This window comes from Megascapheus bottae, chromosome 16 (assembly GCF_031878675.1).
Source record: "Megascapheus bottae isolate mThoBot1 chromosome 16, mThoBot2.hap1, whole genome shotgun sequence".
Classification (NCBI taxonomy): domain Eukaryota; kingdom Metazoa; phylum Chordata; class Mammalia; order Rodentia; family Geomyidae; genus Megascapheus; species Megascapheus bottae.
Window position 1 is genome coordinate 21,887,753 of NC_143524.1, and position 123,864 is coordinate 22,011,616.

At 41.8% G+C, this 123,864-nt stretch overlaps 3 protein-coding genes across 7 annotated transcripts; all 3 read right to left on the bottom strand.

Moving 5' to 3' along the window:
- Positions 1 to 1,362: 1,362 nt before the first annotated feature.
- Positions 1,363 to 30,371, bottom strand: Tcp11l1 (t-complex 11 like 1). The gene is made up of 11 exons (XM_090347920.1): positions 30,328 to 30,371; positions 29,695 to 29,960; positions 25,502 to 25,688; positions 19,960 to 20,092; positions 18,366 to 18,486; positions 17,316 to 17,536; positions 15,147 to 15,283; positions 10,826 to 11,022; positions 7,267 to 7,448; positions 4,678 to 4,850; positions 1,363 to 1,830 (listed from the first exon to the last, which is right to left on the bottom strand). Exons 3-11 carry the CDS (start codon positions 25,662 to 25,664, stop codon positions 1,631 to 1,633), a joined length of 1,527 nt encoding a protein of 508 aa, XP_090204046.1. The 5' UTR covers positions 25,665 to 25,688; positions 29,695 to 29,960; positions 30,328 to 30,371; the 3' UTR covers positions 1,363 to 1,630.
- A 1,914-nt stretch (positions 30,372 to 32,285) lies between these two features.
- On the bottom strand, positions 32,286 to 56,816 carry Depdc7 (DEP domain containing 7). 4 transcript variants are annotated; one of them, XM_090347923.1, is made up of 10 exons: positions 56,708 to 56,816; positions 43,969 to 44,359; positions 42,016 to 42,143; positions 40,875 to 41,061; positions 37,584 to 37,795; positions 36,762 to 36,904; positions 36,445 to 36,570; positions 36,263 to 36,341; positions 35,353 to 35,493; positions 32,286 to 32,533 (listed from the first exon to the last, which is right to left on the bottom strand). In XM_090347923.1, exons 1-10 carry the CDS (start codon positions 56,778 to 56,780, stop codon positions 32,481 to 32,483), a joined length of 1,533 nt encoding a protein of 510 aa, XP_090204049.1. In that variant the 5' UTR covers positions 56,781 to 56,816; the 3' UTR covers positions 32,286 to 32,480. The 4 variants fall into 4 exon arrangements, with proteins under 4 accessions (XP_090204049.1, XP_090204048.1, XP_090204047.1 ...); XM_090347922.1 differs by having other exon boundaries at positions 35,344 to 35,493; XM_090347921.1 differs by lacking the exon at positions 32,286 to 32,533 and having other exon boundaries at positions 35,193 to 35,493.
- A 6,676-nt stretch (positions 56,817 to 63,492) lies between these two features.
- Positions 63,493 to 118,145, bottom strand: Qser1 (glutamine and serine rich 1). 2 transcript variants are annotated; one of them, XM_090347925.1, is made up of 13 exons: positions 117,888 to 118,145; positions 107,044 to 107,153; positions 106,077 to 106,238; positions 99,576 to 103,250; positions 82,539 to 82,858; positions 80,284 to 80,400; positions 79,404 to 79,537; positions 78,349 to 78,569; positions 74,739 to 74,876; positions 72,114 to 72,211; positions 70,326 to 70,478; positions 68,666 to 68,761; positions 63,493 to 67,435 (listed from the first exon to the last, which is right to left on the bottom strand). In XM_090347925.1, the coding sequence occupies exons 1-13, from the start codon at positions 118,079 to 118,081 to the stop codon at positions 67,295 to 67,297; spliced, it is 5,559 nt and encodes a 1,852-aa protein (XP_090204051.1). In that variant the 5' UTR covers positions 118,082 to 118,145; the 3' UTR covers positions 63,493 to 67,294. The 2 variants fall into 2 exon arrangements, with proteins under 2 accessions (XP_090204051.1, XP_090204052.1); XM_090347926.1 differs by lacking the exon at positions 117,888 to 118,145 and adding an exon at positions 117,179 to 117,441.
- Between the last annotated feature and the right edge of the window lie 5,719 nt (positions 118,146 to 123,864).

Here is a 123,864-nt window from a genome sequence, read left to right on the forward strand (position 1 = left end):
TCTCAGCCTCCTGAATTGCTAGGACTACAACTATGAACCACCCGTGCCCGGCTAAGGCCTCACATTCTAAATAAGTGTTCCATCACTTAGCTACATCTCCAGAATAATGCTTGGCATTCTGAGAAGAAAAAAAAAAAAAAAAAGGGAAAACTGTCTTCATTCTAAATTTTAATGACTTTCTATTTAATGCAGCATATATTTTGGATTGCAAGTAAAAAGCATTATTAGAGCAGAATTTGTAGCATGTTTTTGCTCCCTTGACCTCTAAGTTTTGGGATTGTAGGCATTTGCCCTCACACTCAGCTGATCTGGAACTTGCTCTGTAGCCCGCGGGGTCCGGAGCTGGCGATCCTCCTGCCTTGATCCATGTACCAAGCAATGCAGGCACCACCACCACCTGGTATCTGGATGCCACGGTTTACTCCTCAGTGCCTTACCCCAACTTGATAAAGGGATTCAGGCCTCTCCATCTACCATCCAGTTCCTGTCTGAAGTCTGAATACATGTACACAGCACATTGTCTCTGCCAGAACAGGGGGTTCCAGGCACAGGGCATGCCTGGAATTCTGGTCACTGAAGTTCCTTGAGAATAACAAGCAGAGATTTTTCTAGGACTTCCCTATCTTAACCAGTGAAGGTGGACTATATTGCCGAAAACCACTTGAAGCTAACCCCAGAATTCTGATTTAATACACCTATCATATCAGAAGGAACTTTTCAAAAGAAGGAACGTACATTTCTCTTCTTTCCTGTTACACTTAATCATATACATATATCTAAAATTTCTCCATAACACTCTTGGTTTAAAGATGAAACAATTTCTTTTTCTCATTTTTAAGGTCTCATTCTTTTTCAGTTACTTTTTTCTCTTTAAATCAAGGTCTCACCGTAATGTCCAGACTGGTCTTGCATTCACACTCTTCCTGCCTCAGCCAGTCAAGTGCTAGGATTATAGGTGTGCACCACCACACCCAGCTTGTGTGGCTGTGGAATCAAACTCGGGGCTTTGTTCACACTAGCAAGTGCTAAACCACTGCACTACCTCCCCAGCCCAACAGAGCAGCCTCAAAGCTCAAGCAAGCCTGCTTTAGAACGAAAGGGCTCCAGGCACAGAGGAAGCAGAAGAGAGGAGAGGAGGGGCAATAGACTGCAGGTAGCCCTTCTAACACAAAATCCTTGGAGGGGAAGGATGAGAAGGCTGTTCTGGGGAAGGACGAGAGGTAAAGTCATGGCTTAGTCCCTTGGACTCTTGGTGACTGTCAGGATGGGGAATTTGAAAGAACTGCTCAGGAAAGAGAGGTCCCTTGAGAGAAGGTGGTGGCTACAATCACCAAGGGGTAGGAATGGAGACAGAGGCAGTCAGCTGCTAAAAGCTGAGTGTTATCTGTAAAACTCAAGATAACAAAAAGCTTTGATTTGTAAACTTGCACTCATAAATACAATCTCTCAAAATAGGATTCAGTGCATTCTTCAACAAGTCTTTTCAGCAGGGATGGACAGACTTCTCCCATTGCAATCGGTGTCATTAAATAGCAAAGTACTACACAGCCATTTTCCAAAGCAATGGTACAGTTGAGAACAGGTATTCTGAGGAGCGTGACTAATGCTGCTGCTGCTGCAGGGAGCACAGTTAGGGTTGGAGGAGCTTACTGAGGATTGCGTCATAGTAGGGACAGAAGACCATCTTGTTATAGTTGACCAGACGGACGAACCTCACAGCAACTTCCTCCAGCTCCTTCTGAATGGGACTCAACCCCCCAGGCACGGTGGGCAAGGGCTTCTGCTGACCAGAGGCAAGGTAGGTTTCCAGGAAGGTGATGATTCGGGACTCTGCAAGGCAGAAGGGTCATTAGTGCTGCTCATTCAGGGTAACCTTATAAACTTGTCATTAGGCTTCAGTCCTTGGTTTAACAACCACCTCCGGGAATTCCTTCCTGTCATTCCCGGTTCAAACACTCAGCACCTGGTACATCCCAGCTGCCATATTGGTCTCCTGCTCCAGACAGTTTCATGAGAGTAGAAAGTGGGCCTATCTTGGTCACCATCCGTCCTCTTCCTAACCCTCACAGGGCCTGGAGCACAAGGCTGCTCCCCGGAGAAGTGCAAGCCAATTTACAATCAAGAAAGCATGAGCTCCTCTATGACCCAGCAATTCCACTACTTGGCATTTACCCAATTGTCCAGAAACAAGGACAAATTAAAGCCACTAGCACAATGATGTTCACTGCAGCACTATTTACCATAACAAAGATATGGAACCAACCCAGATGCCCCTCACTTGATGAGTGGATCAACAAGATGTGGTATTTATACACAATGGAATTCCATGCTGCTGTCAGAAAGAACGACATCGCTCCATTTGTAAGGAAACGGAAAGACTTAGAAAAAAATCATATTAAGGGCCAGGAGTTTGGCCTAGTGGTTAAAGTGCTTGCCTAGCATGCATGAAGACCCAGGTTTGATTCCTTGGTACCACATACATAGAAAAAAGCCAGAAGTGGTGCTGAGGCTCAAGCGGAAGAGCTCTAGCCTTGAGAAAGTCAAGGACAGTGCTCAGGCCCTGAGCTCAAGCCCAGGACTGGCAAAAAAAAAAAAAAATCATACTAAGTGAAATTGTATTAAGCCAGACCTAAAGAACATAGGCTCAATGGTTTCCCTTATTTATCATAATTAGTATAAACCTTGGACTCTCCTAGTAGAGCTTTATAATAGGGCAAAACCTAGATACATAAGGCCACATAGGATGAGGCTAAATGAAAGGACCTCCAGGATATAGAAACAAGAGCCATATGATGTGTGATTGTTGTTCTTAATGTACTAGGTTATTTCTCATCTCTTTTGTTGTCCCTTGGTTATCTCACATTGTTACAATATCTTACCTTGTTATCTGATATACTGTATATATGTTTATTTGAAATAGGATAGGTAAGGGGGGAAAACAAGATGGGGGGAGGAGGGGAATGGGGACAAAAACATGAGAAAGGGTTGCAATGTTTGTGAAGTAATGCACCTTCTATCTGGAAAATATAATGTAACCCTTCTATTAATTACAATAAATTTTTTTTAAAAAAGAAAGGATGAGGATAACAACAAATGCTGGCAGGGATGTGGAGAAAGAGGAACTGCACTGCTGGTGGGAATGTAAAGTAGTACAGCCACTTGGGAATGCAGTTTGGAGGTTCCTCCAAAAACTAAAAATAGACCATCCAGCCATACCACTTCTGGGCATCTACCCTGAGCATCATAACCCAGGATATGATAAGGACACCTGCTCAGCCATGTTTATCTCTGCACTATTCACGATAGCCAAGTGATGGAAACAACCCAGGTGCCCTACTACAGATGAATAAATACAAAAAAATGTGATATATATATATATATGCAATGGAATTCTACATAGTCAACAAACAAAATAAAATAATGGCATTTGCTGGAAAGTGGATGAAATTAGAGTGAATCATGTTAAGTGAGATAAGTCAAGACCAAAGGAACAAAAGGCACATAGTCTCCTTGATATGTGGATATTAGATCCAGACAGTACAAGAGCAATGACTCAATATTCAGGTATTCAAGGTCATTGACACAATCTTAGAGATATAATTACATAAACATAAAAATCTATGATGGGACCTATGGAGATAATGTTATACTATATAGATTGATATGTATCTATGACATATAAACTCTCAGCTTAATTTTTATTTTGTTCTTAAATTTATGTGCTAGTGATTGCATATAGAGATCCCATTCTTGAATACTTATTTGTTAAACTTGACATCTGAAATGTGACGTTAAAAAAATCAATGTTAATAAAATCTTTTAATTAAAAAAAAAAAGAATGTGTGAGGATGACCAAAGACACCCGGCGCCTGCCATGTTCTACTCTGAGCCACTGCTGAAGACAACATGCCAAGAGGAAGAATAAAGCAGGAGCCACAAAGTCCAAACAAAGTCCCTGGTGCTTGGCATGCACCAGGGCTTGGGTTCAATCCCCAGCCCTGGAAGGAAAGAAAGAGACAGACAGAAACAAGGAAGAAGAGATGGCAGAGGAGGGAAGAGGAGCCACTAAACTTGCAATGTCCTTTTCCTGCTAAACCCACATGAAAGAAACCTGAGCTCCCTTCTTTGGTGCCTACAGTAGAATACCATGTAAGGGGCTGAGAGCGTGGCCTAGGGGTAGAGTGCTTGCCTACTATACATGAAGACCCAGGTTCAATTCCTTGGCACCACATATACAGAAAAAGCTGGAAGTGGTGCTGTAACTCAAGTGGTAGAGCTCCAGCCTTGAGAAAGTTCAAGGACAGTGCTCATGCTCTGAGTTCAAGCCCCAGGATTGGCAAAAAAAAAAAAAAAAGCCAGTCCAGGCATGAAAGTCTAAAAAAATCTATGTTTATTTCCAATTAACCCCCAGAAAACCAGATTCCTCAGTAACACATACATAGAAAAAGCTGGAAGTGGTGCTGAGGCTCAAGTGGTAGAGCTCTAGCCTTGAGAAAGTCCAAGGACAGTGCTCAGGCCCCGAGCTCAAGCTCAGGACTGGCAAAAAATAAAAAAATAAAAAAACACCCTCTCATCTTCAATTGCCCTAGTGGCAGGTGGCAGGATGTCAGCCTACAGTGAAAGAGCTAAAGGACACAGCACCCAGACCCCAGTACCAGCATACATACACACACATACCCATGATCCTGCGAACGGGGTCCTCAGGACTGGCCACGGCTTGAATCTGGCCCTTGAGCACAGTCTCCTGGTCCGCGGAGAACGGGGAAAACCCGCACAGGGAGAGGCGGCTGCTCACCTCCAGGCACACTTTCTCCCCGGTGGAGGTGAGGACGTCCTCTAGATGGAATGAGCTAGAGCAGAGCGGGAAAGCAGTCAGGGCAGAGGGTGCTATGTGCAGCTTCAACCAGCCCCACCAGCCCTCTGAGGACAGTGATAGCAGCAAGCCATGGATGGATGGCTTCAGGGCCCCCCCCCCTCCCTGCTCTCCGACCACTCACCTGCCCCACCTGACTGGGAGACTTCCCATCCCTCCCTCCACAATAAGGGCCAGCTCACACCACGCCAGCACTAATGACACAATGCTTAACTCCTTGCTGGTGCATGCGCAATAAAGGAAAACATCTGGTATAACTAGGAATTTGAATCTGGTCATTGTGGCTCACGACTGTAATCCTAGTTACTCAGGAGGCTGAGATCTGAGGATCACGGTTCAAAGCCAGCCCAGACACTAAAGTAGGTAAGACTCTTATTTCCAATTAATTACCAGAAAACCAGAAGCAGCACTGTGGCTTAAGGGGTAGGGTGGTAGCCTTGAGCTGAAAAGCTCAGGAATAATACCCAGGTCCAGAGTTTAAGCCTCATGACCAACAAAAGAAAAAGGGGGGTGGGGGTGGGGAGGGTCAGGAGTGTAGCCTAGTGGTAGAGTGCTCGCCTAGCACACATGAAACCCTAGGTTTGGTTTCTTGATACACAGAAAAAAAACAGAAGTGGTTCTGTGGCTCAAGTGGCAGAGTGCAAGTCTTTAGCTTCAGGATTGGTTAAAAAAAAAAAAGAAAAAAAAAGAACACGGAATTTGACAGTTATGGATGAGAGTGGGAGGGAACGTTTTCACTGGATTCTTTTTTATACCTTTTTAATTTTGAAACACGTGAATGCATCCATTTGTTGTTGTTGCTATGCTCAGGCAGGGGGTCAAGCCCAGGCTTTGGTGCACAGGCAGGCCTTTACAAACTGAGCAACATTCTGAAGCCCTTTGTATTGCAATTTTTAAAAGAAAAAACAAGTAAAAATAAAAATGACACCTCAAGTCCTTGACCGACTTCCTGGGCTCTGGGTAGGAAAGTCATTTAATTTTTGGCTACTGTAATAATGATTACTATTTACTGTGGGCACAGTAGACCTTCTGGAAAGTGAGGGAACAGGTCCAGGAACTCACTAGTGCCAACTGTAGGCTGAACACTGCCAGCCTGGGCAGTTACAGGGCTGGGCTGGATTCTTAGAAAGTACCCACTGACCCCATCGGTAACTTTTTTTTTTTTTTGCCAGTCCTGGGTCTTGAACTCAGGGACTGAGCACTGTTCTTGGGCTTCTTCAAGGCTAGAGCTCTACCACACTACCACTTCCGGCTTTTTCTATGTATGTGGTACTGAGGAATGCATGCCAGGCAAGCACTCTACCACTAGCCACAATCCCACCCCCACCAGCAGCTTTGATCGAGCAGTTCTGCTGGCACAGGATTCTGGTTAGAGCCCATGGCTGCACCAGAGCAAGGGCCTCAGGCTGCCATTGAGCAAACAGCCTCCTCGGGATGACTCACGGCCCAGTCACACCAGTGCACTGCACGCCAGCCCCGTGTTGTGAGAGCTCAGCAGTACAATCTCCTCCTGGGTAAAGGTTAGAATGTGGGGGCTGGAGTGGGAAGTGACTGCCTGTGCCTGCACTAGGCCTCACTCAAACCATTCATGTGCTGTGAATCACAGAAGCCAGATCACGGGACCACACTGCACAAGCAGTTGCTAAAGACTTCACAGATATGACTTGTGCTGCAGCAGGCGGCACAGAAAGCTATGAGGAGCATGAAAGGAATGGGCGCCTGCCTGGACTTTTTTCTTCAAGAGCTCGCTCAAGAGCTCATCACTGGCCCGGGGCCACTCGTACCTTGGTTTCTCTAAGGCTGTGTTTTACAGCTAGTTACTTGTGAAAGCCATTCAGTGGGTAGCAACCGGTATTTATTTATTTTTCGGGTCAGTCATAGGCCCTGAAGCTCAAGGCTAGAGCTCTACCATTTTGAGCCACCATGCTATTTCTTGTTTTAGGTAGTAAATCGGGAGATGAGTCTCACAGACTTTTGTGCCCCAGTTGGCTTTGAACCCCGATCTCAGCCTCCTGAGTAGCTAGGGTTATAGGTGTAAGCCACCAGGGCCCGACACAACCAATACTTTTTTTAATGGAAAATATCAGGAGGTGTTAAACAGAATTCAATTAAGTTTCAGTTATATTATGTATATAGGTGTGTATAGGTCATCATGGAACATGAATTTCTTACTCTAGGATCTGATCACAAACATGTGAAAAGCACTATTCTAGAATCTTGCTAACCAGAATTCACTGAAGTGCAACTGTGAACTCAAACTAAGTTACAGAACAAGGGCTACAGGGCGCCCAGACAGCGGCCTCAGCCTGGGAGAGCTGCTCCAGACTCTTCACCACTCCCCACCACTCCCACTTGTTACTAAAGGCCCACACTGCACCCGCCCAGCCACTCACGGCAGGTGCATCTCAGCTAGCAGAATCTTCACAATCATCTTGAGTTTCTCAGCAAAGTCAGCCTGGCTGGAAATCACAGGGGCTACTGTGCTGAACGTGACCAGCAACACAGCTCCCAGGATGGTGAGTTGCTCCAGCTGGAGCTGGAGCTCTTGGAAGCGACATTGGTCCACCAAAACCGTCTATAAAGAACATGAGAGAAGTCATTGTTGAGTGGTTTAGGCGGGCCAGCAGAGGGCAGCACAGCCACAGCCTCACTGTACCAGCAGTATTCTCTTCAGAGCCATGGGCAGCTTCTGTGTCCCTTCTTGCAGAAAAAGAGGCAGCACAGTACACTCACCAAGAAGCTGAAGCACAGCTGGGTGTAAATTTGGACTTCTCAGCCAGTGTCAAGCAAGTCTCTCTAACACGGAGACCTATGTAAGATGGGCTTCCTACCTGGCAGGGCTAAATGAACTGTAAAAAATCACACATGTAAGGTGGCTGTGGAGATAACCTCAATCCACCAGTTACAATCAGAGAGGAAAGGGCATTGTGAGCAGAGCTGAAGACTCCAAGCTTATCTAGGACTGGGACACACTCTGTCCCCCACAAACCAGGTAAGTCACCTCGCAGGGCCAATGGAGGGAAGAGCAACTTGAGAGGAGGCCTACACTTACACTGACATCCCTCAGGGAACCCAACACAAGAACTGGCAAGTGTATAATGAGAAGAGTAAGGAAGAGCAGTGGGCAGGGCCAGGCAGGAGCATCCCTGCACAGCCTGGAAAGCATGACCACCATCCCGTGTCACAGACAGGCGTAGTCCTGCTGTGCCGGGGTGGGAAAGCATGGGGCTGGATGGATCTGACCTCAGATCTGAGTTCTCACAGGAGAATCCACCTTTAAGAAAGGAGATGTGCCAAATGAAGACATTAACAACTGGCAGTCAGGGCTCAACGTTTCCAGGATGTAAAACTATTCCCGAGGGGTGAGGACCCTGTGGCTAAACGCTACTGGCAGCAATTACCAACAGCATCCACTGCTGCAGCACAGGGCTGTGAAAGCCAGGGAGTAAGGTGGGAGGATACAGAGATTTGGGAGATGGATTCAAAAAACAGATTCCTCGCCCCTGAGGAAAGCACCACCTCCCTGCAACCCTTGAGAGAAATGTCAAGCCAAGAACTCCCCTCCAGCTCACAGGCCACTATTCCCTTCAGCCCTGCTCTCCTGGAGTCCTCTTCCCACACAAACAGGGAACTCCCAGACAAGACACAGAACCTGAAACGTACAGGGTTTTCTTAAAAATAGAAATATAAGGGGCCGGGAGTTTGGCTTAGTGGTAGAGTGCTTGCCTAGCATGCACGAAGACCCGGGTTCGATTCCTCGTATCACATACGTAGAAAAAAGCCGTAAGTGGTGGTGAGGCTCAAGTGGTAGAGCACTAGCCTTAAGAAAGTCCAAGGACAGGGCTCAGGCCCTGAGCTCAAGCCCAGGACTGGCACCAAAAAAATAAAATAAAATAAATATAAGAAAATTAGGAGAAAGATATTTAGAGAAGTAGCAGGATGTGAGCGTAGAGATAAATACTAGTGCCCTAGAAAAAAAATGAGAGGGAGGACACTTATTTCCAGATAAAATGGGGACTCCTTTGTTTAATCAGCCTCTTGATTACTGAAGCACTTCTAGTGAAAAACAAAAAAGACAAAAACACTGCACAATCAGGAAGGGGAAGAAGTTCCTAAAGCTATACAGTAGTTGTGAGATTTTTGCTGTTTTGTTAAAAACAGCCTTTCATTATATAACCCAAGTTGGCCTGGGAACTCAGACTCTCCAGTCCCAAACTTTTGAGTGTTGGAATCACAGGTAAGAACTAACAAGCCTAGCTTATTGTTGTGGTTTCAGTGAAGATAAAGATAAAAGCTGGATAAGTGACAGGTGGCTAAAGCTGGAGGCACTTGAAGTAGAGTGCTTGCCTAGTATGCACGAAGACCTGGGTTTAATTTTCAGTACCACATACATAGAAAAAGCTTGAAATGGGGTTGTAACTCAAGTGGTATAGAGCTTTAACCTTGAGAAAGCCCAAGGATAGCACTCAGGCCCTGAGTTCACACCCTAGGCCTGGCAAAAAAAAAAAAAAAAAAATATATATATATATATATATGGGGCACCCACACAGTGGGATACATTATTCAGAACCTAGAATGTTCAAATTTGTGTACAAATTTGTACACAGCTAGAGGGGGAGTTTTATAGCTGGAGGGGGAGTTTTCTAGTCTGGGACAATAAAAACATTCTGGAGATGGACAGTAGTGATTGTTCCACAATAATGTGAATGTACTCAGTGCAGCTCAACTGTACAGTAACAATGGTAGATGCAATTTTATGGCATGTATATTTTACCACAATAAAAATGGCAAGAGGGAAGGGGTAGAGGGAGGGAAATTGGGAGAAAAACTTGGGAAGGGTAACAATATTCAAGAAGTAATGTACCCACTGCCTGATGAATGTACTGTAACCCCTCTGTATATCACCCCAACAATAAAAATTTTTAAAAAACTGACACGAAAGCCAGATGTGGTGTGCATGCCTGTAAGCCTGGTACATACAATCCTATAATTCTATCACTTGAGAGGCTGAGGCAGGAAGGGCAGAAATTTAGGACTGCCTTGGGCTACAAAGCAAAGTTCTGTCTTAAAACATACAAACACAAAGAAAAGACAAGAAGCTGGGGTGCTGTGGCTCACGCCTGTAATCCTAGCTACTCAGGAGGCTAAAATCTGAGGATCAAGGTTCAAAGCCAACCTGGGCACAAAAGAACCTGAGACCCTTATCTCTAATTAACCTCTAGAAAACGGGAACTGGGGCTTGACTCAAGGGTAGGGTGGTAGCCTAGAGCTGAAGAGGTCAAGAACAATGCCCAGGCCCAGGGGTAGGGTGGTAGCCTTGAGCTGAAGAGCTCAGGGATAGCACCCAGGTGGAGTTCAAGCTCAATGACCCACTGGGGAAAAAAAAAAGAAAGAAAGAAAAAGGGAAAATACATGCAGATACATGTTACAACACAGGTGAATATTATGCTTCACAAAAAAGGTTAGACACATTGGGGCCAGGAGTTTTGCCTAGTGGTTAAAGTGCTTGCCTAGAATGCACGAAGACCCGGGTTCGATTCCTCGGTACCACATACATAGAAAAAAGCCGGAAGTGGTGCTGAGGCTCAAGTGGTAGAGCTCTAGCCTTGAGAAAGTCCAAGGACAGTGCTCAGGCCCTGAGCTCAAGCCCAGGACTGGCAAAAAAAAAAAAAAATGGTTAGACACAAAAGGTCCAAACTCTATGATTCCATTTATATGAAATTTCCAGAAGAGGGAAATGGCCAGAGAGCAAGGTTGGGGGTGGGGGTGGGGGAGTAGGAGGAAAGAGTAGTGACTATCAATGAGTACAGTTTCTTTTTGGAATGATGAAATGTTCTAAATAGTCATAATGATTGCATAATTGTGAAACTACACTAAAAGGCACCGTGCTATCCTTAAAAATACAAAGTTCAGTGGCAGAAAAAAAAAGTGTGAGAGCTGGGCAGCACCAACCTCAGGGAAAGGTCGCCGGAGGTGGTCCCATTTCAGAAGCTTCAGGTACGCGTAATTCTGGACTGCCGCAGGGGTCAGCACGGGAGCATCCCCAGAGCCAGTGGCCCCTCCAGCAGCCGGCAGGGCGTGTTTGTACTTTTGAGTCATGAGGTCACACGAGGCTTCTTCTAGCCACTGGGTAACAAAGTCCAGGGAATCTGAAAACAAAGCTGCAATAATTACCCTGACACTGAGCAGGAATGCTTCTGGGAATTACAGTAGTGAACATATGTCACAACCAATAGAACTTGGTCTAGATCACAGCACCGTCCATCACTGGTTAAGTGATCTCAGTCAGGCACAATACCAGATTTCTGATGTAGACAACTGTGTACCGCTCACCTGCCAGGCTGTTCTGATACAATACCTGGCAAGACTCGGTGCCCACAGGTGCTTCATAAGCCTTCCTTCCTGCTCTGCCATCCTGAGCATGGCCTGCAATGTGGCTGGAAGCTGTGAAGACCCCAGACCTGCGAGAGAGCAGGAGTTCTTGCCTAGAGACACACAGGATATAACTGGGCTGGAGTTAGCCCTGGGTAGTATGTCCTCTGCCTTCTTATGAGCCTTCTCGTCCAGGTCTCACCCTTATCAGCTCACAGTGTTCGATGTGGAGCCCATGGTGCTGTGTGCACTGCTGGGGAGCCACTGGTTGGCATGCTCCTGCTTGTCTCAGCTGAGCTGTGCAGCAGATACCCTAAGGATATTCAGAAAGAGCCCAAGAGTTTTGACTTTGTGGAGCAAAAAGTTTGCCTGTAACAGCGTGGGGGTATTGCAGCCTGCCCAGGAGCCCTCCTTGAAGCCTAGTGGGCAGCAGCAGAGGCTCCGTCTGCAGTCCACTCTTCACTGCTACAAGAGGATGTACCTCCATTCTCTGCTGGCTTGGGATTTCGGAGTGCTCAGTTCGTTTGGACGGCCAGGCCATCTGGCCTATCTGCCTTCTGCACACAGCATTCTCTGCAATCACCAACTTTGGAAACATTGAACTACATTGTAGGGAAGTACCAGGCTCTGACAGCCAAGGACCACAGTGAAGTCTCCACTTCGCCGTCTTTCACTACATCTTAGTCTCCCTGAACCTGCTTCTAACACTAAGGCTCTTCAGCTTCTCTAACTGTGCCTCTTGGAGGGTCAAGGCTTCTTCTTACAACACTTCTGTTGTGCTCTTCCTAACTCCCCTGTACCCAAGCAGACTTCTCTGTCTGGTACTAGAGGAGCCAATGTGCCAGGACACTGGATGAACTAATCTGGTCAGGCCACACACTCTTTCTAGAGACTGCCATTCTCATCTTGTCATCAGCACAGCTGGACCTGGAATGGAATTCAGCATAAACTGTATCTGAGGACTGAGGTTTACCCAGAACATTAACCGCTAACACAGATACCAAAACGAAACTAAAACCTCCCTCAAAACTATTCAATATAGTTTCACATTCTAGTCAGGAGTTTGGCCTAGTGGTAGAGTGCTTGCCTAGCATGCCTAAAGACCTGGGTTCAATTCCTCAGTACCAAATATGTTTAAAAAAAAAAAAAAAAGCTGGAGCTGTTGCTCACGTGGTAGAGCCCTATCCTTGAGAATGCTCAAGAAGAGCTCAAGGCCCTGAGTTCAAGCCCCAGTCTGGCAATAAATAACTAAATATATTTCACATTCTATACTCATTTGTTTTCCTGCAGTCTTTTGAGAGGTTCATAAAAATGAGACTTCTTTGCTAATGACTGAAATACAGAGATGGAGTGTGGGAGAATGGTGGTTCTGAGATAGCATAGGCAAAAAGTACATAAGACCCCAGCTCAGGCAGGAAAAAGCACAGCATGGTGATGCTCACTTGCTGTTCCAACACTGCCAGAGATATAAATAGCAGCAGCACTTCTTAGGCTAGCTTGAGAAAAACATAATGAATAAATAAAATAAAGGGAACTATAGCTGGGCATGGGGAAAGACATGCATATAGAGCAGAAACAGAATGCAATGCCCTGCCATAACCAACAGGTAGGAGAAGAGTTGATGAACTCACCAGAAGTATGTCATCACCAGGCACCAGCAGCTCACCAGTGGCCTATAATCCTAGCTACTCAAAGGCCGAGATATGAGGATCACAGTTCAAACCTGTGAAACTCTTTTTTTTTTTTTTTGGTCAGTAGTAAGGCTTGAACTCTGGGCCTGAGAGCCTGGGAAACTCTTAACTGCAATTAACTACAAAAAATATCTGGAGCACTGGGAGTTTGGCCTAGTAGTAAAGTGCTTGCCTAGCATGGATGAAGACCAGGGTTCAATTCCTATGTACCACATACATAGAAAAAGCTAGAAATGGTGACGTAAGTAGAGCTCTAGCTTTGAGAAAGCCCAAGGACAGCACTCAGGCCCTGAGTTTAAGCCCTGGAATTGGCAAAAAAAAAAAAAAATAAAATAAAATAAATAAATAAATAAATACAGAAAGAAAGAAAGAAAGAAAGAAAGAAAGAAAGAAAGAAAGAAAGAAAGAGCGAGCGAGAAAGAAAGGGAGAGAGGAAGAGAGAAAGAAAGAAAGAAAGCAAGCAAGCAAGCAAGTGAGAAAGAAAGGAAGAGAGAAAGAAAGGAAGGAAGGAAGGAAGGAAGGAAGGAAGGAAGGAAGGAAGGAAGGAAGAAAATAAATAAGAAAGCCAGGTGGTGGCTCACATTTTTAATCCTAGCTACTTATGGGGCCGAGATCTGAGGATCAAGGTTCAAAGCCAGCCCAGGCTCACACCTGTAATCCTAGCTACTCAGGAGGCAGAGATCTGAGGATGAGGTTCAAAGCTAGCCCAGGCACAAAAGCACCTGAGACTCTTATCTCCAATTAACCACTGGAAGTGGAGCTTGCTCAAGGGTAGGATGGTAACCTGGAGCTGAAGAGCTAAGGGACAAAGCCCAGGCCCAGGGATAGGGTGGTAGCCTTGAGCTCAATGGTAGTGTACTAACCTTGAGCTTTTAGCTCCAGGATAGTACTCAGGCCCTGATTTCAAACCTCAAGATTAGCCAAAAAGAAAAAAAAGTGATGAAAGATGTTATAAAAATACAACTTACCTTGGGCTGGGAGTTTGGCCTAGTGGTTAAAGTGCTTGCCTAGCATGCATGAAGACCCGGGTTCGATTCCTCGGTACCACGTACATAGAAAAAAGCCAGAAGTGGTGCTGAGGCTCAAGTGGTAGAGCTCTAGCCTTGAGAAAGTCCAAGGACAGTGCTCAGGCCCTGAGCTCAGGCCCAGGACTGGCAAAAAAAAAATAAAAAAAAATACAACTTACCTTAAATACAAATTTTCAGTTAAAAACAAAAAAGACAGAAAAAAATAGAACATCTTCACTCCTTTTCATTTTTCATTTCTATTCTCATGCCTTACCCATATTGCTTTAGCTTGCCAAATAAATCTTCTTTTTAACTGAACAATTTTAGATGTGGTCCTAACAGCTTCTGTTTCACTGCCCCTGAGCTCTTCAGCTAAAGGCTACTGCCCTACCCCAGGAGCCACAGTGCCACTTTCAGTTTTCTGGTGTTTAATTGGAGATATGAGTCTCACAGACCTTAGTGCCTGGGCTGGCTTTGAACTATGATCCTCAGATCTCAGCCACTTGAGTAGCTAGGATTACAGGCCACCCAGCCTGGCCAAATTAGATTATTCTTATTCTTTTTTTTTTTTTTGGCCAGTCCTGGGCTTGGGCTCAGGGCCTGAGCATTGTCCTTGGATTTTTCTCAAGGTTAGGGCTCTACCACTTGAGATACAGCACCACTTCTGGCTTTTTGCTACGTATATGGTACGGAGAAATCGAACCCAGGTCTTCATGCATGCTAGGCAAGCACTCTACCACTAGGCCAAACTCCCGGCCCAAAATTAGATTATTCTTATACATAATTTTAGTTTTATTTTGAAAACCACATTTTCTTTTGGTTGTTTTTTTTGATGAGACATGGGGCTTGAACTCTGCGCCTGGGTGCTGTCCCTGAGCTCTTCAGCTCAAGGCTACAGCTCTACCACTTGAGCCATAGCACCACTTCTGGCTTTTTCTATCTATGTGGTACCAAGGAATTGAACCCAGGTCTTCATGCATGCTAGGCAAGCTAGGCCAAACTCCTGGCCCTCACGGACTTTTTATGCCCAGGCTGGCTTTGAAACACCATCCTCAGATCTCAGCCTCCTGAATAGCTAAGATTACAGGTGTGAGCCACCAGAACTTTGCTGAAAGCATTGTTATTCAACAAGCCACAGGAACTAAAGTGAAAAAAAAATTTTTTAAGCAACAATGAAAAGGAAGCACAAAGCATGGCACATACTTGGCTGCTTCTCCAAAAGCTCTTGAAACTTCTTCCTTTCATATTCAACTGACTGCTGCATGAGGTGGGGTCGAATGCTTGTGATAGCGAAGTTGGCCATGTCTATTTTCATTAGGTCCAACACAGAAAAAATAGCCCTGAAAGAAACAAGGATTTATAGCCAGGCACGTTAGAAACAACCATGAGAAAAACAGATTAAGAAAAAAAATTAGCCAGGCACCAGTGGCTGTCATCTAAAATCCTAACTACTCAGAAGGCTGAGCTCTGAGGACTGAGATTAAAAGCCAGTCTAAACAGGAAAGTGTGTGAGATTCTCTATACCCAATTTAACTCATCCCCAATGAACTGCCAAAAAGGAAGAAGGGGAGCTATGACCCAAGTGGTAGAACATTAGTTTTGAGTGAAAAATCTAGGATTATAGGTGTGAGCCACCAGCTTCTGGATTCATAAAACTTTTGTTTTGTGCTAGTACTGGGGCTTGAACTCACAGCCTGGGTAATGATCCTGAGATTATTTTTCTCAAGGCTAGTGCTCTACCACTTGAGCCACAGTGCTACTTCAAGCTTTCTCTGAGTGGTTTACTGAAGATAAGAGTCTCAAGGACTTTCCTGCTTAGGCTGGCTTTGAACTGCAATCTTTAGATCTTAGCCTGGTGAGTAAGCTAGCTAGGATTATTGGTGTGAGCCACCAGCACCCAGAAAAACTTCTTTTTTTTTTTTTTTTTGTGGGTTTGGAGCTTGAACTTGGCCTGGGCACTGTCCCTGAGCTTCCAGCTCAAGGCTATCACCCTACCCCTGGGCCTGGGCATTGTCCCAGAGCTCTTTAGCTCAAAGCTACTACCCTACCCTTGAGCCAAGCCCCACTTCCAAAGTTTTCTAGAGGTTAATTAGAGATAAGAGTCTCAGATGCTTTTGTGCCTGGCTGACCTTGAACCTTGATCCTCAGATCTCAGCCTCCTGAGTAGCTAGGTTTACAGACAAGAGCCACCACGCCCGGCTGAAAAACATTTCTTAATTTGTAGGAAAACTAAGCAATTGCCCAAATATTAATTTCCCAGGCAAAATTACATCACTTTTTTGCCTATATTAGCTTAAAAGTTAATGAAATCTGATCATAATTACATACATTTAAAATTAAATTTGCACTAGTGATATAGCTTAGTGGTATGCCCTTGGCTTGATTCTCACCATATCCGTAAGCTTTTTATTTTTTTCATATCCAAAGATGAAAAAAAGACTGTTAATAGAAATATTTTTATGTCTTTTTTTTTTTGCCAGTCCTGGGGCTTGAACTCACAGCCTGGGTAATGTCCCTGAGATTCTTTTTCTCAAGACTAGAGCTCTACCACTTGAACCACAGCACCACTTCTGGCTTTTTCTATGTATGTGGTACTGAGGAATTGAATCTGGGTCTTTGTGTATGGTAGGCAAGCACTCTACCACCAGGCCAAACTCCCAGCCCCTACAAATATTTTTAATGTTAAATGTGTTTAATTTTTTGGCAGCAGTGTGTGTGTGTGTGTGCATGTGTGTACATACATATTTTTCTTATCATAGACCTTTGACTCTGGACTGGGCACTATCCCTGAACTTCTCAGCACCACTTCTAGTTTTTGGTGGCTAACTGGAGATGTGTCATAGACTTTCTTGCATGCTCTAGCTTTGAACCATTATCCTTAGATCTTAGCCTCCTGAGTATGTAGGACTACAGGCAGCTATACCAACACCCAGCTAAATATTTCTTAGGACACAGTTGTTAAAATATTTAAGAATAAAGAGTTACCATGTCTGCCACTAATGCTCAGAAAGTAGAAAGAGGCCCACTTACCCACACTCACATACACCCACCTAAGGATAAAGCAATGTGACCTGAAAACTCTTGGTCTATGTGAAGAATACATGAATGATTGTACTTTTCCTGCAACTTTCCTATAGGTTTGGCTTTTTCAAATGAAATGTTGACAGAAGAATGTATAAAATATAAAATCTGGCATCTATATCAAAATGAAACCAGTGATTGTGGGTAAATTTCTTCCTTCTTCCTACTTTTCAGTATTTTAGGTCATGTTTGCTTTAGATGTTTGAATGCATGAGTCTCTCCACTTCAGGAAGCTGAAATCTGTAAACAGGTTTTGCATTTGGCTGCACAGTGACTGATACCTTTCCATACCTAAAAAGGGGTACTATTTCCTTAATGTCCTTTAGCTTGCTAACTTCCTCATCTCGAGCAGGTGCACACAGTGTCCCCATCATGCCAATAATGAATTCTGCCAGCTTGGAAATGTCTAGGGCTCCATTTTCTGCTTCTTGCTTTATCAGATCCAGATCCAAGACTTCAGTTATCTGGTTTCTTAATCGAGTGTGACCAGGCAGCAAGAAAGATAAGAGTGTCTACAAGAGAAAACAGCTAAGTTCAATTAAAAGTTTCTTAGTCTGGTCTCCTTTCTATTTATTTTGTTGTTGGTGGTGGTGGTCATGGGGCTTGAATTCTGGGCCTGAGTGAAGTCCCTGAGCTCTTCAGCTCAAGGCTACCACCCTATCCCTTGAGCCACAGCACCACTTCTGTTTTCTAGTGGTTAACTGGAGATAAGAGTCTCTTGGTTTTTTTTTTTTTTGGGGGGGGGGGAGAGGGTTGACTGTGGGGCTTGAACTCTGGGTCTAGGCGCTGTCTCTAAGCTATTCAGCTCAAGGTTACTGCCCTATCCCTGGATCTCTTCAGGTAAAGGCTACCACAATACCCCTGGAGCCACAGAGCCACTTCCAGGTGTTTCTTTTTTTCTTTTCTTCTTCTTCTTCTTCTTTTTTTTTTTTTTTTTGCCAGTCCTAGGGCTTGAACTCAAGGCCTGAGTACTGTCCTTGGACTTTCGCAAGGCTAGAGCTCTATCACTTGAGCCACAGCACCACTTCTGGCTTTTTCTATATATGTGGTACCAAGGAATCAAACGCGGGTCTTCATGCATGCTATGCAAGCACTCTACCACTAAGCCAAACTCATGGCCCCAAAACGCCATGAGATTTTTATTCCAATAAAACTACACAAAAAAGCCACAGGTGGCTCTGTGGCTCAAGTGGTAGTGTGTTCACCTTGAACAAAAGCAGCTCAAGGACAGTGCCCAGGCCCAGGGTTCAAGCCCCACAACCAACAAAACACACACACACACACACACACACACACACACACACACACACACACAGCAGCGCTCTTCTGTCTTGGTCTCACCTCTTTGATTTCTCCTACAAGCTTGATGGCATGATCATATGTTGGGGGATCTTCACTTAGCTGGGCACTCAAGCAATCCCAAAAAGCTTTATGTACAATCTCTTTTACTCTCTTCCGCAAGCTAGAGACAGTGGGATGGGGGGAATAAAAACTGAAATATTGGAGTCTGAAATCATTTTCAGAATCACAGTCTATAGGCTGATGGTAACAAATCTTCCAAATAAAAGGTACCAAGAAGGATTTTTCAGACAGACTCAAAGTGATACCATACTTTTCTTTCAGTTAGTGATTAGGAGGAATAATTTTCAACCAATTTAATAACTAACATTAGTCTAATTAGTAGCACAAAACAGTGTTAAATGATGAAAGAACTATGAAAAATTAGGTAATTCATTATTAGTTCCTGATACCAGCAACTTTCTAAGATTTAATTAAATAAGATAACAATTCCACATATTAGCAATTGGTATGACTCTAGTTCCTAAAAAAATATCCTTTTCCTAGGTGATAAATGGAATATTGCTTAACATTCCTGGAGTTCACACCCTAGGATTGACCAAAAAAAAAAGAATAATGTCTGGCCAGGAGCTTGGCCTAGTGATAGAGTGCTGTATACATGAAGACCAGGGTTCGATTCCTCGGCACCACATATACAGAAAAGCCAGAAGTGGTGCTGTGGCTCAAGTGGTAGAGTGCTAGCCCAAGGACAGTGCTCCAGGACTGGCAAAAACAAATAAATAAAGTCAGGTCCTAAAAAGTTCATCAGAGTTGATCTGTGCCCAATTGCCAGATTGAGCATTTCCAGGCTCATTCTGAGTTGGGGTATAATGTAACCAAATCTAATGAACAAATTATCTGGGGACACCTGCTTCATAAATCCAAAGGTAGATGTTTCTTCCTCTCCCCAGCTTGTCTGGAAAGCTGGTTTATAATGGAGTGCCTACTAGCTGTGACACCTGTCCTGCAGCCACAAGGAACTGGCCAAGAAAGGGGCATACATACCAATGACAGACCTGACATGAAGGAATAGTTGGAGGGCATCTACACCCAGATCTCCCTGATCCTAAAACAAACCTTCTTCACATTTTAACATCTTTCCCTTGAAATGGGGAGCTCTCTTAAAATCAATGGCATTTTTACAATTATAACTGTGTCTTCTTTCAAATAACAATACATTTTTGAAAGATGTATTATATACCCGAGAGTCTTAGATTTAATTAAAAACTGCTATGTCCCAGGCACTGGGGATTGGATGAACCCTCCCCCCACCACCACCCTGCTTGTCTTCATACAGTTTGAAATCTGGAATAGAATGCAAGTTGGCCAACAACTGCAGTATTAAAAAAACTGATGTGATAGACCGAGTACGGAGAACAACCAATAAGGCGGCTATGTCCATCACAAAGGGAAAAATTGAGATGAAAGTTATTTCTGACTTCTGCACTTTTTTAACTCCTAATCGAGGAATTGTTTTAATGCGAGTGTACAATAGGGAAATGTACTTTAATATATTGGCACTACCAGAAGGAAACATTTCCAGAACCGCACAATGATGGTTTTCAAGTTAATAAGATAAAGCAAATGGTCATCTTACCTGTTTTCTGGTAATTCCACTGGTTTAAGCCGAAAGTCTCCATTGACTACAATTTCGTGAGCTAGAGCCATGTTGGTGACTCCTTTTGCTGTCTCTAGAAGTTCTTCTACTGTCACAAACTGAGGAGGACTGGCTGCAACAAAACCAAGGACTCTGGCTTAGCTGATCCCCTTAGAATTTCTGCTGAATTAAGCAAGCTGGATACCCAAGGGGCACTCCCTAATCCTAGCTAGTTAGGAGTTTGAGATCTAAGGTTCAAGGTTTGAAGCCAGCCAGGCAGAAAAGTCCAAGACACTCTTACCTCCAAATTTCCACCAAAAAACTAGAAATGAAGCTGTAGCTCAAGTGGTACAGCCCCAGTCTTGAACAAGAAAGCCAAATATGAGTGTGAGTCCCTGAGTCCAAGCCCCAGTAAAAGCATAAAAATTGTATAATAGGTTAGGCTTTGATGGCTTATGCCTGTAAGTCTGGCTACTCAAGAGGCTGAGATAGAAGGATCTAGGTTTGAAGCTAGCTTAGGCTTTTTTTTTTTAAAGTCCATGAGAATATCTCCATTTAACTGCCAATAAGTAGGACCTTGAGCTCGACTGACAGGTGCTCTACCACTTGCGTTATGCCTCTAGCCCTTCTTACTTTCTTTCTAGCGAACCTCATGTGATCTTAGAAGCTACTGCTTGAAAAGGGCTGGCCTTGGCAGATAATACAGTGATTTTTATATAATGATGAGATGTGGGCTTCAAACGAATCAGAGAAGCCAGTAATAGTCTGCCAAATTTTTAACAGTTATAGACACATCTAGTGAGTGAAAAATAACTTTCCTTCTCCTAGTTTTTCTTTTCTTCTGTCCTTTTTCCCTCCAAAAAGGCACCAAATTCAACAATTGCCATATCCTGTCTACTAAAATCTTTATTTGGTCTCATAAAAGGGAAGTTGGGGAAATGCTCAAACTTCTTCATTACAAAATTCTTCGGCATTTCCAGAAGTTATTAATAAAAATACAAATCAAAAGACTGGGTTTCAGGACCATACCAGTTAGCCTAGTACCTAGGAGCCATAGATAGGACTACAGATCAAGGTCAACCTGGACAAGACCCTATCTAAAAAATGAAAAATCACTATGGCACAAAAGGCTGTGTGGTTTGATACTCTACTTTCCTAGCAAATGGAGTATCTTGAGTTCAAACTCCAGTACTGTCTAAAAAAATAGTTAAATTGTCTTCATGTATGTTAGTAGAGTATGATAAATACCGAACATCGTGTGTGTGTGTGTGTGTGTGTGTGTGTGTGTGTGTGTGTGTGTGTGTGTGTGTGTGTGTGTTGTTCTGGGGCTTGAACTCAGGAAATGGGTGCTGTCTCTGAGCTTTTATGTTCAAGGCTAGTGCTGTATCACTTGAGCCATAGCACCACTTCTGGCTTTTCCAGAGTAGTTTATAGTAGGTAAGATTCTCATACACTTTCCTACCCAGTCAGAATCCAAACCACAATCCTTAGATATCACCTCCTGAGTAGCTAGGATTATGAGTGTGAGCCACTGTGCCCAGCTCAGATACATCATTTTAATTTTTATGTATATCATTTTAATATCATATTATGAATATGTCAATTTTCTTCAAAATCTATTGATTAAACACATCTTAACTCCACATCAAAAGTCCAAAAATCAAAACTTCTATGGAAATCACCAAATTGATTCTAAAGTTCATATGGCAATGTGACAGAACTAGAAAAAAAATCCATTTTGAAGGGAATAAAGCTGGTGGGCTTATAGTAAATGGTTTTAAAACTACAACCAAGGACTATGAATGTGACTTAGTGGTAGAGTGCTTGCCTAGCATGCAAAAGGCCCTGGGTTCCATTCCTCAGTACCACATAAACAGAAAAAGCCAGATGTGGCTCAAGTGGTAGAGTGCTAGCCTTGAGCAAAAGAAGCTCAGAACAGTGTCCAGGCCCTGAATTCAAGCTCCAGGACTGGCAAAAAAAAAAAAAAAAAAAAAAACTATATTCACTAGGATTCTCCATATATGAAATTATAAGATAAGAAGGGCAAGGTGATAGTGACAGGAAACAGAACTGTACCAAATGCTGTTGGTACAGAGAAAAGATTTGCTGCAAAGGGGCACAAGAGAACTGTGGGAAATGACAGGCATGTCCAAGCAGTTCAGGATTGTGGTGGTCATAAAGTATACCTACCAAGTGCTCCCTGACAGCAGGAGGGATTTTTGGATCATGAGCTAGAACTTTTACACCATGAGCCAAAAGAAGCCTTTCTCTTAACAAGTTGATTTATGTGAAGTTTGTTGCAACAGAAAACTGACTAACAAAGCTGGGCCTCGGTGGCTTATGCCTGTAATCCTAGCTATTCAGGAGTTGAGATCTGAGAATCTCAGTTCAAAGGCATCTTGGGCAGGAAAGTTTGTAAGATTTTTTTTTTTTTTTGTGGGTCATGGGGTTTGAACTCAGCCTGGATGCTGTCCCTGAGCTCTTCAGCTCAAGGCTACCGACCTACTATTGAGCCAACCTCAACTTCCAGTTTACTAGAGGTTAATTGAAGATAAGAGTCTCAGGTCCTTTTGTGTCCCGGCTGGCTTTGAACTTTGATCCTCGGATCTCAGCCTCCTGAGTAGCTAGGATTACAGGCATGAGCCACTGCACCCGGCAGTCTGTGAAATTCTTATCTCCAATTAACCACCAGAAAGTGACACTGTGGCTCAAAGTGGAAGAGTACCATCCTTGAACACAAATAGTTCAGGGATAGTATCTAGGCCCTGAGTTCAATCTCCATGACTGCCCCCCCACCAAAAAAAAAAAAACAAAAGAAAGGCAAAAAAGGAAAGAAAAGAATCTGTCTTAAACACCTCATCTCTTCCTAAACACCTCACCACCCAACACTCCCACAATGACCATCCACCATCCATAGGAATTCTAGAGGAGACAAAGCATACTCAAATCAAAGTAGAGCCAGTCCAACCTTCTCTAGGACCCTTCTAGACAGCCTAAAAGTTCTACCACTTTCTCAACTCTCCTAAATGCCATATGCTGGGAACTAAGCTTTTTATCCAATGGTTCCTGAGGTATGAACTCAGGGCTTCACATATATTAAGCATGCAGCTAATGCTGGAGCCACACCTCTAGCTCTTTCTGCTCTGTCTTTTGTTTGTTTGTTTTGTTTTTTGCTTTTTTGTCAGTCCCGGGCATGAGCTCAAGGCCTGAGCACTGTCCCTGGATTTTCTCAAGGATAGGGCTCTACCACTTGAGCCACAGCACCATTTCTGGCTTTTTGCTATATATGTGGTACCAAGGAATCGAACCTGGGTCTTCGTGCATGCTAGGCAAGCACTCTACCACTAGGCCAAACTCCAGGCCCCTGCTCTGGTTATTTTTGAGATACGGTCTCAATTTTTGGCCAAGTTAGCCTGGAACTGAGATCTTTCCCATCTCAGTCTCTGGCCTAGTTGTGATGATAGGCACATAACACTGTGTCTGGCTATTAGTTGAGATGGGTATTGTAAACTTTTTGACTGGGCTGACCTTACACCACCATCTTCTCAATCTTTGCCTCCCTAGTAGCTAAGATTACAGGCCTGAGCCACTGCACCAGGCTTGAGTCCAAGCATTAATACATGGGCCTGGAGGATATTTCATATCCAAATAACAGCACACCCTTATTACAGCAATCAATCTTGGCATCATTAACAGATGACATAATACTAATAACAGTAATAACCACTGATTGATTTTTTTTGTTTGTTTTTGTTTTTCATCATGGGTCTTGAAGTCTGGGCCTGGGCGCTATCCCTGGGCTCTTCAGCTCAAGGCCAGCAGTCTCTACCACTTAGAGCCACAGAGCCCTTTCGGTTTTCTGGTGGTGAATTGGAGATAATGGAGATAAGAGTCTCAGACTTTAGTGCCTGGGCTGGCTCTGAACTTTGATCCTCAGATCTCAGCCTCCTGAGTAGTTAGGATTACAGGCGTGAGCCACTGCATCCAGCAGGAAGATTATTATTATCATTATTATTATTATTTTGCCAGTCCTTGGGCTTGAACTCAGGGCCTGAGCTCTGTCCTTGGGCTTTTTCCTCAAGGCTAGCACTCTGTCACTTGAGCCACAGCACCATTTCTAGCCTTTTCTATGCATGTGGTACCAAGGAATTGAATCTCAGTCTTTGTGCATGCTAGGCAAGCACTCTACCATTATGCCAAACTCCCAGCCTAGGATGATTATTCTTAATGACAAAGAATATCCTATACTGGGATTTGAACTGATATTTATTGGGCATTTATTATGTGCCAAGCACTAGCCTAAATACTTTCCATTAATTCATTTAGTCTTTACAATGACCCTAAGAAACAGATATGTGTATATATATCTGTACAGATATATAGCCCTTGCGTTAAAGATAGAAAAACAGGAGCTTCAGGGCCAGGAGTTTGGCCTAGTGGTAGAGTGCTTGCCTAGCATGCATAAAGACTCAGATTGGATTCCTTGATACCACATACATAGAGGAAAAAAAAGAAGTGGTGCTGAGGCTCAAGTGGTAGAGCTCTAGCCTTGAGAAATCCCAGGGACAGTGCTCAGGCACTGAGTTCAAGCCCAGGACTGGCAATAAAAAAAAATAATAATAATAAATAAATAAAAAGAAACACAGGAGCTTCTTAACTCTATATTTTGGAGATAAAACCTAATAGCTGCACAATTGATGATGCTATTAATTCTACAGCATGTTTTCCTGGACCCAGGTTATACTGTAGCTCAAATATAAGTGATACCACAATAAATGGGGTTGGCTAGTGTTTGCCATAAAAAAAATATTATGTTGTCTAATAAACTATCTGGGGAAGACTTTGATCACTTTAGAAAAAACACACCCCAAAACCCAAAAATGCTTGCAATTTTTCCTAACATGCAAAATTACTGATTATCTCCACTGTGAAGAGATAGCATCAACACAAATTCTTAGACTATGACACTCCACTTAAAACTTAATCTTGGACTCACTTCAAAAAGCATAAATATTCTTAGTAAAAGACATGAGTTGGGGCAATTGCTGGGAAGACACCAAAATTGCTACCTTTCATCTCTGAGGCTTGCTCCCTGCCAGCGATCTGAAATGACTTAACCCACTCATTGAACAAACTGACTCTCCTACCTGTGGGAACTAAACCCCAGGGCAGGCAGTGACTTCAGGGCAGGAATAATTCCCATGTCGTTTTAACCTGCACAAGCACAGTCCAGACTGGAATGTGCCTCAGATTTTTCACTTTTTTAATTCAGCTGTTGGCCTTCACCTTTCTGTTTCTCAGAGCCCTGCAGGGAAACAAATGCCAGAGGGCTGGAGAAAGAAAAAGGGGGGGGGGGGGGACATTCTGGATGTTCTCCTAAAGTTTAATTTCTCATGCAATTGAAAACCCTCAAGGTTGTCAGGTGAGAAACTGTTACTTTACTTAGGTGCTAATTTAGTTCAGGGATCCATGCACAGGAAGTCTAATTAAAAATATCAACTGAAAACAATAACTGTGTTTAACCAAAGTCAATTTTGCTTACAGTGAGGTCTTTGTACTCTTTGTGGACTAGCAGAGTCCGAATTTATTTTTTTCTGTAAAACTTCATCAGAACATTCCAGAGCACCTTCCAGGCCTTGCTCAGAATCATTTGACTTTGATTTTCCTGCTTCATTTATATGAGATTTGTCAAGGTTTTCAGACATTCTCAATTAAGTTTATTCACTGTCCTAGGAGAGAAGAAAAAAAAAAGTGAGCCAAAAGTATTCTGTCACTAATGAGCAGGGTGACTCTGGGAAACTATGTTTTTAGTTTACTTTTTTTGTAAAATAAATAGGCTTAGTAAGATCTTATCCATCTGCTGTACAGTATATATTTGGTGGTACTGAGGTTTAAACTCAGGACCTCATGCTTGGCAAGAAGGCATGCCACTTGAGCCATGCCTTCAGCCCATATAATATTTTAATTCAATGACTATACAGGTACTTATAAAATGACATTTGTAATTAACTAAATTTATAGACCTCAGGTAAAGAATATTTTTGTCCTACTCCTGAGTAACATGTACAAGAGCACAAGACAACACTACATAAACTGCAAGCTTCTATTTTAATCAAAAAGAGTGTGTCAATCTTAATATTGATTTTTAAACAGGATCTCATTATTTAGTCCAAGGTTCACCTTGATTACACAGTCCTCCTGCCTCAACCTTCAAGTGCTGGAATTACAGGTGAACCATCACCCCGGTTCAACCTTCAATTCTCTTCAGTTTTATTTTGCTTTGGTGACTATTTGGGGGCTGGATTCAAGGCCCGAGGTCTATCCCTCAGCTTCTGTGAGGCTAGAGCTCTATGTGAGCCACAACTTTACCTTAAATTCTGTGTGTGGGGTGGGGGAGTCATGAGGCTTGAACTCTAGGTCTGGGCCCGGTTTTCACCTTAATTTTTTTTTTTTTGGTCATGGACACCTTAAATGCTTTTAAACCAGTAAACTGATAGAAAAACTTGGGAGAGATACAGGGTGGGTGGCTCATGCCTGTAATCCTATCTATTCAGAGGCTGAGGTCTGAGGATCACAGTTCAAAGCCAGCTGGGGCATTAAAGAATAAGAGACTCTTATCTCCAATTAGCCACTAGAAAAACAGAAATGGTGCTGTGGCTCAAGAGGTAGGGCAGGTAGCCTTGCTGAAGAGCTCACGATAGCACCCAGGCCCAGAGTTCAAACCTCACAAAAGAAAAAAAGAAAAAAAAAAAAAAAGAAAGAAAATCTTGAAGAGAATGCTCATAATGAATGACCTTCCAGTAAAGTTGACTAAGATACTTCTCTAACCTTATCACATGGATAAAAAAATAGCTAGTGATAACAAATACAAGTATTGCATAGACTTTAAATATTTTTTAAAAAGGCATGAGGAGTATTATTATTAGATATTTATTCTTTTCAATCAAAAGAAAAGAGCACAGGAAAAGGAAGAAGTTTCAGACAGCCATTAATGTGACTGAATGAAATTTTCTTTTTTTGCCAGTCCTGGGGCTTGAACTCAGGACCTGAGCACTGTCCTTGGGCTTTCTCAAGGCTAGAGCTCTACCACCTGAACCACAGCACCATTTCTGGGTTTTTTTCTATGTTTATGTGGTACCGAGGAATCGAACCTGGGTCTTCATGCATGTTAGGCATGCACTCTACCACCAGGCCAAACTCCCAACTGTACTCAAGAGGTTTTTACTAATTAGCCCAAAGTATCAAGAAAATTTCATTCAGGGGCCAGGAGTTTGGCCTATTGGTAGAGTACTTGCCTACCATGCATGAAGACCTGGGTTCAATTCCTCGGTATCACATACATAACAAAAAGCCAGAAGTGGTGCTGTGGCTCAAGTGGTAGAACTCTAGCCTTGAGGACAGTGCTTAGGCCCTGAGCTCAAACCCAGGACTGGCAAAAAACAAATAAATAAATAAAATAAATAAAAAACAACAACAAACCTCTTGAGTACATGAAAAATGTTAGTTTTTTTTTTTTTTCCTCCTAGGGCTCTCTATTTCTACAGTGTTTCTAATTAAGAAAAAAGATATGCTTTTGCATTACTGAAAATAATTAACATTTGTACAGTTAATACTTGAGGATCACAAAGCAATGTCATGAACATTAATTAGAGTGTTACACATAGCTAGAAGGTAATCACAGAATCAAAAGAAATGTGGGTAGCTCCAGGGAGGTTTGGCATGGTAGACCAAGATGGCTCACTGGTATAATTATTTAAAATTTCAGAGACCTCCACAGAAATGGAGACAAAGGTGAATAAATGTAGCAGTGGTACTCACTGGACATAACTATAACTATACAACTTATGGGTAAGGATAGGGGTGGGAAAACTCGGAGAGTGGGAAGGAAGGGGAGACGTCCAAAAAGAAATGTAATCTTTACCTGACTTATGTAACTGGAACCTCTCAGTATATCACCATTATAATAACCACAAAACTTTTAAAAATGAAACCTCCATTAAGTAGAATGAAGTTATATTTGACTTAAAATTTTCAGCTGTATTATAGTATGAAGGTTATTTTAATGTATTTCATCTCTTTTTTTTTTTTGACAGTCCTGGGCTTGAGCTAAGGGCCTGAGCACTGTCCTTGGACTTTCTCAAGGCTAGAACTCTACCACTTGAGCCTCAGCACCACTTTCGGCTTTTTCTATATATGTGGTACCAAGGAATTGAACCCGGGTCTTCGTGCATGCTAGGCAAGCACTTTAACCACTAGGCCAAATTCCCGGCCAATGTATTTCATCTTTCTAGACCAACTTGCCTTCCAACACCTATCTATTCACTACCCTAAATCTTACTGGGGTCTGAAAATACAAAATCCAAAGTATAACATTGCCAGAATATGCTATGAGAAGAGAACAAACAAAACCAAATTTTATCCTCTCTCACAAGCTTGAGAAGCAGCCCAGAAAATACGAAGCAACTCATTCAGCATAGTGAGGAGAAAGGTAAGACTGCTAGGTCTCTCATGTTTAACTCCATAGAGTAACCCTCTCCTTTTAGAATTCAGCTTAAGTCCTATTTCCTCCCAGGATGCTTCCTCCAACCTCACCAGTATCTACACCTTTTAGACATTTAGTACTTATCATTGCCTTAAATTGGATTCAAAATAGGTTCATTTGAATAGATATACAAATATAAAAATATTGGAAGGGAGACAGAGCTGCTTACAGGGATCTACAATGAAAGCTGAGCCTCAGCAGCATTATGAAATTAGTATTAGGAATAACAGAGGAAGAAGCTACTTCTGTCTGAGAGGAAGCTGATAAAACCTTCCCAGAAAAGATGGTATGTGAGCAAAGGGCCTGGATGATGGAGTACTTCCTGTAAACCCAGTTTCTCTAAGCTCCATAGGTTGGATGATCCAGGTCTGAGGGAGGCCTAGGAAAAAACACAAGACCCTGCCAAATAACTAAAACAATACAGGAGGGGATGGTTCAATTGGTAGAGAACCTACCTAACAATTGCCAGGACCTGAATTCAAACTCCACTACTACTAAAGGAAAAAATTACAGTGAGCCAGTCATTGAAAGGAAAATCTTACTCATCTTTGTATGCAGAAGGAGGCTGGGATTACTGGCATGAGTAATCCTAACTACTCAAGAGGCTGAGATGTAAGGCTCATGGTTCAAAGCCAGCCCAGGAAGGATCTGGGCTGAGACCCAATCTCTAATTAGCCACCAAAAAGCCAGACGTGGAGCTGTGGCTTAAGTGATAAAGCCTCATCCTAGAGTGAAAAAGCCCAGGGTTGGCACCCAGGCTCTGAATTTAAGCTCCAGTACCCATACAAAAATGAATGAATGAGCAGAGCACGGTGGCCCACTCAGGCCTGTAATTCTAGCTACTCAGGAGGCTGTGATCTGAGGATCGCGGCTCAAAGCCAGCCTGGGCCAGGAAAGTTCTTTAGACTCTTATTCCCAATGAACTACTCAGAAAAAAAACGCCTGAAGTGGTGCCATAGTTCAAGTGGGAGAGTGCTAGCCTTGACAACAAAGAGGCCCTGGGACAGCGACCAGGGTCTGAGTTCAAGCCCCAGGGCCAGCAAAAAATAATTTAAAAAAAAAATGAAACGAATGAATAAACAAGTGTAGTGGGAATGAGAAAGAGGTGAAGAGCAGAAGGCAATGGTGATGGGAAGGTGAGTGAGGCCAGGTGAAAAGAAAGTGTTCCTTTGTATATTTTTAAAATTCTTCACCTCGATTCTGAAGTTCTCGAGAGTCAGAACCAGCCACCATCTCCACCAACGCGCCCTGTCTAAAATCACCCTCTACACAAATGCCCAGTAAGTTACGTATTGCCAGTGATGACTCCGGGCGTCGGGGAGGACTGCACATGGGATCCAAGAGAGAAGCCGAGTCCGATTCTGCCTCTTGGCTGGCTGGGTGACTTGGGTGTTCTCTGAAGGGATGGATCAAGCCGAGATGGTGCCTAACCTAGTCTGGCACACCACTGTCATCCTTTCTACAATGAAAGATGCTTTGGGGGTGCAGCCACAGGCCCTTTAATTGCTCATTCATTCGTTATTTCCCTATCACCAACCCCGGCCGTGCCCGGAGTGGAGCCCCAGGGTGGGCGCTGCCCGCGGACCCGGGAGAGCCCCCGCAGAAGGGGGCAGGCCTCGTCCCGGCGCCGGGCTTCCGTTGTAAACAACTGTTGGGGCCGGCGAGGGAGCGGCGGGCCCGGGAGTGGGCGCCAGGACGGCGGCCTGGAGAATGGGCCTCAGTCCGGCCCGCCTTCGGCCCCAGCCCCAGCCTCGCCATCTCCTCCTCCCGACCTCACCCGACCCCAACCCGGCGGAAAGCGGCCCCGAAATGCCCTTGTTTCCGACCTCGCGCCTCCCGGGCGGGCCCCGCCGGTTCCGCTCGCCTCACCTGCCGCGGAGTCGGCGTTCACTCAGAGCCGCTCCCGCCGCGAGTCGGGCGGGGCGGGAGGCGTGGCGGGGTCGGGAGCGGCGCGCGGCGGGCCGGCCCGGGCCGGCTTAACCACCGACGCTGTGAAGTCTCGCCAGGATGCTAGAGGTCCTCTCTGCCCGACTAGAATGGGCAGTGGACCGGCCGCTCCTCAGTGTCGGGAAAGGGAGGCTGCTGTTAGTCCCGCAGCTCTCGCCCACCTCAGGGCAGCGCCATGTTGTCGTACGGACTCTCGGCGGCTCTGGTGCCAGCTTGCGCAGGGACCCCACAAGCGGTGGCTCAGAGCGGGCGTCACTGCACGTCCGCGAGGAAAGGCGGGAAGTGGCTCGGTGCCGGCTGAGGGGCTCCGCGGGCGGTGGGCCCGGAGCCTCCGGAGCCTCCGGACCCACGCTGGGAGGCGCCATGTTTCAGTACGGAAAGGCGAAGGCGCGGGGGGCGGGCGACTTGGACGGGCGGGTGAGGACGGTGCGCTGGGACCTCAAGTGTCGGGAAGGGACAGGAGAAGGCCTCGGAACCACCGCGCTGAAACTTCCCTGCCCGGGTTTGGAAACGTCCTATTCCATCATCTTTGTAGGCCTTGCGGGGTTTATTCCCTTAACTTCACTTTGGCCGGGAAGAACCACGCCCACCACTCGGAGGGCCGGAGCCCGAGTCATCCCTTCTGCTCGCCCGGACAAAGAACTGCCGGGCGGCTCAGGACAGCGTTGGCGGGGCGGGGCGGGGCGGGGCGGGGCGGGCGTGGGGGGTTCCTTTTCCCCCTCAATGCATTACGAGATGTGGTCCGAGGCCGGAGGAGCTGGTCTGTGGATTGCTGCTCCAGGAAAACGTGATGCGCTTGGCTTGCAAGCACACTGCACAGATAGGAATGTTTTGTTATCTTGTCCGATCGAAAATAATAAAAGACATGTGAGTCTTAGTTGCTCTCTTGAAAAACATGTTTCAGAGCTGAGCATTAAGGATGCACGACTTAGAATGAAAGCAGGAAGTCTCTGTAGCCTATAAAACGTGAACGAAAACAAAGCGGATGCAACTAACGTTTCCAAACTAAGTCACATGGAGTTCCTCCTATAGGATTGAAGAAGCCTGGGTGCACATTGTTTCTCCAAGAAGAAGAAAAAAGCTTTAGGAGAAAAAAAATTCATATATTCAATTAACTGAATTTGTTAGAATTCACAAAGAAAATAGTGAGCTGACTTCTGAGTGCAGAGTCCTGTTTCTCAAAATGAGAAGCAGGGATTCTAAGGCCATCATGTGTCAAGATCTAAGGATCATGATTCAAAAGCCAGGCCAGGACAACAAGTCCATGAAACTCTTATCTTCAATTAACCACAAGAAAACAAACTGGCACGGTAGCTCCAAGAGGTAGTTGTAGAGCACTAGCCTTCATGACAAAAACAAAAAAAAAAACCACACACACAATAAAACCTTAGATGAATCTAATGTGTGGCAGGGTAGAACCTCTTCATTCATGCCCCTAGTAATATCAGCTACTTGTTGAACGTGTTTTTTTTTTTTTTTTTGATTGGTCATAGGGCTTGAACTCCGGGTTTGGATGTTCTCCCTGAGCTATTTTGCTTAAGACGAGCACTCTATCATGGTAAGCCAGAGCATCTACCCCAGGTTTGCTGGAGATGAGTTTCACACTTTCCTGCCCACACTTGTTTCCAATTGCAAAGCTCATATCTAGGGTTATACAGATGAGCCACTGGCACCCAGCTTCCTAGAAAGATCTTCCATCACCATATTTTACTTGGTAAGGACACTAGCTATCTTTTGATATATTTTACAAACTATTTAAATATTGTTGTACCCGAATTCCTAGGACCCTGAAAGAACCACCAGAGGCCGAGGTCAGAGCAAAGAGGAAAGGGTCGTTTATTTCGAGTTCGAACTAGGACCTCGGCGCACCCGTAGGCGGTGACGCTAAGAGGCCGTGAGCAGAAATTACACACAGCTTTTATAGTAGCGCTAACGAGTTTCCACAGTTACAGACCACATTTAACTTCGAACCACTGGTCGCTTCAGGACTGGTCAGAGCTCAGGTGTCTAACCGTGGGGCGATGAACTGTTGTCACCTGGATTTCAAATTCGGGTTAATGCAGTTTTTGATTCCCAGAACAAGACCTAGGGCAGGGGAGGGGAGTCATCTCATCAGCAAGTACCAGTCATTGCTCTTTCAATATAAGCATAGGAACCCATATTCCCAGTCTGATCTTTGGCTTCCAAAACTGGAAAAAAATCACCTCCGGGTAAAAAGGAGAAAAGTGATAGCTGTACTGGAGATGAGCCTTCTAGAGCCAACCCCATAGATACACTGGGTCTCTCACTTTTCTAGCTAATTTGTTAATTCTTGCTCTCTCATAATTCAGGTTTGTGGACAATTTGACTGGTCAGGCTGATTTTTGTGTGAAGTTAGTCTCACTAAGCCTGTAGGGAAACCGCCTTTGGATGGATGAATTGCTTAGCCTTTGTTTACTCTGCTAAGATAGTGGCAAGGTTCACATCACCTAAGCAGCAAATATACACATGGAGATGAAGCCCCAAGAAGAGATCATGGATGGAAGAATGAAAGAGAACACACAATAACGGACAGCGCCAGTCCCTCAGGATAGTGCAAAGTATTTGAGAGGTAGCAATGGGCCTATGATTTAAAACTTTGACCTTGCTTGAAGTAAACAGGATCACTTTTTTTTAAACGTACTATTCTTGTTCATGCAGTTTGAAGTAAACTATGGTTTTACTGGATTTCTCCTCCATGAAATTAGCATTGTTAAGAATGTTGCTTCAAAGCTGGACCACCACTGAACTGTTCTGTCCTACCCTGAAGTCATTAGTTTTGGCTGCCAAATAATCATGCTGGAATTATGTCAAAAACAGACAGCACAAACACAATTGTTCTGCCCACATGGACCATGTGGATCTCACCATCATTTCACAAAACTTCCTCTTATATAATTGAATGTTTTTTTTTTGTTTTGTTTTTGCTTTTGCCAGTCCTGGGGACTGAACTCAGGGCCCCAGCACTGTCCCTTGGACACTTTTGGCTCAAAGCTAGTGCTCTGCTACTTGAACCACCACACCACACCAAGCACATTGTGTATGTGGTACCAAAGAATTGAACCTAGGGCCTTGTGCATTCTAGGCAAGCACTCTACCACTAGGCCAAATTCCCAGCCCCTGATCCTCTTATTTTTTTTTGCCAGTCCTGGGCTTGAGCTCAGGGCTTGAGCACTGTCCTTGGACATTCTCAAGGCTAGCACTCTACCACTTGAGCCTCAGCACCACTTCTGGCTTTTTTTTTGCTATGTACGTGGGGTACCGAGGAATCGAACCTGGGTCTTTGTGCATGCTAGGCAAGCACTCTACCAGTAGGCCAAACTCCCGGCCCCTCATCCTCTTATTTTTATTGATGCTTCCCACCATAGCTAGGGTAACTGGTACACCGCACACCTAGCTTTTTCTCTTAAGATGGGGATTTTTGCCCAGGTTGGCCTTAACTGTGAACCTCCTGGTTTCTATCTCCTGAGTACTGAGGATGAATGTGACCAACCAGCACTATTTGCATTATATTATTTCACTTATTTGCCAAGTGTGTCTTGTCTGCAGTGATTCCAAAAATATTAATTTGGTTTAAGAGATATTAAATTACTGTACCCCTCCCCAAGATGCAATTTACAAAAAGCAAGGAACAAAGCTGGGTGCGGAGGCTCATGCCTATAATCCTAGCTACTCTGGAGACTGAGATCTGAGGATCCAGGTTCAAAGCCAGCCTAGGCACTAAAGATCCTGAGAGTCTTATATCCAATTTAATCACTAGAAAACAGGAAGTGTGGCTGTGGCTCAAAGGTAGGATGGTAGCCGTGAGCTGAGGAGCTCAGGGACAACTCCCAGGCCCAGAGAGATAGGGCAGTAGCCTTGAAATGAAGAGCTCAAGGACAGCGCCCAGGCCCATGGTTCAAACCCCACCAAAAAAAAATCACTAAGGAACATGATAAAGGACAGCATAGACTTGCAGCCAGCAAAATTCAGACTACGGGAAAATTAAAAACAAATGACCAGGTCTATTCAACAACAAAAACAGAAAAATGAGGGAGAAAAGAAAACCAACAGAGACTTGAGAAGCACATTAACTGAGTAGGTGTCGTGGCTCACATCTGTAATAACTACTTCATAGAGGCAGAGAATGGGAGGATCATGGTTGGAGTCCAACCTCAGCAAAAAAAAAAAAAAAAATTTCAATCAGTAAGACTGACATGACGGTGAGCCATGTTGCTAGCTATGAGTGAAGTCACAGATGGGACTTTGTTTTAGGCCAAACCTGGGCATACATGACTCAAGTGCTAGTATCTGGTTACAAGAACATAAGGCTGTGGGTCATAGGGCTTGAACTCTGGGCCTGGGCACTGTCCCTGAGCTCTTCAGCTCAGGACTTCCTACGCTTAAGCCAAGCCCTACGTTCCATTTTCTAGAGGTTAATTGGTGAACCAATTCAGCAGTGAAACTCCACTACACACTATGTTGGCAATGACTGTACAACTGAGGGGAGGGGAGGAAGCCTGGAGAAGAGAAACTGGGAGAGAGTGAAACTGTTCAAAAGGAAATGTGCTCATTACCTGACTCACATAACTATAACCCACCTTTACAATAAAAATTTTAAAAGATAAAAAATATGGTGGTCTATAAAATGTTGAGCACAAATTACAAATCAAGTCACCCAAGAGGTCAGTACTTAATAGCAATACTGATACTCAGTTTGTGACACACAATATTATTTTAAAAATTTTTATTAAGTACATATTTATAACTTCCAAGTGTTTATAAGTATGATTGGATCTTTAGGATACATAATTTATTATTAAAATATAAAACTTATATATAAGCATTAGAAACTCCATCTCCAAAATATTCAATGAAGATGTCTGGATGACACTTACAGAACTGACCTAGCAATTTTTTCTTCTCTTTGGCAGACAGTTGTGAGTCTTCATCAATAGTCTTTAGTAAATTTAGTAGCTCATCTTTGGTTGTTTTCTGTGTACTTTTGGAATAGTCACTTTCCTCCATTCTCTGGCAGTAAATATAACCTTTAATGTTGAAAACCAGAAAGTTAAATGATTGCAATTCTTCCATTTAACTAAATACCAAGAATTTTTTTCCTTTTTTGTCGGTTGGGGGACTTAAACTCTGGGCCTGGGCGTTGCCTAAGCTCTTCAGCTAAAGGCTACTACCCTAACCCTTGAGCCACAATGCTACTTCCAGTTTTTGTTTTGTTTTTTGGGGGGGTCATGGGGCTTGGACTAGGTCTGGGCACTGTCCCTGAGCTCTTCAGCTCAAGGCTACTGCTCTACCCTTGAGCCAAGCCCCACTTCCCGTTTTCTAGAGGAAAATTGGGATATAAGAGTCTCAGGTCCTTTTGTGCCCAGCTGGCTTTGAACCTTGATCCTCAGATCTCAGCCTCCTGAGTAACTAGGATTATAGGCATGAGCCACCCCCAGTACTTCTAGTATTTTTATACTTACGTTTAGCTGTGCAATTCTGTAAAACACACTGATGAGAATAAACATTCCTGACTAGTCAGTTGGTTTTCTTTTTCGTTTTTTTGTCTGAGACTGGACGCAAACTCAGACTTGCTATTGCCACTTTACTCTCATTGGTGGGTACCCTACCACCGAAGCCTAACCTCCAACCTCAAGTTGCCTTTTGCCATTGCAGTTTCTCTACTAAATACCGAAAACTCAGAGGAGAATGTTTAGAATTTAGTTAAAATTAACTGCTTACATAGCAAAATACTTTCAAATAAACATTGGGAATTTGTCTTTAGAAGATCATGGAAGTCATTATTTCTGAGATTACCTATGTCTTTGTCTGGATTTTTTCCCTTTTGGATGGCCATAAGTTTAAAACTGACAATTTTATGTAGAGTTCCAGGAATCTTTAGAAAAAAAGAAAGGAGACAGGACATTATTCAAATGAATTTTAATATACACATACATGATTATAAATAATGTTCAACTTCACTACTGTCAGAGTTTTACCTTGAAAACATCTTTTTGGTGATCCATTAAAAAGAGTACCAGTAGGTCAGTTTTGCCTTTGGATAAGTTTTTATTGTGGACAATAGCTTTAGAGAATATCCTTCTCACAACCATTCTATTGTCACTCTGTAAATAAAACAAAACATATCCCATAGCACATATTTTTTTTTCCATAGCACATATTTAAAAGGCAAAGTTTAGCATTAAGGCAGTATAAAAAAATAGCTATCACCAATTTAACAAACTTGATGCTGAGGATAAAATAGTGCTACAATATGAAGGCTGATAAATATAACTAACATTTAAACAGCACTTACTTCTTTCTGTAATTTAAATTCCGAAGGATGTGCTGCAATGGCCATGAAATACAGTAGTCTTCTAAACTCTTCTCTGTTTTGGGAATCCAGAAGCTTCAGAAAGAGCTGAGTAGCTTCTAATGCTATTTCAGTCTTTCCATTTACTTCAGCCAAAAAAGGGAGAGAAAAAAAAATCTGCTTTTAATTGACTAAATAAGAATCTACTAAGTAGAGCTGAGAGCCAGTAGCTCATGCTTGTAATCCTAGCTACTCAGGAGGCTGAGATCTGAGTATAGCAGCTCAAAGCTAGCCTGGGCACTAAACAACCTGCGACTCATCTCCAATTAACCACTGGAAAATGGGAAGTGGGGCTGTGGCTCCAGGAGTAGAGTGGTAGCCTTAAGCTGAAGAGCTCAGGGACAGCGCCCAAGCCCAGTCTTGGGACTTGAGCTTTGGGCCTGGACATTATCCCTGAGCTTCTTTTGCTCAAGGCTAACACTCTACCACTTGAGCTACAGTGCCATTTCTGGCTTTTTCTGTTTCTGTGGTACTGAGGAATCGAACCTAGGGCACCATGCATGCTAGGCAAGCATTTTACCACTAAGCCACATTCCCAACGCCCAAAAGGATTTTATTTTTTTCCAGTCCTGGGGCTTGAACTCAGGGCCAGGGCACTGTCTGCGCTACAGCACACCACTTCTGGTTTTTTCTGTTTATGTGGTACCAAAGAATCAAACCCAAATCCAGGGCTTTGTGCATGCAAGGAAAGGACTCTACCACTAGGCCATACTCCCGGCCCCCCAAAATTTTTAAAAATATATAGAATCTAGCACTCTAACTTACCTAGAAGCTCTGCAATCCCATTATGAACATCAGATAAGTGATTTAATAGTGGCTCTCTGCTACTATAATATTTGGCAATGCCATCAAACAGAAGTTCTTTCACTAAGTCTGTTCGGTCTGCTTGCTCAGGAAAATTTCTGCTTATGTCCACCACCATCTGGTCTGGAAGGTATTCTAGGCAGTCGATTGCTGCAGAGAGCCATTCATCTTCCCTAGGATGGAAAGAGGAAGATTACTCTTTTTTTCTTTTTTGGTCAGTCCGGGGACTTGAATTCTGGGCCTAAGTGCTTCAGCTCAAGGCTACTGGCCTATCCCTTGAGGTTTCATGTTGGTTAATTGGAGATAAGAGTCTCAGGGACTTTAGTGCCTGGGCTGGCTTCGAAGTGAGATTCCCAGATCTCACCTTCCGGAGTACCTAGGATTACAGGTGTGAGCTACCACACCCGGCTAGGAATACCCCATACTGAACTCAGGCCTTACCTAGCAAGTGTTCTACCACTGAGCCATACCTCCAGCCTCAAACTATTCTTTACATTTACAATGAAGATCCAGAATTCGCAGTTACTTGCTCAGGGGCCAGGCAGAACTGGCCGGGAAACCTGGGCTCCTCGGCTCCTCAAGCACAGCTTCTGCAATACAAGGTTGCTAACTTCAGAGCTATGTGTATCATCTGCCATCTTGTTTTAGTTAGGACAGAACACAGGAAGATAGATTTTCAAAATAATTAAATATTAACTACATAACTCATGAATGGCAGCTAGGTTAGTTCAGAAAAATGATACATTTCAACAAATAAAATGGCTAAAACAATCTATAGTATGTTAATATATATATACTGAACAATCACATCTTCTTCTTGCCATAGACTCAGGTCAGTTACTTCAGCCAAGACCCAGGTGAATTATCAGGTAGGTCACTTCATTGCTCATGGCAAGTGAAGTTAATCTCATAAAAAGATGCAGCTAGATGATCTTTACAGTCATTTCTAACAAATTTTGAATCTGTAGGAAAGTTAAAGTAATAAATGGCTGTCACATTTATTTAGGTTTTAGAAACAAACTTGTAAAGTAATCTCCCAACTATTTGTAGGATGCTAAAATTACTTTTTCACATAAAGTTTGAAGTTCCCTTTTGATCTTCAATTACTTATATTAACAGTTCAGTGGGATGCAGAACAAGGAAGAAATGTTACAAAGGTAAGCTGTAACTTGTCTGGAATACTATCTGCTGAGGATCATTAAAATTTAAATAAACTGGAAAGAGAACTTATTTTAACCTTTCAGACTATTCAGAGTTATAAGGAATACAGAAATCTTCTTTAAAAGGGGGGGAAAAAGCTTTAATTACTTGGGATTAAGTGTTTAAAATCTTAAGGTTGATATTTACAATATTATATATATATATATTTTTTTTGCCAGTCCTGGGCTTGAGCTCAGGGCCCGAGCACTGTCCTTGGACTTTCTCAAGGCTAGAGCTCTACCACTTGAGCCTCAGCACCACTTCTGGCTTTTTTCTATATGTGGTACCGAGGAATCAAACCCGGGTCTTCATGCATGCTAGGCAAGCACTTTAACCACTAGGCCAAACTCCTGGCCCTAGAATATTATATTATGGTGAGTTACTTTCACTGTATTTCTTTACTAAAACTAGTTAATTAGAAAATACTTAACAAGCTTCCTAGAGGAATCTGAAGAGCATATGTAGCCAGTACTGATGAGTCAGTCACACTATGATCTAGCGACTCAGGAGGCTGAGATCTGAGGACCATGGTTTGAAGCCAGCCCAGACAGGAAAATCCTTAAACTACCAAAAAAAGCCAGAAGTGGTAGAGAGCTAGCCTTGAGCAAAAGAAATCAAACTTAGTATTCAGGCCCCAAGTTCAAGGGGCCAGAGCATACATATACACTAGCACACAAAAAAGCATATATAGGGGCCAGGAGTTTGGCCTAGTGGTAGAGTGCTTGCCTAGCATGCACGAAGACTGGGGTTCGATTCCTTGGTACCCCACATACATAGCCAAAAGCTGGAAGTGGTGCTGAGGCTCAAGTGGTAGAGTGCTAGCCTTGAGAAAGTCCAAGGACAGTGCTCAGGCCCTGAGCTCAAGCCCAGGACTGGCAAAAAAAAAAAAAATAAGGAATTGTCAAATTTGTTCATTTTGCTTGTCTTTGAATATTTTTTTTGGCCAGTTCTGGGACTTGAACACAGGGCTAAGCACTGTCCTTGGGCTTTCCTAAAGGCTAGCGCTCTACCACTTAAGCCACAGCACCACTTTTCTGACCTTTTTCTATGTACTGAGGGATAGAACCCAGGGCTTCATGCGTGCTAGGCAAGCATTCTCCCACTAAGTCATGCTCCTGGCCCTCTTCGAAGAATTTTTTTTTTTTTAAACCAATCCTGGGGAGTGAACTCAGGGCCTGGGCACTGTCCTTAGACTTTCCTCAAGGCTAGTGCTCTACCACTTGAGCCACACCACCACTTCTGGCTTTTCTATATATGTGGTACCAAGGAATTGAATCTAGGTTTTTGTTCATGCTAGGCAAGCACTCTACCACTAGGCCTAACTCCCAGCCCTTCTTTGAAGAATTTTAAGAGACCAATCAGTCCTTCATTTTAACAAGGATAGTATGAAGCATAACTTTCTTCATTTTCACTAAAAAATGAATGTGGGGCCGGGAGTTTGGCCTAGTGGTAGAGTGCTTGCCTAGCATGCACAAAGACCCAGGTTCAATTCCTTGGTACCACATACATAGGAAAAAAAAGCCAGAAGGGTGCTGAGGCACAAGTGGTAGATCTCTAGCCTTGAGAAAGTCCAAGGACAGAGCTCAAGCCCTGAGCTGAAGCCCAGGACTAGATAAAATAAATGAATAAATAAATTTAAAAAGATAAAAAATAAATGTGAAAAATTTTGGTCAGTTGTGACCCTTAAAACTCTGGGCCTGGGTGTTATCCCTGAGCTTTTCAGCTCAAGGCTACCACCCTACCTCTTGAGTCACAGTGCCACTTCCAGTTTTCTGGCGATTAATTGGAGATGAGTTTCAAAGACCTTTTAGAGCCCAGGATGGCTTTGAACCGTGATCCTCAGATTTCAGCTTCCTGAGTAGCTAGATTACAGGCATGAGCCACCAGCCCGGTTGGCAAATATAACTTTATTCTTCGTTTTCTCAAATACCGATATCAACTGACAATGCCTAGCTGAGCCTATGATAGGACTCAAAAAATTAACTTAAAATCATTATCTATAATCTACTTATGAACACCCTGAAACTACTTTGTACAGGTATTTATACATACTGAGAATCACTATAGGCCTTGAGAATCCTTCGATCCAGATAGTTACTACTGTGAATCAGGTCGGACTGCCTCTTAGGTTGAGGAACTTTCGGTACAACCTCTTGTTTGAGTAAAGAATCAAGAAATGGAAGATCTACAAGTTGTAGTAGACGCCGAATTGTCTCTTCTTGCCATACTTCATTAATAACTACACAGGAAAAAATAACAAGGTCAGAAGTAACAATAGTTGCCAAAGTCTCACCACAATATTTGTCTAGGCAGGTCTAAGCTGTTAAAATGTGTAGCCCCCAGCAAAAAAAGAAAAAGAAAAAGGGAGGGAGGGAGGGAACGAGAAAGGGAAAGCCAAATCTTATGAAGTGCTTTCTTATAACAAAATAAACAATTAAAGATCTGTTTAAAGTGTAGGAGAATAGACTTTTTGAACAACAAGAATTCTTCTCATACTTTTCACTATATAAAGCAATCCGTCAGAGATAAAAGATCAAGTCATACAACATGTTAATAAAGACTTTGAAAGAAAGAATGATTCATTTGATTTAAAAACTGGTTTGAAATTACTGGCTGAAGATTATTCCACTCAGGGTTTCTACATCTGGGTGGGGAAGGAAAGGGGCTTGGGAGATCTAAATCCTTAGGACACATTATACTGTCACAGGAAGAATAGAATGCAAAATTTCCAGAAATGTTTTAATGTAAGAAAATTTTGCTGCAAGAAACTTTTTATTTAACCTAGTAAAATTTTAGGAAAGAAATATCTAAGAGCATAATTTATGCATGCCAAATGTTTGAGACTTAAACCTCTGCCAGTTGATAGGACAAAAGTCTGCGTTCAAGAGTTGTAACACAGATGTATTTGTTAAAAGATAACAGACTTCTGTTAAAATTTAATATGAACAGCTTTAATACATAGTGCCTTCTTTTTCTGTGCCTTGCATATTTAAATTCTAATAAAGGTTAAGATTGAAACATGTTAAACAAGTTTATTTTGATTTTGTTTTTCCAAGTTTCCTATTCTTTTTATTTTTTAATTTTTTTCCCCGTTTCCTATTCTTAATTGGTATACCTAAGCATGCTTAGTATACATTGCTAAATGGATTTAAAATGAATGTTCTATTTCATATTCTGTATCATCTTTGCTTACCTTGTGGAGACAAAGTTGCAGACATATTTATACCAGGGGAATTAGCTGGCTTTAAACTCAGATTTTCCCATAGATCCTCCAAGCTGTCTGATTTGATATCAGATGACTTAAATAAAGTATCTGCATACCTAAAATAAATTTAGTATGGCAAAAAACAATTTAAGAGCTATCAAAATTTCAGGAAAAGGACTGTAGATCTATTTAAACAATGATGAACACTAGCAAAGTATACCCCAGATTTAAATATAACTGATAAAACTACTAGATGTATGTTTTGTTTTGGTGCTTGAACTCAGGGTCTTGCACTCTTACTGAGCCATCATGTTCAGCTGGTGCTCCACCATCTGAGTCATGGCTCCAGACCTAAGTCAATTGTAATGAAGCTAAGTTATATTAATTTCTTCAGTTGTTTATCTTGATATATATATATGTATATAGAGAGATCTATCTATATTTATAGATGGATAGTTATACATAGATATATATAGATATATGTTTATCTTGATATATAGATAGATAGATAGATAGATAGATAGACAGACAGACAGACAGATAGATCTATATATTTGCCAGTCCTGGGGCTTGAACTTAGGGCCCGAGCACTGCCTTTATGGTTTTTCAAGGCTAGAGCCCTACCAGTTGAGCCACAGCACCACACTTCTGGTTTTTTTCTACGAATGTGGTAGCAAGGAATCGAACCTGGGTATTCGTGCATGCTAGGTAAGCACTCTGCCACTAGGCCAAACTCCTGGTCCTTAATCCTGTTTTAGAATCAGAATTTTAAAATATGTACAAGTCAATATCCTAAAACTGACTATAAATAAGGTCTATATCATAAGACCTTCAAATAACACTGTCCTTTCTGCTGAGAATAAAGGAAAACGTGAATTTGTTTTATTTGAGGATAGCTAAGTTCATTAAATACTCACTCATATTAATCAGTCACTAGTTTCCCTCAACGGTCTCTTCAGTCTCCCTGTGATTATCTCCTCTTCCCCATGCTGTTCAGTACAACATGCATCTTTTGCAACTGCAAAAGATTCTTCCTCCCCACCACCCCCTTCTCTTTGGCCACTTCTGGGGCTTGAGCTCAGGGACTGAGCAGTGTCCTTAGGCTTTCTTAAGGCTAGAGCCCTACCACTTGAACCACAGTACCACTCCTGACTTTTTTCTATGTGGTACCAAGGAATCAAACACCACTCTTCCTATATGTTAGTCAAGCCCTCTACCACTAGGCCAAACTCCTGTCCCCCCCTTTTTTTAAAGAGAATTTTATTTCTTTTATTTATTGTTTGATGTGGTACTGAGGAATTGAACCCAGGGCCTCATGCATGCTAGGCAAGCATACTACCACTAAGCCACCTTCCCAGCTCCTGTAACAGATTCTTAACCAGTTTTCTCTACTAGGCTGACCTATGCCTGGCAGGATGAAGTCCCCCAATCCCTGCCAGGCAAGTACTCTACCACCGAGTTACATCCCCAGCCCAAGTCACCTTTCTCATACTACAGATTGTTCTGTGCCTTCCCAATACCTGTATTAGAGAATACGAACCTAATCCAAACACACCAGGCACAGTAGAATGAGTCTGTAGTCTCAGCTACTCAAGGCAGAGGGACTGCTTGAGCATAGTTCAGGCTCAGCCTGGATAATATACAGGGACCCTGTCTCATCACACAAAACCCTCCACCAATTCCTCAGGATGTCACATGAGTTTTCTAACTTTTATTTTTTACATTCTACTTAAAATCTAAGGCAGAAAAATCAAACTTTTGTGGCTGGCTATGCAAGGAGATAACACAAAGAGCGAATAAAATTTCACACTGTCAATTTACCCACAGATTTTAGGCAAAATTATTGCTTATGATATTTATATGCAATTTAAAGCTAGTCAGTGTCTCCTGAAACAGCAACCTCTGCCAACATTTTATAATAATCTAACACTATAAACTAACCTGGAAGGTGAATACATTTCATTCTCTTTGCCCATTTGACTGTCTTGGTTAGGCATGGTTGTGAACCTGTACAGGCTGCAGCTACTATCTTCAAACGTAGGCTTTTTGTCTTTTCCAAAGACTCTGGTTGGAACTGCTTCAAACACTTTATAGTCCATGAGAGCCTGACACACTCTCACTACTTTGGCCCGGGGAATGTCGACATCACCAAAGTACTTATTCTGAATTAGGTGAGAATAAATGACATCCACAGCTTCTGAACCAACAAAGCAGTCATTGTGTCGTTTCAAGCGGTGCCTTCGTCTTTTCACTTCCACTTGGGTCTGAAGAGTGCTTATAATGCTGCTCCATACGTAAGTGGCTCCGAATGGCTTCTGGGCCACACTGAAACCTAGACGGTGGGGTGGGGGGGAATCACAGGGAAACCAAGAATCAGTACTTTGTTCATTTTTAATGATATAAAGCAAAAAGTGGTGACATTCAAAGTTATGAATGAATGAAAATAAACTATGGGAAAAGTTTACTGAAGTACTTACCAGTGACAATTTATTAAAACAAAAAAAGTACCTATATTAGCTGCATACTGGTCTATGTGCTGAGATTCAACAGTGAACAAAACAAAGTTTCTGTTGTGGATTTACAGAGACCGTTGTCAGATACAAACAAGATACAAACAAATGTGTATACACAGTCAGCAGTAAACAGAAAAGGCTAAGGAAGAGAATGTTACTTTAAATGGGTGTCAGGAAAGACCTTCCTGATAAGGTTCTATCTGAGCAGGAACTTGAGTAGAATCAGGAATCCAGCTGTACTGGGAAAGAGCAAAGAACAGAAAGAGCAAAGGCCAGAGGAGACATGCACCCTTCTGAACGGGATAGGGGCCAGCATGGCCAAGGCAGTGTGAAGAAGCAGCAGTAGAAGCCACATCAGTGAGGGGTGAGAAATCAACTGGAGATGGAGAGAACAGAACAAGGAGAAGCAGTGGTGGCAGCAGTTACCAGTCATCACAAGGCACTCAAGTGCTTCACAGAAGCTGTATGATGTTCAGTAACAACCTTAGGAGGCAAAGAACATCTCTGAGAGATCGAAAACTGATTCATACAGGTCATATGTACAGCTTCCCAGGCATAGGTAGCACTGAAAGTGACTCACAGTTTATATAACTTGGAGATTTTTTTTTTTTTTCCAGTCCTGGGCTTGAGCTCAGGGCCTAACCACTGTTCCTTGGACTTTCTCAAGGCTAGAACTCTACCACTTGAGACTCAGCACCACTTTCAGCTTTCTCTATGTATGTGGTACCAAGGAATCAAACCCTAGTCTTCATGTATGCTAAGCAAGCACTCTACCGCTAGGCCAAACTCCCAGCTCGACTTGCAGATATCTTTTTCAGTCCCACAAACTCTACAGAGGTCACAGGAATACACTACTCTAAAATTTCCTGTTATACAGGTTGATAGTTTAAGTACTTGGTAAACAGGGTAAAGTAATTTGGTTCCTGCCTAATAGGAGGTTACTACCTATACTGCAAAAGACAGGCCAGGTTCAGAAACAAATCAGGAAAAAAGGAGGAAAACAAGTTCTCAAAATTTTTTCTATCATATTTTTCTCCATTTACTAAACTGGTTATTTGGTAAAACTGTAAAGAAAAGAAAAAACAAACCAAATGAAAAGAAATGGGGTTTAGGTTTCAGTAAGCTGATGCAATTGAATCTAGCTAATCACACATCCAGTCCCTTTTCTCCTACCTCTTTCTTCAATGATCCTCTAAAAATTCAGCAGTTATGATGTAAGCTCTTGTATTTTTTTTGCAGGGGAGGACGGTTGTAGGGTTTGAACTCAGAGCCTGGGCACTGTTCCTCAGCATTTTTACTCAAAGCTAACATTCTACCACATGAGCCACTGTGCCACTTCCAATTTTCTGATGGTTAATTGTAGATAAGAGTCTGCTCAGGCTAGCTTTGAACCTTGATACTTAGATCTCAGCTTTCTGAGTGTCTAGGATTATAGGTTTGAGCCACCAGTAGCCCCCTTATTTCTTTCTTTTTTTTCTTTCTTTCTTTTTTTTTTTTTTGCCATTCCTGGGCTTAAGCTCAGGGCCTGAGCACTGTCCTTGGATTTTTCTCAAGGCTAGAACTCTACCACTTGAGCCTCAGCACCACTTCTGGCTTTTTCTAAGTATGTGGTACCAATGAATTGAATCCGGGTCTTTGTGCATGCTAGGCAAGCACTATACTACTAGGCCAAACTCCCAGCCCTAGCCCCCTTATTTCTTTAAACACATTACTTCATTTTTAGGGTATCTTGGCAGAGAGGTAGAAAAACTATTAGCTTCTTTAAGATAACCTAAAAATGAAAATATCATTCAAAGAACAAGTAGATTTATAATTTTTTTTAAAAAAAAAGGTGTGGTGGCTCACACCTGTAATCCTAGCTACTCAGGAGGCTGAGATCTAAGGATCATAGTTCAAAGCCAGCCTGGCACTAGGCACAAAAGTCAAAGAGACTCTTATCTCTTGAGATGAAGAACTTAGCCAGCGCCCAGGACCAGAGTTCAAGCTCCACAACTGACAACATAAAGAAAAAAAAGAAAGAAAGAATTGGAACCAAGCTGCTACTTCTTTTGTGGGTATGCTAATCCTAGAGCTTGTCTCTGAGCCTAGGTATTGCCTGCCCCTGAGCTATTTTGCCAAAGGTTAGTGCTCTACTACTTAAGCTACAGGTCTACTTTTAGTTTTGTTTGTTTCGTTGTTTTGTGGTTAACTGGAGATAGGAGTTGTCTCAGACATTGGTGTGACCATCAGATCTCAGCCTCCCAAGTAGCTAGGATTACAGGCTTGAGCCACTGGTGCTCAGCTTTGTTTATCTCTCCTCCCCCCCTCCCCGCCCAACACCATGGGACTTGAACTCTGGGCCTGGGTGTTGTCTCTCAGCTCTTCAGCTTAAGGCTACTGCCATATCCCAAATGCCACAGCACCACTTCTGGTTTTCTAGTGATTAATTGGAGATGAGTCTCATAGTCTCATGAACTTTCTAGTGCCTGAACCAAGAGCCTCAGATCTCAGCTTCCTGAGTAGCTAGGATTACAGGCATGAGCCACTGTGCCTGGCCTTATCTTTTTTTTTTTTTTAAACAAAAGATAATGTGTAAGATGAAGTGAGTCCTGAAGGCACTTCCTGAGCCAGAGACGTTTTTCCTTGGTACTGGAGACTGAATCCAAAGGTTAGAACATGGAAGCCCACAGTTCACCACTGAGATACACTCCCAGCTCCTTACAGCCACAAATTCTCTCTTCAAAGAAAGGGCGCACGGAACCATTACGCTGAATTCACTTACAGAATTTTAACTACTTGAATTTGCAACACTAATTAACAGCACAAACATAAGTCTTTTTGTATTTGTAGATTTAATACCAAAAGTATATGGGTAATTTGCTATCTATCCATTACTGTGATAATTTAAAATTATCAGCACAATTGCTTTGCTTTGTGTGTCGTGTGCGGTATTAGGTTTGAACTCAGGGCCTATGATAGCTAGGTGGGCAAGTGCTCTGCCATTGAGCCACACCTTCAGCCTAAGATTATTTTCAGTCATCAAAATTATATTTTCAATGTGAAGATAATTCATAAAAGCAAGACCAAATAAAGAAGGAAGTAATCATTATCAGTCTTGTGACTATCATGTCTGAAGAACTGAATTATGGACAATAATGGGATATGTTGATTTAGAACCAAATTTATTACTGGTAACAACAGCATTTAGTCTCTACTAAATAAAGCCAACTCACGCATTTTATGAAATCTCAAAGTACAAGTCATTCTTGGTATCCAGTATGCAGGGGTAATATTTCTGTCTCTGTTCATAAGGACTGAATAAAAATTGTTGCCAACCAATATGCTATCCTAAAACACCAGAGATTAGAACGAGATTTAAATAAACTTCATGTCTACTTTGTAGTCTTTACTCATGTTCACTATATCCTTATTAATTCTAATTTGAGTGTATACAATATGACAGGCTTTTAATTTAGATACATTTCTGTCTCTTCATAAAATAGGTTTTTTTTTTGTTTTTTTTTTTTTTTTTTTTTTTTTTTTTGGCAGTCCTGGGCTTGAGCTCAGGGCCTGAGCACTGTCCTTGGACTTTCTCAAGTTTAGCGCTCTACTACTTGAGCCTCAGTACCACTTCCATCTTTTTTCTATGTATGTGGTACCGAGGAATCAAACCCGGGTCTTTGTGCATGCTAGGCAAGCACTCTATCACTAGGCCAAACTCTCGACCCAAAATAGATCTTAATTTAAAGAAATCAACACTCAGTAAGTTAGAGAGATTTTTTTCCTATTTACACAGCTAGTAAATATTCATTAGCTCTTTCTAGTGCTTAAAACATGAAGTCCGATGTGGTAGGACCCAGCACTCAGGAGGCTGAGGCAAGAGGAACATGAGTTCAAGGTCAACCTAGAATAAGTAGCAAGATTTGTTATCAAAACCAAGGTAAGGCCCGAGAGTTTGGCCTAGTGGTTAAAGTGCTTGCCTGGCATGCACGAAGACCCGGGTTCGATTCCTTGGTACCACATACATAGAAAAAAAGTTGGAAGTGGTGCTGAGGCTCAAGTGGTAGAGTGCTAGCCTTGAGAAAGTCCAAGGACAGGGCTCAGGCCCTGAGCTCAAGCCCAGGACTGGTAAAAAAACAAACAAACAAACCAAGGTAAATAGAATTAACCTTTTCATGAAGACTAGTATTAAGTAAAACAAGAACCAAGGAAAGGCTGGGCCATTCCAGCATAAAAGTCTGAGAGATTCTTTTTTTGGTGGGTCATGGGGCTTCAACTTAGGCTGGGTGCTGTCCCTGAGCTCTTCAGCTCAAGGCTACCATGCTACCCTTGAGCCACTTCCATTTTCTTTCTTTTTTTTTTTTTTTGCCAGTCTTGGGTTTGAGCTCAGGGTCTGAGCACTGTCCTTGGACTTTTCTCAAGGCTAGAGCTCTACCACTTGAGCCTCAGCACCACTTCTGGCTTTTTTTTTTTCTATATATGTGGTATCTAGGAATTGAACCCGAGTCTTCGTGCAAGCTGGGCAAGCACTCTACCACTAGGCCAAACTCCCGGCTCCACCACTTCCATTTTCTACAGTTAACCGGAGATAAGAGTCTCAGGTCCTTTTTTGCCTGAGCTGGCTTTGAACCTTGGTCCTTAGGCTCAACCTCTAGAATAACTAGAATTATAGGCGTGAGCCACAGCGCCAGCTTCAATTCTATTTTCTTTAAAAAATGAGATCTTGTTGTACTTACAATGGCACCAAACTCGTGGGCTCCTGTGACTCTTTCCCAAGTAGCTGTGACTATAGCTGGTGATAATATTACAGATGAATTATAGTTAAAACTTACTTGAGGGCCAAGAAGGTGGCTTAGTGGTAGAGCTTAACATGCCTGAAGCCCGAGGCTCAATTCTTCAGTACCACATATACTGAAAAAGGCAGAAACAGCACTGTGACTCAAGTAGTAGAGTCAAAAGTGGTAGAGCAAAAGAAGCTCAGGGACCATGCCCAGGCCCTGAGTTCAAGCCACAGGACTAGCCAAAAAAAAAAAAAAGAAGGAAAAAAAGCCAGAAGTAAGGATCAAGGTTCAAAACCAGCCAGGGTTCAAAAAGACCTAAGACTCTTATCTCTAATTAACCTCCAGAAAACCAGAAGTGGTGTCGTGGCCCAAGGGGTAGAACAAGAGCCTTGAGCTCAAGAGCTCAGGGAGAATGCTCAGGCCCAAAGTTCAAGTCCTGTGACCAACAACAAAAAAAGCCAGAAATGGTGCTGTGGTTCAAGTGGCACAACGTTAGTCTTTAGAAAGCCCAATGACAATGCCCACGCCCTGAGTTCAAGCCCTAGGACTGACAAAAACAAAATAAAACAAAAAAACCCCAAAACATTGGAACTACAAATAGGTTAACAATCATATACCTAAAAGATATGACAAGGTTACTTATTGATATTAATAACACAATTGTAAGGATAAAAGGGAAAGGATATATAGCCCCAATGATGTGGAAAAGACTAATCTTCACAAAGGAATTAAGAATGTGGGAAATCAGGAAGTTTTGCAGGTTGGGTAACACTGTTGAAAAGATTACAGAACAGGTTAGAGCAGGACAGTAGGCACCTGTGATCCACATGACTCCACAGACCTTCAGGCATGATATAATTCAGGTCCCCTCTGTTCTCACTGACCATTAATTCCCAACTACTGTACCCTGGGATATTTCCCCTCAAGCATCACCACCCACAGACCCAAACTAGCTCAGGTTCATACAGATACTGTAATACATAATCTACCTTTGACTTGACAATGTGCCAAAACCCACACTAGGGTAACCTGTTTTTTGTTTTTTTTTTAATATGCTGACAGCAACAGATGAATGCAGATTCCCCACATGCTGGCTCAAAATATATTTATCATCATCTAGGAGCAAAAAATGAATATTGGTTTAGCAGATCATAGTCCAGTAAGATTGATGACAGAAAGGATTCAAAAAACTAGAAAGTGGGCAGGGAGTTTGGCCTAGTAGTAGAGTACTGGCTGTCTAGCGTGCAAAGACCGACTTCAGGTCTCAACTGTTAAAGAGAGGAATTTAAAGACTGAATTAGAATATAAAAATCCCATATGAGAAATGAGCCATGGAAAACACTTGACCTTTGCAGATACAAAACTCACAAGGTAGCTGGGTGTGGTGGCTCATGCCAGTAATCATAGGTACTCAAGAGGCTGAGACTGAGGATTGGGGTTCAAAGCCGGCCCTCGCAGGGAGGAGGAGACGCTTATCTCCAAATAACCTAAAAAACGCGAAGTGGGGCTTGGCTCAATAGTAGGGCAGTAGCCTTGAGCTGAAGAGCTCAGGGACAACGCCCAGGCCCAGGAGCAGGGCAGTAGTCTTGAGCTGAAGAGTTCAGGGACAGTGCCCAGGCAGAGTTCAAGCCTCCAGGACCCACCAAACAAAACAAAACAAAACAACAACAACAACAAAACCCCGTAAAAAATGAATGCAGAAGGTGATCTAACAAGGATCTCGGAAACTACTTGCTTTATGGTGGTCTTGGGGCCTGAATTTAGGACCTGGGCAGAGTCCCTGAGCTTCTTTTACTCAAGGCTAGCACTCTACCACTTGAGCCAAAGTACCACATCAGGCTTTTCCTGTTTCTATGGTACTTAGGAATCAAACACAGGGCTTCATGCATGCTATGGAAGCACTCTACCACTAAGGCACATCCCCAGCCCTCAGATACCTTTTTATTCATAAAACTTTAAGACACAACAAGCTAGTGCCTTATTTCTTTCCTTATAGTTTGAAAGTGTTCAAATTACTTAACTGCTTGTGTGTGTGTATATGTGTATGTATGTGTATCTGTTCTAGTAGTGGGGCTTAAAACTCAGGGCTTTGGAGCCAGGACTCTAGCCTAGTGGTAAAAGTGCTTGCTTAGCATGCATGAAGACCTGGGTTCAATTCCTCAGTACCACATACATAGAAAAAGCTGGAAGTTGTGTGGTTCAAGCTCTAGCCTTGGGAAAGCCCAAGAACAGTGCATAGGCCCTGAGTTCACATCTCAAGACTGGCAAAAAAAAAAAAAAAAAAACCCCAGGGCTTCAAGGTCTTGGTTTTTCCTCACTCAAGGTTCTACCACTTGAGCCACAAATCTATTTCCAGCTATTTTCCCCCCTTGGTTTTGGTCTGGAACTTGAACTCCTGCATATTTTCCCTCATTTTTTTTTCTCTCTCAAGGCCAGCACTTTACCACTTGACCCACAGCTCTACTTGTGGCTTTTTGTGGTTAAATGGAGATAGGAGTCTCATGGACTTTCCTGCCTCAGCTGGCTTTGAACTGCTATCCTCAGATCTTAAGTCTCTTGAATAGCTTGGATTGTAGGCATAAGCCAGCAACATCTGGCCATTTCCAGCTTTTTGCCGATTCTTTGGAGGTAAGAGTCACATGAAATTTTCTGACCTCAGAGATTCTGAGTAGCTAAAATGACAGGCACGAGTCACCAAAGCCCAGCTACTCAACTGCCTTTTAAATTACGGCAATATAAAACATTTGGTTAATGAACAGATTTTTGCTAACTACTGAAAAAAAATTTCTAAAGAAAGGGTTAAACTCCCATTGGTTTTCCATGAATTAGTTACCTCACTGAGGGCACATGTGGAAACATTTTGGTAATGACAATGTGGAGGAAAGTGCTAGTAACATCTGAGGGACAGAGGGACCAGGGATGTTGTTGAAAATCTTAGAATTCACAGCATAGAAAGTGTCTACAGAAGACTTAGGCTGACTGAATACTACTCAGGACAAAAAAAAAAAAAGAACAGATGAATAACTAAAACCAGTTTAGAGCACCCTAAAGAGTCAGGACAAATCAAATTAATGTAATTAACATGATAGCTTAGATGGCATCTTGGCAGAACAAAAAAGACATTAGGCAAAAACTAAGGAAATTACTGGAATGTGATTATTTAATATGTAAATAGATATTATTATACAATAACCAAAGAAAATAAATATAGGGTATATAGGAACTCTATGCGTTTACTTCATGACCTATTCAAATCCATTTTAGAATTTTAAATTTATTCCAACGATAAAAGAGTGATATATTCCTAGCTCTTCTTTTCTGTGAGCTTAAGAGGATTCAGTCCTTAAGCTCAAGAACCTTACCCTATGTCTATTCCTTCCAACTAAATGGAGTTGCCAAACTGAAGAAAATTTAATCAAAGACCACTAGATGAGAAACCATATTGTGTAACACATAACAGAGGGCGTAGCTTTTCATCAGATAATATATAAATCCGAAATCAGGTAGGATTTAAGAGATTTTAAGAAATATGTTTTTTGTTGTTGTTGTTGGCCATGGGGCTTGGACTCTGGGCCTGGGTGCTGTCCCTCAGTTCTTCACAGCCCCACTTCCCCTTTTCTAGTGATTAATTGGAGATGAAGAGTGTCAGGTTCTTTAGTGTGCAGGCTGGCTTTGAACCATGATCAAGAACCACACCAGCAAGAATTTTTTTTTTTTTTTGCTGGACATGAGGACATACACTGTAACCTCAGTACTGAGGAGGTAAAGTCAGGAGGATTTCCAGTCAAGATCAGCCTGGGTAGAAGACCATGTCTCAAAAAGTCAAGGGTAAACAATGTAGCCCAGTGATAGAGCACTTGCTTAATTGTGTAGAATCTTGAGTACAATTCCCAGCATAAGGGATACACAGATACACATGCTCCCCTTTTTACTTTTTCCCAAAGGAGATTTTAAAACATTATTTACAGAATTTTCAAATCAAAAGAAAAGGACTACATTTGTTGGACAGTAACCAACCAATGTTCACAAAAAAAGAGAATTGGCTTTGGGTGTTAAAACCAAGAAGCTATGACTAAAAGGGGGAAAAAAATCCTTCCCATTATTACTGACAAGAAGATTGCAACACTTTTGCTAGATATTGGTTTGGCTAGTCCAAAGTGTATGTTCCTCTTATTTGGCATTAACAGATATGCTGACAAGAGACTGCTTCTGAAGTTAAAAGTCAAGCAAGTTAGTGTGAGAGTGTGAGGGTGTGAGGGTGTGTGTGTGTGTGTGTGTGTGTATCCCATATGTTTAGATAGATACACAAAATAAGTCTCTATTGACAAAAACAACTGAGTTATGTAAGAAAGTAACAAAAGCAGGCATTGGCCCTATTTTAATTCATACAGACTAATGGAAGTACTTTGAGCTACCTGGAAAATTGACACCAGGGAAATTCAAAGAGTTAGGTTACAGTATACAGGGATAACACGATAACTAAGCAGGTTAATTTGTCTACTAAAAGACATGTGTCTTGTAAGTTTTGGCTAAAGGTTAATATATAAAGCTCATTTCTTCTACAGAAACCAGGTCCCTGGTCACTCTAGTCCCTCTGAGGTAAGAGTTACTAATCTGTGGAAAAGAAAAAGTACAAAACTGCTGCCAGATCTCACAGAAAGTGAGTGGCCAGGAACCAAGAACCTTTGGCTCCCATTACCTTGCTCACTATATAGTGAGGAGGCAACTCCAGGTGGAAGAGTAGTTAATTAACAATGATAAACAAGGAGGGATTCTCAGGGAGCAAGTAAAACAACAGATTAAAGAATGGACCCACTCTGTCTTCTGCACCTGGTGTACAGGGTGGCTGTCTTTGACTAAAATCAACTATCCAGTCAGCTCTTCCTTCTAAGAGCTGTGTGAGTAAATGGGGGGGAGGGGAGAAAGAAAAGGAGAGTTTTACTGGGGCTTGAATTTATAACCCTGGGCACTGTCCCTTGGCTTCTGTTTTTGGCCAGCCCTGGAGCTTGACTGAACTCAGTGCCTGAACACTGTCCTTGGGCTTTTCCTCAAGCCTAGTGCTCTACTATTTGAGCCACAGCATCACTTCCAGCTTTTTCTGTGTATGTGGTACTGAGGAATGGAACCCAGGTCTTCGTCCATGCTAGGCAAGAACTGTACCATTAGGCCAAACTCCAGCCCCCACCTTTTTTATGGTTGATTGTGGGGCTTGAACTCACTGAGGGCCTGGGCGCTGTCCTTGAGCTCCTTTGCTCAAGGAAAGCACTCAACCATTTTGAGCCACAGCTCCACTTTGATTTTTTGAGTGATTAATTGGAGATAGGAGTCTCACCAGCACTTTTCTTCTTTTTCTTTTTTTGTCTTTTCTTTTTTGGTACTAGGGACTGAACTGAGGATGTTGCACTTGCTAGGCAAACACTTTGCCGCTGAGCTACATCCCAGCCCCCACGGGCACTTTTATACCCCAGCTGGCTTTGAACTGTGATGCTCAGATCTCAGCCTCCCCATAGCTAGAATTACAGGCGTGGCTATTCCTCTTAACTCAAGGCTAGGACTCAGCTACTTGAGCCACAACTCCACTTCAGGCTTTTTGGTGGTTAATTGGAGATAGAAGTTTCACAGACTTTCCAGCCCAGGATGGCTTCAAAATGTGTTCCTTAGATCTCAGGATCCTTGAGTAGCTAGGATTACAGGCATGAGTCACTAGAACCCAGCTAAGTTTCTGAATACATATTTACCTCACATCATCAAAGAACCTGTTCATTAATGACAAAGCCCAGGACTGATTGATATTTTTTGCTATTTGATATTTTTTGCTATTTGAGTGGATAGGACATCGGGTTTTTGTTGTTGTTGTTCTTAGTCCTGGGGCTTGAACTCAGAGGCTGAGTGAGCACTGCCCTTAGGCTTTTTCCTCAAGGATAGCTCTCTGCCACTAGACCGACCCATAGCACCATTTAACGGGCTTTTCTATGCATGTGGTACAAAGAATCAAACCCTGGTCTTGGTGCATGCTAGGCAAGCACTGTACCACTAGGCCAAACTCCTGGCCCAGGGCATCATGATTTTAATCAGGTAAAATTTAGAAATTTCATTTACTCAGGAAGGGCCTAAAGATTTCAAGACTCTGAAATATCACTTGGTTTTAAGTTCCCCAGTTCTCTAGTATTTTCCTTTTCTTCAACAACATAAATCAAGGAGACAGTGTGAACCTCGCCAATAATGCACTTGAATCCTTTAAGCAGAAGTATAATATGGTCAATTTTACAGAGTTTTAAAAAAGCCAAAATGAGGCTGGGAGCGTAGTGGTAGAGTGCTCACCCAGCATGCATGGGTTTGAGTCCTCAGTACCACATACATAGAAAAAGCCAGGAATGGTGCTGTGGCTCAAGTGGCAGAACAAGCCTTGAGCAAAAAGTGTCCAAGGACAGTCAGTGACCAGGCCTTGAGTTCTAGCCCCAGAACTGCCTCCCCCTCCCCCCCCCCCCCCGCAAAAAAAAGTGGTTCTCTTATCAGGATTTATCATTAGCATTTCTGAGGATTAAAAGGAGTACTAAGCCAATCACAGGAGTGGAGTCACAGAGATTCGACTATTTCACACAGAGTAAAAGAGTTTAACTGAATGGTATTTTTTTGAAAGTTATTGTATGATAGGAAATCAATCCTACAACTCACCACACAGCCCTCCAGAAAAGGGGAAAAGTTGCAAATTATCCCATCAATCAAAAACCAAACAAACAAAAGTGAAGCTTTCTCTAGATTATCTGAGTAGTCACCTGAATTATCTACAGATTAGGCTAGGGTCCGAATTTTAGAGCTGATCACTTGAATCTATCCATTTGTTTGAACACCTGTGAAGAAATCAGTCCCCCTCAACCAATTGCCCCCTGAAAGATATGATTAAGCTGGTGGCAGAACTCAACTCCTGATCTCTCATTGCCAAGTAATAAGTTATCAAAGAGGGAGTGGTTTAAAAAAAAAAGATTCACAGAAATAGATTATAGAGAAAATTCCAGCCAGGGTAACATACACAACAGAAATTGGTCATCTCTGGACAATAAAGTGTCCGGGCTCAAGATGCGCACTGCGCCCCGGGGTCCGAGCTGGAGACCGGGCTGGGGGTGCGGACTCTGCTCCCCGCAGTTAGGACGCGGAGCCCATCCCGGGGATTCCCCGGACACGCCGCGAAGTTTGGGTAACTTCGTGAAGAGCTGGGCCGGGGCGGGCGGCGGGGAGGAGCGAAGTGGCGGCGGCTGTGCGGGACGAGCGGCACGGGTGGATCCAAGCGGGGGCGGCCGGACGCCCCACACCCCGCCGCTCGCCCGCGCCGCGCGCCAAGCACAGCCCGCGCCTCGCAGCTCGCCCCGCGCTGCTCCGGAACGGGACGTGGGAGTCCCCGGCACTTACCGGGAGGCTTCTGCGCCGGGCTGTGCAGGACGGAGAGGTTCAACGCAGCTGCCTTCTCTCGCACCGTAGCCATGGCGCCGGCAGCTCCGGACGCCACCTCAGACCGCTGCAGCCGAGCGAACTGGGCGCCCGCGCCGCAGCAGCCGGTTAACTGAAAGGGGGCGGGGCTCCTGCTTGGCCCCGCCCCTCGCGCGTCACGTGGCCTCCGGGCCGCGTGTAGCGCGCTGCTTTGCTCCGAAGACTTCGAGCCAGTCAGGACCCGAGGTGTAAAAAGAATTCCGCGGGGCGGGGCGGGACGGGGCGGGGCCTTGGGCGTCCGCGCGGGCGCTCACCCCGACAGCTGGGTTCCAAACACCGCCCACCGCCCGCCAGTTCCGAGACCTGGCCACGGCTTAAGTGGGCTTCAAGTGTCCTCACCTGAAGGAGGGCTGGTGGTCTCCGCACCTGCTTCACGGAGCCGGCTGGGATCACGAGAGGCGATCCGTGTTCAATCTCTGGGACATGGACCTGGAACACAGACGTGCTGGCAATCATATTGTAGTAATAAATGCATTGACGTTTCCAGGCCTCCCTGCCCGTTAAGAATAAATAAATTCTTATCTAGCCGGGAGAGCAAGGTCTAGAGGTCAGAAGAAGACAACGTGGTGCTGACTGCCAAGGCAGTCTGTGTGGATTCCAAAGACAGACCGGGTCAGGTGAGTGGGGACAGTTTGTTTTGGGGAAGGGGTGGGCTGGAAGAAAGTAGGGGGAGGGAGAGGACGGAGAACGAGTTGCTAGGCAACGCCTTCACTGCTTGGGAAATTGGGGCTGGGAATCCAGGGGTTCCAGTGTGGTGGGCATCTGAAAGGAGGGGCAGTCCAAAGAGCAATCACTCAACAATGGCCAAGTACTCGTGCTCCTCCTCTTCTCCTTCCTCTTCCTCCTCCTCTTCTCCTTCCTCTTCCTCCTCCTCTTCTCCTTCCTCCTCCTCTTCTCCTTCCTCCTCCTCTTCTCCTCCCCCCCCTCCTCCTTATCATTTTCTTCTTCTTCTTCTTCTTCTTCTTCTTCTTCTTCTTCTTCTTCTTCTTCTTCTTCTCCTTCTCCTTCTCCTTCTCCTTCTCCTTCTCCTTCTCCTTCTCCTTCTCCTTCTCCTTCTCCTTCTTCTGTTTGGGAATGCTTAAGTGACTTTTCAACGTTTGTTACATACTGTTTAATTTTCTTTTTTGAATGAGGATGCTTTGTAATCTGGGTATAACTTGATAATTTAGGATATTGTTTTAAATGGAAGTTCACCACTTAGCTTATTTGGCACAAACTCCTGCATGTGCCTATTTCAGAGAATCTCTGCTAAAAAGCTGGGACCCAAGGGACTGAGCTTGAATGTGTAGGGGGCAGGACAGAAGACACCTGGGGTGCATTTGCTGCCCCAGACTTAGAAGTTTGTCAGCCCAGTTGGCTTTTTTTTTTTTTTTCCAGTTGGCTCTTTTTAATGTGCGCTCTCCCCCTGGTGGCAGTACAATCTGATGTCACTCCTGTTTTTGTAATTTCTCACAAAGGTAAATTCCAACTGGGCTTCAGTTTCAAGATCCCCAAGATAGTAGTTAATGTGAACACACAAGTCCATTATCATTACTTAGGAGGGGGGAAAAAAAGCTTCCTTTCTTTTGGAAAACACATCACCGCAAATGCTAACATTGGGGTCTTTTTTAGATGAACTCCAACATATGGAAACAGGATCTTTCTCTCTCCCTCTCTCCCTCTTTCTCTAAAATTTTTATTTATTTTTGCCAGTCCAGGGGCTTGAACTCAGAGCCTGAGCACTCCTTGAGCTTTCTCAAGGCTAGTGCTCTACCACTTGAGCCACAGCACCACTTCCAGCTTTCTTTGTGTATGTGGTAACCAAGAAATCAAACCCAGGGCTGCGTGCATGCTAGGTAAGCACTATTGCTAGGCCAAACTCTTGACCCTGTTCCAAATACAATGGCACACATCAAATACATTACTATTTACCAGAGACTTTACTGACCCACTAAGTTATTTTAGAACACAAACATATTTTGATTGCCTAACACATTTGGAAAATTGTCAATGGAGCATGTAACCTTTTTAACTTCATTTAGCATCTATGTAATGTTGAACACATAGTAGATGCTATGATTGTTGATTATGGGTAAGATTGTTGGTTGATGAGTAATTGTTGTAGCCATCAAAACACAGACCCTGCAGGCATGAGTGCAAAAAGATGAGCATGAACAGTGTTCAAGCCCCAGTCCTAAAATGCACGTGTACACACACACACACACACACAAACCCTCACTGGAATCCTAATATGAACTTCCACTTAGAGGTGTAGCTCATTGGTAGAACACTTGCCTAGGAGGCACAATGCCCTGACTTTGAACCCCAATAGCATACATGCGCATAAATGCATATGCCTACTACATATATACATACATACGTACATACATACATACATACATACATACATACAGATCAGCTTTATATTTTACAAGTCTGGTGTTTAGGAGCTGCTATAAACATCTTTAAAGGGGCTGGGAGTTTGGCCTAGTGGTAGAGTGCTTGCCTAGCATGCACAAGGACCCAGGTTTGATGCATCAGTACCACATACATAGAAAAAGCCAGAAGTGGTGAAGTGGTACTGTGGCTCATGTGGTAGACCTCTATCCTTGAGAAAGCCCAAGGACAGTGCTCAGGTTCTGAGTTCAAGCCCCAGGACTGGCAAAAAAAAATCCTTAAAGCCAGGGACTGGTGGCTCACACCTGTAACCATAGCTACTTAGGAGGCTGAGATCTAAGGATCAAGGTTCAAAGCCAGCCTGGGCACATAGGACCTGAGACTCTTTATCTCCAACATCTAGATAAAGGGAAGTGGGACTTGGCTCAAAGGTAAGGCGGTAGCCTTGAGCTGAATAACTCAGGGATAGTGTCCAGGCAGAGTCAAGTCCCATGACCCACAAAAAAAATAAATAAATAAAAATCTAATCCGGTTCAGACACAATGCTAAAGTGAAATCTGAAGAATGAAAAGGGTGAGGCGAGGGGATGCACACTAGTATCCTGAGAAAGGAATATGGCCAGTTCAAAGTCTAGCTATTAAAGTGGGAATTTTGTTTTAAAACCCCCCAAAAACATATTTAAGGAATTGAAAGATGAGCCTCAAAACTGGGCCACCTTAGCCCGGAATTTGGCCTAGTGGTAGAGTGCTTGCCTAGCATGCACAAAGACTACTGGGGTTCAATTTCTCAGGACCACATACATAGAAAAGCTGGAAGTGGTACTGTGGCTCAAGTGGTAGAGCCCTAGCCTTGAGGAAAGTGCAATGACAGTGCTCAGGCCCTGAATTCAAGCCCCAGGACTGGCAAAACAAAACTAATCAGAAAACTGGGCCGTCTTGTACTTATACATTAATTTGCTGAATTAAACCCCTTTGTACACATACTTATAATAAAACAAAACCTGGGCCATGATAGGAGAGAACAAAGGGAGACTGAAGCACTTTAGGAACTCTAGAGAAGGGGTAGGTTAAATATGGTGGGGCACTGATGGCTCATGCCTGTAAATCCTTGGTACTCTGGAGACAGAGGACTACTGTCGAAGCCAGCCCAGGCAGAAAAGTTCCCACCAAGTCATCCAGTTAACCAGAAAACCAGAAATGATGCTATGGCTCAAAATGGTAGAGCATTGAGTCAGATATAAAAGGCAGGGACAGCACCTAGGCCTTGAGTTCAAGCCCCAACAACAACAAAAATGGAAAGGTTTGAGGCCAGAAAAGACAGTGAACGGTAAATGATTCTTTTCTGCTTTATTTTAAATATTTAAGGACTCAAATGAAAAGAAAATCTCTACATACTTTGGGTACAAACCATAATCTTCCTATCCATCACAGGTAAGATATATGTAAAACCCAAATTATGTTTACAAAGCAATTTCTTGACTCCTGATTAACATCACAACAGATAAAGTTTAACAACAAACCATAAGTAATGCTACCTTCCTTTAATTTGAAACCAACTAGCTCTAAATTATTCACCTACCTCAAGAATGGACATGTATATAATTCAAAATGATAAAAAACCCAGATCATACAAATGTTATTTTGGAATTTTTTTATTTCATTAAACACAGATTATGTCTAGATTTTAGGATTTAAAGCTATGTCATAGGAAAGGGGAAATCCACATGTGACTCCTATATTTAGAATTGAAGGTATTTTAGGCCATTATCATTTTCTTCACTTTTTTATTTGCTTAACCTTTTCTTTATTTTATTTTTACCAATATGCATGGGTAGTTCTATTACTTTCCTTAGTAATAAAGTACTGTTGTTTGGACAACAGAAACATCACACTCTTCTAGAGAAGGCAAAAATTATTTAGGTGAGAGAACTTCTTGGCAATAGTCTTTTAAAAAATACAAATAAAAGGCTGGGAGAGTAGCCTACTGGTAGAGGGCTTGCCTAGCATGCATGAAGCCCTAGGTTTGATTTCTTGGTACCATATACACAGAAAAAGCTGAAAGTGGTGTTGTGGCTCATGAGGTAGGGCATTAGCCTTGAGCTGAAGAGTTCAGGTACAGCACCCAGACCCAGAGTTCAAGCCCCACTACCAACCAACCAAAATATAAAACAAAAAAACCAACAGAAGGCCAGAAGTGTGACCTAGGGTTGGAGGGATTGCTTAGCACGCATGAAGCCCAGTATTCAATTCCTCCATACCACACAGATGTGGTGCTGTGACTCATATGGTAGGGTACTACCGTTAAGCAAAATAAACTCAGGCCAGTGTCTAGGCCCTGAGTTTAAGCCCCAGGACTGGCAAAATAAATAAATATAAATAAATAAATAAAATACTAATAGAGTCAGGCACCAGTGGCCCACGCCTGTGATCCTAGCTACTCAGGATGCTGAAATATCAGGATCACAGTTTAAAGCCAGCCTGGGTATGGAAGTCCATGAGATTGTTTGTAATGCCAGCAAAATGAATAACTTTTCTAAATATTAAATAGAAAACAGGGGCCGGGAGTTTGGCCTAGTGGTTAAAGTGCTTGCCTAGCATGCATGAAGACCCGGGTTCGATTCCTCGGTACCACATACATAGAAAAAAAAAAAAAAGCCAGAAGTGATGCTGAGGCTCAAGTGGTAGAGCTCTAGCCTTGAGAAAGTCCAAGGACAGTGCTCAGGCCCTGAGCTCAAGCCCAGGACTGGCAAAAAATAAATAAATAAATAAATAGAAAACAGTAGGAGGAACAGCAGTTTCAGCAGTATCAACGACCAATGAGGAATGTTACTTAACAGATTTTTTTTTTTGGCCAGTCTTGGGCATGAGCTCAGGGCCTGAGCACTGTCTTTGGACTTTCTCAAGGCTAGAGCTCTACTGCTTGAGCCACAGCGCCACTTCCAGCTTTTTTCTATATATGTGGTACCAAGAAATCGAATCCGGGTCTTTGTGCATGCTAGGCAAGCACACTACAACTAGGCCAAACTCCCGGCTCCACAGATATTTTTGAGAGGTAATTAAGATTTATTTTGTTGTGAAAATATAGGAGTCAGATGTTTACAACCAATTATAGGTACAACATAATGCTGGTAATGACACGAAAAGTTATTATTTTTTGTCTGTCCAGGGCTTGAGCTCCAGGCCTGAGCACTGACTGTCCCTGGGCTTTCTCAAGGCTAGAGTTCTACCACTTGAGCCACAGCACACTTCTGGCTTTTTCCTATGTATGTAATACGGAGGATTCAAACCCAGGTTTTCATGCATGCTAGGCAAGCACTCTACCACTAGGCAAAACTCCCAGCCCCCAAGTTAATATTTTTTAACGTTAGATGAAGGTTAGGACAGATCTGAGGAGTAAAGACCAGGGGCTGGGACTATGGCTAAGGTAGAGTGCATGCATGAAAGTAATGAAATCTGAATAGTGAAAAGGGGGAGGAAGAAAGACTCAGGGACAGTGCCCAGGTCCTGACTTCAAGCCCCAGGACTGACCAAAAAAGAGTAGAGACTAGGGCAAACTTACTTAAGACAGCATAGACATAACCATTTCTAGATGTTACCAGCTATTTTCAGATGATACTAAAAAAGATATGATTTAAAAAAACTCATTACTTTTACAGAATATTTGGGCGTATGTGTGCTAGTACTAGGGCTTAGAACTCAGGGTCTGTCTAGGTACTGTCCCTCAGCTTTTTCCACTTAAAGCTAGTATTCTACTGCTCAAGCTCAGTTTTTTTTCTGCACGGGCTGGCAAAGAACTGCATTCCTCAGATCCCAGACTTCTGAGTAGCTATGATTACAGATGTGAGCCACTAGCACTTGGACCGAACGTTCTGATATTGTCAGCAATGGTTATGAAATTCAGCCAACACTTTTTCTTTTCTTTTTGCTGGTCCTGGGGAATGAACTAGGATTACAGCCATTGGTACCTTTATTGTTTTTCTTGAGAGATTACAGGTATGTACCACAACACCCAGCTTGAATAATTTTTCTTTTTCTTTACCAGTCCTGGGCTTGAACTCCAGGGCATAAGTACTGTCCTTGGGCTTTCTCAAGGCTAGAGCTCTACCACTTGAGCCACAGCACTACTTCCGGCTTTTTTCCTGTGTAAGTGGTACCAAGGAATCAAACCTGGGTCTTCATGCATGCTAGGCAAGCATTCTACCACTAGGCCAAACTCCCAGCCTTTTAGTATTTTTTAAAGTTATTAACTGTTAGGGCTGTAGCCTTGTGCTGAAGAGCGCAGGCCAAGTTCAAGCCCCATGACCCACAAAAAAAAAAAAAGTTGTTAGGTGGGTGCCAGTGGCTCACACATCTCAGAAGGCTGAGATCTGAGCATCCTAGTTCAAACCCAGCCTGGGCAGAAAAGGCCTCTTATCTCCATTTAACCACTCAAGAGCAGGAAGCAGAGCTGTGGCACTCAAAAGTGGTAAAACACTGCCTTGAGCAAAAGTGCCTTGAGTTTAAGTCTCATGACAAAAGAAAAAAAAGGTTTTAGTAACCATGTGTTTTAGTGCAACATTATTTACAGGGAGAATTGAAGCATTATTTCCTATTCCTTATGCAATAAATTTAAGAAGACGTGACTCTTTAAAAGAAAACAAACATTCTCATTTTGTTGCTTAAAAAATTGTTTTCATTTTAATGATCTGAGTTAGTAACAAATATACAAAATTGTCATTCACATTTCCATACATTGTATTATGGACCAATTGAAAACTCTGGACTACAAATGTAAGTTTCTTTGTATCCTTAACCTCAATTATTGTTACTTACAATAAATGTGATTTGCAAAAACATGCATCTACAAACACAGATGTCCAAAGCTGTGCATGTAAGTTAATACACAACCAATAGTGTACACATTGTTCATATGTGCAGTTATGTGTCAAGTACACCCGACACAGAAGCAGCTTTCCTGGGCTATTATACTCCATCTGAAAAGCATTTTTGTGAAACAGATAGAAATAAAGACTAAAACAAAAATCCTACTTACCAATGCAATAAAACTTACATGACTGAATCAACTTTTGGGAAAGCAGCTTCAATAAACATTGCTGCTGCACTGGTTACAGACATGGGCTCGAATAAAACTGCCTTAAAAATGCATACTGTGAGGCTGATTATAGTTTTAAATGGGATGTTTTGACAACAGTCCTAACGTATGAGCCCACCCATGCAAATTCAGAAATTTAGAATTGTAAAATAATCTGAAAATTTCTAAGCCATTTAAAAATACAATTTCCCCCAGTACTACCAACATTTCCTATGTCATAAGTTCAAAGGAAAGTGAGTAGTTCCTCGTTTACCTTGCTGTGTGATTTCCTAAGGTGATCCAATAAGTGGAAACTGGGACATTATGAAAGTGGCATGGAGGCCTTCTCCTACCACCCATTTGCATTAGCCATGACTACCAACACATAATGACTTTCTACATTAAATTATTTCCAGATAGGTAGGAAATCCAATCTTTCTTAAAAATATTTTCCTCGGTTATAGCAACATGTGCTTTACCTCTTTAAGTCTACTTATAACCTAACAGTATTCCTATGTTATAAATTTCAAATGCCCTGGTAAGGAATGTAATGCTAACCAACTACATTGACATGACTGCATACAAAGAGAACTTGGGTGTAGTCCCACTTTTCTCTAAGGCTTGAGGCTGATGTTCTCCTGTGTGTTATGGAACAAGTAAGATGGATGGCGCATCTAAACAACAGGGTCTGTTTCTCTGAGTCAGAGTTATAGGACTTGGCCTCCCATATCATGAAAATGTGTGTTTTGCTAACACAAATAAAATTGTAAACACTTCTGAGGACAAGTGCAGTTCAAAAGGAAAGGGATTATTTTCCATGGGAAATAAGAGTAAAATTGAAGGATACATTGTTATCCATGGCGCTTAAAAGTTTAGGCATCTACTTCAAGTTATCAAAAATGCATGATGAGTCTTAAAAATACTTAAACCACCTATTCTGCAAGGTAAGCCAGGGAAGATGTACAGCACTATGTTGGGAAATGTAGCTTCCTACTCTGTACTTTGGAAGCCAAATCTAAGTAAGAAGAAAGAAATATGGCTGATTCCTGCTCTTCTCCATATGTGAAATTAATTTTATGATTCTTCCACTGTGCATATTCTCTGAATCTTTCATATGAGTTAGGCAAAACCAATCTAATACATTACTTTTGTTTTTATAAAATAAGTTAAAAAAAAAAACTTTCAGCTAGGTGTGGTGGCTCACACCTGTAATCCTAGCTGTTCAGGAGGCTGAGATCTGAGGATCAAGGTTCAAAGTCAGCCTGGGCACAAAAGAACCTGAGACTCTTTATCTTCAATTAACCTCTAGAAAACAGAAAGTGGGGCTTGGCTCGAGGTTAAGGAGGTAGCCTTGAGCTGAAGAGCTCAGGGACAGCACCCAGGCCAAGTTCAAGTCCCATGACCCATCAAAAGAGAGAGAGAGAAAAAAAAAAAACTTTAAAAAGCGGAACATTTGAACCATTAAGAATAACTTTCATTATTGAATACTTTGTTTAATGGCAGGAATAAGCATTAAGAATTATTGCTTTCAATAAAATAACCTTCAGAAATAAATATGTAAGCTTAATTCCAATATTCATTTTCTCCTGTGCTGCGATGTTTTTATTCCCCAGGTGGCATATTAACTTCAATTATTTACCAATTTCAGTTGGCCTGCTAACTCAATATCAAGACACTAGAAATATCCACATAAGCATGTCTTATTTGGGCACTGGACAGTAACGCTGTTTTCTTGATAGGACTTAAGGCACTAAATGGTGGTAAAACAAACAAAAGTATGATGACTAACAATTTCTTCGACTTCTAAAACAGGAGATAATTTAGAATGACACTAGTAAATCTTTTTCACAAACAAATAAGGCATCCTGTTTGGCAAATGCAAATGAAATATAAGGTCTTGTTGAACCAGTACGTTCACTGTCTCAGCTAAGCTACTTGGAACACTAGCTATTTAAACTTAAGAAAGCTATGATAGTGTGTATATATAAAGGTTGAAAAGGCACCAAAAGGAGAATTCCATTTCCAGTTCTAAGTCAGGGAAGCTGTTTGTAACACTGCTTATTATCTGATTACTAGTTTTGTATTTCAACTTATATCACAATAGATTTTTTTACTTTGACAAATCAGTTTAATCAAGTGCTAATTTACTAAGAAATTTATGGAAATGAATTAGGAAAATTGCTACAGTGTCTAACACAGCCCCATTTATAAAGCTAAACTAATTCTAGCACTGAGTGCACATTGTGGATAACACTGGAACAAATCTGCATGATCAAAAAATGATTACCTCGAGAGAATTCACAATAGATATCTGACAGATGACTAAATAGGATTTACTGAAAAGGATGAATATAGATATAGAGGCATAATTATAAGCACAGCATTTTCCTTGTGAAAAATACAACTATCAGTAAAATAAAATGTACAACTGAAAATCTTCCAAAGGAAACAACACAGTATAAATGAAAATACTTTTCTTTGTGATAGGGAAAATAGTATGTCACTGTTTTTCATCACAATATAATTTGACACAAAAAGCAGTCTAAGAATTGCACCAATTCCACATCCAGTTTCCTGAACATGTTAAAAGGAGTCTGTAAAACAGAATGCAGTTTCAGAATTTTATATTTTAAATTGATGATATTCTCACACAAGGATGTCATAACATACCAGATCTGTTTACATAATTTACAACACTTTCGTTTTGTGGACCAAGTAGAGGTGATTCTGCCATCTCTCCTTCTGACCTTTAATTAGTCAGGAGGCTAAAAAAATCAAATTAAGTGTTATCTCTCTAGCAATAAAAATTATATTTAGTGCATGCTTCATTTGTTAAAAAAAAATCTCTGAAAATAAAACTCAGGTACCCAATGGTCTGCAAAATAAAAATCACTCATTAGGATAAAAATGTGGTGGGATTAAGGTTATGTCTAAGGACTGACATCTGCGGCAGCACCCCTGTCTTTAGCAGAAGTCCCGGTGGAAGGTCCCCTGTCGAAGCTGTGATGTCCCCCTCCGCCATTTCATTAGTGCTATAAAAATGGTGGGGCGTATGTGAAACTGTTAGGAACATTTCTGTTGTACATGATTTAGAAGTTCTCCAAATTTTTCAAATAGGTCCTCCACCCATTTTGCATTTTTCATACAAAGTTGAACAATTTCCTCCTGCCCTAAATCTTCATTTCTTTTCTGCACAGAAGAAATCTAAAATAAAGAAAATTGACGTTACTTATATATGCCACTTTATGTTTAGCCTTTCACAAAACCCTTCACTCTTCTGTCTTAATGTAAGAATTTATTAATTCACCTATATGTATCATTTTTCCCCTTTCCATATTCCTACCCATAAAGAATGATTAGTTCAGATAAATTTAACAAGTCTGTTCCCATTATTATTGGATCTTTGATAGCACAGAAGGCTTTAGCAATGACTCAAACTTCCTTAATTTCTTCCAATTGTGTTAAAACCAAATGACTACTGATATCAATTCTGCATCTCAAAGCAGAGTAAAAATTGAGAGTTTGCATTCACATCTTTGCTTCTCCTTTGCTAGAGATTACATTGATGAAAATCCAACTGTTGTTTAATATACATCACAAATAGTTTGGGTTAACGTTAACCAATAATAATGAAATTAATACCCCTGTCATAATTAAAAACTGACAGGGCTGGGAGTTTGGCCTACTGGTAGAGTGCTTGCCTAACATGCATAAAAACCTGGGTTCAATTCCTCAGTGCCACATAATTAGAAAAGGTCGGAAGTAGTGTGGTGGCTCAAGTGGTAGAGTGCTAGCCTTGAGCAAAAAGTATCCAAGGACAGTCAGTGCCCAGGTCCCTGAGTTCAAGCCCCAAGACTGGCAAAGACATATATCTTAAACTATAAAACCCCATTTTTCTACAAATAAGTAAGATGAGGCCATTTCTAGTAAAGACAGCAAGAGGTCAAACCCCTGGGGAAAAAAATGCAACATAGTGCCATTTATTATGGTACTGTAAATCAAGTTCTAGAAATAGAACATCACTAGTTTGAGCTCGAGGTAGTAAGTAGTAAGGCTGAAAAATCTGAGCCAAAACACTGTTCAGAAATGCAAAATAGCCGGGAGTTTGGCTTAGTGGTAGAATGCTTGCCTAGCAGGCACAAAATACCCAGGTTCGATTCCTCGGTACCACATACATACAAAAAGCCGGTAGTGGTACTGTAGCTCAAGTGGTAGAGCTCTACCCTTGAGAAAGCCCAAGAACAGTGCTCAGGCCCTGAGTTCAAGCCCCAGGACTGGCAAAAAACAAAACAAAACAAAATAATGTAGCACTTACCGAAGAATATGGCAAAATACACACATTTCAGAATTCTTTCTAAAGCAAAATTGCTAGAGCATCTTCAATATTAAAGGAAAAAAAGGCATTCTTTTTTTAAGTAAATGAAAAGAAATTACCTCATTCTTACATATCAGATACACATGATATTTATAATGATGGAGTGAATGATATAAAGAATATAACTGTATTTTCTCTGGATCAACAGCAAACTCCTATAAAAAGAAAAAAAATGTTTATAGATATTTTTCACGGGATATCTAAAAATATACCTTAGGAAAATTTCTGGTCAAAAGACTCATCAATCACAAAAATGATTTACAGCGTTAGGTATCAGGATATATCAATAAGCACAAAAGTTTACTAAGAGTTTAAATATATATATATTTTGTTTATTTTATTTTTGTATTAAGGCTTCAGCTCTAGGCTTGCATGCTATCTTTGAGCTTCTGTCATCAAAGCTAATGTTCTACCACTCTGAGCCACAGCGGCACTTCTGGCTTTTAGTGTGGCTAACTGAAGATAAAAGTGTCTCACAGATTTTCCTGCTTGGATTGGCTTCAAATCTCAACCCTCAGATCTCAGCTTTCTAGGTAGTGAGGTTTACAGGCATGAGCCATCAGCACCCAGCTGTTTCTATGTTCTTTCTGAGAGAAGGTTCCATTACTTGTCTGCCGGTCTCAAATTCTGCCCAAAGTAAGTGGCACTACCAAGGTCAGCTATACCATACATTTAGACATTTTTGAATGTGTTTCTATAAAATAGTCTTTTAAAACTTATATAGGTAAAAGCTAGATTTTATTAAGGTGAAGTGATTAGGAGTGGTATCACATGCCCAAAGGAGGCTGAGGATATATGTACACAAGTTCTAAAATTTATTGCTGATGTGGAGTTATTATGCTGACAGACTTTCCAAAGTCTATAAAAATTTATACTACATGTGAAGGTGAACACATACTAGTTTAGTCATTTTCCAGATAGGAAGACAATATTGAATCCTGTCAAGTGTTCATATAATCTCCTATATGCACATGTATCCAACAACAAAGCTACAAACAGGTCATGAGTAAGTTAGCTATTTCACTATTTGTACATATTTCAAAAACAGGCTATACATGATTGACTAGTATAATTTTATTTGCCAATTAAAAATTAAAAAACTAGCCAGGTGGGTCACCCCTGTAATCCTAGTTACTCAGGAGGCTGAGATCTGAGGATTGAGGTGGCTCAAGGAGTAGGGTGGTAGCTTTGAGCTAAAGAACTCAGGGACAGTGCCTGCCCAGAGTTCAAGTCCTGCGACTAACCAAAAGTAAATAAAATGCACTCTACCACTTGAGCCACAGTAGCCCTTCTGGCCTTTTCTATGTATGGGGTACCTAGGAATCGAACCCAGATTTTCATGCATCGCTAGGCAAGCATTCTATCACTAGGCCAAACTCCCAACTACCTGATCAGAAGGAGTTTTTTTTTGTTTGTTTTTTGGTCAGTAGTGGGGCTTGAACTCTGGGCCTAAGTGCTGTCTTTGAGCTGATCAGCTCAAGGCTAATGGTCTACCACTTTGAGCCACAACACCAAGCACTTACTAATACAAGGTTATTAATGCTAAGGATAGGAGGAAAAAAAATCAAACATGGAGTCCCTGTTCATCAGGCCAGAAATACTCTATCAAAAAAGCTTCCCCACTTAACAGCATAATGAAAACATTTGCATTTTCAGTGGTTTAGACAGGAATTATAACAACTGTAAAAGTTATACTGTCATTAAGTAATATATACTTACTTGTGCAGATTTGGTGGTTGTTTTAGAAGTTCTTAGAGTTTTCTTATTATAAGCTTTGCCATTCATTTTTATTTTAGAAACAGCAGATCCTCCACTTTTTGCTTTAGATTCTCGAGTAATTATTGTTAGTTCAGGAAAACTTTCCAAAGCAGTCTTTAATAAAACAATAAAACATAATAACTGAGATCAGAAGAAACTAAAACTTCCACCTTCCCAAACTACTTACACACACACACAGAGGGGATACTGGTGTGATCTAATAAATATATACATGACAAATTCTTTGCATCTTCTCATCAAATATGGGCTGTATTTCCCCATTTCATGAACCAAGGCAACAGCACCCTGCACTGAAGGAACTTGAGTCTGTCCCAGTAATGGCTCTCTGGCTTCAGACTAGGAGATATATATAAGGACCACACGTATTTCTTTAAAGTTTAGTCACTTAAATATGGCTAATGCTCTCAAACAGCCATGTCTACTGTAACGAAGCCATCTGTCAGTCAGGTGCTGGTGGCTCACATGCCTACAATCCTAGGTACTCAGGAGGCTGAGATCTGAGGATGTGGTTCAAAGCCAGCCAGGGCTAACAGTGCATGAAACATTATCTCCAATTAACCCCCAGAAAACTGGAAGTGGTGCCATGGCTCCAAGTGGTAGAGCGCTAGCCTTGAGCTGAAGAGCTCAGGGACAGCACCCAGGCCCAGAGTTCAAGCTCCATGACTGACCCACGACCCCCCCATCCCTCTGTCCCCCCAAAAAGTCTTATTACAAATCTTTTTTCGGGGGGCAATAGTGATGATGGTTCTGGGGCTTAAACTCGAGGCTAGGATACCATATTTGTTTTCATGCTAATAATCTCAAAATTCAGGATTTTTTTGTTGGCCACTTCTGGGGACTGAATTCAGGGTCTGAGCACTGTCCTTGGGCTTTCTCAAGGTTAGCACTCTACCACTTGAGCCACATCACCACTTCTGGCATTTTCTATGTATGTGGTACAAAGGAATTGAACCCAGGTCTTTGTACATGTTAGGCAAGCACTCTACCACTAGGCCAAACTCCAGGCCCCAGGATGGTTTTAATGCAAGGCAAGCCTAAGCATTATAATCAGTCTATCTCAAAACAAATAATCAAATTGAAGCCAGTGGCTTATGGCTGTAATCTTAGCTACTCAGGAGGCTGAGATTTGAGGATCCTGGCTCAAACTCAGCATGGGCAGGAAAATCCATGAGACTGTTATCTGCAATTACCTACCAAAAAAACAGAAGTGGTGGCCCAAAGTAGTAGAGTGCTGGCCTTACCACCAACCAAGGGTTGGTTGGGAAGAGAAAGTGGGAGAAAAAACAGTAGGGGTAACAATGTCCAACAAGAAAATGTACTCATTACATTACATATGTAACTGTAACCCCTCTGCATATAACTCTGACAATAACATTAACTATAAAAAAGAAAAAATAAGCTGGGCACCAGTGGTTCAAGCCTATAATCCTAGCTATTCAGGAGGCTGAGTTCTGAGGATCACAGTTCAAAGCCAGCCTGGTCACAAAAGTCTATGAGACTCTTAACTCCAATTAACTACCAGAAAACTGGAAGTAGCGCTGTGGCTTAAAGTGGTAGAGCGCTTGCCTTGAGCTGAAGAGCTCAGGGACAGCATTCACGCTCAGAGTTCAAGCCCTAGGACCGATTAAAAAAAGAAAATCCAAAAGCACTCATAATGAAGAAAAAACAGATTTCTTTGTAAAGTAGTAATTTTGTAAAAGTGAGGACTCTCATTTCGCTAACAAATACCTTAAATGATTGGTCCAAATGAAGATTCAAAAGAAGTCTTTTTCGGTTGTCATTTAGCATGCCATCTATTTTTTTCATATGAGGTAAAAGAAGCTCATCTGAAATAACATAAAATTTACTTTTTTAGGTAAACTAGCAACATAAATATTAAAAATCCAAACTTTAGGTTTTATGACACTATATAAGCGAAGTACTGTTTAGTATGATGGGATGTGCTTTGCAAGTCTTGACTTTTAGCTCAAGTATAATCAACTAACCACATTTTTTTTTTAATCAAACAAGAACAATGGACAGCAATGCCTAATATTTCCTAATCTCATTTATCATCTGAATAAAAATAATAATAGTTTTGTAAAATACAACTTGTCGAGCATTATAAATTTAAAAAAATACTATGACTGAGACATAGTCTCACTGAAATTAAACTTAGGAGCTTATACTTGAGAGTCAAACACTGTGACACTGAGCTACATTCCTACATCTACCCCAAGATATTCTTAATTCTTTGTCATTTTAAGCAAAGAAAAAGTAGGGGAGGAAAAAGATTCAAAACCCAGTATCAAGCATTTCGGGGATCAGGAGCATGTATATTCTATATTAGCCTGGACAAAAAGAAAGTCTATGAAGTTCTATTTCAATAGGAAAAGCTGAGCTTAGTGGTACATACCTGTCACTCCAGTTACAAAAGACTTCAGTCTAGGTGTATACCCAAGCAGAAATCAAAACTATCTTAAAGAGGCTGGGGGCATGGCCTAGTGGTAGAGGGTTTGCCTAGCATGCATGAAGCCCTGGGTTTGATTTCTTGGTACCACATACACAGAAAAATCCAAAAGTGGTGCTGTGGCTCAAGAGGTAAGAGTGCTAGCCTTGAAAAAGCCCAAGAACAGTGCCCAGGCACTGAGTTCAAGCACCAGGACTGGAAAAAAAAAAATCAACCATTTCAAAAAACAGTACAAAAAAGGACTACATGCATAGCTTAATAAGAATGTCTGCCTAGCAACTGTGAGGCTCTTGAGTTTAAACCCTATCTTCCATCTCCAAAAACCCCCCAAACTCTAATGTTAAAAAAATACGAGTCACAACAGAAAGGGGAAACTAGGGCTGGGAATGTGGCTTAGTGGTAGAGTGCTGACCTAGTTTCCTGGTATCCTGGGTTTGATTCCTCAGGACCACATGAACAGAAAAAGCTAGATATGGTGCTGTTGCTCAAGTGGTAGGGCACTACCCCTGAGAAAAAGAAGTTCAGGCCAGTACCCAGACCCAGGACTGCCCCCCCCAAAAAGGGGGGGAGGAGAGAAGGAAATTTGAAACCTTTTTGCTTTATTACTTCTCTGAACTTAAGTAGGCAGGCAGGCGGGGTGGGGGGGACACAGAGAATTTTGGAATATGCCTACACAGAATGGCCACTATATGATATACATTTTATGATGCAAGGAATTTTGGTTTAGGGCTGGGAATGTGGCATAGTGGTAGAGTGCTTGCTAGCATGCATGAATCTCTGGGTTCAAATTCCTCAGTACCACATAAATAAAGTTGGAAGTAACACTGTGGTTCAAGTGATAAAGAGTGCTAGAATGGCTCAAGGGAGAGAATTCCCATACTTAGCAAGCATGAGGCCCTGAGTTCAATCCCCAGCATCAATCAAATAAATAAACATTACAGAGAAGAGTAAAAATACTAAGCCATATAACCAATTTGTTGTTCAGAGTCCCATGTATACTAATTAATTATTCTACCAATGAGGTACAGTGTCTCTCTCTCTCTCTCTCTCTCTCTCTCTCTCTCTCTCTCTCTCTCTCTCTCTCTCTCTCTCTCTCTCTCTCTCTCTCTCTCTCTCTTGGTCAGATGTGGGGCTTGAACTCTGGCCCTGGGTGTTGTCTCTGAGCACTTCAGCTCAAGGCTACTACTCTACCCTTTGAGCCACAGTACTACTTCCTCTTCCTCTCTTGCCCCCTCCCTCCCCCTCTTGGCTCTCTTTTGTTGCTAATTCTGGGGCTTGAACTCAGGGTCTTTGTACTGCCCCTGAGATTTCTCAAGGCTAGCATTCAATCACTTGAGCCACAGCACCACTTCAGCTTTTTCTAAGTGTATGGTACTAAGGAATTAAACCCAGGGCTTCTTGCACGCTAGGCAAGCACTCTACCACTAGGCCATGCTCCTGGTCTCTCAGTCTCACTAGATTGGTTTAATGCCAACTGATTAGAAAATATTTTTTCTGCAAACTTTACTAAAGACACAAGTAAACAATCTTTATGCTTAGTATTACTGGGCTCAGCTTTGCAATTTTTAGAAAACAGAATATACTGTCATACAGTGTCTCCATGTTAATATAGACAGTAAAATATTAATGAAGATGATATAATTCCATAGTTGAGATAAACAAGTGAATAATTGCCCAATTTTCCTGTAAGTAGTAAGCAATAAAATGCATTTAATATAAAGCTGCTCTAAAATTCAGACAATACATAACAAGCTATGACTATTTTCCAGAATTAAAACATACACCTAACTTAAGAGTGCATACTACACAAACTGTAACATATAAAAACACATAGCTAGCAGGAAGAAATTTACAAAAAAGTCTGAAAGCAAAGCACTAAGAACATATTAGTCAGCAGACTGTACCATTGCTTTTCTCTAAGGCTTGCATCGTGTCAGGATCCAGAGCAATGCTAACAAGCAATTCCATGTAACTCTTAAAAGTTTCCTTCATTGCTCTTGTGTTCAAAAAACGAGTGACAAAGGGAGCTGGAGGATCAAAGTCTAGGATGGAGAAGAGATGAAATATTAAAATTTTCTTTCTTGACAAGTTTAACTTTCTTTATAACAGAAACCTAAAAGCAAGTAAAAACTTCTGATAAGATTTCTACTAGTTCAAGACTTCCTCAGAACACCCAGGTGTGTGAGAGTCTCTAAAAGCTCTTTTGCACAAGAGTCATGGAAAAGATTTGGAAAAGCAAACAAAAGCCAGATCACTAGACAATTTTTGGTGGTGGTGGTGGTGGTGGGAAGAGTGGTATTAAAGCTTGAACATTATTTCCTAGGTGATTTCTGAGGTCTCATACCAGCCTAGCATCTGAATACAGGACCATGAAGGAACCCAGGCTACAGAAAACTATTGCTTGATCATGACTGACACTATAGTCCTGACTGTTTCCCTGTGTGTAGTTAGTAAAGAAAACATAAACCATGAATCCATGCAGTCATCTCTCCTTTTTTAATTCCTAAATTTAAAATTACTATAAAATTCTAGAGCATATTTGTTTAATTTTGGAATTCTAGCATTCATAGAACAGAAGCAGAAAAATCAAAGTTCAAGGACAACTTAGGTACAAGACCTTGTCTCAAAACACCAAAACTTAAAAAAAAAAATGGCATAGAGTATTACTGAAAAAAGTTACATAAATTTTGAAAACATACTAAGTCAATGAAGCTAGACACAAAAGGACATAAAAAAGGCCAAAAAAATATCATAAATTTCACCCACATAAAGTATCTAGAGGGGCCGGGAGTTTGGCCTAGTAGTTAAAGTGCTTGCCTAGCATACATGAAGACCCGGGTTCGATTCCTCAGTACTACATAGATAGAAAAAAGCCGGAAGTGGTGCTGAGGCTCAAGTGGTAGAGCTCTAGCCTTGAGAAAGTCCAAGGACAGTGCTCAGGCCCTGAGCTCAAGCACAGGACTGGCAAAAATAAATAAATAAATAAATAAATAAAGTATCTAGAACCCTCAGTACTTTTGGTGACTGCAAATGCAAATGTCCCAAAAGAAGTTTGAAAGTCAACATCATATAAATTTACTATTACAGTTACATGACTTCTTAAAAGTATTAAAAAAGCCCAAGCGTCAGTGTCTCACACCTCTAATCCTAGCTATTCAGGGGGCTGAGATCTGAGAACGCCAGAGTGGGCAGGAAAGTCTGATCTCTAAAATTAAGCACCCCCCCCCCAAAAAAAAAGAAAAGAAAGAGCTGGAAGTGGAGATCAAGTGGAAGAGTGCTATGCCTTGAGCAAAGAAGCTCAGAGACAGAGCCTGGTTGAGTTCAAGCTCTAGTACATCACAATAAACAAAAACCTACTAAGGATGTGTGCTTAAATACTAGTGACACCTAGTGGCCACTTAAGTTTACCAACACAAGAAATTTTAACTTTTTTGCCAGTCCTGGGGCTTGAATTCGGCCTGAGCATTGTCCTTGGGCTTTTTCCTCAAGGTTAGCACTCTGCCACTTGAGCCACAACACCACTCCGGCTTTTCTATGTATGTAGTACCAAGGAATCAAACCCAGGTTTTCGTGCATGCTAGGCAAGCATTCTATCACTAGACCAAACTCTCGGTCCCAAATTTTAGCTTTTTTAATGGTCTGTCAGGGGACTTCAACTCTGAGCCTGAGCACTGTCCTTGGGCTTTCTCAAGCTCTACCACTTGAGCCACAGTGCCACTTGCACTTTTCTGGTGATTAATTGGAGATGAGTCTCACAGAGTTTTCTTCCCTGGATGGCTTTGAACCACAATCCTCAAATCTCAGCCCACTGAGTAGCTAGGATTATAGATTCAAGCCACCAGCACTCAGCTTTTTTTTTTTTGGTTTTATTTTTTTATTGTAATGTATAGAGGGATCACAGTTACATTCGCCAGGCAGAGGGTACATCACTTCTCACACATCAACACCCCCTCATGTTTTTGTCCCCATTTTCCCCCAGCACTCAGCTTTTCAACCACTTTTGTTTTGGCTAGTCCTGGGGCTTGAACGCAGGGCCTGAGCACTGTCCTTGGGCTTTCTCAAGGCTAGAGCTCTACCACTTGAGCCACAGCACCATTTCTAGCTTTTTCTGTGTATGTGGTACTGAGGAATCAAACCTTGGTCTTTGTGCATGCTAGGCAAGCACTCTACCACTGGGCTAAATTCCTGGCCCTTCAATTTTTTTTTTTTTTTTTTGCCAGTCCTGGGCTTGAGCTCAGGGCCTGAGCACTGTCCTTGGACTTTCTCAAGGCTAGAGCTCTACCACTTGAGCCTCAGCACCACTTCCAGCTTTTTTCTATGTATGTGGTACCGAGGAATCGAACCCGGGTCTTCATGCATGCTAGGCAAGCACTTTAACCACTAGGCCAAACTCCCGGCCCTTCAATTTTTTTTTTAAACCAGTCCTGCGGCTTGAACTCAGGGCCTGAGCACTGTCCTTGGCCTTTTTCCTCAAGGCTAACACTCTGCCACTGAAGCCACAGCACCATTTCTGGCTTTTTCTATGTATGTAATGCACAGGAATTGAACCTGGGTCTTCGTGCATGCTCGGTAAGACTGTACACTAGGCCCCCTTCAACAATTTTTTTTTTTTTTTTTGCCAGTCCTGGGCTTGGGCTCAGGGCCTGAGCAATGTCCTTGGACTTTCTCAAGGCTTAGCGCTCTACCACTTGAGCCTCAGCACCACTTCCAGCTTTTTTCAATGTATGTGGTACCAAGGAATCAAACCCGGGTCTTTGTGCATGCTAGGCAAGCACTCTACCACTAGGCCAAACTCCCGGCCCCCTTCAACAATTTTTAAGAGCAAAGAACTACTATGGTCAAAAGGTTTTGGTAATTGCTGATTTATTTCTACCTCACTTTATTAAAAATGGGGTTATCTGGGCTGGTATAGTGGTAGAGTACATGCATGAAGACCTCAATTCCTCAGTACCACACACATAGAAAAAAGATGGAAATAGTGCTATGGCTCAAGTGGTACCGCTCTAGCCTTGAGAAGGTCCAAGGACAGAGTTCAGGCCCTGAGGTCAAGCCCCAGGACTGGCCAAAAAAAAAAAAAAAAAATAGGGTTATCTAACTTGCTCATGAGTTCATGACTGGTAAGACAGTAGTATGCATTTTAGAGCAAATTATTACAAACCATACTATATTAATTATACTGTAAAGTTGCTACTTTGTAGATTTGTAGCTCTTTTATTTTGGCATAAACACAGACTCACCAGTTTAGAACGCGAGAATTCTTAGTAGTCATCTCACCAAACCTTTTCCTATTCATTAGAGGTACTTCACATTACTGATGCTCTAATTCACAAATGTAAATCCTGATTTTTCTATTTTATAACTCTTCATCAGTAGATGTACTGTTTTCACAAAAGCACAGCACAACACTGAAGGGATAAATCCAGTGGAAATATGAATCAATTCTGAACTGGAACCACCATTGACCATCTCCAGTCTCGTAACCTGCCAGAGGTGTTGGTTTCATGGAAAACTCACCCCCATCATCGCTACTGCTAGAATGGACCTCAGGAGATGAGTCAGATTGTGAGGATGAAAATTCTTCTTTCCATTTCTTCCGTTTCTTTGGTGGTGGCTCAGCCTTTATTTTTAGCTGTTTAACTTTGGGTTTCATTGAAGGGGCTTTTGAAGTTGTAGTCGTTTTTGATATGGGAGGATCTGAAGTTTTATTGCTATTATTTGGCTTAGCCTGAACAGTTCTGCAATGTTACAAGCAAATTCAATTAACACATTTGAATCTTATAAGATTAAAACAAAGGGGGTGGGAAGAAGGGAAATGGGGACAAAAACATGAGAAAGGGTAGCAATGTTTGTGAAGTAATGCACCTACTATCTGGTGAATATAATGTAACTTCTACAAATTACAATAAAATATATTTTTAAAAAGATTAAAACAAATTAGAAAAAATTATAATCACAGAGATTATTTAAATATCCTCACCAATGTTCTCAGAATAAATCCAAATCCTATATCTCAACAGTGATTCCCATAATGTTTTCTTGAAATACATCCTTTAAGAAATGGCAATCAATGTTCAGTTATCAAAGGGCTAACAGTTCAAATATGCGATACAAAGGGAAGGCACAGAAAGGAAAGGAGGGAGGGTGAACAAATGCAATCATGGTATCCCATATGTATTATATAGACAATGAACTATGCAACTTGTGGTAGGGATGAGGGTGGTGGTGGGGTGGGGGGTGGGATGTGTGAGTGTGAGGGGAAAACAACTGAAAGAAAGAAAAGCACAGAGTGTCCAAAAGAGAAATGTACTCATTACCTGAACTGTACCACTATAATAATAAAGTTGGGGGCCAGGAGTTTTTGACCTAGTGGTAGAGTGCTTGCCTGGCATGCATGAAGACCTGGGTTTGATTCCTTGGTACCACATACATAGAAAAAAGCCGGAAGTGGTACTAAGGCTCAAGTGGTAGAGCTCTAGCCTTGAGAAAGCCCAAGGGCTCAGGCCCTGAACTCAAGCCCAGGACTGGCCAAAAAAAAAAAAAAAAAGTTGTATTAACAAAGAAAAAAATACCTGATAGTTTGTGAAGGCTTGCTTCTTGGCTTTTTAGAACATACTCTGACATATTCTTTTTTGTTTGCATTTTCAATGAATTTCACGTATATCCTTTTGTATTTAGTCTTTGCATCTCCAAAATATCCAAGGTACTAAGGAAAGAAATACTGAATTACATAATTATACAGTTTTTACCTAATTATTGAAGTCCTGTATGTGTTATATAATTAATAGTTATATACATAATTGCTTCCGTGCTGGGAACCAAACCCAGAGCCTGTAGATGCTAAACAGGTGCTCCACTACTGAGCTATGTCTTTAGTACTCTATGTTCATTCTTGACTGTAAACCAGCCCATCCTGGTTATACAAGCAATGATACCTGGCTATTGAACAGCTATGTAAGAATAAAAGAATATCAGTCTTCTGATAAAATAAGGATATTTGTTAGAGTAACTAATATGAAAGCATCTAAATATCTAAAATTTTGAGACTAACACTAGCCTCTCCCTCTCCCTCTCCCTCCCCCCCCCTCTCTCTCTCACACACACACACACACACACACACACACACACACACACACAAGTATATGCATGTGTGTTAACCAACAGTATGAAGTCCTTTACATTTTAAATAGTGGGGTTTATTTGCTATTACATCATACAATCAGCATCACATATTACACAGGTCAAAATTTATGCTACTTTAAGTAATAAACAATACAAAATGTATTAAAATCCAAATTGTTCTTTATTTTTCCCAGGCTCAGTATAAAAATATAGAAAGGTTAGTTAAAGCAAACATTTTAGGGCTGGGGACATGACTTGAGTCATGCCTAACGAGTAAAAGGCCCTCAGTTCAAACCACAACATCAACAAAACAAAACGCATTTTACTTACACTATTTGTAGCAGCAAATTCTCTTTGCCCATCTCGAATTTCGGGAACAAATTTCTGCAATAAAGCTTTTTGTACTTTCCAAATAGCTGGAGGTTCTTTTCCTATCTTTAAAGCTTCCTATAGTAAATAGAATAATTAATGATACTTACAAAAAGTATTAACATATTTCATACTTATAGAATACCTATAAGCCCCACAACTGACAAAAAAAAAAAAAAAAAAAAAAAAAAACCCGAAAATAGGCCTTCATACCCAGTAAGACCAAAAGACGATATTCTTAGGAGAGGAACAAAAAGCCTATGTGCATCTGATCACACAAAGTAATATTTACCAAAATTAACTCCAGCAAATGAAAACAAGAGTTTTTTTTTTCTTTTTTGCTGCTTTTGTTTTCTTTTCTTTTTGTTCTGTATGCTCATTTATGTCTCCGGGAGTGTTAAGGGGAGGCACAGAGGTAGAGGGACAAAGGGAGAACAAATGCAGCAGTGGTACTTACTGGCCACTCTGATGGAAATGAACAGGTTATAGGTGGGAATGGGAAGGAAAAACTGGGAGAGAGCAAGTGAAGAGGTTACATTGTCCAAAAAGAAATATGCTTTTTTTTAACCTGGCTTATGTAACTATAACCCCTTTCTAATCTGAAAATATATTATCTTCAGAAAAGGTAAATTAGATTGTTAAGTAATAGTTCTGATATTTTCATTAAACTCAGGGCTTCATGCATGCTACACAGGTATTCTACCACTGGAGCTACTCTGCCAGTTCCAAAGATAGTCTTGCCCAAGATTCACCTATTTATGCTTAACTTCCCTGAATGGTTTAGATGACAGGTATAAATCACAGTACCTAGCCACTGGTGGAGAGGAGTCTTGTGTATTTACTTTTGGACTGGGCTGGCTTCAAAGTGCAATCCTGTGAACTCCATTCTCCTAAGTAACCAGGATTATCAGCTTGAGCACTGCCCAGCCCTTTAGCATTTCAATTATAGAAATAGCCATTTTTCTACAAACTCCTAAAAACAGGCAGAGTTGGGAAACTCAAAAAAAAATTCTAAAACTAATGCAATTAAAGTATCAAAGATAGCCATCTACTCAGAAGTCAAGTAAGTGAGTTAAAATTATTTTCAAGTTTTTCTTTTCCTAAATAATGACAGGTAGGTGCTAGTAGCTCATCCCTGCCATTCTAGTTACTTAAGAAACTGAAACCTAGGTCACAGTTCAAGGCAGAAAATCTGTAACACTGGGGCCGGGAGTTTGGCCTAGTGGTTAAAGTGCTTGCCTAGCATGCATGAAGACCCGAGTTTGATTCCTCGGTACCACATACATAGAAAAAAGCCGGAAGTGGTGCTGAGGCTCAAGTGGTAGAGCTCTAGCCTTGAGAAAGTCCAAGGACAGTGCTCAGGCCCTGAGCTCAAGCCCAGGACTGGCAAAAAAAAAAAAAAAAAAGAAAATCTATAACACTGTCTCCAATTAACCAGCAAAATGCTGATATGTAGGTATGACTGAAGTGGTACAGTGCCAGCTGTGACTGAAAAGCCTAGCAAAAGTGTTAAGCCCCTGAGTTCTAGCCCCAGAAGTAGTTTAACCAGATAGTTAATAAAGTATTATTCATTGGATGAGCATGGTAGTACATGCCTGTAATCATGGCATTTGGGAGGCTAAGGCAGAAGGATCTGGAGTGAGAGGGAAGCCTAGCCCAGCCTTTAAACATAACATGATAACATGTTTAAAAACAGCCTGGGATACATAATGAGTCATTTACAAAAAAAGAAAGAAAGAAAAAATCTGGCATCTAGCTTTGTCTTATCAAATACATGTAACTGTAAGTAACGATAAAAATATGCACACATGCACGCGCACGCACGCGCGCGCACACACACACGTGCACGCCTGTAATCCTAACTAGTCAGGAGGCTGAGAGCCGAGGATCAAGGTTCAAAGCTAGGACACAAAAGGACCTGAGATTTTTATCTCCAATTATCCTCAAGAAAAACAGGAAGTGGGGCTTGGTCCAAAGGTAGGATGGTAGCCCTGAGCTGAAGAGCTCAAGGACAGCACCCAGGCGAAGTTCAACCCAATGACTAAAAACAAAACAAAACCCCTCTCACTCAGTCAGACAGACAGACAGACAGACAGACAGACTGACACACACACACACACACAGAGTAGAGCCTGCCTTCCAGTCATTTTGATAGACCTATATCACTGGTACTCCAACTAAATTATTATATTCACACCAGTAGATAACAACATTACCTTGAATGTCTCTATGTCTTCTATCTTTACCACAAATTCATCACGCTCTCTGTATTGGCCTTCTCCTCCACTTTCTGTGTTTTCCTCATCTGTAAAACCTTCTATGGCAACAGCGTCCTGTCCTTTTGCAAACTGGTCTGAAGGCAGACCATCAAGTTCAACAGGCTTTGAGGGTTCAGTGCAGTTTATATTTTCCAGGACGTTTATTGCAGATGAAGTAGAGTGGAGAACTTCTTGCTTAGCTGCACCAACAGTGGTGAAGGAAGCAGTACCAGTACTAGTACTGGTAGATGGGCTAGAAGTTGCTACTGATATGGCATCTGAAATTAGAACACATATAAAATCAGAAATATAAATTCTTAAACATTACAGGTTTCTCTATCTCCAATTAACCACCAGAAAAATGGAAGTGGCGCTGTGGCTCAAGTGATAGAGCACTATCCTTGAGCAGAAGAGCTCAGGGACAGTGCCTGGGCCCGGAATTCAAGTCCCATGAACAACAAGAACAACAAAAGCAAATTAAATCTGCATGGCAATAAGACTGCAGACCTTATTACAAACCTCCATCTATGCACTTATCATTTCCCCAAGCTCTGTTCCCCCAAACACTACTTGAAGTGAAAGATAATTGGAAAAAAATCGGGACATATAAAAGAAGATAAGGAAGGGTCTACTAACCAAACCAAATAAAGATGAAAGGCTTGGGGGGAAATGATTTGAAACAGCACTAGTAGCTAGTGAAATAAAAAAAATTATAAAATTCCTAGAAAGATACAAGCTACTAAAAAGTGAACAGAAATAGAAAATCAAAACAGACTAATATCAAATGAAGAGAATTAGGTAATTAAAAGCATCTGATGTACTATAGCAACACAGACAACATAGAACAAACATATAGGAGCATCTAACTGCTGCTGCTGCAAAAAAAAATACTGGCAAAATTATATGCAAAACATCTAGCAACCCCCAAATAGAAAATCTCCTTAACTTGATAAGGTAAGCTAGAAAAAAAGCTACAGTTAACATCATACTTAATGAGGAAAATTTGGATGCTTTTCCCTAACAAGTATATCTACAAGTTATCCTTCATTTTAGAACCTTACATAAAAAAAATCCTAAGAAACTTGCAATGCTGTTTAGAATAAATTAAGACATTGATTGCAGAAACAAAAATCTACTTTATTTATAAAAACTGTAATGAACAATCTAAGATAAAAGTTTACACTGTGAAAACTATCAAACATTTTTCAAAGACTTTAAAAAGAAGTCAGAGGGGAAGGACACACCTGTAATTCTAGCTATTGCTTCTAACCCTAACCATTCAGAAGGAAGTGGCAGGAGGCCACCGTAGACAAAGTTAGCCAAGAAAATGAAAAGGGTTGGAGGCACAATTCAAGTGGTATGTAGGCAGGTGTGAGGCACTGAGCTCAGCCCCAATGACATATACATCATAATACTCAACATTGTAGATAGCAAGCAATAGTACCCAAACCAATTTAAAGATTTAACTCAGTTATCCGGTCCCAACCAAATTCCCTCACCACTACTGCCAGCCCTGGGGCTTGAACTCAGGGCCTGGGCACTGTCTTGAGATTTCTCAAGGCTAGCACTCTACCACTTGAGCCACAGCACTACTTCTGTTTTTGTTTTTTTTCCCATGCATATGGTACCAAGGAATCAAACTATTTCTAGTTTTTTCTGTGTATGTGGTATCAAGGAACCAAATCGAGGGCTTCCTGCATTCTAGTCAAGCACTCTACCAATAGGCCATATTCCCAGCCCAATCTTACAGTTTTTGTTTTGTCAGTTGTGGGGCTTGAATTCTGGGCCTGGGCACTGTCCCTGAGCTCTTCAGCTCAAGGCTACCAACCTACCAACCACCTGGAGCCACAGGACCACTTTGTTTTCTGGTGGTTAATTAGAAATATGTCTCTCTCAAGACCTGCCCAGGCTGGCCTTGAACTTCGATCCTCCTATATCAGCTTCCTGAGTAGCTAGGATTACAGGTGTAAGCCACTGCGCCTGCCTTATAGTTTGTGTGTTTGCATGTGCATGTGTGTATTATTTTTGTCAGTCGTAGGGCTTGAACTCTGGGCCTGGGAACTGTCCCTAAGTTCTCCAGCTCAAGGCTACTACCCTATCCCTTGAGTCACAGCACCATTTCTGATTTTCTAGTGGTTAATTGGAGATGGGTCTCATGGACTTTAGTGTCCTGATGGCTTTGAACTATGATCCTCAGATCTCAGCCTCCTGAACAGCTAGGATTACAGGTGTGAGCCACAGTGCCCAGCTATAGTTTTTTTTTTAATAAGTGCATTTTCCCTATTATTTGACACACTGATCTTCAAATTCTAATCAAAGTGAAAAAGACATAGAATCAAGACAATCTTGAAAACTGAAAAACATTTCACAACTTTAAAGCTTGCTATAAAGCTGTAAGATAGTGGTATAGAGATTTTTCTTCATAATATGTTATAGAACTCTTATGCCACCATATCCAAGACTTATAACCAATTTTAATAGCGAGCAAAGGCCAGTAATCTCAGCATTTAGGAGGCTATGATTAGAGGCTCATTAGTCTGAAGCCAGCCTGGCTACATAGCAAGACCTTGTCTAAGAAAACAAAGACAATGCCATCTTCAACAAAAGCAGAAAATATAAATTAAATAAACACATAGGAAAAAAAAACCCCAAGAGTCACAAAAAATAAAAATAATTTGTGAAAGGATATAAACATTAATTTGTCTAAAGATAAAAGGCCGATCAAAATTAGTTATAAGATGAATACAAATCAGAAATACAACTTCATGCCCACTAGGGCAGCAATAATTAATCATATAGACAGTAACAAGTGGCACCAAAATATAAAATAATTCGAACTTTATAGACTGTTGACAGGACTACAAGACAGCCACTAGGAGAACAACCATAGCTATTTTTCCATAAAGCATGGGAGATATTTTATGACGTGAATTGTAATTCAGTAACATTGACACTTTGAAGGACATACAGGATTCCTAGGCTTAGGAACAAATACAGCAATCTCATGTTATCCTGAATAATATAGATAAAATAAAAATAGTAGCATACACAATAATAGTAAAAACACAAAGATTTGTGATTCACTTGCTCATACTAAGCTGCAGGCAAAGGGGCATTTGATTACCAGCTGCAAAAGCTGTACCCTAAAAAAAAGGAAATTCTACTTTCCAAGAGTGATGAAAGAGCTGAGGTACAATCAAAGAAGAGCTCAGCAAGGAAACCACAAACTGAGTGAGAACACAGGCCTGGAAGGAAGGGAAGAAACATGGAGGAAAGAAGGAAGAGGTTGGGGGAGGGAGCTAAAAAATAAAAAAATACAAGAGAGCAAAGGAAGTTAGTTCTTGTAATAAATTAAAACAAGGCTCATATATTCATGAGACCCTCTAATCAAAGAGACAAGCCAGTTGGGAAAACAAAATAATCACATTCAGAGCTCCTACTTTATAGAGTTTTGGTCTTAAATAACAAATGCATTTTATAATACTAATATTTTTATCACAAAAATATACATAGAGCTGGGTACAGTGGCTCACGCTTATAATCCTTGCTACTCAGGAGGATGAGATCTGAGGATCGTGGTTCAAAGCCAGCCCAGGCACAAAAGTCCATGCAACTCTTATCTACAATTAACCAGCAGAAAACTGGAAATGGTGCTGTGGCTCAAGGAGTAGAGCGATAGCTTTGTGCTGAAGAGCTCATGGACAATGTCTAGGCCTAGAGTTCAAGTCTCACAACCCACCCCCCCCCCCCACACACAAAAGCATAGAAATGGTAGCTGACATATTTAGATAAAATGTTCTATTAACTCTAACATAATATTACGTTTTTTTGTTTGTTTCTTGGTGGGTGATGGGGCTTGAACTCTAGGTTTGGGGGCTGTCCCTGAGCTTTTCACCTTCATCTCAAAGAACCACAGCCCCACTTGCCACTTGCCATTTTCTAGTAATTAATTGGAGATAAGAGTGGGAGGAGGGGATCAGGAGTTTGGTCTAGTGGTAGAGTTCTTGCCTAGCATGCACGAAAACCAGGGTTCGATTCCTCAGTACCACATACATAGAAAAAAGCCAGAAATGGTGCTGCGGCTTAAGTGGTAGAGCTCTAGCCTTGAGAAAGCCCAAGGACAGTGCCCAGGCCCTGAGTTCAAGGCCCAGGACTGGCAAAAAAAAAAAAAAATAGGACTGGGAGTTTGGCCTAGTGGCAGAGTGCTTACATAGTATGCACAAAGATCCAGGTTTGATTCCCTAGTACCACATACATAGAAAAGGCCAGAAGTGGTGTTGTGGCTCAAGTGTGGTAGAGTTCTACCCTTGAGAAAACCCAGGAATAGTGCTCAGGCCCTGAGTTCAAGCCCCAGGACTGACAAAAACAGAGTCTCACAGACATTAGTACTTGGGCTGGCTTTAAACTGAGCTTCTGAGAAAGAGAGTTAAAAGCCTAGAGTAAGAGTAACATGCATATACATTAGAAGATTGTTAAATGTAAGTCAAGTTCAAAAGGCTGTACTATCTAAAGTGATATACTAACAGATTTGGGGAAACAAAGAGTGTCTATGACTAGGAAAAGAACAGAAATATTTAAACAAAACTACCAGTGGATTAGGTAAGGAGGAAAATGAATAAGATTCATTCATTCTTTTTTTTCAAGGGGGGGGGGGTGTCAGTCCTAGGGCTTGAACTTAGGTCCTGGTCACTGTCCTTGAGCTTGCTCAAGGTGAGTACCACTCGAGCCACAGCCACTTCTGTGTATGTGGTACTGAGGAATTGAACCCAGGGCTTTGTTTATGCTAGGTGAGCACTCTACCATTAAGTCATACTCTTGGACCAAGGTTCATTTTTTTTTTGGCCAGTCTTGGGCCTTGAACTCAGGGTTTGAGCAGTCCTTGGGCTTTCTCAAGGCTAGAGCTCTACCACTTGAGCCACAGCACTGCTTCTAGCTTTTTTCTACATATATGGTATAGAGGAATTGAACCCGGGTCTTCATGTATGCTAGACAAGCCCTCTACCACTAGGCTAATTGTTTTGGTAGTGCTAGGGAACAGAACCAAGGAACATTCAAAACTTCTAAACTATTTCCCCCACCCCCCCACCCCAGGATTTACTGAAACTGATACACACAATTGGTTTTGAATGTTACTCTCTGCCTTATACTTTACTGTATTTTTTTAATTTTCCACTATAAAAATTAATGCAGGGTCCAGGAGTTTGGCCTATTGGCAGAGCACTTACTTAGCAAGCATGAAGACCCAGGTTCAATTCCTCGGTACCACATATACAGAAAAAAAAAGCTGGATAGGGCTGGGAGTTTGGCCTAGTGGTAGAGTGCTTGCCTGGCATGCACGAAAACCAGGGTTCAATTCCTCCATCCCACATACATAGAAAAAGCCGAAAATGGCGCTAAGGCTCAAGTGATAGAGCTCTAGCCTTGATAAAGTCCAAGGACAGTGCTCAGGCCCTGAGCTCAAGCCCAGGACTGGAAAAAATAATAAAATAATAATATAAAAAAAGCTGAAAAAGTGCTGCGGCTCAAGTTGTAGAGCCCTAGCATTGAGAAAGCACAAGGAAAGTACTCAGAACCCTGAGTTCAAGTCCTGGGGCTGGCAAAAAAAAAAAAAAATTAAAGCAAAACTGGGCGCCTGTTGCTTGTACCTATAATCCTACCTACACAGGAGGCTGATATCTGAGGATCACGATTCAAAGCCAACCCAGGCACAAAAGTCCATGAGACTCTTAGGTCCAATTAACCAGAAAACCGGAAGTGGCTCAATGTGGTAGAGTGCTAGCAGTGAGCAGAAGGGTTCAGGGATAGCACCCAGGCCCAGAATTCAAGCCCCACTATTGACAAATAAACAAATTAAATAAAGCCAATCAGGTGCCTACAGCTCAGGCCTGTAACCTTGACTATTCAGGAAGCTGTGATTAACAGATCTGCAGACATCCTGGGCAGGAAAGTCTGAAATTTTTTTTTGGCCAGTCCTAGGGCTTGAACTCAGGACCTGGTATTGTCCCTGAGCCTCTCTGTGCTCAAGGCTAGCATTCTATCACTTGAGCCACTTCCAACTTTTTCTGGTTAGGTGGTACTGAGGAATCAAACCTAGAGCTTCATGAATGCTAGGCAAGCACTCTACCATTAAGTTACATTCTCAACCTCTGAGACTTATTTAAAAATTTATTATTGGGGCCGGGAGTTTGGCCTAGTGGTAGAGTGTTTGCCTAGCATGCACAAAGACCCAGGTTCAATTTCTCAGTACCACATATATAGAAAAAGCCAGAAGTGGTGCTGTGGCTCAACTGGTAGAGCTATAGTCTTGAGAAAACCCAAGGACAGTGCTTAGACCCTGAGTTCAAGCTCCAAGACTAGAAAAAAAAAAACAAAACAAAAATAAAGATATATGCTAAGGGAACTGGGCATGGTGGCTCATGCCTATAATCCTAACTACTCAGGGGGCTGAGATCTGAGGATCCTGGTTCAAAGCCAGCCTGGGCACTAAAATCCCATGAGACTCTTATTTCCAATTAACCACCAGAAAACCAGAAATGGTGCTGTTGGTCAAGGCGTAGGGGAGTAGCCTTGAGCAGAAGAGCTCAAGAATAGCGCACAGGCCCAGAGGTCAAGCCCCACAACCAAGAAAAAAAAAGCTAAGGGACAGTGCCCAGAGACTTACTTTCTAGCCCCAGTATAAGATATAAGAAAGGAAGGAGGGAAGGAACGAAAATAAGGGAGGAAAGGTTGGGAATGTATTACAGTACAATAGAATTTTATCCTAATGAATGTATTAATAGTCTTTATGAGGTCTTAGGTTTGATTCCAATGCACACAGTTAAGACACCATCAGTGGGTCACACCTATAATCGTAGCTATTCAGAAGGCTGGGGTCTGAGGGTTTCTATTCAGAGGTAGCTCTGGAAAACCAATCTCAGATATTATTTTCAAGTAACTAGCAAAAGCCAGGCTGGATGTGTAGGTCAAGTGGTAGAGTGCCAACTTTAAGTAACAAAATCCTAGTGAAGGCACATGACCTTAATTTCAAGCCCCAGTATAAATACACTAAGAAATTAAAATTAAATCAACTTGTGCTGGACATGATGGTTCACTTCTGTAATCCCAGCTACTTGGGGACAAAAACATGTGAACTTTAGTTCAAGGACTGGCAAAAAGTTTGAAACACTCCTGTCTCTACTAATAAAAAGTTAGGTGCCCAATTGGGAGTTTGACCTAGTGGTAAAGTGCTTGCCTAGCATGCACAAAGACTGGGGGTTGATTCCTCAGTATCACATACATAGAAAAATAGCTAGAAATGGTACTGTGGCTAAAGTGGTAGAGATCTAGCTTTGAGAGAGCCCAAGGACAGTGCTTAGGCCCTCAGTTCATGCCCCAGGACTGGCAAAATGGAAGTTGGATGAGCTGGCATTTACCTGTTATTTCAACTACACTGAAAACATAAATAGAATTGCAGTCCAAGTCCAGGTTGGCCCAGGCATGAATATAACAGATTTGAAAAATGGAAAGCAAAAGGGTAAGAGTGTGGCTCAGATGGTAAAGTACCCACCTAGCAAGCCCAAAGCCCTCAGAGTTCAATTGTAGCACACAAAAAGAAACTCAAAATTTTCAAATTAGTAAAGGGAAAATTACTGATACCATGTAACATCCTTCATATGAGCTTTAAACAAGGTATAGTATACATAATACATGTAAAAGTGGTACCAACATTGTAAAAGAAAGGCAAGGAAGTGATCCATATATAAGTTAGTAAGTGGTAAACTCTAGAGGTCCTGAGCTCAGTTTAACTTTAATATTCAATATACATATTTGTCTATTCTTGCTTCCAATGGAAGGAATTAATGCCATTAATTTTGTTCTATGTCACATTCTGGCCATATCCCATTTTTTTCAATGTTCCACTTTTCTATTTCAAATAGCTTGTTTCTTCAGTTTTAGTTTTGTTTTTAAAACCAAGAATTGTTCCAAAGAGCAAGTTCTTTCTTTGTTTCTTTCTGCTTTTCTAGTCTCAATTTGTAAAATTACTGTAATGTGTTGAGAGCATATGGCTTAAATACCTACTTCTTCAAATTTGAGGAAACTGTTATATATTTTATATGTGTTACATTTCCATATGAGTCATATTTCACAAGCAATTTTGTTTCAACAGAAAATACAGACATGGATAAAAAGTTTTAAAAATGTTAACAAAATTAGTATGACAAGGCTAGAAACAAGTCATTAAGTGAGAAAAAGGGAGTTTTTATTATGATAAAAGGAAATTTAACGACTGCAAAATTTTATGTACCTAATCATATGAGTTCAAAACACATCAGGTAAACAGTTAAAAAAAATAATAAAACATAGTGGGAAACTTTAACACACCTTTCTCAGGAATCAACAGATCAAGCAATCTAAAAATAAATAAGGATAGAGAGAATTTTTAAAAAGTTTTTATCATTATAAAAATATAAATATATACAGAGAATATAAATTTTCATAATGTATACAACCTAGCCTTAGCAACTATGAACATTTTGATATGCTTGTTTCATCCATCTATCAGCTTTAAGTTTGTCTGCCCAGATATTTTAAAGCAAATTATAAAACATTTAACCCATTAAATAAAAAATTAAAAGTTAAGTTATTTGAACAATATCAGGTAAAATTTACTTGTACTACACTGGAACATAATCATTACATAGGACTTTGGCATGCACACACAATGAGATATCAAAGGAGGATACTCTTAGGAGAGAAACAGAAAGGCACAATGCCTAAGTGCATCTGATCATACAAAATAATATTGAAATGAACTCCAGGAAATGGAAACAGGTTTTTTCTTTGTTTCTGTTTTCATTTTCTTTTTGTTTTGTTTATCTTTCTTTGGGAAGGTATGAAGAGGGCACAGAAACGGAGGAACTCACTAGATACTACGTTGAAAATGAACCACACAACTTATGGGTGGAGATGGGAAGGGAAAATTGTGAGAGCACAAGGCAAAGGGTGACATTGTCTAAAAGAAATTCATTCTTTGGGCCAGGAGTGTGGCCTAGTGGTAGAGTGCATGCCAACCACACACAAAGCCCTGAGTTTGATTCCTCTGTACCACATACACAGAAAAAGCCAGAAGTGGTGCTGTGGCTCAACTGGTAGAGCACTAGACTTGAGAAAGCCCAAGGACAGTACTCAGGCGTTGAGTTCAAGGCCCAGAACTGGCAAAAAAAAAAAAAATAGATAGATAGATACAGTCATTTAATTTCTTTTTCTTTCTTTCTTTTTTTTTTTTTTTTTGGCCAGTCCTGGGATTGAACTCAGGGCCTGAGCACTATCCTTGGACTTTATCAAGGCTAGAGCTCTACCACTTGAGCCTCAGCACCATTTCCGGCTTTTTTTCTATGCATGTGGTACCCAGGAATCAAACTCGGGTCTTCATGCATGCTAGGCAAGCACGCTACCACTAGGCCAAACTCCCAGCCATTTAATTTCTTTACTGAGTGAAGAAACCTATCGTTCTTCCATATCTTTCCCAAGCCCACCCATCTAGAATTTCCTAGTTACATTTTAACATATATTCTGAATTTTATAACTATGTTTTTCTATAATTGTATCTATCCATATACCCTCCCTGAGTTCAAGCCCCAAGAATGGCAAAGACAGAAAAAGAAAAGAAAGAGGGAGGGAGGAAGAAATTTATTCTTTACCTGACTATATAACTGTAACCCCTCTGTACATCACCTCTTATAAGAATTTTAAAAAAATTTTAAGCAAAAGCACTAAAATGCAGGAAAATTTACTTGTTTACTTGATACTCACCAGAGACTTCTCTAACAACTGAACATTTGCTAAGCGCACGCGCGAGCTTACGCGCACGCACACACACACACACGCAGTGGCACTATGGCTCCAGGGGGATGGCAGTAGCCTTGAGCTGAAGAGCTCAGGGACAACCCCCAGATCCAGAGTTCAAGTCCCATGACTAACAAAGAACAAGAAAAACCTTGAGCTTTTGTCTGCATGTGCTGGTAACTGGAGCCTGAACTCCAGACTTCTAGTTCTTATTTAGATGGCTTGGCATAGAGTTTAGTGGTGCATTTGCTTAACTGCAAAAGGTCCTTGGCTTGATACCAAGCACCACAAATAATAAGAAAAAAAGCAATGGATAAAATCAAATATCCAAGGGAAGCTCAATGACTTACACCTATAATCCTACCTACTCAGGAGGTTTGAAGTTATCTGGGGCAGGCAAATTTCATACTTTTATCTCCAGTTAACCATCAAAAAGATGACAGTTATATGAAGATAATTATCCTAGGTACTGAATTTATTTTCCTCTCTTATCTCTCTACTGTGGAACAAACGATAACCTCTTTGCAGAATTAACCAGTGTATATATAAGCATGAGAAACTGACTGCCTCTACTAGAGAGCTGGAGAGAGAAACCTTGGGCAAGGCTAAATATAGGTAAAAATCTTTTTTCTTTTTTCTCTCTTTTCCAGGACTGCCTAGACAGAAGCCAAGATCTAAGAAATACAACCCATTGGCAGAGAAAGAGATAGCTAAAATTCTAACAGATCAGCTGTCTCTTTGGCTCCCTAAAGCATGAAGAATACTCTTTTGCTTCCATCAGCTCACTGCTTCAAGGACAGTCCAGTTGCACAGAACTATATTATATCATAATCATATGATACCTAAAATCTCCCAGAAAAAAAACACAGCTAGCCAAAGAGACTGGGCAGGGTGGGAATCAAGTCCAAGTCTCCTGTATCAACTCCATAGGTGTAGAATAGCCACAAAGTAGCATTCAAAGGCTTTGATATCTGAACTACAGAACAGTCTGCCAGCACTTAGTTTCCAGACTAACTGTTTAAACAAGTTCTAAGCAGCAAAGCAAAGGCTCTGAAAATGGGGCCAATGCAGGAATCAACTTACAGAAGATGAGGTAAAATTCATATCCAAATTACCAGATACAACAAAACAAAATCCATATTCTCCAGTGGATTTTAATAGAGTCCAGGAGGTTATAATATAGTATTCAACAAATCAACAGACCAAATTTACAGTCCAAAGTCCACAGAAAGATTCGAAGAAGAGCCAATTCTCAAAGAAAAAAAATGATCACGAGATACCACTACCAATATAATTCAGAAGTAGCTGGGTGTTTATGGCTCATGACTGTAATCCTATCTGCTCAGGAGGCTCAGATCTGAGGATCAGAGTTCAACGCCAGCCTGGGCACAAAAAAAAGGACCTGAGACTCTTATCTCCAATTTACCTCTAGAAAACGAGAAGTGGGGCTTGGCTCAAGATCAGGGCAGTAGCCTTAAGTTGAAGAGTTCAGGGACAGCGCCCAGGTGGAGTTCAAGCCCCATTACCCACAATATTTAAAAAAAAAAAAACTGGAGAAGGGCAGGGAGCATGGACGAGTGGTGCAGTGCCTGCCTAGCATGAACAAAGCCCTGGGTTACACAGAAAAAGCTGGATGTAGTGTTGTGGCTCAAGTGGTAGAATGCTAGCCTTGAGAAAGCTCAAGGACAGTACCCAGGCCATGAGTTCAAGGACTATAAAAAACAAAATCACTGGAGTACAATAGCAGAATAGAGGAACCCAAAGATTCTGTGAACTTCACAAGTCATAGAAATTATGAAACCTGAAGAACAGGAGAAAAAACTTAAGAAAATGGCCGGGGTGGGGGGGGTGGGAGGAAGGAATAGGGGACAAAAGCATGAGAAGGGGTATTAAGGCTGGAGAAGTAATGAACCCATTACCTGATGAATGTTAACTGTAACATTATCCAGACAATAAAATACAATTAAAAAAAAAAAAAAAAAAAGGATGGGGATGGGATGGGGGGAGGGAAATGGGGACCAAGACCCGAGAAAGGGTATCAATGTTTGTGAAGTAATGCACCTTCTTTCTGGTGAATATAATGTAACCCTTCTATTAATTACAATAAAAATATATGAAAAAAAAAAAGGAGCTGGGCCCGGTGGCTCACACCTAGCTACTCAGGAGGCTGAGATATGAAGATCTCGGTTCAAAGCCAGGCTGGGCACTAAATAAAGTCTGTGAGACTCCTTAATTTTCTTTTTTTTCTTTTGGTTGGTCACAGGGCTTGAACTCTGGACATGGGCGCTCTCCCTGAGCTCTTCAGCATAGGGCTACTGCCCTACCCTTGGAGCCACAGCACTACATTCCGTTTTCTAGGGATTAATTGGAGAGAAGAGTCTCAGGTTCTTAGGTTTCGATGCAGGGTCCAGAGTAGCTAGGATTATAGGTGTGGGTCACTTCGTTGGGCTTCTTATCTCTAAGGACAGTGTTCAGGCCTTGAGTTCAAGTTCCAGAAGTGACAAAAAAAAGTTTTCTGTCAATTTATATAAGGGGAAATATAAAACACCTGTATAGCTGTCAGGCACATATGTTTTACTTAAAGTGGTAAAAAATATAACTCAGTAGATGATAAGATTATAAAACATTGGTCTGTATAAAACACTGGTTTATATAATACCTATTCACCAGTGTGTGTTGGTGACTCACATTTGTAATCCTAGCTACTCAGAAGGTTGATATCTGAGGATCCCAGTTCAAAGTCAGCCAGGACAAGAAAGCCCAGGAGACTCTCACCTCCAAATAAAATACCACAAAAGCTGGAAACAGCTGGCAGAGTACAAGCCTTGAGGACAAAAGCTCAGGGATAGTGCCCAGAATTGAGTTCCAGCCCCATGATTGGCACAATTAAAGGGGATTGGAGGGAGGAGACAGACAGCACCAAAACAGAAATACTAAAAACTATTCAAGTAATTTGTAAAAGATAGGAAAAGCCACAGGTGATGGTGGTATAATGCAATCCCAGTGCCCAGGAAACTAAGGCATGAGGATCTCAAGTTTGAGGCTAGCCTGGGTACACAGCAAAACCTAATTTTATTCTTATACACATGTGGACACATGGGCAGACACATATAAACAAGAAAAAACTAAACAGGGACATAATGAAAAAAGTTAATTGCAAGAGATGAAATAAACTTTCCTCATTGCAGAGGACATCATGGTCTACACAGAATATCCTGTGGAATCTAAAAAGAGAAACAAAAGTCCTGGATCACAGTTCAAAGATAAAAGCAGGCAGAAAGTCCTATTTTTGTTTTCAAAATAACCAGCAAAAAGTCAAGCTTAAAGCATAGCTCAAGTAGTAGACTTCACTACTTGGAAGCCAGAGGGACCTATGCTCTACATCCCATATTTACAAGAAAACAACAAAGAGCAAAAGCTTAAGATTTATAATATACACACATTTACACATAGCACCCCAAATATTCAGATATAAATCTAATAAAAACACATGGTAGAATATATCTACCAAAAAGTATAAAGCTGGATGCAGTAGCTCACTCTGAGATCCTAGCTACTCAGGAGACTCAGATCTGAGGATCATGGTTCAAAGCCAGTCTAGGCACCAAAGACTGGTGAGATTCTTATCTCCAATTAACCTCTAGAAAACCCAAAATGGCCCTGTAGTTCAAGAGGTAGGGTGGTAGCCTTGAGCTGGAGAGTTCAGGGACAATGCCCAGGCCCTGAGTTCAAGCCCCAGGACTGGACAAAAGAAAAAAAAAAAACTTATTGTATTTGTTTTCATTTTTTCCAAGGTATTTTTATTATTTTACTTTTTAAAACCAACATGTCCTAATATACACATTTATGGGGTATACTGTGCTGTTTCAATACACACATCCAATGTGTAATGATCAAATTAAGGTAAATGATTTATCCATCACCTTCAATGTTTACTATTTCATTGTTCTGAGAATATTCACAATCCTTTCCAGTCACTACTTGGGAATTTACAAGTAATTATTGTCACCAGTTCCTCTACTATGCTAAAAGACCTTGAAAATTGGTTTGTCTATCCAATTTTACTCCCAGAAGGCTTTTATTTAAGGGAAATAATAACATATAAGTTGAAAACCATGGAAAAAAGAGCTAAAGAGGATAAAATAATTTTGAAAAATAAATTTAGAGGACTCATATTGCTTTTATTTAAGATTTCTCTTTTTTGGGGGAAAGTGGGGGAGTAGGCAGTCCTGGAGCTTGAACTCAGAGCCTGGGCACTGTCTTTTTTCAAGGCTAGTGCTCTACCAATTGAGCACAGTACCACTTGTGACTTTTTCTGTGTGTGTGGTACTCAGGAATAGAACTCAGGGCTTCGTGAATACTAGGGAAATACTCTACCACTGGGCCAAGCTCCTGGCCCAAGATTTACTCTCAAGTTATAGCAATTAAAACAATGTGATATTGGTAAAACATCAACACACATTGTCAATGAAAGAGAATTGAAATCCGGAAATACATCCATATAAATATAATAACTAAGTTTTGACCAAGAGGTGAAAAGCCATCAATGAAGGCATGCTTTTCAAGATATAATATAGAAAGTGATTTCTATACAGACAAAACATCTTGTAGTCAACGGACTCCACTAAAAATTTCTAGAACTTATAAAAATACCTATGGAAAAATAGCAAGATACTACATACTCAAAAATACAAGGACCAGGAGTTTGGTCTAGTGGTAGAGTGCTTGCCTAGCATGCACAAAGACCCAGGTTTGATTCCTCAGTACCACATACCTAGAAAAAAGCCAGTCATGATGCTGTGGCTCAAGTGGTAGAGCTCTAACCTTGAGAAAGTCCAAGGACCATGCTCAGGCCCTGAGTTCAGTCTCCAGGACTGGCAAAAACAAAACAAAACAACACATAGCTTTTCTATATATCAACAAGGAACAGGCTGAGAAAGAAAACCAGGAAAACAATTCTATTCATAATATCTCCTCTCCCCCAGATACCTAGATATTAACCAAGGAAAGTAAAAGACATCTTACAATGAAAAGTATAAAACCTTTCAGAAAAAAAAGTGAAAACATCAAAAGATGGAAAGATCTCTCAAGATCATTTACTGGCTGGGCCAGGAGAATGCTTGCCTTGCATGCAGGAAGCCCTGGGTTTGATTCTCTGGAACCACATACACAGAAAAAGCCGGAAGTGATACTGTGGCTCAAGTGGCAAAGCTCTAGCCTTCAGCAAAAAGTGTCCAAGGACAATGCCCAGGCCCTGAGTTCAAGCCCCAGGACTAGCGAAAAAAACAAAAACCACCTGCCTGAAGGAAATTTAAGATTTAATGCTATAATCATTAAAATACAAATATAATTACTCAGAATTAGAAAAATCAATCCACAAATTCATATGGAGGCATACATAATTCCATGCTAAAAAAAAAAAAAAAGAAAAGAGCCTGGGCACGGTGGCTCACACCTGTAATCCTAGCTACTCAGGAGGCTGAGATCGAGGATCAAGGTTCAGAGACACCCAGGCACAAAAGGACCTGAGACTCTTATCTCCAATTAACCTCTAGAACAGGAAGTGGGACTTGGCTCAAGGGCAGGGTGGTAGCCTTGAGCTTAAGAACACAGGGATAACACCCAGGCCCAGGGGTAGGGCAGCAGCCTTGAGCTGAAGAGCTCAAGAACAGCACCAAGGCCAAGTTCAAGCCCCATGACCCACAAAAAAAAAAAAAAAAAAATTCATGTAAAAGGAATATCAAAATACCAGACTTAAAATTATACTATAGAGCTATAGCAACAAAAACATGGTCAGACAGGCAGGCTCTAGAAAGATATATCTGGCTTCAGCCCTATTGCTTACTAGTAAATGCAGTCAGTTCCTTTACTATAAGTTACATCATCTATATTGGAGAAAGTAATGAAGATCTCATAACACAAATTCCTGGCACAGAGATGGTTGCAACATGATTTAAAATCTTTTCCCTGGGGCTGGGAGTTTGGCTTAGTGGTAGAGTGCTTGTCTAGCATGCATGAAGACCTGGGTTCGATTCCTCAGTACCACATACATAGGTAAAAAAGCCAGAAGTGGTGCTGTGGCTCAAGTGGTAAAGCTCTAGCCTTGAGAAAGTCCAAGGACAGTGCACTCAGGTCCTGAGCTCAAGCCCAGGACTGGCCAAAAAAAAAATTGGGCTGGGAGTTTGGTCTAGTGGTAGAGTGCTTGCCAAGCATGCATGAAGACTAGGGTTCAATTCCTCAGTACCACATACATAGAAAAAAGCCGGAGGTGGTGCTGAGGCTCAAGTAGCAGAACTCTAGACTTGAGAAATATCAAGGACAGTGCTGAGGCCCTGGGTTCAAGCCCAGATCTGGGGGAAAAAAAAAAAATTTCCTTGGTATGTTCCTTAAATCAGTAACCTACTTACCTGTCAGTGATTTACAGAAGGCAATGCTTGGAACATTTCCTCTATTAATCATGAAAGTAAAGCATATCCAAAGATTTGAATGTATCAGTAAAAAAATTGTAAGGCCTGTAATCCTAGCTACTCAGGGGGCTGAGATCTAAGGATCAAGGTTCTAAGCCAGCCCAGGCACAAAAGGACCTGAGACTCTTCTCTCCAATTAACCTCTAGAAAACAGAAAGTAGGGCTTGGCTCAAGGGTAGGGCAGTAGCTGAAGAGCTCAGGGACAACACCCAGGCCCAGGGGAAGGGCGGTAGCCTAGAGCAGAAGAGCTAAGGAATAGCCAAGTTCAAACTCCATGACCCTCTCCCCCCCACAAAAAAAGTTTATCTTAACTAGATGAATGTACATGCTGCACATAACTATACTTAATAACAGAACACTAATATTCAGGTGAAATTATCATGTCAAACCTATTCCAGTTTATACAACACCTCTAAGCAATGCCGCACCTCCAAAAGATGTCTTGAGATTAAAGAAAGATAGCAAACCATGTATATTAAGATGCCTGTGGCAAAAAGCCAAGAAAAACTGGAATGACTCAACTTAAAACCCAGAACTTTCCTATAAGGAAAGATAAAGGTTAAAAAGTCTCTAAGAAACCTGCTTATGCATTTTGTTCTAAAAATTTATTTGCACACTTACTTGAAATTTGAAAAATATAAAATACAGGCAATAGCTAGAACAGTAGTGGAAAGTCCTAATGTGAATCTACTTAAAACTTTACCTGTTTTCTTTGTTTTATCAGCAGTAGCATCCAATGCAGTTAAGGGAGTAGGAATGTTTTTATAGATATCTTGAGTGCACATTCCAGGGTCTTCTTCATCAGAAGAAAATGAAGACAAGTTTTCCAAGTTTTTAAGTTCATTATCAGCTTTTTCTGTTGGACTGACACCCCCCGTTTCTGACACTAAAGGCATTGGTGATGTGGATGAGGTCTTTGGAAGTGGTGGGGGACAGAAAGTACGAGCAATCTGAGTCCCTGGTCGTCTGGTCCTGTTAGGCATGCGTACAGCAAGAGTGGAAAACTGCTGCTTGGGCCCAGATTTCAGAAAGTCTAAGAAAGAGGCAATAAATCCCGTTTTTACTTCTGGCTGTTTTTCCTCTACTTCTTTGATCTTCTGCCTCATTTTTTCCTGATGCTGATATCCTTCATGGCAGCTCTCTGAGGAAGGGGATGTATATGGTAAACATGGGTCTGCTCCCCTGGGATTTTGACGTTTGCCTGGGGCAGATCTTTTTAGGTATTTTGGATTACTATTATCATCCTCTTTCATTTGCCCCTTTCCTTTACCTTTTTTCTTTGGCAGGTTAAAATGTGCTACATCGTGGTTTTCCTCTTCCATTTTGGCAGTGGTCGTGTCAACAGGCTGAGCCATGGCCAACAGGGCAAGGGTACTCCTAGTAGGGTTCACAGACAGACTGTCATCACTCCCTAAGGTAAACTCATTCTCTGATGTAGCACTCTCTCCACTTATACTCCTACTACTAGAAACAAACTCTTGGCTTCTGCTATTATTTAATGTACTATCAACGGGAACTTCATTGTCTTCTTCGGGCTCATGACTGGGAGCAGACTGTTTCTTGAATGACGCAGAACTTTGCTCTTGGACTTCATGACTTGATCCAACCACTGCGCAGGTTACTTTAGCGGATATATTTTGACTAGGTGTTTCAATGTGCTGTTGATCAAGAGTCATTTTTGACTGAAGGGGAGGTACTGGTGAAAGGTTTACAGTAACCTGGTTTCCATTTAAGGAAATATCATTTATATTTTGTGACTTCCCTACTGAAGCTGCTATTGAATTAAAATCTGAGGCCACATGCCTGACATCTAATGACTGCTGAAAATGAGATTTAGGATCACCACCTTCAACAGCCTGCATGGTATCATTTGAAGTTGACTTGGAAAAATCAGAAGGTGTAACTCCACAAGCTGCTGCTGTAGCTGCTAAGATATCATCTACATTTGATAAAATATTTCTCTCATCACTGAGAAGCATTGCCTCTGGGAAACATATTGATCCAAGAGAAACAAACTGACTCTTAGAATCATGTTGATTTGTCTCACTGAATTGGCCCTTTGTTGCTAGATGTTGTTGTAGTGGTTTTGAAGGCTCAGAGAGGTCTAGTTTCATAATCTCTGAATTTTGAGGATGGAGAGGCTGCTGAGAATGATCACCATTGCTCTGAATAATGTGACCATCCATTTGAAGGAAAGGATGTACTATTTGCTGAGGACTCTGAACACGCTGTAAAGATGACTTTACTTGTCCTAAGCCTGCCTGTAGTATTGAATGCTGAAGAACCTGTAAATCACAGGCAGAATCTAAAAGGACCTGGGTATTAGGAAGAGATGCCTGATGAGTATGCCCTAAAGCATGATTTGGAATTTGAATCTGAGATGAGGCACTCATTATTTGATCATGCTGTTCCTGCACCTTGGCTTCATGTACCTTATGTGTAAGAGAAAGCTGCTGGCTCAAGTCTTTAGTATTCAACCTCATTTGTGGTGTTTGCATCAAACTAGTTGCCTTTTTGAGATCAGGGGTTATTGCATTATTGGGTTGGCCAATTTGTTGGTTAAGCTGAGTCACGGAACCAACCATGTTTTCTTCCTTTTTTGATCCTTGTAGAGTAATCCCAACAACTTGATCTTCAAGATGGGAATTACTTCTGATTACACTTGGAGAATAGCTGTCATCTGCCTTGGACGCCTTATAAATTGGTTCTTGAGCATTCACTTCCCCATCAGATAGCCTTTGGCTTGATGACTCAAGAGATGCCTGTGGCTGTAATGTTTGTAACTCTTGCATTGGAAAATCATCTTCTTGCTTTGAAGATGTATACACAGTTGAGTCAAGTTTTCTTTCAGCATAGGACTTTGGATCAGGGGAAGGTATATTACTCTGTAAGGTCTGACAATGAGGAGAGGATGCAAAAGATGATGACTGCACAGCAGGCAAAAACTTTTGGCCTTGGGGTGATGATGACTCTTGGCTCTGGGCATTTTGGGAAGTATGCATAGAAATGTAATTTGGGGCTGCATTAGAATCTGACAAGTTCTGAGCCCGAGAAGCAGAAGAATAAGAAAGAGAGGGTGCTGTTAAAGTCAGGGACTGCCCTGATGCGTAGCTTTCTGAAGGACTAACTGACAAAATTTGTGATTGAGATGAATAACTGACCCGTGTTGGACTAACTGGTGATAAACCCTGAGAATGACCAGATGAGTAACTTTGAGATTGACTGACTGAACACAGATCCCTTGTTTGAGCCGGGTAATTCTCATTTGTAATTGAAGATAATACTTCTTGCTGACTAGATGAATAACTAAGTGTCTGGCTTTCAGAAGCTATAGGCTGAGATGATAAAGAATAAGCCAATGTTTTATACAAGGATGGCAATTTCTCAACCCTGTTGGACCTATAAACCTGCGAATGAACAATAGATGGCACATTATGTGGCTGTACTAACCCATAATTCTGGGACTGACTAACTGATAAAAGGCTTGGTAGCTGTGCTGTAGAATAAATTTGTGCTTGACCTGATACTACAGAACTCTGGTTATGTAAAGGTTTGGAATAGCTTAGTGTTTGCACAGGAGGAATTACGCTTTGAGGTTTTGGAGTCTTAGTTGATGTTAGTGGTAGTTTTGTAGAACAGCTATCTACTTTTGTAGAAGGATACCCTGATGATGGAACTGCAGATGAGTAAGACTGAGGAAGATCTGATACCTGGGGGGTCTTCTGTTGCAATCCTCCATTGCTCACCTCAGTAGATTCTCCAATTGGACTACAGGACAATGAAGACTGCCTGGATGTTTCCTGAAAATTAGCTACATTTGCATCTGATAGGTAACTATGTAAGGAATGCTGTGAACCAGTCAGTTGTGCCTGAATAGACTGGGTACCTGAAGGCCGCTGGTGGTGTTTAATGACACTACATTCTCGCAGAGCTCTTTCAATGGAAGCAGTAGAACTAGAAAAGATAGTAGAATTGTAGGCTTGAGGAGTTTGCTGGGCTCCCCCAAGAGCTGAAGGCAACAAACTAAATTGAGGTTGTAAGAGATGGGGTGCAGATTCTTGAGCAGAGCGATATGTTGAAGACTGAGGTGGTGTGCTGTTACTTAATGCAGAACTGCCCAGGCGTTCAAACGCCAAAGCAGTTGGAACAGTTCCCTGGGAAGTCTTTATTTGTAGCAAAGGGTCATGAGGATTTAAAATTCCATTTGCTGAAGTGTTAAAACTTGTATCCTGAAGCACCAAAGGTGAGGTGGTAGCAAAGTTTCTGTTGTTAAAGGTGGTGGGATGCTGATAAGCTGGGAGGGCAGATGGTAGAAGTGTTCCAGTGGTTGCCAAAGGTCCAGTAACAAACAGCTCAGTTGCTGTTGAGGAATGCATGCCTATAAAGAGAAGGTACAAAGATCTTTATGCAATCATAGCACAAATACTTAAATGTATTTATAGTAATGGATTATATAATCCCCAACCCACCAAAACATCTATTAGCCTGAAGAGCCTAACAAATTAATTGTATATTTAAAATTTAAAAAGTAATTCAAGAGCTGGGCAGGGTGGCTCATGCCTGTAATCCTAGCTATTCAGGAGGCTGAGATCCCAGGATTGCGGTTAAAAGCCAGACCAGGCTGGCAAGTCTGTGAGACTCTTTCCTCCAATTAGCCACCAGAAAATGGGAAGTAGTGCTCAAACAGGTAGAGCACTAGCCTTGAGCTGAAGAGCTCAGGGACAGCAACCAGGCCAAGAATTCAAGCCCCAAGACAAAACAAAACAAAGCAAACAACAAAATAAACAATAACAAAAACAAAGAATAAAACAATCATGACATATCCTACAACACTGATAAAGTAGATATACATGCTTTGACTATAAATAAAGCCAAGGATGTTCACTGAACTGTTAAAACCCTCTAAAAAGTTACTCAGGGGGCGGGGAGTTTGGTCTAGTGGTAGAGTGCTTGCCTAGGATGCACGAACACCTGGGTTTGATTCCTCGGTACCACATACATAGGAAAAAAAAAAAGCCAGAAGTGGTGCCGAGGCTCAAGTGGTAGAGCTCTAGCCTTGAGAAAGTCCAAGGACAGTGCTCAGGCCCTGAGCTCAAGCCCAGGACTGGCCAAAAAAAAAAAAAAAAGTTACTCAGGTGTTATAGCACTGAGCCACACTTCTGGCCCATTTCTATATTTACTACTTACTACTTTTGAGATAGGTTGCAGACCAGGTCGATTCCAGCCTAAGTGACCATTTAATTTAACCTGCCTATTTTAGCTTCCTAAAGGCTTTCTTTTGTAGCTGGAATGATGAAGGTGTGCCACAACACCTAGCTTCTTCAGTTGGGATGAAGTCTTGTGAACTTTTATTCCTGGGCTGGCCTGAAATGATAATCCTTTTGTCATCCTCCCATGAAGCTAGGATGACAGGCATCTGTACCGACTTTGTGCTATGATGAAATCTTATAAACTTTTCTCTCCAGGCTGGTCTTAAACTATAACCTTCCCATTTTCAGACCTTCAAGTATTTAGGATTGCACGAATGATCCACTCGTGTCCAGAAAATAAATAATAGTATTTTACATAAATAATTTAATTCACATAAATTATTATGGTCTCCTTTCTTCCTCCCTTCTTTCCTTCCAATCCTGGGGCTTAAACTCGGCCTGGGCACTGTCCTTGGACATTCTTTGCTCAAGGCTAGTACTCTGCCGCTTGAGCCACAGGGACACTTCCGGCTTTTCCTGTGTATGTGGTTCCAGAGAATCAAACGCAGGGCTTCATGCATGCTAGGTGAGCATGCTACCACTAAGGCCACGCTCCTGGCCCTTGTGTTCCCCTTTCAAAATAGAGAGAGAGAGAGAGAGAGAGAGAGAGAGAGGGGGAGGGAAGGAGGGAGGGAGGGAGGGAGGGAGGGAGGGAGGGAGGGAGGGAGGGAGAGAGAGAGAGAGAGAGAGAGAGAGAGAGAAGCAAGTTGCTAGGCATGCTAAGAAATTCCACTAGGTTAACTAGTGTTTCCTACAGCAATTATTTTAAAAAAAAACTTCTCAAATATAAAACAAAACAAGCCCAAGACATCTTGTCATCATCTCACAAAAAGTTAAGTACATATAATTTAAGTAGAAACTATTGAAAAGTGAAATTTAAAACATCCTTTATAGAAAAGTACATATAAACCTCATACTCATGAGTATGTTAACATATCTTATTAAATAGTGATTTAATCTGTTCAATTTAATTTTGCTTAAATATTGATAAAAATAAGTCTTATTCACGATAAAACCAACATTATCTGCCCAGCCTAAGTCATTATAACAAATTAAATTAGGCTGGGTACTCATGGTACTCATGGCTCACACCTGTAAGCCTACCGACTCAGGAAGCTGAGATCTGAGAATCAGTTTGAAGCTAGCTGAGGCTGGAAAGTCTTGAGAGACTCTTAGCTCCACTTAGAAAAGGGCAGAACCAGAAGTGGTACTGTGGTTCATGAGTTAGAGGCCTACCTAGCCTCAAGCAAAAGAAACACAGGGACAGCGCCCAGGCCCTGAGTTTCAAGTCCCAGGGCCCACACAAATGAATTAATTAGTCTAACCGCCACTCTTCTCAAACAATTACTTAAAGTGCCAAATATAAATGTAAGGATTTTTTTTTTTTGCCGGTCATGGGCTTGAGCTCAGGGCCTGAGCACTGTCCTTGGACTTTCTCAAGGCTAGAGCTCTACCACTTGAGCCTCAGCACCATTTCTGGTTTTTTCTATGTATGTGGTACCAAGGAATTGAACCCGGGTCTTCATGCATGCTAGGCAAGCACTCTACCACTAGGCCAAACTCCCGGCCCCTAAATGTAAGGATTTGTCTTAAATAATTATCAATATGTTTATGTGAACTTGTTTTCACTGTAATGCTAAAACACAATTTCTAGGGGAGATGTGGTAGAATATGCCTGAAATCCCATCACTTGAGGAGTTGAAGTAGAAAGAATCTCAAGTTTGAAGCCAGCCTATGCTACGTAACAAAATACTATCCTACCCCCCAAAAATCAAATAATACGAAATTTCTGCCAATAAACAGTTCTTTTATTTTATGCACCCTAAAAATGCCAGTTTTTAAAGTACATTAGAAAATTCAATTCCATTTGGAGCCTTCCATAAAAAGTAAAAAAAATATATAATTTTAACAAATATTTTTGGATGATTTTAAAAATTCTGAAAACAGTGAATCACCTGTCTGCCAGGATGGGGCCCTGAATTGTGGTAGAAGAGTAGTTCCTGAAGAAGCAGCCTGTGTAGCTCGTGACTCAACAGAGGAAAGAAAATTCATCACAGAAGACTCTTTAGTGTTAGTGTTGTCACTATTCATACTAGTGTCAAATACTCCCGAGAGACCTAGAGTGGAAGAGAGAAAATAAATTCAGAAGTAAAAAGAATACACTTATGGGTGAGGGAAATGGGGACCAAGACATGAGAAAGGGTATCAATGTTTGTGAAGTAATGCGCCTTCTATCTGGTGAATATAATGTAACCCTTCTATTAATTACAATAAAAATATATGGGGAAAAAAGGAATACACTTACATAAAATTCGCTTTCTGATCTTGTGTTTACAAGAATTTGTAAAAACTGAAGGCGCCAGGTGTGGTGGCTCATGCTTGTAATCCTAGCTACTCAGGAGGCTGAGATCTGAGGATCAAGGTTCAAAGCCAGCTTGGGCATAAAAGAACCCGAGACTCTTATCTTCAATTTACCTCTAGAAAACGGGAAGTGGGGCTTGGCTTAAGAGTAGTAGCCTTGAACTGAAGAGCTCAGGGACAGTGCCCAGGCCGAGTTCAAGCCCTATGAACCACAAAAAAAAAAAACCCAAAAAAACAACAACCAAAAAACCCTGAAGGCAGGAAATTCTATAACTATAAAATACTTTATCAGAAAGAGCAAATTATTAATTTGACCAAGCATTTTCATAATTTAAAAGCTTCAATGACGCACAAACTAAAAGTCTCAACTTCTTAATCCCTCAGATAGACACACCATCCATCAATAAAAGCCAAAGCCTTTAATCTCATTTTCATTTTTATATCCCATGGTATATTAATATCCTACATATTACATTTATAATGAAAATGTGAAACTTTATTTCTCTTCCTGTTCACTAAGTGAACCTAGATTCATAGCACACTTCCCAAGAGAGCTGTTACCGGTTGGTTGAGGTGTGGGGGCATATCCAGGAAGCTGAGAGGCTGCAAATGTCTGTCTCTGAAGGAGATCTGCTTCAGACTGGGAGGGGTGTCCTTCTTCATAGCTTAAACTAAAGGATGTTTAAAATACATATTAGTAATCAAAAATACATAGCCCAAACTATACAATCAAAAAATGTATAGGGAGGGCTGGGAGTTTGGCCTAGTGGTAGAGTGCTTGCCTAACATGCACAAAGACCTGGGTTTGATTCTCTGGTACCACATACATAAAAAGCTGAAAGTGGTGCTGTGGCTCAAATGGTAGAGCACTAGCCTTGAGGAAAGCCCAAGGATAGTGCTCAGCCCCTAAGTTCAGTCCCCAGGACTGGCAGCAAAAAAAAAAAAAATTACAGAACCCAGGTATGATGGTATAGGAAGCAGATCAATATAGTAATGGCCAGGCATACCTGGGATACGTACCACAGCCCACCTCAATAAACCAAAGGCTTAGTCCCAGCACTAAATGAAAACAACAATGAAACATCTTAAAGAGTAACTCAAAGAATAAATAATATTAGAACTTACTACAAAGTTAGATGTAGATTTTAAGTGTCTATAAAAATACAAGTGGCATGCCAATGGTTCATGCCTGTAATCATAGTTACACAGGAGGCTGAGATTTGAGGATCATGGTTCAAAATCAGCCTGGGTAGGAAAGTTCCAGGAGGTTTTTTTTTTTTTTTTTTCCAGGAGGTTTTTATCTCCAATTAACCACTATAAAACTGGAAGTGGTACTATACCTCAAAGTGGTAGAGCACTAGCCTTGAGGGGGGGAGGGAGAGATAGAGGGCGTGCATGCGCTCAGGGACAGCACCCAAGCCTTAAGTTCCAACCTCATGACAGAGAAAAAAGAAGCTATAGGCACACACACACACACCCCAATTGGTATATATATGCAAGGGAAAATTCAAGTGGTGTAGCTCCTTTGAATAAAATTTTAAAAATGAGTACTGGAAACAAAACATTCTGTCAAAGGGACAAATAGAAGGGTCAGGGAATACAGTCATAATATTCAATGTACATATGTAAAAGTGGAATCTAGTAACTTCAAACAGGTAGGGTTTGGAGAGGTAGTGAAGAAATGGAAGGGATAATATTAACTCAGATGTACTGCACTCTCCAGGCGAAATCTGAGGATTGTAGTTCCAAGCCAGCATTGGCAGGAAAACAGGTGAGGCTCTTATCTCCAATTAACTCCCCCCAGTCTCCTCCCAAAAAAGCTGGAAGTCAAACTATGGATGGATTGGTAGCACAGGGACAGCCAGACATTGTCCCTGATTACTGACATGTAATCCGAGAGACTCAGGAGGCTGAGATTTGAGGATGTGGTTTGAAGCCAACCAGGACAGAGGAAGTCAGAGAGACTGTTACCTCTACTTAACCACAAAAGACAGAAGTGGAACGGTGGCTCAAGTGGAAGAAGAGCTTCAGCCTTGAGCAAAAGAACTCAAGGAGAGTGCCCAAGACCTATAATTGAAGGGGAAAGGGGGAAAATAACTAATCATTCAAGGATTTTTTTTTTTCTATCTTTTTTTTTGGTTTTTGTTACCAGCCCTGGGATTCAACCCAGGGCTTGGGCACTTTTTGCTCAAGGCTAGAGCTCTGCCACTAGAGCCACGTCACTACTTCTGGCTTTTTCTGAGTATGTGGTACCAAGGAATTGAATTTAGGGCTTGGTGCATGCTAGGTGAGCACTCTACCACTAGGCCATCCTCCTGGGCCCATCTGTAAACTCTTTAACCCAAAAAGTAGTAGAGCATTGGCCTTAAGCATAAAAGATCAAGGACAGCACTTAGGTCCTAAGTTCAAGCATGAGGACCAGCACAAAATAAACAAGAGTTAAAAAAAAAAAAATCTTTCGGGGCTAGGAGTTTGGCCTAGTGATACCGAGTGCTTACCTGGCATGCACAAAGACCCACGCTTGATTCCTTGGTACCACATACATAGAAAAAGCCAAAAGTGGTATTATGGCTCCCTTAAGGAAGCCAAAGGACAGTGCTCAGGCCCTGAGCTCAAACCCAGGACTGGCAAAAAAATAAAAATAAAAATAAAAAAAATTGGGGAGGGGGGGCAGGAGTTTAGCCTAGTGGTAGTGTGCCTGCCTAGCATGCACGCACGAAGACCCAAGTTTGATTCCTCAGTATCACAGAAAAATCCAGAAGTGGTGCTGTAGCTCAAGTGCTAGAGCTCTAGTCTGGAGAAAGCCCAAAGATGGTGGCAGGGCTCTGAGTTCAAGATGCAGAACTGGGGGAAAAAAAAAACAACTTTGTTCAAAAACAACAAAAAATTTTGTTGTAGGTCATGGGACTTGAACTTTGGGCTTGCAAGCTACTTGTGACCTTTTTCTGCCCAAGGTTAGTATTCTACCACTTTGAGACAGCATTACTTCCCATTTTTTGGATGAGTCTCATGGACTTTCTGGCTGGGCTGACTTTGAATTGTGATCCTCAGGTCACAGCCTCCTGAGTGGCTAGGATTACATGTGTGAGCCACCAGCTCCAACAAGTTATTTTTTTTTTTTTTGGTGGCTCATGGGGGCTTGAATGCAGCCTAGGTGCTGTCCTTGAGCTCTTCAGCTCAAGGCTACTATCCTACCCCTGGGCCAGGGCACTGTCCCTGAGCTCTTCAGATAAAGGCTACCACCCTACCCTTGAGCCAAGCCCCATGTCTCCTTTTCTAGATGTTAATTGCAGATAAGTCTCAGGTCCTTTTGTGCCCAGGCTGGCTTTGAACCTTGATCCTCATATCTCAGCCTCCAAGTAGCTAGGATTACAGGTGTGAGCTATCATGCCTGCAACAAATTACTTTTTTTATCACTCTGCCCAAAAGCACCATGCCAAAAAACCTAGTCAATTTTATCTTTATGTTTTCAGTCATCACCTCCTTACCCTCCTTCCCCACCCCTACTCCCACTCTGGGGCTACAACTCTGGGCCTGGGCACTGTCCCTGAGCTCTACCCTAACCTTGAGCCACAGTGCCACTTCTATTTTTCCATTGGTTAACTGGGGATAAGAGTCTCATGGACTTTAGTGCTCGGGCTGGCTTTGAACCTCAGTCCTCAGATCTCAGCCTCCTGAGTAGCTAGGGTTAAAAGCATGAGCCACTGCGCCCGGATTCATCCGCTCCTTTTTACACCAATATCACTATTACTCTGCCATTTCTTTCCTCCTGTTTGGTATAATGAATGCCTCTCATCTGGTTATCCTGCTTTCGAGCTCTGTCAAAGTCATATTTATGCTTGATTACCAAATTAATCTTACTGAAGCCTTATTCATACTATTATCCCTGTTTTTGTTGTTATTGTTTTTGCTCGGTCATGGGGCTTGAACTCTGGGCCTGGGCACTGTCCTGAGCTCTTCAGCTCAAGGTTCTTGGCCTACCCCGGGAGCCACAGCCTCACTTCCACTATCATGTTTCTTTCAATGGAACTTTTCAGTGTTTCTCAGAAACCCCCTAAAATTTTCTGTGATAGTGTTACTCTAATGAGTGTGTAGAACACATTTTTGTAAAGTCTCTTATGACTGCACTGACTGGGACACTATGGCAGAAGTAAAGCTGTGCCAGTTCAAGGCCCAACCTTTAGCTGGCTTGTGGAGCCCACTTCCTTCCTCTCGGAATATTTGTTCTTGGAAGCTGCTTCTTTTTGCTAATCTATTTCCATTATGCAACATTAACAATTTACATCAGTTTTATGCAATCTCTCTGAACTGCTTCAAGATCCCCTTTTACTAGATATTTTTTTTCTTCTATTTGTACCTCTGAAAGAGAGTCTGTGGGCCCGGTAGCAGTCACTTCATTCACTTACTGAATGCATAACTGCACTTAAAATTTGTCAGTGCTAGCAATAAAACTAAAAGATCTCAGCCACTGGGCACAGTGGCCTGTAATCCTAGCTACCAGCAGGCTGAGATCTGAGGATAGCAGTTCAAAGCCAAGCTGTGCACTAAAGTCCAGGAGACTCTTAACTCCAATTAACCACCAGAAAACCAGAAGTAGTGCTGTGGTTCAAAGTGGTAGGGTGCTAGCCTTGAGCTGAAGAGCTCAGGGACAGTGCCCAGGCCTACAGTTAAAGTTCCAATACCGACAAAAAAAAAGAAAGAAAAAAAATTAACTCTACCTGTTGCATACTAAAATCTAAAATTTTGGGAGGAAGGAAGGAAGGAAGGGAGGGAAGGAGGGGAAAGTACAACAATTCATATGGAAATTTATGAAAAACAGGCTCAAATTAAGGTTGAGTGCAGTGATTCATAATTGCAATCCTAGCTATAGGAGGCAGAAATTGGGAAGATCACTGTTGGAGATAATTCAGGAAAAAAGTCATCAAATGCCATTTTAATAATTAGCTAAGTATGGTAGTACATGCTTGTTATCCCAGTTAAATTAAAAGCATAAATAGGGAGATGGCAGCCCAGGTAGGCTGGGGCAAATATCAACACCCTATTTAAAAAATAGCAAATAGCAAAAGAAAAAGGGTCACAGGTGTGACAAGCACAGGCCTTGACTTCAAACCTCAGTATTTCTAAAAAGAGGGCAAACCAATGGGATTTGTTGAAATGGGAAGTGAGGAGATGCATCATATATGGTTGGAACTAGGCAACAAAATAAATACTGTTTTATTTACTAAAATAGGAAAGACTGTAGAAAGACTAAGCTGGGGGTTATGATATCTTTTGGATAAAATACCAATATCCAAGTGAACATACCAGATGTTAGATAGGAAACTACAGATATAAACCTGAATGTAATCTCATGTGTGGCGAGTTCATTTCAAGAAACTGGACAAAGAAATAAAAAGTCCAGGGGCTGTTGGCTCACACCTATAATCCTAGCTACTCAGCAGGATGAAATCAAGGTTCAAAGCCAGCCATGGCAGGAAAACTCGGTGAGACTTATCTTCAATTAACCACCAGAAAACCAGAAGTGGAGCTGTAGCTCAAAGTGGTAGAGAGTAAAAAGAGCTAGATAGAGATAGTACCCAGACTTGAATTCAAGCCCCATGACCGACAGCATCAAGACCCTGAGTTCAAGCCTCAGCACCAACATCCACACACAAAAAAAGACGAAACCAACTTCACATTCCTAAACACTTCAACACTTAGAGGGCAAGCAGAAAGTTGTTACCCTGGCGATCACAACTTCTTCAAGAATCGCTCGTGTGGAAATGAACAGCTAAGTTCCAGGATTCAAAGATGTTCAGTACATTTTAGTGACTGAATGTGTGCTATTAGTTTTCCCCAGCTTTCAATGACGAATGTAATATTTGAGGATAAAACAGCAGCACCTTACATCTAGTAGGCACTCAAATACTTGCTTAATGAATGAAAGAAAAAATTTAGGATTATGGTTTGAGCTATTTATTTGTTTAGTTATTTTTGTGGGTCAAGGGGCTTGAACTCAGCCTGGCACAGTCCCTAAGCTCTTCAGCTCAAGGCTACCTACCACCCTACCCCTGGGCCTGGGTGTTGTCCCTGAAGTCCCACTTCTTTTCTAGAGGTTAATTGGAGATAAGTCTCAGGTCTTTTTGTGCCCAGGCTGGCTTTGAACCTTAATTCTCAGATCTCAGCCTCTGAGTAGTTAGCCACTGCACCCAGCTTAGATTTCTTTATGTTGGTTGTGGGGCTTGAACTTTGGGCCTGGGCACTGTCCCTGAGCTCTTCAGCTCAAGGCTAGCACCCTACCACTTTGAGCCACAGCACCACTTCTGGTTTTCTGGTGGTTAATTGTAGATAAAGAGTATCACAGACCTTGGTGCCCAGGGTGGCTTTGAACCGTGATCCTCAGATCTCAGCCTCCTGATTAGCTAGGGTTACAGGTGTGAGCCACTGTGCCCGGCATATAATTCTATTTCTAAGAACAAAAGGAAAGTAAAACAAAACACAATGTGAAAGCATATGCCACTGCATAAAGCAAACAGGGCAACAGTTGGAAGGCAGCATGTTTCTGACATAAAGTAATTTGTTGGGCTGGCAAGTGGGAACACAGTTTTTGGGTGAAGGTAATTGAGAACATGTATGAAGTCCTTAGGACTAAGCCTCAAAGTTCAAAAAGAGCAATAAATACAAGGTCATGTAAGACATATTACAGATTGTTCCTATGGGGTATGGAAAGGTTTTAGGCAAAAGTGCAACAAGACCAATTGGTGAGTGCATCAACATTTTGGGTTGCTATGAGAATGTAGTGAAAGAAGGGGAAAAAAGTTCCAGGTTAGGAAGCTACTAAAGCAAATAATGGTGGCTTAGATCAATGTGGAACAGTGGAAAAGGTAAGAAGTGGGAATTTCAAAACATTTCTTTTTTACACAGTAGGGTTGGGTGATAAGAGAACACATAACTCCCAGGTTTTTAGACAGAGCAATTAGGTAGCCAGAAGGGTGATGAACTCATTAAACAGCAGAGGTGAGATAGGTATGAAAACATGAGCTCCTCAATGCTGATAACAGACATAAGTAAAAAGTCACAAAGGTATTGCTGGGTATATGACTAGGTGCTCAGAAGAGGGCTGAGCTGAAAACAACTGTGGTATAGCACTTCATGTCTCTGTTCCCGCATCCATAAAAGGTAAAAAGAATACTTACTTCAAAGGAATCTTAAATAAATGTGTGCCTGACATAAAACAATAACTACTACAAACTAGTTACTCAAGAAGTAAATGATGCCAGGAAGCGGTGGCTCATGCCTATAATCCTTGCTACTCATCAGGCTGAGATCTGAGGATAAAGCTCAAAGCCAGCTCAGGCATGAAAACCCATGAGACCCTATCTCCAATTAATCACCAAAAAAGCTGGAAGTAATGCAGTGGCTTTAGTCATAGAGCACTAGCCTTGAACAAAAAGAAGGTCAGGGACAGCACCCAAGTCCAAAGTTCAAGCAAAACTGTTTCTATGAGAAAATACTTTCTGAATTCAACACAAGCTTGTAGAAACCTTTCACTTATATGTACATGCTAAGCCTAATGAGATCCTAGCATCGAAAACATAAAACGTATTCAAAACATATTTAAGCAAATATCCTTCATACAGACAATGACCATCTTTCAAGAAGCTACTCATTATTTTGGATTTTGGGAGAAGTACCTATAACACTCATTATACATTTATACCATCATCAGAAAAAAAATTCCATATTAGGAGCTTGGAATATGGCATAGTGGTAGAGTGCTTGACTAGCATGCATGAAGCCCTTGGTCTGATACCACAGACCAAGGTCTGGCAATAAATAAATAAATATAGTAAAAAAAAGTTTTCATTCAATCACTTTCTGGTACATATTTAAATAGATACATATTTATCATCTCCCTCAGGACACACCATGACTCTATTCTGTGTAAAATATATGTATCAGGTAAAGAGGCAACAGGTATACAGAGTCCTAAAGCACCCAAAGTATACAACACCCAAAATGTATGTCCATTTGCAAGGTGATTGGCCAAGGACATGCTCATTTGGTTTCTAAATCACAAAAGTAAAAACAAATGGAGATTTACCAGGTTTTTTTTTTTTTTTTGCCAGTCCTGGGCTTAAGCTCAGGGCCTGAGCACTGTCCTTGGATTTTTCTCAAGGCTAGACCTCTACCACTTGAGCCTCAGCACCACTTCCGGCTTTTTTGTATGTATGTGGTACCAAGGAATCGAACTCCGGTCTTCGTGCATGCTAGGCAAGCACTTTAACCACTAGGCCAAACTCCCGGCCCCAGATTTCTTTTTTTTTTTTGCCAGTTCTGGGACTTGAACTCAGGGCCTGGGAACTGTCCTTGGATACTTTTTGCTCAAGGCTAGTGCTCTACCACTTGAGCCATAGCACCACTTCAGGCTTTTTCTGTGTATGTGGTTCTGGGGAATCGAATGCAGGGTTTTCTACATGCTAGGGGAGCACACTACCACTAGGCCATGCTCCAGGCCCCTACCAGACCATTTTTTATCCCTGAACTTTCCAAGTGATTAGAAAATACTGTTTGAGAAATATTCTGGGACCAAAGCTCCCAGTAAGCCCCTACTTAAAGGAAAAAATGACAGAGTTTCTCATTCTTTATTTTTTCAACAGTTAAAACAATAGAACTATCCAATATGATAGAGCTGTAGTATGTTTCAAACTCATGAGAAATTATTCAACAGACACTTTCACATGGAGTAATGAAAATACATGTTGGGGCTAGCCAAGCAAGGATATCAACTAGAATGTTAGGTTCCACAGTAACAATTGAATGTCACTGCCATCTGTCAGTTTCTGAACAGGTTACAGGAAACAAGGTGACAGACAAGCTAATTCTTTATGGATAAGTATCCATATTACATCATCACAGCTAGCACTCATTTGCACCTTCAGAAGAAACTGCCACAAAGGGAAACAAAAACATTCAACTGATAGCATGGATTATGAAAACGCTTCTATGAATTTTTTTTTAAAGATACGATTAAATTTGTGAAATGCAGGCTATTCAGCAACTTATGAGGTCTTTTTCAGATATGGTATTTCTGGTGTAACTAAAATCAAAGAGGACAATTTGTACATTTTGGAGAATAAAAAAAATGTACAATTAATTAAAGATTGTGTGCAGCCCTGTACAGATGGCCTGCTCTTAACACAACATGTTAACAAAGCAGATTTGTTGGGGAGGGGGAAGGCCTGAATTTTCTATGCTATAATTCTGCTGACCCCCACTCAGAATGTTTTTAAAGCAGTGGAAGGAAGGTTATCATTTATGAATATATAACTTCCAATAAACAAAAAATAGATCTTTTAGATTATGTGTTCCAAGTGGATTTACTTACAGTTTTCAAACATGTTTGGGAAGTCATTCTGTATTATTTTGATAAATAACATTTGGTCAACATGACATGTGGATTTTAATTTCTTGCCACAGGAAAGTATTTTGCTGAAGTAACAGAAATAACCAATAAAATAAATAAAATACCTAATAAATACTAATAAAATACTCTGCATTTAAAATACCTAATGAAGGGGGGTGGGGGGAAGGGTAATGGGTACCAAGACATGTGAAAGGGTATCAATGTATGTGAATTAATGCACCTTCTATCTGGCAAATATCATGTAACCCTTTTACTAATTACAATAAAAAATTAAAAAAATACAGTGCATAATAAAAAAATACCTAATGAAATACTTTTCATTTAAAATATAAAATGCTGCACAATACCTATCATTGCTATTCACCAAAGAGAAAGTAATTTTAAATTGCAATTATCATATGCAATGTAAAAACTACTTGAAAGTGAGTTAAATTTCCAAAAAGAAACCAGCCTTTCATAAAACTCCATCCTCCCTAATACAAAAATTGTGCCTGTTTTTAAAAGCTTTTGGCATTTCATCATTTAGATTCAAATTAGCAAATCACACTTTCTTTAAACTTCTAGTTCTTTTAAACAAAAGAACCTGAAATTTCCTTAGGAGGCTTATTTTCCTTTTCATAGAGCATTTTTGTTTTTTTCCTTTTACAATCATCCCTAGGTGCAGTCAAAGACAAAGACCTGGTACTCTTTGCACATCTTTCTCAAATCATGAACGTGGAACAAAGATAACCAACGTAGAACACTGTAATGGATAACGTTAAAAAAAAAAAGTTTACTTCTTCTGTCGGGAAAATAATTAAGAAACTTGAGGAGATCAGAAAGCCACGAAGCTTCCTGTTGGTAGCTGAGGATGAAGTCATTAGCCACCAGGATTCCCCCTGTCCTTGTAATCCGAAGCTGCTCCTACCAGATTCAGTATTGTTTGGGAGATGTGGCTTTAAAACACCCCGCTCCCGAATCCTCCCAAGCAGACCACGCCTTCCACGTTACCGTTCAAAAGGGGTCGTTTCAAAGTGTGGCCCTACTTAACTACTACACATTTCCCCCGGAGCTCAAAAATCAAACAGCAGTCAACATTTTAGGGTCCCTCGGTCAGGCTGAAGGAAAAGATGAACTCTTGAACTCCACGCTACATAATGAATCTGGGCTTCAAAAACCACGGCGAGGGGAGAAGCGTGGCTCCGGCTCACCAACCTTTATGGCACTCGGTGACCCCCCCCACACACACACCCCTTATGTCTTCCCCCAATACTCAGTCACCCCAAGGTACAGAAACAAGAGATTCCTTACTTCTTCCTGTTGTTGAAAGGGGAGGGAAGCCCAGAGCAACTCTGAAAAGCGTGGAAGAGAAATCGCTTCATCTTGGTCACCACTGCAAACATATGTCACCCAGCCGCAGCTCGGTGTTCGCGCCCGGCCGAGCCCCCTTCCCCGGCCCCGCGTCCCAGGGGCTCTCCAGCAGCCTAGCCTTTCCCGGGCTCCCCCAGGGCTGGGGGGACTCGACTCCGCGCCTCTTCCCCTCGCACATCCCCCACCTTCGGGTCACCAGGAGCCCTCCCCCGCCCCCGCCACCACCACGTCGTCGGCCACCCCGATCCCAATACAATGGAATGTCACTACCCCCAACTCCCCCGTGCCCCCCTGGGTCCTCCGGGCCCGTCCCGGGTCTCCCGGATCCCGACTTGAGCCCAAACTTCACCACGTGAGAGTGCGGGTCCCGGAGGTGACCGAGCCCCACGACTCCCGCCCAGCCCTCCCACCGGCCCCGGTCTCAGACCCCCCCCCCACGCTGGCATGCACGCCGCACGGGCCGCCCCGCTCCCGGCGGCGACCCCCCGCCGGGCGTCACGCGCGGCCTCTCCCGGGAGGGGGGGTGAGGACGAACGGAGGGGTCCCCATCCGGCCCGGACCCCGGAGCCGCGCTCTGCCGGGGCGAAGGCCCCAGCCGCATCCTCGGCCTTCCCCGGCCCACCACGACCCCGCCGCCCACCCTCCCTACCTGGCCTTGAGGCTGGGGCTGCCGCCCGCGCCGCTGCAGCGGGGGCTGGAGGCGGCGGCCGGAGCGCGGGGTTCGTAGGCCCAGGCGGGAGCGGGGGGCTGCGCGGCGACGCTGGCGGCGGGGGTGGCGGGAGCGGCGGGGGGCGCGGGCGGCGGCGGGTCGGCGAAGCCCGGGGTCGCGTAGTTCCTGTCCATGGCGGGGGTGGCGTCGGAGGGCGGGCGGCGGCGGGGGCTCCTCGAGGGCCCAGCGTGAGGGGGGCGGGAAGGGAGGGAGGGGCGGGGGAGGAAGAGGAGGAGGAGGAGGAGGCGGAGGAGGGAGCTGCCCCCTCACATGGCCCTTCGGGGAGGCGGGAGGAGCGCGCGCGGGCGAGGCGGCGCCGAGCGGCGAGGCCCCAGTCTGGGCGTCAGGGGAGCCGCGGTGCCCGCCGCCCGGACTCGCGGCGGCGGCGGTGGCGGCCGCTGCGCCCCATGTTGGTCGATTTCCCAGGATGCACCTCCCGCCTCCCCCCCACCTCCTCGGCCTGCGGCCTCGCCCCGCCTCCCCTCGGCGCCCCGCGCTCACGGCTCGCAGGCGGGCGGGCGGGCGGGCGGGAGAGGCCTCGGCCGTCTCGGGGAGCGGGGTGTGGGGACGATCGCGGCCGCGGAGGAGGGCCGGGCAGACCGGGCCCACCGGACCCCGCTGGCTCCGAAAACCTGGAGACACCCGCCAGCCGGAGCCCGCGGGCCGCGCTCGTGCTCCCGGTGCCCCTGACGGGAAGCCGCCGGGCCTGGGAACGCGGAGCGGAAACCCCGGCCTGAGGGGCAGCCGGGGCTGGGGTGGGGGTGGCTGGGGATCCGTGACCTCCTTCGGCCTCGGGCTACTTGACTCTTCGTACGGTTACTTTGAAAGATTCCCATACTCGGGGCCCAGAAAAGTGATTTCTCTGCGCCCCGAACCGGAGAAGCGAGCGGCTGGATGGGCAGTTCCGCAGTTCCGTCCCCTCCCTTCCTGCCCTCAGCCCCCGGAGGCCCGGGGACCCCGGCCCTGCTGCTAGGCAAGATCTACGTTCAAAGGGATTCAAATTCAAACGTGTTATTTTTCCAGTCTTTGGTGAAAGGGCCTTTCCCAGGGGCTCTTATTAAGCCGTCCCCATCCCCACCTTGGGGATTTTCTCACTCTGGATTTTAGAATCTTTCCCCAGACAAATACTGCCTCTTTATTGATTAATCCTAATAGACCATCTGGGTGACTTTAATTAAAAATAAACTTAAACGCACTATGCATTTGGTGCCGAGGTTTTTCTGCTGGAGATAGGGAATCTCAGCGGGCATCTCTGCCCGAACATTTCCTTATCTGACTCTGAGAGCTGTTTGGTGTAGGGTAATTTAATGACTATTTGGGACCGTTCCCTTTGCCTGGAGGGTTGGGCTTCTTGTGAGCAGTGATATGAAGGGATCGTAGAATTTGGTCTTGTAGTGCAAAAATTGGAAGGTAAAATAACTGAAGTTTCTATTCAATGACTATCACCTTTAAAAAAAAATCATTATTGGTTTAACGCCTGTTCTGTGCTTAGCACATTCAAGCAAATCACCAGGCGTAGTGGAAGACCTTAATAAACTTGATGCACTTATCTCTGGTGACCATTTTAAAAGGCAGTTTCAACTTAAGTAATACCTAGTGTTAAGTCTCCCCTTCCCTTCCAAGATTTATTTTGTTCTGTGAGATTCTGTTTTCCTTCCTGGCGCCGACCTTCTTTTGTTCCTATTCATGCCTTTTTCTAAGCCCTTCTGCACCTGTGATGCTTGGCACTCAGTCTGTCTCCTGGTGGAGAAGCCTTGTAAGTAGTGGTTATTTACAAATGAATTTAAGTGTATGGACACAAGTAACTTAGCCAATTTTATGTTAATTACAGTATGGCTTTACTTAAGATAGCTTTAGGAAGTGATTTTCTAGAGCAAGGTATTTGCTGTATTTTTGACCCTGCGGAGAACTAAAATAAATATCTTTAGTACTACATTGCTTTCCTTCCAGGAAAATGGAAACCTGGAATCTAAATGAAACCATTTTTCACCACAAGCTTTTATAGTACTTAGAAGTATTCTGTGGGCGTTAAAGTTTTGTCTGTATAGAAAGGGTAGGAAATGAAGTGGCATGCTGTGAATGTTTTACTTCACTTTGAGATACCGGCAACTGGTTACACAGGCAGTACCAAACAAGTGGCAATAAAACCTTTATAGGCCCTCATGCCATTATGTAGTTTGTTTATGCCACATAAATCAGACTAGTTATTAAGGGAAATTTTTCAAGAGCATTTTTATGTAATATTACTGGAACATATGCTCCTTTGTGTGGCAAATGAAATTTCTCTATTTTACCCTAAAATCAGTAAGCATATTTCCATATGTTACATGTCTATGTAATATCATTAAGCTAGGGCTAGGAGTGTGGCCTTTCGGTAGAATGCTTGCCTAGCATACATGAAGCCCTAGGTTGGATTCCTTGGTACTACATACATAGAAAAAGCCCAGAAGTGGTGCTGTGACTCAAGTGGTAGAGTGCAAGCTTTGAGAAAACTCCAGGACCAGCACAAAATAAAAATACCCTTTTGCTTGTGAATCTTTTTCAAGATTCAAATGAAAGAATACATCATCCACAGCATTTCCCAACCCCAGGGAAAATCAATTGTTTCCTTTTCAATTGTCCTATGGTGCTTTATTCCAGCTTATATTTAATATTGTCATATTGCATTGGAATTTGTTGTGCATCTGTCATTTCCCTTCACAGATCATAGGATCCATAAAGATAGGGGTGGCATTTAATTTATTGTTATATTTCCTTTACATGTTTCCAGCTCCTTGTGTTTCCTGCCACTGTATACACAACACATATTTCTGTTGAATTAATAAAATTAAATAGCCATTCACAAGTTAATTTGGTAATTTCTCATTCCAGTAAGAAACTAGTAAGTATTTCAAATGGCAGGAGACTTGGAGTTCAATCTATTTATAACCTTTGTTTTGTTGAAGAAATTGGGGCCCAGTATTTATTGTTTTGCTTTAAGGTGATGTAGAGATTCAGGAGAAAAAGCAAGTAAGCCCATTCACCCTCACGTTACACATACACCAACCCCTGAGTAAAACAATTCAGGAAAGCTACTGTAGGAACTTAAAGTGAATATTAAGGAGGCTGAGATTATGTTTTGTGAGCCTGGGTGATAAGAGGCTCAGACCTGTAATCCTAAACTACTAAGGAGTCAGAGATCTTAGGATCAAGGTTCAAAGCTAGCCCAGGCAGGAAAGTCCATGAGACTCCCTTCTCTCTAATTAACCACCACAAAGCCAAAGTAGTAAATGACTAGCCTTGAACAAAAACACAGGGCAAGCACATAAGTCTTGAGTTCAAACTCCAGGACTGGCACATACACAGTTTTGCAAGTTATAAATTAAATAAAAACTAGAGACAGACCTTAGATGAACAGATTAAAATCACAGACTTTATGAACTGAGGAAGTAGCTGAGTGGTAAAACATGTATTTAGCTTACATGATGTCCTGGTGTTAATTTTCTTTATGTCCCCCTGCCCCCAATGTCAGACTATGGAGCCAGGTTGCCTTGATTGAAATAGTGTTTGGTGTTTTTGTGTTGTCACAGTCCAGGGGCTTAAACTGGGCTTGGATACGGTCCCTGAGCTTCTTTTGCTCAAAGCTAGTGCTCTACCACTTACGCCACAGCTCCACTTTTGGCATTTTGGTGGTGAATAAATTTCTCTGCCCTGGCTGGCTTCCAATCAACTATCCTCAGATCTCAGCCTCCAGAATAACTAGGATTACAGGTGTGAGCCAGCCACCAGCAGGCATCCAGTTTGCTTCTGCTATTTTTAAGCTTTGTAACCTTGGACAAGCTAATTAACCTTTCTGTACACCAGTTTCATTCCCTGTAAAACTACCTAATAAAACCTATCTCATAGGAGTTTTGAGAGGATGTTTAGATGAAACAAATACTAGCTTAGTATAAAGTTTATTTGCATGTATAAAAGTATATATTACGGGGCCGGGAGTTTGGCCTAGTGGTAGCATGTACAAAGACCCAGGTTCAATTCCTCTGTACCACATATTTAGCAAAAAGCCAGAAGTGGTGCTGTGGCTCAAGTGGTGAGCCCTAACCTTGAGAAAATCTAGGAACAGTGCTCAGGCCCTGAGCTCATGCTCAGGACTGGCAAAAAAAAAAAAAAATTATATTTTAGAAAAAAATGGATTATTCTTTGCAGATAATGGCAATACTGATACATTAATATAGGGTTAATATAATTAGGAAGTAATTAGGAAAATATTTTTGAAGAAATAAGTTGCTCAAAAGATGGAAGAAAACATTAATACTGCATTTATATTCCAAAATGGTCATATGGACTTGTCTTCAAAAGAAGATTCCTGTTTTAGTCTTTTTGTGTGTATGCGCTGGGAATCTAACCCAGCTTCTTGCACAGATTAAATGTGTACTGTACCACTGAGATATTCTAATAGTTCAATTTTATAAAAAGATTACAGAAATGCTAGACATTCCTCTAATAGTATAAATGCTACACTTAACATATTAGGTCAAACTAATAATTTTTAAAAGTTTAATTTATATTGAATTAAAGCAAAAACAACATGAATAACATGATTGGAGCTTTGGTTAAACAAATATTTTAGCATTAATAATTCTCATGTACATTTAGGGTAAATATACATATAAATTAAGAGTAATAGAATAAAAATTGATTCAAACTTTAGAGTCAAACGGGAAACCAAAACCACAGAGGATATGATTGCTGTACAATTTTCAGTTGGTTTGGAGTTTTCTTCCTTTCTGTGTTCACTCACAGGGCACATAACAGATGTATAACTTCGAAAGCCTAGTTAGTGGGTTTTTTTCCTTCCCTTTTGGAAAGACAATAGGTAGATATTCTTGTCCTGCTGAAGGCATAACCTTATGTAGATTTGTCTCTTTTTTGTGTGGGTCATGGGGTTTAACTCTGGGCCTTGTACTGTCCTTGGGTTCTTCAGCTCAAGGCTACTGCCCTATCCTTGAGCTACAGCCCCATTGCCCCATTTTCTAGAGATTAATTGGAGATGAGAGTCTCACCGATTTGTAGTTGCTGAGCTGGCTTTTAATCTAGATCCTCAGATCTCAGCCTCCTGAATAGCGAGGATCAATGTATGAGCTTCCATGTCCAGCTGTATTTGTATCTTTCAAGTCCAATTTTTTTTAATATCAGCATTCCTTTCATTTACTGATTGTAACAGTGGAAAAATGACCTAATCATAAATAAAATCTTGTGCCTTGCAAAGATGATCAACACAAATCAATTTGCACACAATTACATACAACACTCAAACCAAACAACAAACAAACAAACCAACAAACACAACAGGAATAGAAAATGGAAAAAGGTAAATGACCAGAGTGAAAGATATACAAATCAGTAAGGTTTATGTTGAGATATTTTCCTTTTGATTATATAGTTAATAGCAACTTTCAACAATGGTTCTATCACATTTCCCTTTTTATATTAAAAAATGATTTGTGATCTCAACATTGGATGCTCTTTGAACACTGATATCGCAATTCTTTTGAATATCAGACTGGAGTTAGATCAATTGTTTTGGGGAGTTCAAGTTTTGGGAATCAATAGAAGTAAAGGAATTCAGAGAATATTTTCAAACTACAATTCACTAAAAACTAAGAGTCTAGGGCTGGGAGTATGGCCTAGTGGTAGAGTGCTTGCCTAGCACAAAGACCGTGGTTCCATTCCTCAGTACTACATACACAGAAAAAAGCCAGAAATGGCGCTGTGGCTCAAGTCATAGAGCTCTAGCCTTGAGAAGCCTAAGGACAGTGCTCAAGCCCCTAGTTCAAGTCCCAGGACTGGCAAAAAAAAAAAAAAATGACTCTAGAGGTTGATCTCAGTGGTAAAAATCCTTGCCTACCATGTGAGTCCCTAAGTTAGATTCCTAGCA

Coding starts and splice junctions, on each gene's coding strand:
- Depdc7 (XM_090347921.1), bottom strand. CDS start 56,780: ATGGCTACGGTGCGAGAGAAGGCAGCTGCGTTGAACCTCTCCGTCCTG. Junction 41,062..42,015: donor TGCAACTTTGTCTCCACAAG/GTAAGCAAAGAT, acceptor TTTCCTGTGTAG/TTATTAATGAAGTATGGCAA. Junction 37,796..40,874: donor AAGGCCTATAGTGATTCTCA/GTATGTATAAAT, acceptor TTTCCATCCTAG/GGAAGATGAATGGCTCTCTG.
- Qser1 (XM_090347925.1), bottom strand. CDS start 118,081: ATGGACAGGAACTACGCGACCCCGGGCTTCGCCGACCCGCCGCCGCCC. Junction 80,401..82,538: donor AAGACATAGAGACATTCAAG/GTAATGTTGTTA, acceptor TATTTACTATAG/GAAGCTTTAAAGATAGGAAA. Junction 78,570..79,403: donor AAGCCTTCACAAACTATCAG/GTATTTTTTTCT, acceptor GTAACATTGCAG/AACTGTTCAGGCTAAGCCAA.
- Tcp11l1 (XM_090347920.1), bottom strand. CDS start 25,664: ATGTCTGAAAACCTTGACAAATCTCATATAAATGAAGCAGGAAAATCA. Junction 15,284..17,315: donor GAAATAGTACCCCTTTTTAG/GTATGGAAAGGT, acceptor TGTTTCTTTCAG/GGCTATTTTTTCTGTGTTGG. Junction 11,023..15,146: donor GCTTTTGGAGAAGCAGCCAA/GTATGTGCCATG, acceptor CTTTGTTTTCAG/ATTCCCTGGACTTTGTTACC.